Source organism: Anguilla anguilla, chromosome 7, assembly GCF_013347855.1.
Source record: "Anguilla anguilla isolate fAngAng1 chromosome 7, fAngAng1.pri, whole genome shotgun sequence".
Lineage (NCBI taxonomy): Eukaryota > Metazoa > Chordata > Actinopteri > Anguilliformes > Anguillidae > Anguilla > Anguilla anguilla.
Window position 1 is genome coordinate 52,752,150 of NC_049207.1, and position 143,213 is coordinate 52,895,362.

Sequence of the window (143,213 nt, forward strand, 5' to 3'; positions counted from 1 at the left end):
CTTGTTATTCTTACGGCGTTCCCGGGACTGGGATGAAGGACTCGGAGGGTGAAATGTCATCGCAGGCCGTGCTCGCACTCTGACTCCACATTCCCCACCGGAACAGCGCGGGATTATTTTATGGGTTTTGGAAACAGAATGTGAGCATGACTGCACTGGCAAATCCACCGGGGGCGGGGGGGGGAGGAAAAAAAAACCTTCGCACAAAAGCGAATCGGCACTCCAATACAGCAGGGGGCGATGTAGCAGTTTTTTTTTTTATCTGTTATGGAAACAAAACAACTGCAGGAAAAGGTCCCAGCTATAAATCATGGATCAGGCATCATAAAGAACACTAATTTAATAAACAAAATTATTTGCGCATAGTGTATCTAAGAGCGGTTGTCTGGCAGTCGGAGGGTTGCCGGTTTGATCCCCTGCCCTGGGCTTACACACGTGTCAACGTATCCCTGAGCAAGACACCTAACCCCTAATTGCTCCCAATGAGCTGATTGGTACCTTGCATGGCAGGTCTTCACCATTGGTGTGTGAGTGTGTGTGTGTGAATGGCTGAATGAGAAGCATCATTGTAAAGCGCTTTGGATAAAAGCGCTATATAAATGGAGTCCATTTAACCATTTACTGATTTCTTCTTCTTTCTGAATTATATACCTCCAATGCATAATAAACCACCATGAATACTGTGGTTTGATTAAAACTATGCCATACAAGATTTTATATCTGCTCACATACATCCGATCACACCAGGATATGAAAGTAAAATAATAGCATACTGTATATATAATATATATAAAATAATAATATAATCCTACAAAAAGCCCCTGGAAAGGACTACAATAGCTCCAAGACATTTCCTGAAACTTGCAATGGGAGAAAAAGATTTTGGATCCCATAATAGGCAGAACAACAATGTGGTGTTATTCACATAATTATCTCTCTGGAAAAGCACAGAGTTGCTTGCTATGAGACCTCAGTTACCAGTTTCCAATGTCATTCTTAAATAGTCTTCAATTCACAATGATATATGATAACTGAAAATAAATTAGTTGCATTCCAATGTATTTTTTTCTCTGTTTACACTTAATGTCACTGTCCTTGTATTAGTTGTTTGCAGTCATTGTGAGGTCAGTGGACAATTTTGTAGTTTTTCTTTTTTATTTTCAAATGAGTTTAAATTTTATTTTCCGATTTATTCTCCTTTGGAAAGATGTCCACTGTAAATCATTCCATTACAATCTGATGGTGTACGGCTCCATGAAAAAAAAAAAGATTAATCGATTGATTGACTTACACTCTGATTGGTTCAAATGAGTGAGTCACTGCCAACACAATGCCTACCAACGAAAAAGAGACTTTGTAGAAAATAAGCTTTGAAGAAGGAGTCGTCCTTTTGAACTACGATTACATCAGTACACTCCACAAGTATGTGTGAACTGGCACTGTGCAGTGAGATGGATGTGTGGTATAAGCTTGTTACTACAGTGAGGATGTGCAAAACAAAAACAAACAAACAAAAAAACTAGGATTAAAGAAATTGAATTGAATGTGTACTGGTGGAAGGGGGGATTCCGTTTAAAATCATTCAATGAGAACAAAGATAATTATGCCAGAGCTTAGCAAATAAACTATAAAAACACATTTGGGAAAGATATACATGGTTACGTTTAAAATCATTCAGTCGGTTGAGGTGCAGCATTTTATTATTTTATTTTTTATATATATACAAGCAATAGTACTGGTGAGTTTTGGTCAGTGATAAAGATTTTTAAGCCAAGAGAACGCCTAGAACACTCTCTCTCTCACACACACACTCTCTCTCTCTCTCACTCTCACTAACACACACACACGCGCGCGCACACCAATCTCCTCTACCTCTTAGAAGAACAATTTGACATTTTGGAGAAAACATCAAACTATAGGCTACTTGCAGTGACACATGCACGCAAATGAAATTTGGTGATATTAGGATCAATGCACTGTTAGCTAAGTCATTTCCAAATGTGAAGTTTAAATCCACCGTAGAAAAATACGGTGAAAAGAAAAAATGCTTGCTTGCAAGATTAAAGTGAATAGCTTGGCACTTCAATTCCAAACCCATTTCTTTTGACATTATAATGTAACCTCCCCCAGCGCCCTGCATGAACGCGAAAACCTGACTTGTCTCCGAAACTGAATCTGAACATTAGGGCTTGTTTCAGCAAGTATCCAAATCGCACCTTTTTTTCTATGAAATTTACATACCACTTGCTGCGCAATTCGTCTTCCTTTATCCTAATATGCGAGAGGCAGCGCTCAGTCTGTCTTCAGATAGGCTACATTCTAAATCCCGTCCCCAGTAGTTTACCAATTAGCTACGAACCCACCCTCTTTTTGGATGTGGAAAGAGAATGCACGTGGGGAAAGTATTTAACAGCTGCAAATGTAAGTTTTGAATCGAGTTCGGAACCACAGCCGAGGTCGCCGTATCCATCGTTTCGAGATCCTCGCAAAGTAAGTGGCTTAGTAGGCTAGGTTATGCATATACTAAACTGAGTTACTGTCGACTCGCTTTCCGGGAATTCACAGCTTGATATAGTGTAAAATAAACCATGAATATCTCGCTTACGCGTTGTAATGTCAGTATTAGTATTATTTATTTTTCTGGGCAGCCTGTCTTGAAAGACAAAATACCTGTTGGGGTTTAATGGTTGGATTAGTGCAATTCCTTCAGTGCAACTGAGAACATACATTACTAACGTTTTAATTATTTGATAAATATGGTTATTCCTTTTGTAAATCATTGTCATTCTTATTCAAAACCCCTATTCAATTGCTTCTCGGCGAATGGTTGCAATGTATATGCAGTCTGATAATGTAAAACAAAAACAGCCTAAAGAACTAATGATATCCAATGTGTGAGTGCAGAAATTTTACATGCAAACTTCCTATACGCGTGAAACAAGTTACATGCAAGGACTCCCTTGCTGTACAGGCGGCTGCAGAGCTTGCCTTCGTGCAAAGTGAATACTGTCGCATATTTATAAATGGGCGCATAACAGTGAACATTCCCAGGCATTTCAGGTCATAGCTTTTCAATCAGGATGATGGAAATTTTGTTTGCATGTTTTGGTAAAACTAGACATTGCTCCATTGAATTTTACTGTAGCTTCTTTATGAATATGTATTTCAAGTTTACTGTTATTACTGTTGTCCTTGCAGTGCTGGTATTGTAGTTATAAGCTGAAAACAATGTATATATGGAACACTCCTGGTACTTCAGTGATTATATTAAGGTTGACAATGTAAGCACACAAACTTTTTTTCATTTATTGGATTAATGTAAACCCTTCTGATTCAATCACTATACATTCTGTTAGGGCTATATTTGCACACAGCGACAAGGGCCAGTTGGAGCCACTTGTGGTGTATGTTATCAATTTTGAGATTATAATAGAGACACAAGAAGATCCAATAAAGTAACTTCAAGGTCATATGATGGCTCACTAATGGTTCAGTTACAAACTGCATGCGTGAAAATTAGTTTAGTTTCTGAGTATTGCAACAGTTTCTGAACATTGCAACAGAAACAAATATTTTTCCTGGGAATTGATGTGGTTCTGAAGCTCTCAATGCCATACATAAATGACAGCATCATAGCAAAAATATGTGTGTATATCAGTGCAAATATATATATCAGTGCAGCACCAGGGACCAACAGAACTAATTGAAAGTAACTGTGTCTAGTTCTATCCTCTTGATTTTTATTGTTAGTTTTTCTTTTTTTTGTCCTGGGGTTGCAATATGATTTCAGAGAAATAAATGCTATTTATTTATTTATTTATTCTTCTATTACTTGCTTTTTATTTTGCCAGCCCATACCCTGAATCACCACAGCAGATCATAATTGGCTATTTCACATATTGGCTGTCTGTTTTTCCTTACTGACCGATACCAGTCCAAATGTATATTTATTAAGTACACTCATGACTGGTGCCTGTACATTACTGGAAATGTTCAGGCATGTTGTTTTAGTTACATGCTTTGAATTTACGACAAACAAGTTCTGTTCAATTTTTATGTTTCTTCATAGGCTGCTGACACACCTAAATTGAATTCCCTTGCCAAAACTGCACAGATCTAAACTGGAAACCGACCATATCTAGATTTAGATAATATCTTTATTGCAGTGTCTTTCATAAGTTGGCAAGTACATGGCTGCTAAGACTCATTTTCTTTTGGTTGTTCTTTGTGGGAAGATGACCGTGTGTAGTCCTATATAGATATGTGAAGGCCATACATCATTATTTTGCTAAGAGTTTTTTTAAATGGAAGCAAGCTGTTTTGCATATAATCAGATATTTCGTTCATTTGGCTTTTAGTTCTCAATGTAAAACAACAGTGCAACGTTAACCTGTTGCCAACCAAGAGACTGAGCATGTGAATCATGCACAGAAAGTTAATGAAGGCTTTTTTTTTAACGGACAGCAGAAATCTACTGTTGTTTCAAGCAGCTTGTCTGACATTTGAGACTCAGCAGAAATGTCATACATATCTTCTCAAAGATTCTCAAAATAAATGCAGAGCCATCTGTTGCAGTGTAACACAGTAATGCGGGGAGATTAGGACAATAAAACTGTTCAGTTAAACTAAGTGGAAGTGATTGACTTACAGATGCTTGGCAGTCGCCTCCTCCGTCCCACTGTGCAGCGTTCTTGCATCCTAAGTCCAAACAGCTCTTCCATAACCCAGATAATAAACACCGGTCACTGCGTTACACTGAATCAGAACAAGACTCTGAACAAGATGCCTGTGAGCTGTTTCTCCAGGGACTTCTCGGTTTCAAAGGATGAATTTGCCAGTGTGAGGAGAGAGGAAAAAAAAAAAAAAAAAACTTAAATGGCATATTAAGTTCACAATAAAGTTCACCTTGTTCTGGACCTTCACTGAGCCAAACATTTCTTGCTGTTGATGGTCGCATTACCTTTGAACGATACTGCTTTAATACATTAATGAGTCAGGGATTTTCATCCACGCGATGTGCAGCTTGTTTCAGTACAGTAGGGTGAAGGCTGTTCTCTTATGGGGGAACTTGCATGCATTTCAGAAAACATTATTTTGGCAGGTAGGGTTCCTATTGGAACATCCTTTTTTTTTTTTTTAAACTGCATTTGAATAAGCGCATGAGTTTCGGTTTTCTGCGACTTTTCCACATCTCACCAATAGGTCTTACACCCATCAGTTGTCTCATAGGCCTGGTAAGATCCAAAGTACATTGTCTTCAGCTACTGTTCAGCTAACGATCTGGAATTCATTCTACAGTCTCATAAGCACAGATTGTGGCGGTCCCTTGGTGCATCATGGGATGCAATGAATACGGGTAGCGGCTGGTGTTGTAGTTTCCTAACTGTGCTCACGTTTATTTATCCAGGTTGGTTGACTGAGGACTCAGTTCTAAATTTGAAGTCAAAATCTGGGGAATCGAGGTAGGTAGGAAACGGAAGGGACCGTATAGCCAGTCAGCAGCATTGGAAATGATTAGTCGGCTGGGTGTGCAGAGCCAGGTTGGCAATATCACCAAGATACTAATGCCTCGATTGTTTTGAAGAATACCGCGTTATCTTTAAGGAACGGTGGGGTTCAAAAGGCTGGAAGTGCTTCCTAAGTGGCCAGTGGATAACATCGTTGATGTTGTCAAAATCCTGCATCCCCTTCTTTATCATTTGCAAATAGCACCATCTGTGTGGGATCGGATGGAGAAATAGGCAATCCAGTAAATCAGCTGATCAGCAACAGTGTTTTGTCCCGAGAGATCTATTAATCAGTGACCGTGCAAACAGTTCACTGCTAGTGTCCGCTCACTGAGAGTGGGCCCAAACATGTCCAACAGGAGGTCATGTGAAACCACCAAAAACTAGTTATTTACTAACAATGACTAGTTAGTGTATAATCACTGCATGACTTGCAATTATTTGTTTTATATCTAGATTCTTGTATTTTCTATAGGAATGTTAATGTTATCTTCACTGTTGTATTTAAAAAAAAAAAAAAAAAAAAAAATTGTATTTATATTTTCAGGGCAATAAAAGCATGACCATGCAAACAAATTTCAATCCAGTCAGACACAAGCAAGGCTACACTAAATTGTTAAAAAAAAAAAATACAGCATATCTACTGTAATACATCACAAATAAATCTATCAGTAAACCAAAATCAAAATTGTTGCTTTGCAGGCGGCACAGAGGTACAAACTGCAGGAAAAAACATATTAAACTTGAATTATATACATGAACATGCATGTATTTGAAACACCATCCACCCCTGTTTGCTTTGGACAAAAAAAATTGTTTCAGCATTATTGTTATCTTATGTTTTTTCTTCTTCATTTTCCTGATGAGATAGGATCAAAGCTTACTATCAAAATGTTTCCTTGCGTCAACTGTGTGTGGCCTAATAGGCTTTGCAGCCACCTATCTAAGCAATGATAGGCCATTGAACCTACTTGAATGCACAATCTAAAAGCCAGTTTCTCCATCAATAATGTTACACCAGGTAAACACCTTGTTGCTATCTATTGTCCCCAATACTTTGGAAAAAAAGTGTGATGCAGAGGCCCGCTTCTTGCCAGGGAAGCAGTTTTCTGTTAATAGATATCGGTCCGTCCCTGCGCATCGTTTGTTTGCCCCCGCAGAGCGTGGAGGTTCTGCTTGATGGGGTGTTTTAATAAGACGTTTATATTGTTTGCTCACTTGGACTTGTTGACTTGTCCCGGTTGTTTTTTTGCTCCAGCAGGCAGAATCTAAGAGCCAATATAGGAACTCATCAGTGACGTGACTGGGCCTAGTGTTCATACCGCTTTTTTTGTGTTTGCCATTGCCTCTGGCTTTTAGGGTTATCACAGGCATTTTATTTTAATCTCACCAAGTGTTCTGTCATGTTGTAATTGACCGTTCCTCCATACATTTTGCATTCCTCTTCCATTAAATAATGTTCCTAGATAAAATAAACATGCTGTGCAGCATCCTCAGCTACAGCCGTTGGGGAGTTGCTTCTAATTCAGGATGTTTACAGGCCACCAGAAGAGGGAATAAATAGTCTTTTTCTTTCTAATGATGTTTATTTTAGGCGTAAACATTATTGTGGGAATAAAAATAAACCCCACATGTATATACATGCTGACATAAGGACAGTCGTGTAGACCAGCATGGTCTTCTTACTGCACAAGCTACTTGTTAACAACTCACAACCAGGCTTTTTTCCAATGGTGTCATCATAAATTCTAATTCTAGTCAGTTTTGTTGTCTAAAATACAGACATGAAGCCATATTACCAGTATGGTCTAACATGTATTATGTGTGAATATGGGATTTGCAGATTTAAGTGACTGATATGGTGTCCTATAGTGTGAGTGCAGAATAGTTTGCATGATTGCAGAAACGAAATGAACTTAATATGATGTTTTCTGATGTCCACATTGTAATATAGGTAGTCATGACGCGTAGTAATGTTAGGTATACTGTATGTACATATCTTCTTGAAATGTATGAAAGCAATGTATCGAAGGATTTGCTGCAATATGTGCCACTTCTCTGGAGAGATTGCTCAAATTGTTGGAACTAATCCGTCTGGATGTGAAATTTGTACAAGCCCTGGAAGAGCTGATTTAAGTCTAGACATCTAATCTGGCGATGAAATTTTCATAAAAGACTGCTTCACTACAGTCACTTCAGGGTATGACTTTACACTTTGGTTGTTTGCATTTTACGTGAATGGTGACTTTGGTGAAAGATCTGGACTCGTTGGACTCTATTTTATTTTCTCTGCTAAACAAAACAGTAAAGTTGGATTGGAGCCTCACTTGGACTGTGTCCACCTTTGACCGATTGAAGTGAAGCAACTTCATTTGACATGCACAGTTTTAGAACTGTATATAAACAGTCGATAAGAGAGAACCGAGGGATGAAGGATCCGTTTAGTTTGTGAAACTGTCAGTTTTTTATGTGCTTTTCACTTCTGTGGAAAATTAGGTTCTGCTGTTGGACAAGGTACTGTCTTTCACTCTATATTACCTTTCACAGGGTGTGTAAATTCTCAGTATGCTAGGAAAGTGTTCTGAGACAGTATACTTTAGTTGAGTGTAATTATTGTAAACCAGGAATGCAGTGTCATCTGTGCTTTGATGGATATTAATGTTTAGAATAATAAATAGCCCTTTTTTAACAGTACAGCACCGGTGGTAAGTTGAGCCTGGCCACAATAATGACCTCCAGTTTCCTATTACATTTTGCAACATTTGAATTGCAAAAATGTGAATTCCATTGTGCAGTTTTGGCAAACATAGCACATGGCAGGTCTATGCACCAACGCCAATGCTGTGGTGCTGCTGCTGGATTTGTGTTGCCTTGTTTTTCGTGATCTGTACAGCATTTGACATTCTCCCTCGTTATCACTCAACAGAAGCTTAAACATTTAGTGATAACAGAAAAAGAAGTAGCTGTGGATTTTGTTTTTGCCGAACAGTGCCAAACGTGCTGATGTCATCCAACTGTCTTTCTTTGTCGATCTGCAGATATGATATGTCTATTCAACAGGTGGTAGGAGATTACTGTGTTAAGTCACTGGGTCACTGGGTGACCAAATCTGCATTCACAGCCTATTTACTAAGGGGTAATTACTTTTTTTAACAAACACTTCATGTTTGCCTGATTCTGTTTTCTTACAATGTTGAGCTGTGTTCACCTTTTAGAGTAAACATTTTTTTTTTTAAACGCACTAGGTCTCAATGACCAGGATATGAACCTTATACAGGATCTCTGACTTTATGAAAATGGCCGGTTTACTACTGATGGAGTTGCTGCTTATTGTCAATTGCAAATAGTCTCCCCTGGCATTTAGCATGATGAAGTATAGCCTGAAATTGCTGAAATGATTTATTGAATTTATACACAGAATCTTTTTTTTTTTTTTTTTGTAAATATAAAGAGCATCTGTGATTTGCCCAGTCTCCTCAGAAAGTTTGCGGAGGTTCAGCTTGATTAAAACATTACTCAAAGCGTCCAGGCTTTTGTGTGCCCTCTCTCTGGCTCCTCTGTCCCCTCTTTGGCAGACGCAAAATGGCTGTCTTTCGGCCTGCCAGCTTTTTTGCCCAGGTATTGCGTAGGTCCTGAGCGATGCCATGGTGCTTGTTTGGCCTGAAAAGACTTAATTTGGCTCTCCAGCCAGACTTTCAACCACGAGGAATACAGCTAGCTGAGGTTAACTAAGGCTACCTCTGTGGAAATTCATTTCATCATTCCTTTTTTGTTTTTTAGAAGAAAAAAAAAAAACTGAATATGTTTTAGAAATAAGAATAAGAACTTTTTGTTTTGGGGGTACACAATACTGACTTCAGCTCTTGAATAAAATTTTGTGAGAACCATACCGAGGGACTGAGCTTTGTTTAGAATTATGCTGTTGACAGATTTTGTTTGCTTTATCAAATAATAACAGTGCCCTCATGAAGTCTTTGTTGTCATATGATTTAATCAGTTTATTGGCCGTCTTTCTCACATCACTAGACCAACAGGAGTCTGCAAAACTGGGTCAGAGTGGGATTTAAATTCATAAGAATTCAATGGAGAATTTGGAGAGTTTGAATGGAGAAACGTACAGTTAGCCCCATGCCTGTGAGAGTGTGGACTGTATCTCAGTATGTGTGTTTTTGGTCATTTAGGGAAATTAGAAAGTGTATTTACTACTGCAGCACGGTGGGAGTGGTGGGGTGGTGGTGGGGAGGGGAACAGAACCAAGACCTCAGACAACTATTAATAGCAGTGGCTGTATTAAAGAAATAGACTTCAGTGGCAATGGCTAGATTTATCTTTTTGCGCCACTGTTTGGACTGCTATTCCCGTACGGGCCATTTTTCAGGCTAAATGCTTGACTGAAAGATTGCGTATTTCACCAAGAGCTGCCTCAACAGCATTCCGAAACTTGGCTTAATATGATGAGAGGTGAAGGCGCTTGGAGTCATTCACTTTGGTATCAGGCCCGATGTTACTGCGAAAGTATTAGAAAAGGGGCAGGCTGATTAACTAAGCTTATGTGGTCGTGGTAAGTAATATGGGTAGGAGGCAAGGGGGGGCGGGTGGGAGGCAAGAGGGATGGGGGGACGGGGGGCAGGTGGGCGGGGGGTTACCTGGCATCGGTGTTCCAAACTTCCCATTCATTAAGGCTGGCATTTCCTCATACTCCAGTGTCTGAGCCAGGGAATGAAGTCGGCAGGGGTGGGGTGGGGGGTTGGCGGTGGGGGGTCCAGGCTCGGAGCAGTCTGCTGAGAGGTGAATCGGTGCATTGGAGGGGGGGGGGGGGCCCTCTGTGGAGCCAAGTCTCCTTTTCCGGTGTCTCTGGCCCTGGGGGGCCTGCTGTGCCTCCCCGAGCTGGGTTTAACGTGGACTCAAACCGGCAGGACCTGGCTCCCCTGCTCCATTTCTTACCCTGGAGGGGGGTGCGCTTATCCTCAACATTAGCGACGTATTTTTCTTTAATAAAGCTGGCTGGTTTTGGTCAGACAGCCATCTCCATTTGAATGCGATTTGACAGTCTGAAGACGCTTCCGTTCGAAATTGTCCCCCCCCCGTGGGCTTGTTGTAGAATACCTGTCGCTGTTCTCTGTGAGAAAACAAGACAAGTGCAGTTATTCTCACGGTTGTTCATCGTTGTGAAATGCCACTGACACCCTGAAGGCAAAGAGGACTTTGAAGGGGTTTAGGCGAGTGGCTGTTATTTCTGACTTTTTCTTTTATAGCATTTTCAAAAATGTATCCAGTGACGCAGATATAAAGGGGGGGGGGGGGTGTCAGCGGGGGGGCGGGGGGGGGTCGTGAGCATCGTGTCCGATCGCGCATGTCCGCGACTTCAGCGGAATATTGTGCAATGCCTGCTCCATTAAAAACTCCGCACCTGAGCGGCTCCTCCACCCTCCCCTGACCAATCAGCATCCATGCTTTTAGGAGCCCTTCCAGGCTGTGCTGGGCAAACAGAGGTGTCTGTTTCAGTGTTTGCCAATGCCCGTTGCCCAACCATTTATCAGCGGTCAGTAAGTACTGAGGCAGCTGGAGCTGTTTGTCCCGTGTGTACATTAGAATTTTTTTTTTTTTTTTTTTAAGTGACAGATAGGAGCTCGTCTCTCTCCCTCTCTCTCTCTCTCTCTCTCTCTCTCTCTCCCCCTCTCTTGCGTGCTCTCTCTCTCTCTCTAGCTTTCTTTCTAGCGCTCTCACTCAAGTTCATATTCAAATTCATAGGCTTGATTGGCATGACCACGCATTGGGAAAATATTTCCAAAGTAATTGTTTACATAGAATGTAAAACATAACAGTCAACAGTGACAGCTATAAACTATACTCCCCCCCCCCCCCTCTCTCTCTCTCTCTCTCTCTCTCTCTCTCTCTCACCCCCCCCCCCCTCTCTCTCTCTCACCCTCTCTCTCTCTCTCTCTCTCTCTCTCTCACCCCCCCCCCCCCTCTCTCTCTCTCTCTCTCTCTGCACTGGCTGTGTGCACAGGCCCTCGTGTGACCCACAACCCACTGTCTGTATAGAGCAACATTGCCCCCACCCCCCACACACCCCCACCCCCCTCCGCCTCCCTCGGCCCCTTTCCCCTCCTCCCTCTGGGGCTCTGGCCCAGCAGTGTTGGGGAGGGTCACTGGGTCTGGGGGACAGGGGTAGAGCATGTTGAGACAGGGCCAGGCTGTATGGAAGGAGGAGTAAAAATAGCAGCACTGGGTTGTTGCACATCAGCAGAAAGTATTTTCGTTCGAAGGCGCGAAGACGTGTTGAACATGAGACTTGTCTTGGGCTGTGATCTACCTCTCTGACTGCCTTCTGTGTCACACACTTTACTAGGCTCAGTGGTGGTTGCTCTTTATAGTTACCGTAGATGTGCAGGTTTGTGTGTAAAAAGACTCCAGAATATTCCACTTTATTTTGCCTCATCAGAATCCTCTCTGCAGGTAGGTGCTGAAAGTATATGCAGATTTGCTCTTCATCACTGTAGTCTGCGGAATGATGCACTTGCAATTGTATGGAAAAAGCAAAGCTAAACAAAATGAAGACACTGGTCATTGTGTAACTGCTTCTGCATCAAGGAGCAACACTGTACATATGGTGGTATTGACCTCTGTAGCCTTTAACATCACTGGCTCATGCACACATACGCACACTCACACATACTGCACACACGCACATACACACAAGTGTGCACATGCATCTATGGGTATATATATATATATATATATATGAATAAATTATATTAAAGCCCTTTCTGAAATGGAGGCTGCAGTGACTTCTTTTCTGCAGGTTGGTGGCGCTGTGTGAACTTCTCTGGGTGGGTTTGAGTGTGCGGTTCATTTCTCAGGAAGTGAAAGCTAATGCTCTGGGCTACACCCAGACCTCTGTGACCTCGGAGCACCACCTAATGTCACCGATTCCAGCTGGGGGGCATTGTGGGATACGAGAGTCCTCTGACTTGCCCGCGGTGCTCAGCTGCAGTCCTCCCGAATGTGTTTGTATAACTCAGATTTCTATGGTAATGCGCAGCTCCATCGGAGATGGCCTTTCCTGTTTTGTGCAGCTTTAAAAATCAGACGTGACTGAGCTGGTATTAATGTGCAGGCAGTTGTATGCTGTTCAGCATATGTAACCTAGACAGTCCTTGGAAGATTTTAGTTAAAATACATCCGAGCTTTTACAAGCTGAAAATATTTCCCAGTGCAATAGCTTTATTTTAGGTCACCATGGAAGGTCATCATAAAGATGGCGATTCCAGCATGCTGTTGCAGACCAGTGAGTTAAATAATGCCCAGTTGTCGTCCAGAACAAAGCACAGCTTTATGCGCGCAAAGGCCTCTTCATTTACATTTTCCATTGGTTGGTGGTGCAATTAGTGCAGAAAGCAAGTGCAGTGGCATTTTCCTGATAGAGGACGGCTTTGTGTCCCGTTTGGTGAACCGCTCCATTGCACCCGCTTGAGCCCGGGCGTTTTATCCCTGACATGCGCACCAAGCTTTTCAATGAAAGTCGGGATAATGAGGTTTCTGTTATTACTGCAGTGACCCCTCCGAGTAGATTCCACGTGGGGTTTTTATTCTGCTGGTCAGCAGAGCGCCCACTTGAAAGTGTGACACATGCTTTTTATTACAGGAGATTTTTATTACATACAGGAGATTTTTATCACGTACAGGAGATTTTTATTACATACAGGAGATTTTATAACATACCGGAGATGTTTATTACGTACAGGAGATGTTTATTACATACAGGAGATTTTTATTACGTACAGGAGATTTTTATTACGTACAGGAGATTTTTATAACATACCGGAGATGTTTATTACATACAGGAGATTTTTATTACGTACAGGAGATTTTTATTACGTACAGGAGATTTTTTAAATTACATACAGGACATTTTCTAAAACCTGGTGGGTCATCTGCCATGCTGTTCTCTTTACTGTGTTTTAAAACTTCTTTTGCTATTTACGTTTGGCTGGTTTGTTTTTGAACAGTTGCGTAATACCTGCCAGAGGAGTTATTGTGATTGACCGGCGAAAGCGGTCGGTAAAAGTGAAGTTTCGGCTCTTGAGCAAGCAGACCTCAGTTGAAGGAAAACAAAGGGCCAGAACGCAGCTCTGAGCTCGGCAGGGTCCGGAGTCACACTGGACTGGCGCTTAGCCGCAATCCTTTCTTTTCTTCGCTCACAGTAAACAAAAAAAAAGCTGGTTGAACAATCAGCGCTGCGTAAATACGTTAAAGGGAAGCACGGTGACAGGTGGGTGTAAGAGAAACTCTTGCGACGCTACGGCGGACCGAACCGGTTGAAGGCTGCGATTTACATCTGCATTTACATTTGAGGAGTCGCAGGGAACGCTGTCGTCCAGAAGGAAGGAGGTCTTCACTCTTTACACACCGTCCATTTATACAGCTGCTTATTTATTGCTAGTGTTTAATAAATATTTTTAGGTTTTTTCAGGTTGATTACCTGGCTCAAGGGTACAGGAGAAGTGTCTCACAGGAGGATAAAATCCTAGGAACATGACTCTCCTGATATTTATGTTACTCCTCTGCCCATGGTACACTTCAGGGTGAGCGTTCCTATGTCGTTTTTTTTCGGGGACGGTGCTGAACGCGAGGCCCTTTTTTTCCCGGCAGGACCCGCCCCGCCCCTCCGGAAGCAGGATGCTGGCCCACATGCTCTCGTTCGGCCGCTCGCTGGTGCGGAGGAAGCGGGTGAACATGGACTGCCTGGAGGACTCCAAGCTGTGCCGCTGCCTGTCCACGCTGGACCTGATCGCCCTGGGCGTGGGCAGCACGCTGGGGGCGGGCGTGTACGTGCTGGCCGGCGAGGTCGCCAAGGGCAACTCGGGCCCCAGCATCGTGGTGTCCTTCCTCATCGCGGCGCTGGCGTCCGTCATGGCGGGCCTCTGCTACGCCGAGTTCGGCGCCCGCGTGCCCAAGACCGGCTCGGCGTACCTGTACAGCTACGTCACCGTGGGCGAGCTCTGGGCCTTCATCACCGGCTGGAACCTCATCCTCTCCTACGTCATAGGTGAGTGGGCGAAGGAAGTCTGTGAGAGCGTGCGTTACATAGGAGCTCGTGGGATTTTTCGGGGGGACTTTTCTAATATCTCCCCAGACACCACAGTGCCCTTTAGGGCTTATAAAGCTGGGGTTTAGGGTCTCCCCCCCCCCCCCCCCCGTGGGATCCCAGACATCCCCCTGCAAAAACATTCCATTTTAAGAATATTTTCTTAGCAATTTTGCATTTCAGAGTTAAATCTATTTGTGCAGACCAAAATAGATTTTCTTATATAGATCTATAATGTAAAAAACAGCAGGATTTGAGAATGCCTGCATGTGCTATATATTTTGAGAAGCCACTTGCATTGCTGCATGTAGAGCGTTGGATGTCAAAAAGTGAACCATTTTTACACCGAGTTTCTGAGCCACAGTTAAATGTCTATGCTAATAACCTTGCAGACGAAGGCGACCAATCTTTTAGTTTTTCGTGACGGAAGACGAGCGAAGTTGTGAAACCCGGGTCCTGTTCTCCGGCCTGTGAAACCCGGGTCCTGTTCTACGCCCCTTTCTCCCCACAGGAACCTCTAGCGTGGCCCGGGCCTGGAGTGGCACTTTCGACGATCTCATCGGGGAGCGCATTGAGCACTTCTGCAAGACCTACTTCAGCATGAGCGCCCCGGGCCTGGCCGAATACCCAGACTTCTTCGCCGTCTGCCTCATCTTGCTGCTGTCAGGTAGGTTGTGTCTTCTCCCGGGGTCTCTCCTGAAATTCCACAAAATGGCGGCCGCTCCAGAGCACCAGTTACCTTCCAAAATGATGAATGTCACAAGTTAATTTTTGGGACTTTTTTTTTTTAATTCAGGGGACATTTTGAACTCTTGAATTTCTGCCGACAGCAAGTATTACCAAGCACATAAATATTTTTCATAATCGGGACAGCGAGGGCTGGCATTGCAGGCATTTGAGGATATCAAATCTGATTTTTAATAGGGTTAGCAGGGGAGTACGTTGGCACACGGGTCACATGGTACAGAGGGCATACCACAAACGGAAAGGGCGGTGAAAAGATGGGATTGTCTGGGCGCCGAGAATCAGGTGGCCAGTGGCATGCGTCTCTGCTCGTGTGCAGAGGCGCGGGATTGGTGGCTTTCCTGAGGGGTGGTGTAGTCCCACGGGCCAAAACAAAGCCTTCAGTCTTTTCCCCCGAAATCTTCTCCGCTGTAAACAAGACATTTATGGCCGGCAACCAGAGGAATTTTGGTGGGGAAACTTCTTGTGCGTTTCGCAATTGACGAAAATACTCCTGCGACCGTGGTTTCATGCACTTCTGCTTACGACTGGATAGAGGTGTGTTTTTGCACAGAAGCTAAAGACTGGCTTTGACTCTTAATGCACACCCAGACGGAACGGTTGTACGCGCCAACCTGCTGTACCTGTGCCCTGGGCTTGAATAGTTCCCTTTTTATACAATCTTAATTTAGCTCACCTGTATTTCATTCATAGCAGGTCTAGAAACAGGTTAATGGTAAATGAACTGCATTTACATAGCGCTTTTATCCAAAGCGCTTTACAATTGATGCCTCTCATTCGCCAGAGCAGTTAGGGGTTAGGGGTCTTGCTCAAGGACACTTACCATCCTGATCAGCTGAAAGTGGGGTGGTTTTTGCAGTGGGTTCCCTATACATTCATACACTTGATGTTTGACAGGGTATCTACTAGGCTGAAAAATGTAAATTTGCAAACAGTTATTATGATTGACCTGGGCAAAGGTATTCTTGACTGCTCCTCTGAAGCCATATCGACACTTTTTTTTTTTTTTGGGATAGAGTTTTAAAAAACTGTCTGGCTCTTTCTTCAGGGCTCCTGTCATTTGGGGTGAAGGAGTCAGCCTGGGTCAATAAGGTCTTCACTGCCGTCAACGTCCTGGTGCTGCTGTTCGTGATCATCTCCGGGTTCGTGAAAGGAGACCCCCTCAACTGGGAGATCTCCGAAGAATCTCTCATAAATGTCACAATTGTGAAGAGGTATGTGGAAGAACTGGTCTCAACCAGCCGTGGGGGGATTACTGTACGGAGAAAGGCAAGCTTGTGGGGCTGCTGGGTTGCTCGTCCTGTTAAAGCTCTTTTCTAGCGTACGCATGAGCCCTGCAGTCGGATAGCAGTCTTTCACTGTGCCAGGGCCTGGTAGCTAAGCAGGGCAGTACACTGTTAGCCTTAGCGTTGCTCTCACCTCAGCCAATCAGGATCAGAATATCTCCCCCACTGGCTCATTGTGGTTTGTTAAGGGACGCATGAAACCTTCCTTGTCGACTGGATCATGAACAGCAGCAGTGGTACCCTGAGGTGCTCTGGGGGAGAGGACATGCTCGCCTTCGTCCCTCCCGAAAAGACGGCGTGCATTCAGGGCAACGGGGCATTCAGAATTTGGGGGGGGGGGGGTAGTGATGCTTGCTTATTTTAAAACTGTGGCTTACAATATTTTCCTGTTGTGTTCTTTTTTTGCCATTATAACTGGTGCAATGTTTTTATTTATTTTTATTCAACCTTCATTTAACCAGGTAAAAGTGATCGACGACAAATTCTCATTCACAAGCACTGACCCGGCCAAGAAGGCACGCGTCAATCAAACCGTACAAACATTGCTTAAAAAAAAACCGAGTTCACAACGCGGCATATTTACATAAAGCAAAAAAAAAAAAAAAAAAAAAAAGACAGAAAATTGCAGAAAAGGTACAGAGCGGTCTCTACAGCAGCTGAGAGACGTGGCTGATGCGCCGCCGGCCTTCTCTTCCCGCCAGGAACCTGTCGTTCGCGGATAACGTGACCAGCGACTACGGCACGGGGGGCTTCATGCCGTACGGTTTCGGGGGAACCCTGGCCGGGGCCGCGACCTGCTTCTACGCCTTCGTCGGCTTCGACTGCATCGCAACCACAGGTGCGCCGCCGACGCATTTGCATGTCGCCTCTTGAAAAGAGAGCGTGTGCCTCGGTGGGTAGATTTTCCTGTTATACAAAGGGAGAATGGGAGCGAGCGAGTGAGGGAGAGACAGCAAGAATTGTATGTAACCTCTGCTTTGGCAACTGAAGTCCCTATATTTGTCATGCCAGTAAAGCATGTTGAAATCTGAAGTTTGAAAGAGACAGAGAGAGAGGGAAAGGGAAAGGGAGAGAGAGGGAGAGGGACAGACAGAGACTGGCAGAGAGAGAGAGAGCGAGAGAGAGAGAGGAGAATTAAAGCAGCAGGTGAGATAGGAGAAGTAAAGCAGCAGGTGAGAGAGAGAGGAGGAGTAAAGCAGCAGGTGAGAAAGATAGAGAGGAGAAGTAAAGCAGCAGGTGAGAGAGGAGGAGTAAAGCGGATGGTGAGAGAGAGAGGAGAAGTAAAGCAGCAGGTGAGCGAGAGAGGAGGAGTAAAGCGGATGGTGAGAGAGAGAGAGGAGGAGTAAAGCAGCAGGTGAGAGAGAGAGAGAGAGAGAGAGGAAAAGTAAAGCAGCAGGTGAGCGAGAGAGGAGGAGTAAAGCGGATGGTGAGAGAGAGAGGAGGAGTAAAGCAGCAGGTGAGAGAGAGAGAGAGAGGAGAAGTAAAGCAGCAGGTGAGCGAGTGAGGAGGAGTAAATCGGATGGTGAGAGAGAGGAGGAGTAAATCGGAAGGTGCGGTGCTGCTCTCAGGTGAGGAGGTGAAGAACCCGCAGAAGGCCATCCCGCTGGGCATCGTGGTGTCCCTGCTGGTGTGCTTCCTGGCCTACTTCGGGGTGTCCGCTGCCCTCACCCTCATGATGCCCTACTACCTGCTGGACGAGAAGAGCCCGCTGCCCATGGCCTTCGAGTACGTGGGCTGGGGACCCGCCAAGTACGTGGTGGCGGTGGGGTCCCTCTGCGCCCTGTCCACCAGGTGAGAGGCGTTCATACGCCCCCCCGTCCCATCCCATCCCGTCCCGTCCCACCCCGGGTCTGCGGCTCTGTCCCGTCTCACTGTCGCCCTGTGAGCGTTTAAAGTGGAGGAGTGCATCGCAAATTTAGTGTCGCAACAAACCGTTCGTGTCACGCAGTAAAATGTCCAGTGTTGATTCAGCAATAACAGAGTCCAACAGGCAGGGTCTTGTGATAGGTCTGTGCTGAAAAACTATGACAGGTTCTCTCTTAGTTTTTCACCACAGTAGCTCTGTTAAATCAAATTTCGAACAAAACCATATAGGATATTATAAATTGGACGTTCAGAAATCCTTTGTCTGTGGTCACTGTACTGATGGGAGTCACTGTGTGAACACACTTTTTAAATTCAGCAACATTCCTTTTTAAACAATTAAACTGTGACTTTTTTGCGATGCCACTCCTGAACCATAGAATAAATCATTGCTATTTTATCTTCATTTATTTCAGCTTGTATACGATATGTGATGTTCTGACAGATCTCCCTTGTTCTTGATTTCTGTTTGTGAATAATAATATGAACATAATGGAGTGATTACCATTGCTGAATGCATGGACTGGATTTCTCTGTAATGAAAACACAAAAATTTCCATTATCGGGCTTTCTTCTTTTGGTATATGAATTCCTCTTGCGGCATATCACTGCTTTCTACAGCATCTTATTAGCCATACGCCAGTGGATGCAACAGAAGTTCTGTCACTGAACGCACAGCCAATCACAATTGACCTAATTTTCAGCGGTGTAGGTGACCGTGGAACCAAAGACACAACGTAATAACATTTAATACGTTTCGTGTTGGAGACTGTGGGAACAATGAAGTCAATTTCCTGCCGATTCCCCTCAGTGTTGGTCCTGTCTGGGACTCCGGGCTATTTTTGGTGGAGTGCTCATTAATCCCTTTTTATTGAAAAGGAAATGGAATGATTACATAATCGCATTTATAACCAATTTGCCTAAAACAAAAAACAAAAAAAAAGTATGGGAAAAAAAATTGGTCACTATTAACCCCTTCAGGGCTGGGCAATAAACCGAACTGCTGCTTCGAAGGATGTTATCCAGAAAAAGAAAGCCCGGTTTGCCTGTGATGATGATGTGTGTACCTGGTGGGCAGCGACTGTCGGTGTGGGCCTGCTAACCTCTCTGTGATCTGCATGTCTCCGCTCTTCACACAGTCTGCTTGGCTCCATATTCCCCATGCCACGGGTAATCTATGCTATGGCAGAGGACGGGGTGCTTTTCAAAGTCTTAGCCCGAGTCAATCCTAAGACCAAGACCCCGCTAATTGCCACTATGACCTCTGGAGTCGTCGCAGGTGAGGCGGCGAGGGAAGCGATGACATGTTGATGAAGTGTTCACCGTGGCAACCACGAGAACCCCTGAAAGCAGCGGCCAGAAAGAGACCCAGAGTTTCTTGCGAGCGTGCGAAAAATTAGTTTTTTAAACGTTGCGTTGGCCATGCAGAATAACCTTGGGCCGACCTTCCGGGTATGACTTTAGGTTTTCTGCTCCCAAACGGCTTTTAGATGTTCCTCTCGGGGGGGCGGGGGGGCGGGGGGGGGGGGGTTCTGACGTTCTCCACGGCTGCCGCTTTTTTGAAGGGTCTCGCGCAGGTTGCCACGGTGCCCGCGGAACGTCCGCGTTTGAACCCTGACCCTTTTTCGTTTCTAGCCTTCTGGGCTCCATGTTCCCGCTGCCCCGCATTCTGTACGCCATGGCGCGGGACGGCTTACTGTTCACCTTTCTTTCCAAACTGAGTAAGCGCCAATCGCCAGCCGCGGCTACCATGGCGGCGGGCACCGTAGCGGGTAAGCTCCGGAAGGGGGGGGGGGGCGGGGCGGGCGCCACGGACGGAGAGAGGGCCGCTGCATGACGATGATGTGCGGGGGCTGATCGGGCGGCGGGTGCACGTGATTGGTGGAGGCGGCTGAGCCAATCAAAGCTCGGGGTGTGCACAATCTGTGGGCTGAGGTAACGAGATGGATCTCTGGTGTTCCTGCAGACATTCAGTCAAGCGCTGCTCAAGCTGAACACGTCCTCTCCTCCACTGCACATAGCAACACAGTTAGATACGTGTTAGATCTAGTTAATATATATGTGAAAGTAAAATAATGTTTTTAATAGTTAATTAATTAACTGGACAAAAGGTCCATCCATATTAATGTACTTTTTCAGTACCTTGAATGCTGTGAATGGTGAGTTTCTTTATGAAATGTTGGGCAGAGTTGTTCCACAGAGCACATTGCTTTGACTGAATGGTCCTCCTGCGTAATTACAGTTGGGTGATTGTTTTCCTTGACTTGATTATCCCTGTTGCACTCATGTACACCAAGCTTGCACATCAGATTTTATGCAATTGTAACTGCAGCATCGTAGTTGATAGAACATAACTGCATTTCACAGTTCATTGTTCTGAGGCGAATCATCCGTTTGATTAAATCCTAATATTAATCCCAGGCCACTGATAATGCTAAACTGTAATTTATTTGGACACTGGTATTTCTACGGGGCTGGAGTTCACAGCTCCCTGTCCTGAACCCCTCTGTGTCCATTTTTTTTCAGTTTCTTGACGCAGCCATTGGCTACACATAACCAATCACACTGCAGTATACTCGGATAGCATTTCATACAGACATTTTTTTCATGATGTTTACCGAAACATTAATAACGTGATTTTGGGTTCCACATATTTAACCGTTGCATGCCTGCCTGTAATTTTCTGTGGTTGATCTTCGCTCTGATTTGCTCGTCTTCTCTCATTTGTGGTGACGCAATATCATGTCATGTGACCTGTGAACGCTTTGTCGGTTGAGGCGCGTTTGATGTGGAACGCCTTCTGTGCCGGGGCGAGGTGGCGGAGACCCCTCTGACCTCTCTGCTCTCCCCCGCTGCAGCGATCATGGCCTTCCTGTTTGATCTCAAGGCCCTGGTGGACATGATGTCCATCGGAACGCTGCTGGCCTACTCCCTGGTGGCCGTGTGCGTGCTCATCCTCAGGTGAGCGCGGACAGAGCGGCGGCTCCTCCTCCCGCGACTGTGTGTCATCATTGCACATTACATTCAGGCATCTTATCCAGAGCAACTTTACATAGCATTCACAGTACATTTACATCCATTTATACAGCTGGATGTATACTGAAGCAATGCATGTTAAGTACCTTGCTCAAGGGTACAACGGCAGTGTCCTACCAGGGAATCAAACCTGTGACCTTCAGGGTACAAGACCAGCTCCTTAACCATTATACTAAAATCGCAAATATCCTTATATTACTGAGTCAATGCATGTCTTGTTGATGAAATTAGACCTGCGATGTAATATTTTTGAGTAAAATGATGGCCTTGTGTGAACCACAGTGGCTTTTTGAGTCCACGGTGATGTTGGTCAGACCTTACTTTGCATAAACAGCACGGACATCTTTAAATTTGGGATGGCTCCAGAACAGTCACGTGACCTACAGAGACTACATGAAATTGTTTCTCGAAAAACTCACAACTTCCAATAAATCTGCAGCGCACAGAAATTTCAAGAATGTGGAGAATGTGGATTTAGAAACAGACAACACATCTCTATGTGAAGGGTACTGACTGGTCTGAAAAATCCTCTGTAAATCAAGTTTTTAATAGATTTTAGAAGCCGCCTTTAGTCTGCAGTGGAAGATCGTGGATTGTGGAAAAAGTGATATATGGTCACCCATCTGATTAACTAGTGTGCTATGGAATGCCACCATAACACCCCAAACAAAGTGATACTGTGTTTATTTATTTCCAGCACCCAGCTGACCTGCGTCTGCACATGCGAGAGCCGCCCCCTAGTGGCTGTACCCTATATAACATTTTGTGTTTGATGGCTAATTACCCTGTAGTTATCTTCATTGAGCACTTACTGACAGCTTCTTAGGATACGGAAACATTTTTTTTAAAGAACTTTATTTTTTCGGTTCTCATTCAAAGTACAAGTATTGTGTTACTTGTTCTAGTTTAACGCTATGCTGTTAACTAAGGTAATGCAATTCCAACAGCATTGCATCACGTTGCAGGCATTTAACCACAGCATCTAACTCACAATGAGATGGACCTCCGTGTCATCGTCAGAACTACAGCACGGCGGTAGCACCACAGAAAAAGCACCGTAGGCGTGCTTGTAAACAGTAACAGGTCGTGCAGTAGCTGCTCGAGCATACGGTTAGCATTGAGTAAATCGGAATCAGCGTGTGAAATGCGATCTGACGGGGCGTTTCTTTGTGTCGCGCGGCAGGTATCAGCCCGACTTCCTGCACGAGAAGCCCAAGATTAACGGGGAGAAGGAAGCCCTGCGCCTGGCGGAGAAGGAGTCCGAGGCGACCGAGCCCGAATCGCGCCTCGGCGTGCCGAAAGCCGAGGGGCTAACGCTGCAACGCGTCTTCCACCCGGCGCTCCAACCCACCGAGCAGACCTCCGCCGTGGTCAACGCCGCCGTCACCGTGATAGGTCTGCATCACCGCGCCGTGCATCCGTCACTTCCTCCGCTGATATCTTACGTCCGTTCAGTTTAGGATCCCGGCTAGTCTTAGCTGGGAATTTTCGACGCGTAAATCATAGTCATACAGTTGCAATACGGTTCAATTTTATTTGTATAGTCCTTTTTACAGAGAACTGTCACGAACACCAGCAAACATCAGAACTGAACCCCCAAATAGCAAGTACATGAGGTAAAAAAACAAAAATCCCAGCGTGGGGGAAACCCTCAAACAGTGGCGAGAAAAAACTCCCCAATGGGAAGAAATCTTGAGAGCCACATTGCAAAGCAGGGGGAGCCCATCCTCCACTGGCCAGCCTGGTGTAAAGTAGCAGTAGAATGTAATGTAGCAAAAATGCTAATAAAATGGGTTAATCAGGTTACAGCTGAGGTGAACAGGAATAATAGAAGACCAAATGGTATAGTTAACGATAGTGCTGTTTACTGCATGGGGTTACATGAGTGTTCTGTCTCTCACTGCTGTATGCTGGAGACTCTGTGGACAAGCTGTGCACTGGTGAGAGTTTATGTTGATGAGCAGCTGGTGTCTCTGTCTGCAGTGCTGGTGGTCTGCGTGGTTAGCTCTCTCACCACATATAAAGGACAGGCCATCCTGGACCTGGAGCCCTGGATCCTCTGCCTGTTGTCAGCAGCCATTGCCATCTTCATCGCCTGCATCTTCGTCGTCTGGAAGCAGCCTCAGACACAGAAGAAGGTGTCCTTCATGGTACGTAGGAGGACAGAGCCATTCACTTTCCCCCTCCTGGAAAGTGCCAAGGCTTACTGTACCCTTTATAGTGCACTGAAAGCTGATTTAAAATCATATTTCACCCTGTGGCTGCATGTTTGTCAATGGTGGCCACGTTCTTTAAGATGATGCTTTGCACTGTAAGCGTTTAGCAGAATGTGATCCCTAAGCCGGGCCTAAATTTTGCACGCGCTGTCTCACAGTTGTAGGGTTTGAGATGATGTAAAATCTTAGCAGCGCGTCATAAAGGTTGCGGGGTACGGATCTCCTCGATGTCAGTGCGGACTCTGTGCTGAGAATCTGATGTTCCTGTTGTTGTAGGTCCCTCTCCTGCCCTTCTTGCCCATCCTCAGTATATTTGTCAACGTGTACCTCATGGTCCAGCTGAGCGGGGACACCTGGATCCGCTTCTCCGTCTGGATGGCTGTGGGTGGGTACTTTTCTTCATACCAGTCTCCATGGTGACATATCTACAGGCAGCATCCTGCAGTTCCTGGATTGGCTATTGTAGCCGTTAACTCCTGGTAGAAACGCACTGAAGGGTTTATCATTTCTGTAAAGTAAAAGAGACTGAAACACCGTTGTGTCATTAGCTCACTATGAGCAGGAGGTATGGTGCTTTATTGTGGGGGGAGGGGGTCCTCACATTTCGCTAACGTCCCTTTCTGGCACCCCCCCAGGGTTCCTCATCTATTTCGGCTACGGCATGTGGCACAGCGTGGAGCGGCAGCGGCTTCGGCAACAGCACGCACCCGCACCCGCCCCCGCCCATGACCCCGCCCACGCGCCCACGAGCGAGAAGGACAAGGAGGCGGAGCTGGGAAGCAAAGAGAGTCAGCGGATCCTCCCGCCAGAGAGAACCAGCGAGTGCTAGCAGGGTATCACTGCGCGAACGCGTTGGCCCTGTTCGCACGGTCTCCCACCCCACCCCCCCCCCACCCCCCACCATAAGGACGCTCGCACGCACACGGCAGTACTCCGTTCCCCTCCCCCTCCCTGTCAAAGCCCACCGGCCAATCACAGCGCCTCGCGTACGCCACGCGAATACGGCGCTCTGCCGAGGGCTACGGTGTCTCTTTTCCGGACTTCCCAAGAAGGATCACGTGACCGGCGTCCGCTCGGTCAGTGAAGCTGTGGTCCGGTAAAGATGCGCTCGCAGCAAAGCACGGATACACACGTAGCAGCTCTCCGTCTCGCATCAGAAACGACAAACGTGGTCAATTCAGGCCCCTTTGTGAGATTAGCATCTGTCCTGTTCATTATAGGTCCTACAGTATTAGAAGCAGAGTGGGGAATCTTTGTAACGTTGATAATAATAATAATAAATTACCGGCAAGTTTTATTATCATAATATCCGTGAACAAAGTGCTTCTAACCACAGCTTTTAAAGAAATACAGTAGTAACCGTATGATTATGGTATTGTACAGTGAAGCCATCTTTTATGAGTTTTTAGGAATGATAATTTCTAGCAATTTAACCACAGTGCGAAGCTGCGTCTGAACATAGGCTGACTATATCTGCCACAGGGGGTGCAGTCCAACCGATTACAATGTAAAATTAACCCAGATTTGTATTTCAGTTATTAGAAAACATATTTCTAAGCGCATGGCCAAAAGTGTTGTTATATTTCACTTTAATGTAAAACCCCCTTATAAATGACAGGGTCATCACCAAATGCCAGTCTTATATTGACTGTTTGTGTATCATGTATTTGTTTGTATCTCATATTAGTGACAGCACTGACATGTATTGCAAAAGGCCATCCTGATACGTCAAATCATAGTGATTGGTTTGCTAATCTGGGGAGCTAGGACTGTGAAGCTTTACATTAGTGTTAGATGTTGAATGTTGAAAAAAAAATGCTGTTTTTGGACTTTATATATAAATATGCTTAATGGCTCTTTTTAATAATCTCCATTTTCAAGGATACCTCCCCTAAATGACTTAAATTACATTTTACATGTTACTAATTTATATTTTAAACCTATACATATGTACGGTTTGCTTTGTTGTTCTATTCTCATTTTTTTAATGTTTAAACAAAATAATAGGATATACATGTATGCAGTTATTGTGTTTGTCATTTTCACATTTGCGAAACTTTTTTTTTTTTTTTTTGCGTTAGCAAAGTTTAGAGTGATGGTGATTGTGTAAGTTCAGCATTTTGAGGGCAAGGAAGTCTTGGTCCTCTCTGTCGTTTTGATCATTTATAGCTACGAAAGTTTCTTTTTAGCTATGATCAGTAGCCAAAGGTGCTGTAAAGACCTACAAGGCGGTGCAACGGTTTGACGATCCTCTTAATGGAGTCTGAAGTGGACCATCCCTAGTCCCGCCTTCCAGTGTTACATTCTCAGCGTAAACGATACTCGCTTTCCAGACTGAATACTGGTGGAGTGACACGTATGCTAATCATACGCTGTAAAAAAATTCAAATTTTTTTTGAATTACTTGCAGCTTTGCAACTGTGTCAGATTTGGGATTTATGGTGAGGCAACAGAATGTTCTTGGACCCTTTCATTGCTATGTTTAATACCCTGCACATGCATCTTCTGAGATGCTTTTATATTTGTAAATCAGAGTATAGCCAGCAGACACAAGGGGGCGCCACAAATTAAGGTTTACATTTCTTTTTTAAGGTTGTCCACAAAAAAAAAAAAAGAGTATGCCTCTCTGTTGAAATGTAAACCTTTGCAGTGCCTTGAGTATTAGTTTTTATAAAGCTGTGTGCCTCCGGTTTTATGAATTCTGTGGACACGGGTGTGGCCAAATCTGCTGCACTGGCTCATAGTCCTGTGGGATTTTGATGCTTGTGCTTTTGGGGTTCAGCACCGCTCCAGATTCAGCGTTGCCATTGGCTGTATTATGGCTTGTGAGAGCCATGCAGTGACTGATGCTCAGTTGGAAATTGGGGGTTATGAACATGTATTCACGCTCTCATATCGCGTATAACACGTCTTTTGGCGGTCCTTGCCACGTGTGCCTCGATACATTTGAGATTTTTGAAGGCCTGTCTAATCGGTTTCAGAGGAAGTCACTGCCAGTGTTTAGAGAATGCAGCGACCGGCCATTTTAGTAACATTAATCTGAATGTTTTTGGCAGACTCTAAGCCTGGGACCATGAATAACAGACATGCTGCAGATGTTCTCTACGAAGTATTCCCTTAAAACAAATGATTGTCTATAAAATAACGGGAAGTAGAATGTCATAGTTTTCCTACTTTTTTTTTGTACTAACTACACTGAAAATAAATGTGTTTTTCAAAATATAAGGGTCGGTTTCTTTCTTTCCATGGGTACATGTTAATTTGGTGAGTGTCAAAAGGTCATCAGTGTTTCTGGCACCACAAAGCCAGTACAGTTCAGGTTTATTTTACAGCTCCCAGCAAAAAAACTACAATGGTTTGACAAAGCATTTTAATTATGGTGGGCATACAGAGCATTTGTTTGTCATTCAGGATCAAATTGCTGGGTTTATCCCAGTCCTCCACGTATTCATCTAAACAAGTCTTAGGTAGTTCAATATCACTGATGTTTACTGACTGAGATCCCAGCCTATAGAGCTAGGTATTTTACCTGTCCCCCGTTTCCTTGATGGTTTTTTAATCGTTGATGGAATAGCTGGTTTAGAACAGCAGGTGGCAGCAGAGAGCGTGCATTTCCTGCTCTTGAGAGGGGAGTGAGCAGAACTCTGAGGCTGGAGAGGAGAGTTTCCCTTTTCTCAGCACAGATGTTGCCCTTAATTTGCACTGGGCTGCTGGAGCCTCCAGAACTCTGTGTCCAGATTCCAGGCGAGCTCTGCTGCCCCCAAAACGCTCGCACATCGCCTCCCGAACCCCTCTGGAACCCACCTCTCACCTCCGACTGCGCACCATGAAGCTGTGGGTCCTCCTCACCCTGTTCCTCCTCTGGGAGGAGGTGCAAAACGGTGAGTAATTACACCTCCCGTCTTTGTTCTCTCCTCTTTTTTTAGTTCTGTCATCTTGTGTGTATCTAGTAGCATCCATCCCTTTTCCCCCGCTGTCGTTGTTAAAGGCACCATAACTGGAGCGCGCAAAGGAAGATTAGGTCATTTCAGAGGTTCTCCGTGAACAGTCTCGAATAGTTGGAATGCAGAATCGGTGAATCGGTGCTTTTGGGGGGAATGAGACCGGGGGATGGGGGAGGGGGGGGGGGGAAGACACTTTTCCGTGAAGCCAAGTCAGAATATCTTCTTTCATAATTGCAAAGGCAGAGGCAGGGAGTCATTTAAAAAGTGAGGTGGTGGATGTGAAGCATTGCTTTCAGTGTCGCCACTTACTCCCCTTCGAAATCTGCTGATGACACTGGAAATGCCATTTCTGAAATTCCATTTAAAAGTTCTTTCTTTTTAAAATGCCGTTGACAATCTTGGATGAAACTGTATTACGTGCAGATTCCTTTTATTTTGTCTGGGGTGCATAAGGGGTTCGAGAACAATACTTTTGTTCTGTTCGAGAAATTCCTGTTGGGGAGAGCAACCACCTGAACCAATGAGGTTTGTTTTCGAAGGCATCCGAGCGCGTTCATGCGATGAGTCGATGACCGTTCAACAGGTGTTTACGATTAACCTGCTACAAGCCGGAGTGGACAAGAGGAGAACAGCTGGAAAGGGACTCTTAGCTTAGCGTTAGCTAAAAACACTTCACATATCGGAAAAAATGAGTTGTTTTCTATTGCAGGATACTTTTCTCCTATTGTTTCCCAGCATTACCAGTATGTCACAGTTAATGGATGTTTGGTTTGAGCTGCCCAGTCATACCACATACTCAGTGAGAGAGGCTGGAAACAGATGGAGTATTTGAACATGTGGACTGACCAGAGTTTTCCTCCTTTTTAAACGTTAGCATGCCAGTCATGAAAAAAAGCACATAGTATTTCCTGTAGATAATGTTTATACAGCTGTGCAAGAGAAGTATTGCCACGGTAGTTCTCCAGACGTACATGGGTATAGCTGTGCTGTGAAGACTTAACCAGTCTACCTGAAGATGTGACGTACCTGGGCAAAACAAAACAATGTTAGACTGCTGGGAAATGAGAATATATCTACATGTTATAAACATGTAGCAACAAACGTAGCTCTGCAGCTTAAAACCAGCATGACCGCATTCAGAGTCTGAGACCATTTCCCTGCGCTATAAAAACATATTTTTATTACAGCTTACACATTGAAGTTATCATGGAATTGGAACATGATTTATACCCTGGATGGGAGTGCACATTTCAAAGAGAGCTTTAAATGATTTTTACATATGTACATAACGTTTTGGAAAACAGACACACGCTCAAACACGCAGAAGCTGAAACACATGCTTAAACACACACACATGCGCAATAGAGGATCTGAGAAAATTCTGGCACATAGATATAAATACAAAAGTTAAATCATGAAAACCTCTGGGTCTCTTTGCTACCCTGTGGTTTATTTCACTGACCGAGGCCTGGGCTGGGATGGGCAGGGTGTCAGACGGGTGGGAGGAGCTTGTGTTCTGACAGACAGCCTGGCGAGTGTGTGTTCTGTGAAGCCTCTCTGAATGATCCGGACGCTCAGGGCTTGGATGGGCGGGGCTTAGAGGGGTGGGAGGAGCTTGTGTTCTGAAAGACAGCCTGGCGAGTGTGCATTTTGGGAAGCCCCTCTGAGCATCCTGAACTCCCCGCCTCTTCTTGCCCCCAATCCCCCCTCCCACCCCGTCCCCATCCCCCCCCAGGCCTCGGCCAGCAGGTCAAACGGCGGAAGGAGGCGGGGGAGAACCGCATCAGGCCCGGGAACAAGCGGGGCAAGGTGCGCTTCCCCAAGGCCAAGGAGAAGGAGGCGGTGGGGAAGGGCCAGTCCCTCCTGACGCAGGTCCTGGACAAGGGCCGCTTCCTCCGGCTGGGGGAGGCCCTGACGCTGCCCGCGGGCAGGAGCATGGAGCTCCGCTGCAAGGGCTCCCGAATCGAGTGGAACTACCCCGCCTACCTGCACACCTACAAGGACACCCGCCTCAGGTACCAGAGCAGCTACCTGAGTATCACACAGAGCAGCTACCTCAGTATCACACAGACTACCCCGCCTACCTGCACACCTACAAGGACTCCTGCCTCAGGTACCACACACACAGAGCAGCTACCTTAGCATCACACAGAGCAGCTACCTCAGTATCACACAGACTACCCCACCTACCTGCATACCTACAAGGACACCCGCCTCAGGTACCAGAGCAGCTACCTGAGTATCACACAGAGCAGCTACCTCAGTATCACACAGACTACCCCGCCTACCTGCACACCTACAAGGACACCCGCCTCAGGTACCACACACACAGAGCAGCTACCTCAGTATCGCTTCAGATATCAAATAAAAACCATTTTACTGATTACCGCCATAGGTATCAAACACCGGAAAGCATTATACCAAGTAGGACCTCAAAAAATAGGGGCTGATTCTGCTCAATTATTAGCTCAGGTATCTAAAAAAGGACAGATTCTATTTGATTATTGCTTCAAGCATGAAACACAGAAAAAAAAGTCTATTGAGTATCTCTACTGATTTCAAACAGAGGGTTAATTCTATCAGTACATCTCCTATGGGACGGAGTACCAACAAATGGAATCCTTCTATTTGACTATAAACAAATGGTACTATACTCCAATTACATTGGACCGAATAAAAAATAGAAATAAAGCAAAACAATACAATATCATATAGCGTTCTCAAGAGCAAAGGGCCTGTGTTTCTCTAGATAAAGTATATAACACTTATCTGATCAAATGTAATTTACCCCCTGATGTTATGCAATCGTCAGTCTTGTGTTGTACACCTGGCAAAGGGAGCTGCAGGTTTTTGTAAGACACATACTTTATTTTCCCAGGAGCAGTATTTTGCAATTATTTTATTCTTGGCTTTAATGCACAAAATGTGTTTAAAGGGTAAAGGTCTAACAAAAGGAATGAAATTAGATTTTCAGAATTTTCTGAGCTTGTTGCCACAAGATTACATGGTTCTACTCCTAACAAAAACACACATTGATTTGATAATCTATTGTGGGGAAAACCTCTTTGAAGAGTGTCAGAAAAAGTGAGTTGATCTTTCACTGTTTGCTGCTGACATGCAATCCATAGCGAGAGTCTTACTCTTGTGTTTCTGGCACCAGCGTCACTCAGCAGGACAAGTACGGCCAGCTCGTCCTGACGTCGCCCTCTGCTGCCGACACTGGGGAGTACAGCTGCTGGGCGGTGCTCTGCGACGGCGTCGAGTGCGAAAAGGACACGGAACGCAACTCTGCCTCGTACATCTACTTCACAGGTCAGGGCCCTGTTTCACAAAGCAGGGGTACTGAGTTAGCTGGATAACTGCACTGAGTAAAACCCGGAGTACCCTCCCAAATCTGGAACTCGGACTGAAGTAAAACAAGCCCTTCCGGGTTTTACTCAGAGCAGTTATCCAGCTAACTCAGTAATATCCTGCCTCATGAATTACACGCCAGCTCACCACTCTCTTGCATTCCCTGTTCCCACTGTGTTCAAGTTCATATGCAAGTGGAAGCATGTACCGCCGTTTGTATGAAGTAGTACACACGTTCGACTTCAGCTGACAGGAGAAAACAACCCGTAGAAACAAAACAGACGAGAAAAATGCATGAGAAAAAGGGCAATATTTTGAGACAGGGCAAGATTGACACGCGTGTCCGTGTCCCCCCCCGCCCCAGATAAAGACGAGCTGTTTGTCCCGTCGCCCATCCACTTTGAGATCATCTACCTACGCCCGGACCGGACGGCCACCATCCCCTGCCGGGTGACCAGTCCCCAGGTGAAGGTGACCCTGCACCGCGAGGTGCCCCCGGAGGAGGTGTCCACGAACGGAACCCAGATCTCCTACGACCCCACCAAGGGCTTCGTCATCCGGGAGCCCAGCCCCGAGCACAGGGGCATCTTCTACTGCAGGGCCGTCATCAACGACAAGCCGCAGATCTCCAACAAGTACCAGCTTCTCTACGTGGAAGGTACGGGCGCCACCCCGTTCGCAAGACCGCACACGAGGGGTGGAGGATTTAAGGAAGCGTGTATGAGGCAAATGGAACGTCCTTGTTCAGTCAAGCGTTGGCATGAGGCCAGGTCAATTACAGACGTGGCAGATGGGGAGAGCTGGATCCGCAAGTCGATCTTTCAAGCGTGACGCATTCTGAAAAAAATACTTCCGCAAAGGATGCACTTGTGTCTCCTTGCTCAAGCATCCTTCGGGAGCCTCCTAGCTCTCCTTGCTCCTAGCACCTTCAAGGAGCATTTAACAGGTTGGAACGTCCTTAAAGATGGCGGACCTCGATCGAAAATAAGCCGTTGGAAAGAACCCCTGTTTTCAGTGCTGTCTGTCACGTTGGTTGAATTTTTTCTCCTCTCACAGTTCCCAGTGGCCCCCCCTCAGCCACCATCAAAGCGTCCTCCTCTGTAGTGCGGGGGGGGCGACAATTTCAACATCACCTGCACGGTCCTGGGGGAGCCCGAGCAGCATGTGAACTTCACCTGGACGTATCCCGGTCAGGTGAGGGGCGGGGCCACTCTACAGGGGTGTGGTGTGTGTTGGGGAAGGGAGGGGGGGGGGGGGGGGTAGAGGTGGAAAGTCCAGTACAGTAGAATGTCAGCCGTAGCCCCTCTCTCTCAGCTCCTGGGCCTAGCCCAAGCACACCTGGGTCACTGTGTCTCTTCCCCCAATCCACAGTACTCTCTCTCTCTCTCTCTCTCTGTCTCTCTCTCTCTCTCGGTTTGATTTACACTCCACTGCACGGTTTCATTTACCGAACATCCCCTAGATTAAAACCATCCCTCAGGTTTTCCATGTGCGGCTACCAGGAGAAACCTCAGACGAAAGTATGTGCCAGGTCAACGCGTTCTGACTTACCCCTGATAGTGTTGACAGCAATGTATTTAAAAAAAAACCATGACTATCGAAATGAGAAATGTCATTTTTCATGTATCACCGACACTGTATCATGTACACAGAACATGTGGGTCGAGAGGACGTTTCATATTACAACTTCAATATTTAAGATCACAGACATCTAACCTATAATGTTTAGAGCATGCAGTTGAGGAGGATTCTAGCCTGAATTGATACACTTTGCTCAACACCAAAGAGCCCAACACCAAAGACTCAGCCCCTCCTCCTCCTCCTCGTTCCCTCTCTCTCTGCAGGACATGAGGCCGGTGAGTTTGTACGAGGCCTGGAGGCTGATAAACCGGGGCGTGGGCCACACCACCCGAATCTCCCAGAGCGTCCTGACCGTGGAGGACGCAGAGACCATCGACTACGGGAAATACATCTGCAGGACCAAGAACAAGCATGGGGAGACGGCCGTCACCACCAGCGTGGACTCCTTCTAACCGGGGCGGGGGCAGACAGGACGACCCTTACGGAAACGAAACATACTGCCATATATTTAAAGACAATATATTATCAATATATGAAAAATATATTGCAACATTTCACCATATATATGGGCAAATTAATTCTGCTTTTAGATATTTGCAATATATTTGTAAATGATACATTGCTGTGAAATATATTTTTACTGTTGAATTTTCCGAAAAGTTCTTATATTTACATATATTGCAGTACAATCGATTTCTATAAGGGGAGTGGTAACCTGCATAGACTGGGTCTCTCCCTCCCTCCCCCAGGTATAATGCTTCCATGTTAAGCAGCTTGAAGGTAACAGTATGTTCTATAGAGACTGTGGTTGGGAGAAGAAATGCATTGAAATAAACGTGTCATTTTGGGTACAGTTGCCTGTAGCCATTTCACTTCCTCGCAACTTGTTCAACTTGCAATAGAGGGTTTTACCACACAACCATATTTTGGTCTGATTGTTGAACAAACAACTGAACACTCAACAAATTTCAAAACACCAGTCTGTGACCCCAGACAGCCTATTTTCCCATTGGCTGCAATGGAGGATTAATTTGCTGGCAAGTAGCAATTGGAACAATCTATCACTGTAACGAGTGCCGTTTGACATTTAAGAACCAGCTTGCCATTTATAATTTGAATGAAGTTCATTGGTAGTTTTGATCTATCTGCATAGCGGTACAACAGTAGAAAGGGCATTTCTACTGGCATGTGATGCTAGAACTTATGTAAGCAGATCTGCGGAATAGTAAAAACAGACTTTGTCTACAGGCAGTGTGCATACTGTACACGCAAACACCAGTGTGACGCAACACTTCCCCGTCGCTTCTATGTAAAGACTGGACCGGAGAGGACGGGTTTCGCTCTCAGAAAGTGACCGTTGGGCTGTCTCCGGCTGAGTTCTACTTATAGGGGAAGCCTTTTATAGGGGAGAACTGCCCGTCCTGCTCGCTGTCAGACGGCAGAAATGGACGGAGATGTACAGACGTGTGGGCGTTCCCTCCTCCTGGCGCGGGGACACATAAAACATAGTTTATGGCTGAGCTGCGCAGACTGTGCTGCTGCTGCCGCTAATGGACTCCGTATGTGGAATGCAGGGCCCGGCTCCCATTTTGGTGCACGGGAACACACTTACCGTGTTTTTCCCTATACGCTCACGCTTCGCGGTACCCGGTTAAGACCGTCATTTCCCGCAACGAGCGCGACTCACGGTATCTCGTTTACAATAAAAACACAAGGGGCACACGCCTGTTTGTTCTCCGGTTACGATAAAAACACAAGGCGCACACGCCTGCTTGTTCTCCGGTTAAGTCATTGTTACTTTTAACGCAGCGGAACCTTAAATAATGAGGCTGTTCTGTACTAATCCCTAACAAAACCCCAGTATTGAGGCAAGCAGATGAATTGTGAACGACCTGTCAGCAAGTGAACGATAATGCCAGGCTGAAAACTATGATGGGAGTGCACGGTTTAATGAACCACATACCTGTATTGGGCAGAACTACAAAGAGCTGTCAATCACTGAACCCAGTTTTGTTTTTGTTTGAGCCTATCAAAACATTTTGCTCCTTACAGCAAATAAATACAATGACTGGCCCAAATCAGTGAGTCAGAGTTATGATAGTAGCTCCACCCCTTTTTGGTTTTGTGGCATCTCACCGTCCCATAATTCCTGAACACAATTTGACAGCTTGTGCAGAAACCGTCGCAGGCCACTGCAAACGTGGATCCCTCACCCAGACACTCTCCCTGCCCCCATTTTTCACACAAACGCTCCTCACACGTCTTAACAAGCTGCAGAGAGAGAGAGAGAGAGAGAGAGAGGGAGAGATCGATCCACGTTGGCATCTTAAACAGAGGAGATATTAGACGACCTGACCCGATCGAGAATTCTTCCCAGGATGCCATTACTCCACAGCCATTACCAGCGATGTTCGATGACTGCAGAGAGGACGCTGGTTTAATGGCTCTTATTCAAGACCGCATGTTCCACTGCAGTGCTTCCTTGTCAGCGCAGGAGGGCATTGCTTTACAATGCGGTCCATTTACAACCACAGACCGTGCTTCGGGTCAGGGGGGTGTTTAACAAAGCAGGATTACTGAGCTGGCTGGGTAGCTGTGCCGAGTAAAACCCGGAACTACACTGTTTTTTGTTTTTTTTGTTTTACTGCAGTCCATGTTCCAGATTTGGGAGGGTTCCGGGTTTTACTCAGTTACGCAGTTATCCAGCTAACTCCGTAATCCAGTTTCCTGAAACAGGGCCCTGGATTTCCCAGGATGGAAGCGGAACCTGAACTGAGTCTCCACAGAAGCCTGCAGGCTATTCGCTGGCGTAGTACACTGCGCTCGTTTAGCCGTCTTATTCAGCGGAACTTTATGGAACGATTTAAATCAAGCATGGACAAGCACAAACAAATTTTATAATTCATATATATATGACTTTTTATTAATTGCATATCTTGCTTCACACCAATAATTTCAACATCCACACAGTTACTTTTTTGGGATACAATTTCAAGAAAATCTTCCTAGACATTACTCTTAATTTACGCATTAAGCTTTAAACTTCCCCCGCCGTCAAACTGCAGCGACATCATCTTTGCGAATAAAAGGATCTTAAAGCTGAGACAAGAGGAGGAGGAGAGGCTGGGAAAACACAAGGGACTGTGGGAAATGCGGTTTCTGTAGCCTCGACAGTCAGGTCTGTTCATCTTGCAGTCTTATTGGTCCCACAGCACAGTTCCAGTGTCCGGGTCTCTTGCAGGATTTACTACATACTGACCACTGAAAGCAGAAACTCCGTTCTGAAGGCTGAGACTGGGATATCCTCTGCTATGGTTAATGTAAACTGCATGAGCAATGCAGGGGTTTGACCCAGGTACACAACTCCTGGCTGAAAATATGGGTAAACCGACTTGGGCATCATAATACAGAGGGGAAAATGGCACAGAGTAAAATTAGTGCACGATATATATATTTTTTTTTGTTTTGTTTTTTGGTGAAGGGGAAGGAGAGCACTGCACCACAGAGAAATACAGTTCTGGTTAACAGAGCAGACGATTTTGCAGAAGCTTCAAATACTGCTTCATACTGCTTGAATGAACACACCAATCCTCGGACCAAGGCATCCACAAATATGTACAGGCGCAGCATAGAGCAAAGCCGTAGCTGACATTCCAGTGGATGTGCAAACAGAATCCCGGACGCAAGGCCCAAACGCCGCACGGTTTCTCCTCCAGCGTCGCAGAAGAGCAGAGATTGACGGGTACAACGGTGGGCTTTTGCGCAGACTCGGATATCCGTTCATGCGGTGAAGACCTCTTTCAGCGCCACACGTCTGCAGAATAACATTCGGTTCAAAAACTCGCAGAACACGCAAAGCGCGAAGCCAGGTTTTGGTCCAGTTCTGCGTAGAACGCCTAACACACAGGCCACACTCCCAGTCTACAGAACTTTACCAGGAGCTCGTTACTTTAAAAATGACAGCGATGCAGACAAACAATAACACAAACAATTTAAAGCAGGAGATGTTGTTCTTGGCATGAGAAAGAAAACCGGATCAAGACGTGGGTAATGAGGTAAAGACAGTAATGGAAACGAACAATGTCCAGACTAGGCCAATTAAACACACGTGATCTTTCAGCCGGGGGGTCCCTGCACTTAGAAATGACAACTTTATTCTCTCTAAAATGGGATGAACACACAACAGCACTTCACACTCAAAAGCGGGGATGCATGTATGTGAGGAACGCAGAAACAGACTCGTTTTAAAATAAGGCGAAGGGAAGGACAGAATTGATAAGAGGAGAGGAGGGGGGGGGGGGGGCAGAGATTAACGGCTGCAGAGCGCTGGCTTTCGCTGCGGCTGAGCAGGGTTCACTGCCCGGTCACCACGCCCCAACCGTGCGCTCACGCCAAGCACATCCACACACGTGTGACACTGCCGGCGTCGGAGCGGCTGCTTCTGAGCACGGCCTCCTCCTCACGATCCTCGCTCTTACAAAGAGAGGCCTCCTCCTCAGGATCCTCGCTCTTACAAAGAAAGGCCTTCGCTCTCGCTCCTCCTCAGGATCCTCGCTCTTACAAAGAGAGGCCTTCGCTCTCGCTCCTCCTCGCTCTTACAAAGGAAGGCCTTCGCTCTCGCTCCTCCTCAAGATCCTCGCTCTCACAAAGAGAGGCCTTCGCTCTCGCTCCTCCTCACGATCCTCGCTCTTACAAAGAGAGGCCTTCGCTCTCGCTCCTCCTCGCTCTTACAAAGGAAGGCCTTCGCTCTCGCTCCTCCTCAAGATCCTCGCTCTCACAAAGAGAGGCCTTCGCTCTCGCTCCTCCTCACGATCCTCGCTCTTACAAAGAGAGGCCTTCGCTCTCGCTCCTCCTCGCTCTTACAAAGAGAGGCCTTCGCTCTCGCTCCTCCTCGCTCTTACAAAGGAAGGCCTTCGCTCTCGCTCCTCCTCAAGATCCTCGCTCTTACAAAGAGAGGCCTTCGCTCTCGCTCCTCCTCACGATCCTCGCTCTTACTAAGAGAGGCCTTCGCTCTCGCTCCTCCTCAGGATCCTCGCTCTTACAAAGAGAGGCCTTCGCTCTCGCTCCTCCTCACGATCCTCGCTCTTACTAAGAGAGGCCTTCGCTCTCGCTCCTCCTCACGATCCTCGCTCTTACAAAGAGAGGCCTTCGCTCTCGCTCCTCCTCACGATCCTCGCTCTTACTAAGAGAGGCCTTCGCTCTCGCTCCTCCTCAGGATCCTCGCTCTCACAAAGAAAGGCCTTCGCTCTCGGATTCCTCGGGAGTCGACGCGCATTTTACGGAGGCCGGGTTTTCAAAACGTGAATATTTCTGCTCGTCGTTTTGTTACCAGAAAGCCTTAAACACACACACACACACACACACACGCTCTCTCTCTCTCTCTTTCTCTTTCTCTTTCTCTCTCACACACACACACACACACGCACGTACACTTCTCTCACGCAGCAACCCCGCCCCAGTGAACAAGCTTTCGCTAAGCACAAGATACAAACACGGTGATTATCTACAGGACCTGAGATTTCCTTTTTTTTTTTTTTCCCAAAAAAAGGCGAAGAACAAGGTCAGCCTTGCTCAATAAGTGCTTCTGTGCAACAATGTCATTCCAAAGTCTTTATATATATATATATATATATATATATAGTAAATCAGATGTACAAAGTAAATCAGCAGAAATGTATCCATTTTAGAATGGACTTCTTCAGGCGGCGAGTCGCGGCTAGCCGTGCACAGCTAATATAGCCTTTTTTTTTCGCCCGAGGAGTCCGTGTCCGGCTCGGTTTCCCCGGAAGCTTCCGCGAAGCCGAGGGGGGGGCGGGCAAAGCGCTATCTGGGGGAGACGGGCGCGCTGGAGAAGACGCCGGAGTTGCGCGGCGACTGGAAGGTCTTGGAGGGCGACGTGGGCGAGAGCTTGCGGGGGCTGCTCAGGTCCCCGTTGTGCAGCTTCCACAGGAGCTCCTCGTTCTCCATGGAGAGCCGCTTGTTCACCTTGGACTCCTTCTGGAGGGACTCCTGCAGCACCGCCTGCTCCGTCGACAGTTGCCTTAAAGCACAAAAAACACACACAGGAGACCGAGATAAACGAGGATGCCAGCCTCCAGCTGAACCTGCTCTCCAAAAGCACAGGCATCACGCTAGCAATTACACACCAGGAAACACATTCATCTATTATTAACACTGTTTTAATAACACTGCTAAACCTGCCTACTCCCATGTGTCAGTGAACATCCCATTGCTTCTATTCAATATCTAAATTCCAAATGGACCAGGCCTCTCGTCCTCAGTAAGCCATCCTGCCCATCATTTATGAGGGGAGAAGCACTCCGCCCCTCCCTCACGAGTGTCTGGTGCATACGGTACAGGAGCTCTACCTCGACATCGCGGCATGTCTGTCCATCCTGGCCTTCAGATCTTCGTTCTCCTGCTGGACCTTCTTCAGGCATTCGTCCAGCTTCACGCTCTTTTCCATCTGAAGCAAAACCGGCAAATTTTAAAGGCAAACCAGGTAAAACTCAAGGTAACGTAAGCAGCAATACTGCAGAGTTCAGACTCTAGAGCGCTCCTCACAGTGGATAACAGACAAAATGTGTTTTTTAAAACTGTACCCTGGTCCCCCCAGCCCTCCTCTCTCTCTCCAGTCAACTCACCAGTTTGTCCATCTGCATCAGCTTTTTGTCCTGCTGGTGCAGCTGCTTGTTCTTGATGTCCAGCACCACTTTGAGGCTTTCCAGCTCCTGCTCCAGATAGAGGGTGTGGGAGTCCTTCTGAAACAGACAGAGAGCGTGAGGTCTGTACCGCTTCATCAGAACTGATGAGTCGACGCAGGTGGAACAAAAGGAGGAGAAACGACTGACGAAAATGACAACCGACTGGAAGCCTGACGCGTGTCGGGCAGAAAGCGCACGAGTTTGCACTCGGCTGAGTATTTCAGAGAGCAAAGAGCATTTTCCCTCTCACATCGCACGGCACGGAACTACCAGCTGCAACACGTCTCTCCCCTCAGTGACCCGTTTGAGTTCACCTGCAGTTCTCCCGACTTCCAACAGAGGGCGTCACACATTGCGCAGTACCGACATTGGCACAGACCAGCTATACAGTACGTGCAGTAAATTCATGTGTATTTTTATGGATTACAGCCTGTAGTATCAAATAAATGTGAATACGTTTGCTAATAAACAAATCTCACACAGGGCCCAGTAGCAAATCAGTTCCAGATGGTGTTTTGGGGAAGAGCGTTGTTTTTAAACGGGAACAATTCTATCCAGAAATCGCACGCTTGCAGGACAGGAATCTCATACTGATCCTGCTTGTCCCAGTCCAGCTATATATAGAGGAGCGGATATAGCACAGTGAGAAATATAAATCCCTACAAATCATCTGCATGTTCCGAACACTGAAAATATAAAGTGCCATTCAGCAACGGACACGCCTGAATCTCACGAGGCAAGGCTCCAACCTCAGTCCCAGTTCTACAGCCTTCCAACATACAAGAAACCTTCGCAAATTAGAAATTTGGTACCATTTCTCCCATAAGTGAGGATTCACATTGTAGACAAATTTCCTTTTATTTTTTTACATTTACACAGCCACTGAGCTGACAATAAATTTACAATTTACTATACATTTGGACTGTACTGGTCAGTAGGGAAAAACACACAGCTAATACATAATATCTACATTCAAATTCAGTGGTGATTCAAGGTACGGAATGGTGAAATGATGGGCAGTGAATAGAAGAATAAATAAATAATAGGCAGCATGTCACATTGGTTTTACCTGACATTTCTCAGCCAGAATTCTCCTCCGCTCCTCTTCAGCGTTCAGCTTCTCGTTTAAAGCGCTGTTCTCGGCTGTGAGCTCCTGGACTTGCTCCTGTGAGGGACGTGAGCGTTAAAATGGGTGCTGAGCTCAATAATGCTTATATTTGTCCATCTGAAGAGAAGCTTTTTGTGGCTGATCTCTAAAGGGGGGGGGGTGGGGGAAACACCGCAACTTATACACTACATTTCTAAACGCGCAGAGCCCCACAGGGCCAACAGGGAGCTTACGGTTAGCTTGGCTTCAGCTTCCTTGAGCGTTTTGTCCAAAGTTTCCATTTCCTCTTGATGGCTGGTCCTGAGTTCTGAAAGAAAAAAGGGCAAGAGCAAGTTTCCAATGAGCGCTCAGTACCACCACATCCCCGAGGGTGATGCAGCCAAACCACTCAAACAAGGCCTCAGGAAGTCGAGGGTACAGGGTGCCTGGTCCAGTGCTGGAGGCCCAAAACTCAGCTTCACGAGGCGAGCAGCGACACGCAGAGAGGTACGGCATTTTAAGAGTAACCGACCTTCCAACGTCGCCTCGTAGTGCTGCTTCAGGCCCTCCAGCTTCTCCGCGTGGCCATCTTCCAGTTCTTTCCTCAAGGCTTCGTGCTTGGATTTGAAATCGTCCAGCTATAAAAGAAGAACGGAAGAGAACTTAAGAGAAACCAAACTGCTTTAGCAGCTGATGTTTTTTGCTCACAGTCTGACTGGGCTTCAGGTGAGAACATGTTTGTGCCTTTTGCTCTGCGTGACTTAAAAACTGTACTTAAATGCATTGTTTTCTTTTAACACTGACGTAAGAAATGGCTACTTAGCACAAATGACGTCTCCGCCCAAAGGACTATAATTGCCAGCAATCTCAGTTCCACTCGTGAGCGAAAGTGGAATTGTCAAACCTGTGCGGTAAAAAGCCAACCGTAAATAAAGTTCAGAATGTGAAGCCATGAATCACTTTCTCGCAGGTAATGCCCTCGGGCACTTCTTCACGGATTCCGCACATGCCATTACGACTGCATATCTGGCTGCGCTCGGTGGCTTCGGGGTCTTTTCGTAGACATGTAGCGTCTTCTGCCTTCACCGACGGAGTCGCCCGATTGGCTGATATGTGCGCTACATCGCTACAGCTAACGAGGGGCAGCGTAAACACGGCTACAGTCGGGTCTTTATATTCAGCTAGTCAGTACACGTGCCGGCTACATTCTCTGGTGTACACAGCATCAGAAGAACAGACCTCTGAAGACTGTGCTTCAGGATTATTCAGTGACAGTTTCTCTGACAGTTAGAGCGTACTGCGGTGCAGACCAGGCATGGACGACTAGCATAAATAAATTTGGCTCGCTGGGCTGCGGCCAAGCACACGATACACTTAAAATATTTTGGCAGGTGGGGGCCTGGAAAATTTTTTGCGCCAATCAGCAAACTGGACAAATACAACATACTATATAAATGGCTGCAGTCACAGTGTCCTCCCCAGTTTGATTTAGGTTTTTATTTTTTTTTGCAGTAAAGGGAGAGCTAGTTTTGTTATTTTGACCTTATATAGGTTACCTTAAATAGCTCTGATACTAAGTGGAGGACATTACAATACATTACATTTATTTAGCAGATACCCAGCTGTATAAATGCAATGTAAATACTATGTAAAAAGTTGTGTAAGTTGCTCTGGATAAGAGCATCTGATAAATGCCTGTAATGTCATTTGAAAAGTGGATGAGATACGAACAGAAAGGCGAGGGCATACGACCAGTTGTTCTGTAGAATTTTCAGCGAGAAGGGGACAACAGGAGCTCCGGCAGGATCATTACGACCCCCCCCAAATAAACAACATGGTCATGTGAGCGCATGTGTGTGAGTTTATGTTCACATGTAGAAAAGGGATAATTATACTGACAGTTTGAGTTATCATCACGAAGTGGACTGTAATCATGAGCGGGAATGGGGATGGAGTCCGGGTGTGGAGAGCCCCCTCACCTGCTGCTGCATCTGGCTCCTGCAGCGGTCGGCCTCCTCCTGGTAGGCCTGGTGCATCTTCTCCCACTCGGCCGAGTAGAAGGCCTTGAGCCGCTGCTCCAGGTCGGCCAGGTCGCTCTGGTGCTGCTCCTGCGCCTTGCGCAAGACGCCGTCGAACGCCGCGCGCAGCTCATCCTTCTCCCGCTCGAGGGTCTCGCAGGACGCGGACGAGGTCACTGCGGAGACGACCGGGGGGGGGCGTCAGGTTCGGCTCGCTCGCGACCCGAGCGTCGCGCCGTCCACTTAAAAATGTGCGCGCCTCCGCACTGGAGACCGCACATGGCTCTCCACTGACCCGGGGTCACATGATGCGTTTGATTGGGCAGAACAGGCTCTTACACAACACGCAGAACTGCACAACAGATCTGACACACACTTTAGATCCCAGAGCAACACGTTCGACAGTCAGCTGAAATAACCATCGTGTCCTAAATATTTCCACCCCTGAGAAACTCCCGCATTTATTAACAACAGATGCGACTTAACGCCGCATCACAAATGGCTGGACGCAGAATTCTCAGGAATCTTGACGCACGCTACGCGTGGACAGTTTCACTCCACGATCCCTTCCCGAAGGCCAAGTTGTTTGTTACAGAAATAAAACGGGCTAACGCTGGGAGGCCTACGGGGGCGTCAGCTTCGCTGGCTGTGAGCCTCTCCACCCCGCTGTTGTGCAGTTGTGTGGATTTACACACACAGGCCACCATCGCCGCCGGTGCTGCTGCTGCTGCTTGGGAGATGACATAAGAGCAGCAGCTGTGTGGGTAACAGTGCCGCCTTTATGGTGCCTTCATTAGGGGGGACAGGTGCGACAACAAAACAATGAGACTCCTGGCCGCGTGTTTTTTTCCATACTTCCGAGCGGGAAAGACCGCCTTCAAAAATACAGTCTCCTCCTCCTGTGCATTCACCAGATTACACTGAAAATAGACTGCAGTAACAAATCAACCAACAGTGAGGGACTGCAGTAACAAATCTCTTCTTTTCTACACTCCATTAAAGAGCTGGATTTAAAAAAATAAAATGAATTGTTTTCAGGGTCACACACAGAAAAATGTTCAGTGCTGAGTTGCTCTGATAGAGTATATGTGATCTGATTTAGGCTCACATAAACTGTGTTAGAGTTTATTAGGATTAAAACGGAGTGCTTTACAGCGCACGCTGGTATTGGACAGTCTGACTGAGCGTGGTTAATAAAAGCGGCAGCTGCTGTTTTTTTTCCAGGACCAGAGGGCACATGTAACCCTGGGACCCAGGACTGGAGCTCAATAACTGCCCGATGCATCACATAAATCTGCTCCGAGATTCAATTAGTGAGTTCCATGCACAGAACCTCCTGCCACAGAGCAGTGTGTGTTTGGGACAAACAACGGAGAAACAGTGGGCCGCAGAAAAAAAGAAACCAGGAAAAACATCCAGACCGATATTCCATCTGCGGAATCGGACTGAGAGAAACTCCTCCACTGCAAGTGGATTAAATCCAACTGGAGTGTAAAAGGAGGCAAACAGCCCTGGTAGTCTCAGAAAAAAAACTAAAGCACTTAAACGTTTAAACTATTCCCTAACACTGGATTTACCTGCCCTTTAAACCCCTGAAAAGCTTGGAAAGTATTAAGACGGCCGATGTTAGCGAGCTCCTGGATAGTCAGCAAGCCGGGACTCGTTGGGCTGATGGACCCACTCAAGGGTCACAAAATGGGGGGCGGAGACTTTAGGAGGTGAGTGACGGGGGACTGTCCGGCTGAGAGACAGCGAAGGCGAAGAGGGGGCTGAACACGCAACATCAGGGGGCCCGACATTCCACACGTGTGCAAGAGGTCAAAGGTCACAGGCATTCTCCTGGTCAAAATTAATTACAGATTAAAATAATTGCCCTCGTGGGGAGGGGGGAGGGTTGAGGGAGAACTCGTGACTGGTGAGCCCGCTGCTTGCTCTTGGTGAACGGGGTTCAGTTCAGAGGATGCACACGCCTAGCAGACCCGCGACGCAGGCGGCGATGCGGACGATGCAACGGCAGCTCCGGGCACCGGGCAGCCTATCGGAACCCTGCGATCGCCCCTGACGAGCGGCGCTGTGACATCATCAGAACGGCAGGCTCACGCTGGCTTCTCTGAGCGGCGAGGCGAGCGAACCGCCAGCTGAGTCTTTCGCACGCGCGTTTGTTTGCCGCATGGCGGTATGGCATACGCGCCTTACGCCCGATTACCCGCCGGTACCACGCTCCAAAAGCACGAGGGGGGCTTATGGGACAGCTTCTTTAATGGCATGAAAGACTGAGAAGCTAAGCTGACACACTGAGATTATGGGTAATGTAGTCATGTGGACTTGCTTTAGGATATTCTATAAGCATGAGAAACATGCAGAAGGACGGGGGGGCCCCCTGTTGCCCCTGACCACGTGCGGCCATCTTTACACCCCCCAGCCTATCGCTGTCTGCGCCAGAACTAACAGACACACACACTGGAGAAAACCCGCTAGAACCAGGACGGGACCAGGATGAGACCGGTCACGACTGGATCTGGAGCAGAGACCAGCGGGGGTGGGGGGGGGTGACTGACACCCACAGGCAGCATCACTGTGACTAAGGGCAGCCCCACAGCCCCCTGGGAAATCTGAAGCCAGGATAATCTATGAGACTGCACTCTGCACTGCAGTGTCACACGCCCAGTAGTAGCGCGGTTCAAAATGAAACACAGTGAGCAGGAACAGGGGGGCGATGTCTATATTTCCAGGAATGGTGCCGCTGAGTTTTTATCAGATTCATCGCTGAGCTTGTGACTGCCGTAAGCTCCCAATTACAGCACTGAGTTAACATTTGTTTCTGCCTGTTGCAAAACGCATGGTGCTGCTTTTACACTTTGAGTCAGTTTCACAACAAGCAAAGCCTGGAGTGGGTCTGGTGAAGAGTAAAGCTGAAGTCTTACCCAATTCCCCTCGCAGGGCCAGCAGCTCCTGAGACAGCTCTCGCTTCTGCTTCTCGGCCTCCTCACGCTGTAAAAAAAAGAAAGAGTCCCGGTCACAGACTGCGTGTTTTTTTTAAGTGTGCTTAAAGTCGCACGTTAAATATTTAGCTCTGCCAAACGAAGGGTATCTGCCACCGCACAACTGCATGAACAGAACTGTCAGCTAAACCACACCTAAAATGTTTCAACTCAAGTGTTTGAATCAACTGTGCAGGTGAACTTTAAAAGAGCAGAAAAACAGGCCCTTGAGCTCATCGCATACCAATATTCCCTTATGAGGAGAGAGTGTCAAAGAAACGATGTTGACCAAGAACTTCTCTTGAATTACACAAAGGACACAAACACATGCTGCTGGTCCAAAAGAATCCGGTTCACTGCTCCACATCAGGATATTACCGGGTGAGTGACAGATCAATTCACCCCATCTCCTCAGAATTCAGAACAAGGCAGCAAAATGACCGGGGGAGAAAGAAGAACATTTTCAGCAGAATGCAGCACAGCCAGAGTGTTGCATTTCGAGCATGAGCAAGCACAGTAAAGCCAATAATCTGTACAGCGAGCGCGCGCAACGTGACTGTACCAAAAATCCCTCGCAAAATTCTACACATCCTGCAACGCCGCATTAGCCGAGAATGACGGTTCATGTTTATCTCACCTCAGATCGTACTCCTCACGTAAAAGATGGTGAAACCCCTGAGGCTGTGTGTGTGCGTGCGATGTGTGTGTGTGTGTGTGTGTGTATCTGCAGTGCTCCTGTCAGCCTCTCACAGCAACGCAGAGACAACAGAAAGCACACCCCCCCCCCACCTTCCCAAATCCCAGCGGTACCGTCCCGTCCCTCCGCGGATCAATACCTGCACGCAACACATTACTGCAATGACCCCCCCCTCCCGCTGTAACCCACCCCCCCCCCCCCCATCCCCCGAGGAGCGCGGGGGGGGGGGGGGGCGGACAAAGAGCGCGAGAGGCATGCGGAATCACGGCGGGGGAGAGCTGCTAGCAAGCGCCCCGCTGTCCCGCAGTCCCAGAGAGAGGAGGGGGAAAGACAGAGGGAGAGAGGGAGAGCAAGCAAGAGGGAGAGAGAGAGAGAGAGAGAAGGAGAGAGGGAGATGGAGGGAGAGAGACAGAAGGAGAGTGAGAGGGAGAGGAGAGAGAGACAGAGAGGGAGAGAGAAACAGAGACGGAGGGAGGCAGAGAGGGAGAGAGAAACAGAGACAGAGGGAGGCAGAGAGAGAGAGAGAGAGAGGGAGGCTCGTTACCCGCATGGCGGTGCAGGGGGCCCCCCCCACGCACGCCCTGCTGCCCGAGCAGCCCATGGTCCGGCCGGCTGGCACGGGAACACGCTGGCAGGCGCTGGAGAGCTGGGAGCGCCCGCGCAGGTGGAACCTCCACCGCCTCTAAACTGGTCTGTCTGCATCGGAGGCACCGCTAAAAAAGCAGCTCCATCAGACCTTGCCTCCCACAGCTGCCTCTCGCTCTACCGTACTCCTCCTAATAGAGGGGCAGCGGGGGAAAAAAACTAGTCTGCTCTTAGATAGGGGTTGGGCTCCGGTCTCTTTACACACACACACACACACACACACAGTGGCCACGCGCATGATACATTGCTGGGAGTGTACGAGCGGCTCTTGGCGAATTAGCTTGCGATACAGGACAAGCAGAAAGAATGTCCTTGCGGGAGATAAACAGAAGAGGAACTGCAATTCCACTCCTCTGCAGTCAACTCTGCAGTCCCTGGACTCACTACTGTTTAAACATCCGAGGGCAACAGCAGCGTTCAGTGTTTTAAACTAAGTTGAGGGAAAACTAGGTCAGAAATAACCCAGCCATGAGACCCTTATGAAAAATGAATAAATTCTGTCTGCATGCTCGCTGAATTGGCAGAGAGGAAGAGTAAGTCCTCTTTTCAATGAACCAACATTTATCCATCCTGTTTGGGCTACTTTAATTTATTTTAATTTATCTAAATCTATAAATAGGGCCTTGTCATTCTTTAGGCCAATATACGTTTACAGTCAACTGAGCTTATTATGTCTGCAAAGAAAATGCACTGCTTCAAGGTGGACTAGCCCTGTCCCAATTAACCCTACCATTTCACATAAACAGATGTTTATGCTTTTCATGTTTCCTAGATGAAGCCCAAGAACATAACCGTACATAAGGGCACAATCACCCGTATCCAGAATTAAATAAATAAAATATGATTGAGATATCCAACAGAGAGGAGTAGAGAGAGGGGTAGAGAGAGAGAGAGTCGGGGGGGGGGGGGGGTGAGGCAGATGGAGAGAGAGATATCGGCTGATAGGGAGAGCGAAAGGAGTGTGTTTACTTGCTGGCTTACAGATTTGCTATAGACATACTGATGTTAATCTCAGCCTGGTCCAGTTAAATCAACAACAGGGTTAAGATATTTGAGGTATAGCTCTAACATTTTCCACTCTGTTGAGAGCTGCACCTCCTAGATGAACCAACGCTTATTAAGGGCAGGCAAGTAAGGTCTGGTGATGTGGGAACTGGGCTCAAGGTTTCAAGTGCTCAAATACCAGAGAGAACGTGGTAGCTGTGCTCTTGAGCAAGGCACTTAACCTGAATTGCTTCAGTGACCAGCTGCATGGAGGGAAATGCTAATGTGTCATCTCTGTAGGCTGTCATAAGTGAACACATTTATTAAGAGGAACGACATCAGCGATAAAAATGCAGGCAGTGTCAACTGAATGTGCGGGTTAGTGGACGCCACCTTTTTAAAATATGGCTTTGTGTTATACTGTAATTACTGAGTCATCAGCTGTCTTAGTGCGCAACATAGCCCCTCCCTTTTCTCCTCATCCAATGATTTACTGGCAGAGATTCCAATTCTGGAACCTTTGTCGACTAAATATTTGCTCCCCTCCCCCATCCCTCTCTCCCACTCGACACCTTGGTGTTTTCTCGAACTTGAAAAATCTCCTTCAAAAAAATCTCAGAATTTCATTAGTGCATTTATAGTGATCAATGCGACGGATTTAAATGGCACCTTGAGCACCAAGTATTCTCAAAATGGCCGCCTCATGGATCACTGAGCTGCGAACAAACGTTTTGGTTTGTCTGCCTCACGTAAACATGTGATCGCGGGAGACGAATGGCTGAGTAGCCATCGGGCCCCAGTCTCGTCAGGGCACATAAAGACGTTTTTGACCTATCAGGAGAAATCTGAAATGACTCTCCCTCTGTCTGTGAGCCAGCTGAAGTAATCTCTTCCCCAGCTCTTCCAGCAGGAACAGACCAGGCCAGGGTGGAGACCGCTTATCATATGACATGATAAAGGTCTGTAGAGGGGGGGCAGTTCCCGCAGAGGGTAAGAGTGAGGTCAACGTGAGGGGCGGGGACTGACAGTAAGGCTCATTAATATCCGAGGCCTCAGAGGCAGATAGAGAGACGTGCAGACGATTGCCCCTCTCCGTACACCCATGCAGTCGCAGAAGAGCAGCGCCACACCTGCACTTTAATTAGCCAATCGTCTCGTCGGTTCACGTCAGCGTCACTCCAAGGGCAGGCGTCTTTTCGGGGATGTCTGGAAGCTAAGAACGTGGAGCTCAGCTCAAGTTTTGGCTTGCCGGGTCCTTTGTGCATTCCGTAATGACAAACGCCACTCAAAGGCGATGATCGTAAATTCAGCCAAAATTATGTAACCCTGGCCCTGAGGTAATGAAGTTTATCACAAACTTTCAAAAGTATTTTTGGACCCAAAAAAAAACAAAAACAAAACAAAAAAAAACACTACAACTCCTCATGTCTAATGGGTAGCTATACTCTCATAGAGCTGGGAAGACGCTGAGCAGACTGTTTTTCCAAACTACAGGCCAATGTCACTCCTGGAAGATTACAGATGTCAGACCTGTCTAAACATCCAATCACACGGCCTGTGGCCTGCATTCTGTTCCATTGGCCATGGCTATGTGTAGTCATAGCAACAGTCCTGTCCAAATGCCCAACTATGGACTGTGTAAGCAAATATACATGACAAAAATACAAGGATTGTAATCAATTCCTTTTCAAATAAACTCTTTCTTGCAGATAGAAACGATGAACTGTGTGTACACCAGTTAGAGGTTATAATTGAATTGTCTTCCCATTTTTGTTGAGATAATATTACTACAAAGCCTTACTCTATTCCAAATGCCGTTCTTTTTTTACTGGAAGAATGGTGTGATGGAATTAGCCTGGTGAAGCATCTTTAGCCATGCGTGGATAACTGGACCCCCTGCCTGCCTACAGTGCAGAACAACTCTTCAGGGACCAAACAGCCAATAGAGTGTCACCTCTACCCTGCTGCTGGGAAACGGTGCATTATTTAAAACACGCTCTATTTAAACTGCGCTATCCTATTTAAAACACACAAGTGGCGGTGGCGGAATCCTATCGCCGCGGCATTCCGGAACGGGGGCCTGCACCGTGTCAGCTGTCCGATAATCTGCCTGTCTGATAATGTCAGAAAAGCAGGTCCATATCTCCAGATATGTGCAGCTCCATGGGCCCCCCGATCACGTCCGCAGACCTGACGAGCAAAGGCTGCTGGGACTGCATGAGTCATATACAGAAGGCCTGGACCCTGGGACAGGCTTATCTGCCCATTCACACCATAAACAGAACTGCACAGCTTGTGTAGAACACACAACAATCCTGACCAGGAGGTAACTAGGATTCCCTTTTTACAATACCCTAAAATAAACACCACATCCCAATAATAAAGATCTGCAAGTATAATTGGAAACTATGCGCCAATTACGATGTTATGCCCTGTTAAGGTTGTGTTATTCCTCTAATCCTGACAGGTAATCCCCAGTAACTGGCAGTTAAAGAGGTAGATTTAGTTTAGAGTAAAACTGCTCCCAACCTGTGTTTAGGAGCTTAACCATGAAAATGATGACAGGGCACCAAAGACACAGTGCTGTGGGGGCGGGTGGTTTTCAGAGACCGACTTCCTCTTGGATTTTTAAATTCACTTCCTTCAAAAGATGACACCTCTTCCCCCCCCCTGGCCTCTGAACGCACAGGATGAAGCTCGGTTCTGAACATTTTCTACGTCAATATACATCTAAAACGGCCCCACTATCAAAGGTGGAGAAGCTACCTACGGAGAAAAACGGAAACCTCTGGGGCATCGCTGAAACCACTTTCAGGAACTAAAGCTACTGCACATAACCAGCAGCTCCTGGCCTTAACAGCACTACAAGGGCCCACGGTTTGCCACTGTGTTTCTCCTGTCATTTTAACAAGGACACCTCTAAAGTTAGACAGCTAATCTGCCCCCCGAGTCAAAGAATAGCTCTGTATCAGTTCAAGCGTTAGCAGACAGAGTAAACTCTTACAAAGCGCTGTTTGCACAAGTGAAAAGGGATAGCATTAACATACCTGAGACCCAAGAGTATACACACGCACACAGAAAAGGTTCAAGAGTGTTTGAACTGTGATTTCATTAGAAAGGTCATCACCAAGAAAAGGCAAAAGGGTTTTTTTCACTTGTGTGAAAAGAAAAATCAAACAAAAAGAAATTTTGCCCACATTAAAACAGCCGTGGTAAAAGCAGCCTCCATTTTCCACATGAAATGGGTGCTTCAGAAGGAAGGTAAATGTGCAGTGGGAGTGCTCTCTCAGAGTAGAGCAGGACACACAGAACACACAGACACGAGCAGACCCCCCCTCCCCCCACCCAGCCAGCTAATCAGCACCTTCTGCAGACAGGGCAGGTGTGCTTACAGTCAGCCCTGTCGATACACAAACGCACACATGCACACACACAAACGCACACATGCACAGACACAGACACCTCTTTACATACGCACACAAACACACACACAGACCTATCTTTACATAGACACATACACCCTCCACTTACTCACAGGCAACATTACACACACACACACACACACACACACACACACACACACACACATACACACACACCCAGCACAGCTAGGTGAGCTCCAACGCAACACATGCGATCATCTGCAGTTTCCCTCTGCTCACTGCGTGTGATGAATTGGACATGAATTCATAAGCCTGTTATAAGCATGTATATGAGGCTGCTCTTTCCCTGAAGAATGAAAATAACCTTGTGAGGGAGACCCCAGCGGCCATGGCCATCGATACTGAAGCACCAAACACACAGGGGGGCACGAAGGGTCTTCATACAACCATACATTTACCCTTAGCAGGTACCGTTCACACACAGGAACCGTAAAGCAAACCAATTACACCAGACAAGCTTTCATTCGGAGGTGAAAAAATAAGGTATCTGGAGAATGTACGACCCCTCTGCCAGAAATGATCTCAGTTCCCCTCACTGGCCGGCCTCTTCGGCTTCAAACACTGATTCTGTGTTGTAGCAACATCATAACAAAATGGAGGGGCAGGGAGGGGTGAGGCGAGGGAGGGGCTTTGGGCAGGGAGCCTTGATAAAATATCTCCCCTTTTCAGTGCAGTTCGAGGAGGGGGGGGGGGGGGGGGGGGGGGGGTGAACGGGACCTCCTGGCTGCTCATTCCCAGAGGCCAAACATTCAGAGAGGAGAGAACATAACCAAAACAAACAGCCCGTCGGCGGCCCCTGCTGCTACTACACCTCCCCCAACCACACACACCAATCCCACCCCCCACCGCACCTGCGAACAGCAGCCACTGAACGTTTCTCCTACACTCTAACAAGCATGGCTGATACTGCTTAACACAGAATATGCAAGGGGGGGGAATCAGTCCAAAACCTCCTGCTATCCCCCATAATATACACCTGCATCATACCGTGCTCTACCCAGCCCAAACCCCTGCACTCAAACGCAGAGCAACGAGGCACAGATAAGCTCATATCCACTATTATTAGTTTTATTATTCACTTAATGTTTTTGCATTAAACGTCACGATAAGCAGCAACACTCTGTGAGCCTCAGCCGGCTCTGACGCACGTGAAACGCATGTTTGGAAGGGTCTGGAAAAAAGAGCCTCTTACCTCCGCGACGACGTGCTGAATTACCACGGCGACGGCCTCGAAGCGGCGGTTTCCGGAGGCGAGGAGCTTCTTCAGCTGCTGGAGGCGCTTGCCGCCGGCGCCGCCGTCGGCCCGCGGCCGGTGGAGCTCCGCGCCCGGCGGCTTGGTGTCGGCGGGCAGCAGGTCCGGCGGCGCGGGCGTCGGCACGGGAGCCTGGGTCCGGGGGCTCGCCCGCTGCTGCCTGCTCCGGTCCACTGCAAGAGAGCATCCGTTTAGCGTCGCCACAGCGTTCAGCATCCTCCTCCACCCCCTCTTCCTCCTCCTCCTCCTCCTCCTGCTCCGTCGGAGCCGGAGACAGGCTCCCGGGTCTGAGACCTGCCGTGCCGGAGAAGCTCGTCGTGGCGCGGGCGGTGTCTGCCGTCCCGGCCCCCGGTTTGTGTTAGAGACGGAGCGCGGTGCCGTCCGGAGCTCACTCCGGAGCATCAGACTGAGTCACTGAGCAATTAGAGAGAGCCGTACAGCCGTACAGACGCACAGCCGCCCCACACAAAATGGAGCCCCTCAATGAGATTACGGCCATTTCCCCGAGCGGAGCTTCCTGTGTGAGCGCGGCGCAGTCAGGAGGACCTTATTTTAGCAGGGCCGTGCCACTGAGGGTTTGATTTACATCAGCCTTATAAATATGACACCCAGGGCATAATAATGGAACGGGGAGCGCTAATGAGAAACTGCACTAGCCCAGCAGCCCCCCAACGGCAGGGGAGGGGGCCACACAGCGCTGGAATAGGGGCACCCATCTGCCCCCCCCCCCCCCAAAAAAACCACAACAACAAGCGATTTATTACAGCTCTCCAGTGCGTGATGCTCCAGACCGGGCCTCTCAGCACGTCACGGGTACGGCCTGTTCTGTCATAAACGCCGCACGCGCTCAGAGAGAGGCGGAGCCGACGCATCGCTAAAATTCCACATTAATGAGCCATATATATGTTGCCAATCCCCTTTCGACAGCATTCGTTCACATTGCGCTCATAATTGGACTTTGTTTAGACAGACATCTGGCAAAACCGAAATGGAAAACTGGTGGGGTGGGGTGGGGTGGGGGGGGGGAAGACATTTAAAAAAGGTTCGCACCCTGCACGTCAGGTTTCTTAATCTCCATCTGGCAGTGGACTCCTCGTGTAGCTAATTCTGTGGCTACGGTTTCTGGCTCTGACATTTAAGAGACGCTTAACGCTGCTTCAGATACCGCTCACCAGAGGACTGAGGAATGCGCTCTTCCCCCAGAAATAACTGAGCATGAGTCACTTGACTGAGGCCACCTACACAGCCTCACGAAAGATCTGAACTGTGCTTATGAACAAGCACCTGGTTATGTGCATGCTCCTGGTTATGTGCATGCTCCTGGTTATGTGCATGCTCCTGGTTATGTGCATGGTCCTGATTATACATGTGCAAGCTCCTGCTTATGTGTGTGCACACTCCTGGTTGTGTGTGTGCACACTCCTGGTTACGAGCACGCTCCTGGAAATCAATGCAGTGTAAACGGTTGCTCAGAAGCCTGCAAACATGAGTCTGTAGCAGAATCACTGTGTGTATGAAGCAGTTAAATTTGGCAATGCACAGCAGCCCCTCCTTTTCCAGCTCTGCTTCAGAGGGGCCAACTCGGAAAAAGGGCCACGCCTCCCAGCGAGAGCATAAGAGCCAATCAGAAACTCTGCCCTCCGTCGCTCGGGAAACAAGGAGTCTCCTTTCACAACAGTGTAAGTACAGAAACGGCCACACAACGGACGACTTCTGTCCACGTTCCCTCTTCTCCACATTCAGCCACGATGAAGAAACAGAATGTAAATGACCCTGATTCAAAGACGCCAAAGTGGTCTCCTGAAGTTAAATTCATTAGGTTAATATGAAGCCAAGAAATACATCTTCCCATTAAAGGGGAGAATGGTCATGCTGAGGGGCTATCTATCAACAGGACGGGGCAACTGCAGACCATAACAGATGCAGAACATCATGTGACACAATTAGGGGGGCAAACGCTCGACAGAGAGGAGAAAACAGAAGATTCCGGCACAAAGACGTCAAGTGCTCAGCTGTGACGTGCATCAGACAGACAGACAGACAGACGGACGGACAGACAGACAGACAGACAGACAGACAGACAGACAGACAGACAGAGACAGACAGACAGCCACGTGTAGGTGCTAAAGGTTCAGTACAAGAGGAGAACAGAATGTGACCGTGTCAGAATTCTGACAGCGCATTCCAAGCACCGCCCTCCATCGCAGGGCACGCCCCAATCAGATACCATTCGGATGAAACATCAGATCACATTTAACGCTGGGGGAAATCTGGCCTCTAAAACGATTCACTAATGCATTTATTTCATTACTTTAAACGAGAGAGAACTGCATATATCAGCATGTATTATTCATGAAGCTCCAACTGTAGGTACGATACAGCAAAATGTGAGGAGGACTCTGTTCAGTATCCACAAAGTTAAAATGAAGCCATTAACTTGAAGCCACATAGTTCTTATACACACTGAATTTTTCAAGACATGGACGTAACATTGATTGTTAGCATTTATTTGGGTTGAGGGGAGAGAGCACTTCTGAGGTTAGAGTTCAAACAAAACTTTTTATATTCCATGATGTGCATTTGTATCATTTGTAATATCATACAACCTGAATTAAATTTTTAAAGCTGGTGGCGCACAGTTATATAGCCTATACTTTACAGAGTCTAGTTTAATGACGAGAATCCACATCAAACACATTACCACATGTTCGACATAAAATAGCTTTTTCCTACGAAAGATTAGATTATGGAAAAAACATGTACTGCATTGGAATCACATCTGCTCTGAACTTTAAATTCAGCAAAAAAGCCCCTGCGATACTTTTGACTCTTCTGACTCCTACACTGCAGACTGCACTCTATCGACACAACAACATTAAAATGAAAACACTTACACATCAGTGCATGCAGAAATACTAGGGCATTTTAAAAGAGAAACCAATGTGAAAAACCTGAAACATTCCAAAAGGGAAAGTTACTACATGAACCATGCCAAGACTAACACACTAATATCAACAAATCTGTTGGATCATTTCACATTAAACCCTTTAGAATCAACAGAAGCTTTTAGCATGAAGAGTTTCCCCCTTTGTACACGTTCTGCTGGCTGTTTTGAGAGTAGACTTCATTGCTACAGCTCCCCCTGCTGGTCGGACTGAGCATTTACGAGTTCGGTCCTCTGAACGCCAGCGTTTCTGACACAATGCTGCAGCCCTGCGCCTCAGTGAAGTAATTACCCCACAGCGTGTAGCAGCGTTCACAGTGAGTGGCTGCTGCATTGCAGCTGGCCCCGCACACAGTGCTCTACACAGATACGGTGCCTCACACCCAAATTAGCACGCATCCCAACCGCTTCAGAGATTTGTTTTGATTTCTCACCAAATTCGCCCCTGTAACCACCGAGTGAATTTATCTTTTACTCCACAGTACTGATGGAAATCTTCTGCTTCTCGTTTCCACAGCAACAACACACGAATATATGAGGGAAAAAATAGAAATCAAGGAAAATTTATGTACGGGTTGATTTAAATCGCAAAATGTTCAAACAAAATGAAAGCAGGATCAGTCCAGATTTGGATGCCCATCAATTTTGCTGAGGTTTGTATGACCATGAAACATGACAAGCAATGACACAGCATGTAAACTCTCAAGCACTGCATCCCCTTACACTGTACAAAGGACCGTCCATCACAAATCAATGCTGTTTACAGAGGGATCAATTATGTACAGCCATTGCTGTACAATAGACCAGTGTTCCTCCATTTCCACCGTTTAATCACGTTACGGTAATCCCTATGTATGGAGGAATATATAATCGTAGAACACATTTAGCCTTGTGAGCGGTTTAAAGGTGGTCCTCACCCAATTTCAGTAAAGAACAGGTGGGGCTTCGCATATGAGTAGAGGATAATATAACAGAAGGATCTTACATTGGGGATTAGAAAAGTACAAACAAGAAAAAAAATTCAGCGCACAGTAAATTTAAGAATGTTAGAAATGAAGTGTGCTCCAAGTACACAATTTTCCCCATTGTGCCTCAACGACCTTTAGAAAACAAAGACTGGGATTTCAATGAGCTTACTCACAGTACACAAAATGCCAGATATTAAAGACAACTACTGTTCTTCCATCTTAATTACATCAAAAACCAAAAATGTAAGATTCAGTTGCAAAGAATCAAAAGCAAACATTTGGTTCACATTTGTGGCTTGCTTGTTATTCCCCAGGGTGTGCAGAGGAAACGTCTGTAAAACTGGTTCGAGCAATCATCGGATTAACTTAAATGCGGAGAATTACTGGTACTTCTAGTACTGTTAATGGCAAATTGGAGGGAGTTGCTCCAGTGAAGGTCATGTGACGTGGTTTGGGAAAAGTCGCGTGTGCCTTTGCACCTGTGCCTATATGCCTGTTCACCTGAGCTAATCCACATTCATAATTCACAAGCTGCAAGTGAATTATTCAGCAGCAAGAGTGGTTTCCATGCAGACACTTTCCCATCTCCTCCATCTGTGACGGGTAAATAAATAAACCAATGGGAAACAGTAAATCGCTCATAACTGAAGAAATATGAAATATGAACATAGAAAACACATTCGGAGTGTATATGAAAGACGGTTTGGATCAGACGCTGGCTGTCCAGAACAGACTCTCCTCTGTCCGCTACGACAGACAAGAGAAGTTCAACCATTTCCGTCCGTCTTCGGATCAAAGAGCCGAACTTTAGCGGCTGGATTCCTCTGGGCTGATGTCGCAATGAGGAAATTAATTCACAGTGGACGGACACCCACACGGGCACCGCCCACGCTGGCACCGCCAGGACCCGGCGTTTCGGGGGCAGATGGCGGACAGATCCCTCACAATGACACGCCTGTCACGGGGCGCAACGACACGAGGGGCCAGAGGACCCGAACCTCAGCCAGTCAGATTAAAGCGTCGCCATGGCACCCAGAGAGGAACCTGTGATTAGCTCTACATCAGCCCTTCATTACACACTCTTGACTCATTTTAGAAGTTTCTTTCCTTTTTTTTGACAGTACAGGAAATGGGGAGGAAGGTTTCCCACCCCAGCCACAGACTATATGTATACATAATTATGTACGAGAAAATATTAAGTCAATTTTGTACATATACAGTGGCAATGTTCACGCTCTCTGTTTTATGTAGACACACTGCCTGTATAAAATGCCCTCCATAAGGGGCGGGGCCCAAGGCCTCCTGGGTCGGGGCGGGTCTCAAGGACCCCTGGGTCGGGGAGGAGCGGGCCCAAGGCCTCCTGGGTCGGGGCGGGAAGGACGCGTGCGCTCCCTGACCCCGACTTTAGAAACTGCCGGACGCCACAGACAATACATCCCCCCGCACGCACGCTTCGGGTCTGGAACGAGGCCATTTCACGCAGAAACAACAAATCTCACCGAACAGCAGTGATCAAAGTGGCTTATATATTTTTGTTGTTTTTAGAAGTAATGCCTTGCATCACACTTTCAATAAAAATCAATATCTCAAAAAAAAAAACAAAGCATCAACACAAATACCCTGACTGGTATCAAGTCTCATTTCTCATTCACTATGATGAGCAAAAAAACCATTTTACAGAAGTGCTCAGTGGGATGTGAATGTCTCATTCTCCAGCCTCACTAAAAAATAACGTCACATCGTATGAGTCAGACGCACCTGAGGTTCAATGAATAAGAAAAGGACAGATCAAACCCAGTGTATTTTCTGGCTTGCTTTGGCCATTTTATCTAGCAAACTACACACCATATGCTGTGTTTCGTAATTTAAACTCACTTTGTAACAGCTACATTAAACCTTATTAGCAAGAACACATCTAAGTAGCTACATTTGACAGCAAATGTGGACAAACGGAATTCAGGGCTTATAGAGTGGCTTTAATTGCCAGCCAGTGAACACGCTTTTTCCCCCAATTTAATCTGATACTTAAACTTGAAAATGTAAATCCAGGCTAGCCCCACTGGCAACTAAAAACAGTGTGTATAATGAATTTATAACCTGAAATGGATGCCGCCTCGGAATCTTAAAATTTTTTAAGTGGCCACAATACTAACATGTGACATAACTTTTGAAAAGCTTTATTTCAACAATTTAATGCAATTTACTGTATAGCCAGCCTTTTGGTAAAAAGGGGTACAGATGGACAACAGTAACTGATCTCCATATGATACTTTTTTTTGTCAACAAGGAAGCTTAATTGCTAATCAGCCTGTTTTAATACCCATACCAAGGAATCAATTATGACACCACATGATTCCACTTACATTACACATTCTGGTTAATCATCATTAATCATGAGCCAATTATTCTATAACATCTATTAAATTCATCATTTAACCTTTCAGCATGAACTCAAATGTTCCTCTGAACCTTGAGTTTGGATGAAAGCCCTTCAGCACTACGGTGAGACTGTAAGAAGTACCATGCTAGTAATGGAGTTCAAACCCTGTTCTTCTCTCCGTCTAGCCTTCTAAAAATAACTTGCCACAGGAAAGTGTGTGAAAAGAACAGCCCTCGGTGCTCATAAATGTCTGAGGGAATTTTCCTGTCAGAACAATGTTCTCAAACGAGTGAGCATCCTTGCTTCAACCCCAGCGACTGAAGCCTGACTAACCTACATTTCACGCTCTGACCAGAGAAGTAGGTTTCTAAACCAGTAAGATGGAGTACAAACACGATCAACGGCTACAGTAGGCAGACGGGAGGAAGGGGAAAAAAAACATCCTATAATTACATTTTTTGAGGAAAAACACAACATGTACAATTTCATTTTCACTCAGGTACAACACGATCACCACATTTTAATAAAAATTAACAGCCTTCAATTTGCGTTTTTATGATATGCAAATGTGCCTTCTGCGCAAAGGACTCAGCGGGAACGTCGGCTTGAAAGGCTGCCGCTTCTGCTGAGGAGAAACCGCTCAGGATTACGACCAAACGCACAAACTGATTAAAGACGCTCGCGGACGGCCACGGACTCGAACGTTTCGTGGCGTTTCCCCCGGAGACTGACCTGAGCGGAACACGACCGTGCTCCTCTTGCATCCCGACAGCAGCTGAAGGTTCCGGAGCAGACCCTTCGCCGTCAGCTTCACGTGGATGTTGGACAGGGAGAATTTCGGAGACCATAACATTTCGAAAATCAAGGATGCGGGACGCTGCCCCCCCACCACCCCACCCACCGTCGCCGCCCTCTCGTCAAACGCAAAAAGTCGAAAAGGCGCCTTTCTCGGTCAGCTACCGCATGCCAAGGGGCTGTAGAGAGCAACGTGGTACCCAGACCGCTCGAAATCCAACGAGAGGCACGCAAGCGAGAGGGAAAATTAACGGCAGTCGTGACAAAAACAACCCTCCCCCCTCCCCTCCCCTTCACTTCACCATCACAGCGCTCCTTCCACGCGACGAAAAACCGGCGGCTCTCGTCCAAAAAGGGGGGACGTCTCCGGCGGGACGGGTAGTGACAGATGTGATGGGGGGGGTGGCGAGGGCTAATCCGCACGGTCGACGCGGCTGTACGGGCACTCACACCCAGACAAAGCTCAGCAGCATCCCTGAGCCGACGGCACACTGAGGGATGCAGGGCATGGGGGAGGAGGGGAGGGGGGAGGGGCAGCGCGCAGAGCCGGGAGGGGGCGGGGCCTGACATGGGCTCGCTCGCTCGCTCTCCACACCGAGCGAGAAAGAGGGAGAGAGAGGGAGAGGCAGCGACGGTTCATCACAAGGTTATTCCTGACAACACTATGGAGGGAAAGGCGGCCATAATACACACACCGCTGTGCCACAGCGCGCATTGTCCTCCTCACAACAGACGTTGTGTGTCATCTCATCAGTGCAGATAAAATCTCTAGAGAGCCGGTGTGAATTAAAGAACACAAATGCCTTTGAGGAACAAAAAAAAGGGGGGAGGGTAAAAAAAAAAAACCTGTATCTTAATATTTATGAGATACATGGTTTCACAAAATGGCTTGCGTGAGTGAGACTGGTCCAGATCAACCCACGGTTTTTTGTTTGTGATGGGGGGGGGGCAGAATGTTAAAGGTACTGCTCCTAATGAAGAATGCGGAATGGCGCTGAAATGGCTATATTAAGCGAGCTGAGAGAAGGGCGATCCAAACCTGCAATCAGGCTCCAGCCATACGGTGGCCCAGAGCAGGCAGGCTAGGCTAACACGGCTCACAGGCACAGCCAGCACATGGTGATTTAGCATCACCTTTCTATTCATATTACCACCATAATTAGCAATACAGTGATGCTATATTCACTTATTCCACGTCCTGTATTGATATGGAATGTTGAAATACGGAATTTAAAACCAGTTGCGTACATAATTGTGGATCTTTCAAATAGAATATGGCTAATTGATATTTAGTGTTCGCACTAGGCTCGCGCACACACGCACATGCGCGCACGCACACACTTGCATAGCACAATGAACTGCCTGTTAAGGAAATCATAGAGAAAGGACTGTACGATGAAGCCCTGACAACAATAGCCGAGTATTGACCATTGGCTCTTTGTATTGGCTCCTGTGCGGCGGAACATGCTGGAATGCTCCAGACTCCCACAGGGGACGGCGGACGGCCTCCTCGCGTTGCGTTCACGACGCCAGCACACCACGGCAGGCCTCGTCCCCCCGCCCCCCCCCGCCCCGGCCGTAATTATGTCCTAAGTGCAGTTATGTTTACAGGAAGCACATGCGGAGAAACGTGTGGGCTGCAAGACGTCATGCGTCTCAAAGTGCCAGACAAGGGGGCCAATCACAGCGTCTAAAATAACCACTCTGAAAGAAAAGCACCAGAGTGTGCAGAATTCTGCTGGAATGGATATTTTGACAGACAAGAGAACAGAAAGTAACCCCCTTCTTCAGAGCAAAAAAATTTGGACGCTTGCCTACACCTTCATGACACATATATTTTGGAGAGATTTCTCTCCTTGCTGTACAAGTGAGAACAAAACAATAAATAGTTAAATTATGTGTAATCTTACACAGTGCTGATAGTGTACTAGGCAGGCAATAATGCACAGAATGATTTTGGAACCAAATATGAATGGGTTCTCACCAGCCTCCATTCTTGTTTAAATTTGCACACTGGCTAAACGGTTCAGATTATAAGACAGGTGAAGATTACCCCAAGGAACCTCCAGAACTTAGCAGCTGGTCTCCAGTATGACTGTTTTCACCAGTATACCAGTGTTCAGCATTGGATTTCATGAACTAGGCTGATGAGGACTTCTATCAACCAATGAAAAACAACTACTCAACCACAAACCAATAAAAAGACCACTCAACCACCAGCCAATGAAAAATGGCTGCTCAGCAACACAGCCAATGAAAAACGGCCCATCAGCAACACAGCCAATGAAAAATGACCACTCAATCACACAGCCATGTCCTAGCAGCCGCTTCTCACACAAAGCAAGTGAGTGCGCGCTGGAGGAGACTAACGGTAACAGTCAGACACAGGCACTGAGGCAGAACACGAGGAGCTTTAGTGAGATTGAGCTTTAAGACAACAGCAATCCACCTGAGCCATCCACAGAGACAAACCACCCAACAGCACAGCTAACAGGGGAATACAATGTGCCAGTAACTAAAGCAAATGCATATCCTCCTAAGACCCAGCAATTAATTTTTGTTCCTTGTAAGGAACACAAGTCTGTTTTCTTAATATCAACACCTATATTCTACAATGCTAAAACCTACATTACAAGGGATATAAAAATAAAAATATATTTGAAAATGACTTCAAGGCACATAATACAAGACACTTGCATTATGTAAAAAAAAAAAAAATTTAAATACGTTTTTTTTTGCTGCTGAGTTGCCAGAGGAAATATAAATTAAATAACTACAAATGCTGGGTGGTTATGAGTGCCCTGGACTTCTGTTCTCTGTACTTTAAAATCTGAGACTAAGCTAAGGGGGTGAAACAAAATGGAAGTTCCGTAATGTGGCAAAAACAGAACTGCGATAAAAGTTGAACAAATGGCTGGTTTCCAAGGCACCCTTGTGATTATGTCCAAAAGGACAGGTAAAAGTAACTGGCCATTTTAGCTGAACGACAGCAGGCCTATTCCGCAGTTTAAGTGCCCTCCTCGGTTCAGCTCTTGCTTTAACAGCCGAGGCCTGGTGTGCAGCTACACGCGTTGGCCAATGAGCACATCGGCCACCCATGAGTCACATCTGTTAGAGCCCAACCAAATCATAGAAATATTCAAATTCAAATCAAGGCTTCTCCAAATGGATGTCAACTTCAATGCTTTAGATTAGCATGTGGTCCGAAACATAAAAAGGTCTGAAATACAGCCAACTTTCACTTTCAAAAAGTATTTTTTACATGTACATTTAGTGCCACTTTAAAAGACCAGGCATTTTGAAGCTGCTCTCAGGATTAAATATTTAAATGCACATATGAACACCATTTGTACTACTAGTGTATGACACAGCAGCCTAAAGTCAGAGTCAAGTACGCTAATCTAAATATATGGATATATTTTCCCCAAATAATTCATCGTGCAATGATAGCATCAGAAGAATTTGATAGTTCCTGGAGTTTTATTCGTGCACTAGAACTGAGATTACTCCAGATTACTCACTGAGGACAGATTACTCACAAAGGCACCTTAATATTAAAGAGCATTCATTCACCCTACAACAGTAGAAGCGTAAAACGAGGTCAGTCACTCTCCATGCATTCGTCACAATAGACCATGTAATGTTACGGCAGGCTAAATAGAAACGACATGTTTACCCGGGAGCAGTTCCATTTTACAATACGCATCTGTAGGAGTGCTTTAGTTCTACATAAAACACCATGTTCCATTGACTACATAAAACATCATGTTCCATTGACTACACAAAACATCATGTTCCAGTGACCACATAAAACATCATGTTCCAGTGACTACATAAAACATCATGTTCCAATTACTACATAAAACATCATGTTCCATTGACTGCAGCAGAGTGAATGTAACCCAACCCTGAGCATCTCATAGTGAGTGACTGTTATACACGCTTATACGAGGGACAGGCTGAGAAGCTGCTCAGCGCAGCGATGCTCTGGGCTACGGCTACAATCCGGCGGGATCGCGGCGGCCGCCGTCCCTGACAGGTCCGTGACGGACGGGCCTCGGTCGCTGCGGCACGCGGCCGCGGTGCTGAGTGGGCGTTTATGGGCAGACTGCACCGCTGAACGGGCATGAAGAGGGGCGGGGTCAACACGCCGTGTGTTACAGCGTTACATTTCAGCGCGCAGCTCCACGGTACTGCAGGCACTGACAGATGTGAGCAGTAGAACTTCCTCACAAGCTGTGGATGCGTTTTAATACCATGCGCATAGATCACTGGCATCACATCCAGTCCCCCTGGGTCTATGACTACTGAGAGCACAAATTCTAAAGGATCATCAAGTTAGTTTTGTCAGTAGTACCATTAGGGGAAAAGCTTTTTGCAGGTGGCAATGCTGTCACAGGGAATCTCAATTTCAGTGAGAGAAAAGCAGTATATGGAAGCCAAATGTCTGCCCTCCACTCTCTCAGTCTGAAGTTGTAATTAAAGGACTGACGGCTCATCCAGGGACTCGTTTGTTTACAGGGAGGTAGAGGTTTGCGTGAAGGCCGGTTAGAGATTAGAGAGTGAAACAGCGCTGAGGGAAGAAAGCCAGATCACAGACAGGCAGGTACTGCGGTCAGACGGCCATTAGCCTGCCGAACGAGAGCACGGCTCGGTAAATAAGGCCAGCGGACAGAACTTCAGCTCCAGCCTCGCTCATTCCCGCTCACACCCGCGTACCTGGAGGAGCCGTGGCCGGCCGCTGGAACCTTCCGGACCCGGCCCGGTGCAGCGGGCTCGCCGCGGACTTCGAGGGCGTCTGGCTCGTTACAGCCGCATTCTTCACTCCTGGCACAACGAGAGGGAACAGGACAGATTCCATGAAGGTTCGGCGATGGACCGTCCCATTAAACGAGTGAGAACGATGCGGTCTGGTCCCTGTGAGGAGTCAACGCCACCGCTTACTGTAGCACGCTGAGCTTAGCTCGCTTAAACTTGGATAACTATCAAACGAATGCTATGCATGGGTTAGGGCAGAGGGGGTAGAAAGATGTTGACAGATACAAAGGGCATTTGATTTGGGCATCATGATTGTTTGTGCTGTGTGACCAATCAGTGGGAGGGGAGGGTTTAATTTAATCAACATCACTGTATGAAGGCATGCCCTGGCGAGATCTGATCCGTTTTATTATATCATCTACCAGAGAATATCAGTGCATTAAATCTTGGACTATTACAGCATTGGCCTTATGTGCGGAGCCAAACCACATTATTGTTTCCCAGGGAAAAAAACATTGTCATTCAATATCTGGTTATTAATTTTAGTTTCTATTTAACAGATGAGATACAAAGTAAAAGCAGACCTAACAAGATGCTTATAATATTAGTATCAATCAATCTAGAAAAAAAGCTGTAGGACATGAAGTTGTCGATGGAACACCCATATTCTTCCAAATTACAATATAAAAATTGAACCACAGGGAACATTAGGAAATAACAGTATGAAGAACTGTAAAAAGCGACATGTGGAATACCAAGCCAAAACAAGCCAAAGTGGAGATCAGTGACTTATGTGATGTATAAGCAAGCAGGCTTACATACAATCTCCTTGGGTTCACTTCCCAGAAGTGGCTGTGCAGTAACAGTGCCAGTCATGTTTAGCCAAGCAGTGATTTTTGCCTTATTTTGAACTGTGTCCCTGAAGCCAGCCCTCCTCTACCCCCACCCCCCTGCCTCTCGCCCCAACCCCCTACACACACCACCACTGCAGCGTTTGGACACAGTTATTTATATTTCAGAAGGCTCTCCTTCTCCTTCATTACTCCATCTGTTCTTTGTTTCTGGTTAGCGGCGGCGTGAATGCTACAGTACGCTTTAAAAGGACATCTAAATGCAAACACCACAAATGTCAATGCTGACAATACACCTCTGTGTACTGGTAATGTGCACAATGGATTAAAAACTCAAAACTTAATGAACACAAAGTTGGTGCATTACACCATATATTTGTGTAATATTTACAGAAGCAAAGATAAATGAGGCCCTTGGTCACTGCTTGTAGTAAACAGGCAAGCCGTACGGTCCAAGTGCATAGAGCACTCCAAAACAAATGGCATTTCTGACCGTTCGGAGACCAGAAACATTGAATCTTAACCACACAATAACCACAAAGTAGCAATAAAGCAGCTATAAGCACTGAACAGAGTGGATGCTAAATTATAAATGCTGTACTCAAACACTGTACACATAGGGGAGAATCATTTCCACAGATAACACTAAAACCTTATTCACACTGTGCAAACAAACACAATACAATCATTTGATTTTAAACTATGATCAGGAAATTGACTGTTGGCGATCGTTTGTCTATTTTCAATCTCTATTTAATCTGTTCCATTCAACAGTATACTGGAAGCAAACTGCACAACTGGGAACATTTCACAAAGCGTGATAAAAGAGAGGCAGCTAAACTTCTGTAAATATTATGAAATAGTAACACTGCTGGCTGGCGCGAAAGGGACTCAGAAAGTAATTACATCATTTATAAGGTCAGACGGGAATTGAGAAATAGTTTCTTGGAGGGAGGAGAAGAAAAATAAAAACCAAAAAAAAAAAAAATCACTTCAAGTAAGAAGCAACATTGGCCTCTTAACTCTACATACACACAGTGCATCATTTCCACAGTTCACTCAAAAAATAACTATACTATAACAGCATGGAAACATGGGTCATATGGTATGGATTTTCCATTGTGCTGTGCAGTGTGGTTTTTAGTGGTCAAACTGAGGGTTGTTGGGGGGAATGGGGGGGTGTGGGGTTTTGGGGAAAGCACAGTCACAGACCGATCTGAGGCGAGGTGGGAGGGGGTGGGGGGGTGGAGCACAGTCATAGGTCGATCTGAGGCGAGGTCAGAGACCCCCCAGCTCCTTACCTGCAGCGAGGGCCTTCCTCTGAGGAGACTGGACGACGACTCTCACGCCCCCGGTGGTCTTGGTGATGGGCGGTTTCCCAGCATGCCGAGGGGCTGGGGGCCCAGGACCCGCCTTACCGCCACTGGCAGGAACCGAAGCTGCTGATGCAAAAGACATTCCATTCCATTACATTCCAGCCATTTGGCAGACACTCTTATCCAGGGCAACTTACACAACTTTTAAATAGCATTTAGATTGCATCCATTTATACAGCTGGATATACACTAAAGCAATGCGGGTTAAGTACCTTGCTCAGGGCAACGTACAACGGCAGTGTCCTTCCTGGGAATTGAACCGGTCACCTTTAGGTTACAAGTCCAGTTCCTTACCCATTATACTATGCTGCCGCCCGAAAAGACTGGATCAGTTTCACAAGAATTAATGAATAAAACTAACGAGAGGAGAACGAGCAGCTCATAAAGTCATTATGGCAGATGAGGGAGTCAGTATCACCGGATATGGGGCAGTGGAGAAGATTAAACTTGTAGTAGGAATACTTCCAAAACTGCAATTGTATCCGAACATAATGGTGCCTGTGGGCACACACAAGGTGCAATAACTAACAAATGTGAAAAATCCATTTTACTCTAGCTACAGAAATTAAAAACCAGATGTACAATTAAATTCAAACGGCTGAGATTTCAAAAGGACTATTGCATATGATACATTTACATTTGAATTGAACACCCTCAAATCACGGTTGGCAAAAAGCCTTTGTGTTTAAAATCAATCACCAGTACATGTTTACCCTGCAGATTAAAGCCTTTTGAGGGAATAATTTCACTGCACACAAAAGCCACCTTCATGTAAGCAAGCAGCTCGCATGTCCCCTCAGAACAGCCTTTAAACGCCGACGCATTTTAACGAGGATAACTCAACCGAGCGCGCGGCCAAAAGCCTCCCCTGCAGGTTTCTACAGCCTCGTAAAAATGAGTAATACCAGCGAACAGGACAGGAGCGCTTCGCAGGAATGCTTCGGGGGGGAAACCGCGGCGGAGAGCGAGCCGTTTCATTCATACGCCAGAGGAACATCCGAGCTCGCATCAACAACAATGAGCACGCTGCGAGCACACCCTGAACCCAGAGCGCACGCTGCATTTCAGAAGCGCATCGGATCGGATGCAGGAAAAAAACACCAGCTATTATTAGTATTATTATTACTATTATTACTCCCCCCCCCCTTTCAAAGTCAAACTTACTTTTCCACAGCTGGACTCTGGCTTTCCCGTTGAAAGCGGCCAGCAGAGGGATGATGCAGAAGCGATAGGACGCGATTAGCAGGCATGTGAGCAGAGTCAGGTCACAGGGGGTGCCTGCGCTGCCACCGCCGCCGCCGCCGCTGCCGCCGTGCGGGCCGAGGGTGGAGTTGGCGAAAAGGTGCGCCGCGAGCTCCGTGTAGGTGCAGCTCCGCAGTCCACCGGGAGCGGACATGGGGCGAAACGCGCGCGGGGGGGGGGTTGGAGAAGGGCCCCAAAAAATGAATAAAAACGGAAAAACAACAAACAAAAGCGCTACGAGGGTATCGCGGCCATGTTCTCTGTGCTCTCTCCCCCCTCTCTTCTCTCTGCCTCCACTCAGTGAACTAGAGTGGAACAAACCCTCCCTCCCACCCTCCCCTCCCAGACACCCGCGTGCAGGGAGGGGAACGAACACAAAGGCAGCGTGCTCCTTGGCCAATGGGAGAGCGGCGCGGAGCTGAAGATGCTGGAAGAAAGGGGTCCATTGTGCCACGCGCTGCTTCTTCAGAAACAAGGGCCTTTACTGAGACCAAAAACCCCATTACACCCCAAATATTCCTCATCCATTTTTGGAAGTGAGAAATGTAATTTAGTGAATGGATTAAAATTCCCCCCCCCCCCCCCCCCCCCCCCCCCCCCCCCCCCCCCCCCCCCGCCGCCAAGTTTTGACATAAGCCATCTGGCTTTAGACATGACTAAGAGGCTTACTATCAAGATCAGGCCAAAAATAATGACGATAAATGCTCCCAAATATTCCAAAAAACCTGAAATTCCAGATTCCCTATGACTTTAAAAATGTATGACGAGCCTGTGCAATATCCTTCAGCAGGGAGGCACTCTCTAGACTTTATGCTCATTATTGCACGCATCAGTTTCACTGCTTAGTATAAAATTAAGGGAATAAGACAGCCCCCATTTTTCCTTCTGCTATAGTACTGCTGCATAATCAAGCTAAATCAAAAGCACTCCCATCAGAGTCTGTATTTGCAAAAATGGGTTTAAAAAAATAGATATAATACCAGCGGAGATTTAATTCTGAGCCTCAGGTTCAGCAAAGTCAATTTGCCATGAAATGTAGGTCGAGTGCACAGAATAATCTCTGCTTACATTAGCCAGCTGTGACCTTTGAACTGACGTGCAGAGTCACCGCTGTTCCACAGCCGCTAGCCGAGAGCCCAGGTATTGGGGGGGGGGGGGGGGGACTCGACATTCGCGATTTAAAAACGGTCGCTGTGCATGTGCAGACAGGACAGAGTTACCGCCGCAGTTAAACTCAGAACTGGATGGGCCTGCTTTGGCAAGGAGTCGCACGCACGGCACCAGAAGAGCGCCAAGAGGTGCCAGGCTTAGGGTCGGAGGAGGAACGGGACCGCCCCCTCTCTGAATGAGGTCACCCAAAACCTGATCCACATTCACCACCATGCACAACACGCTCTCTCCTGCGGGATCCCTGTGCAGTAACCATTCGACCGCAAATCGCATTTATGCAATAAAGAAGAGGTAGCGGACGGAACCCACATACACTGTGCATGCAGAGCGCTGGTTTCTCCTGTACAGACAGGCTACCCACCTTGTGCGCCGCCTGTGGCCGGACCCGGCTCGCCGTGGTCCTGGGCCTTCACGGGCAGCCTGGACACGCCCGCGGACCGCGGCAGGGCCACACCCGGGCCCAGGGTGGGTTTGGCGCCGGGGGCGACCGACGGCCTCTCCGTCAGTCTCGCTTTCTGACTTCCTGCGGGACACAAACGGCGTCACAAACCGGTCGGCCCAGGAGGCGGCGGCGGCATCCAAGAAACATTCATTTATCAGCAACGGATGCACGCGCCAGGTCGCCGCCGCCGCGGGGGGCGAAGGAGAGGAGGATTAACGTAAACACAACCGTCGTCGCGTTAGGTCATGCGTAAAATTCTCAAAGCAGGACTGGGCATGCTCCCGATGGAGACCGCGCCCTCTCCCACTTAGGCAACTGGCATCTTCGCGGAATCAACAGATCCATTACATCACGTTACATTAATTTGGTAGACGCTTTTATCCAAAGCGACGTACAGTAAGTGCACAGTGCATACAGCTCCAGCGAGATCGTTTCAGGAGGCTGAGGCAGGAAAGAGACCGCCGTTGTGGGGGGGTGGGGGTGGGGGGGGGGGGGGCGGTCAAAGGATGTTCCCCTCAATAGGTTTGGGACACAGCCCCCACTCCCCATATCCTCCCTGTGGAACAGCTGTAGCAACATCAGGGTCGTGAGCACAGAGACGGCTTCCTGCAGAGAGGACCTCAGTCACCACGACTGTCCAACTCTGACCCGACGCGCTGTGTAAAAACACCCGCCTTTCGCAAAATGAGCCGTGTTTCGATCGGAACGGAGGTTCATCAGAACATTTTTACAGCTGCAGGGAGGAAAGAAATATAATAAAATAAAACAGGAGCCTACAGCAGGAACAGTTTGAGGCTTCACTGCAAAGCAAATGGAGCATTTACAGATAATACCGCGCATTTAAACTAAATGGGCTGCAAATGAGACATTGTGCGTTGCTGGATTTATCATTTCAGCTGCGTCTTCATCGCCCAAGTGCATTTCGTGAATAAAAAGGCCCAATCAGATCAGTGCAAATGTGAGCATGACACTTTTGCAGGACTGCACCCCCCCAGCACAAAGCTCGGAAAAGAAAAATTTCTCAAAACACACAGAGCACCTGCTGGAAAAACAGGAAATCAAGTACAGACCTTCTACATAAGCAACTGGAACAGTTTTCAGTTATTATGAGACTATTCTGGATGACTGATGATAATCTGTAATCACCATGGGCAGAGGATAATCCCATTAAATCCAAATAATTTATAACACATTCTGAATAAATTAAGGCTGGTGCCAGGTATCATTAAAAAAAAAAAAACCCTGCAACATTTCACTGGTTTCAGAAACCCAAGGACACAGAGGCTACTCTCCCGTTTGGGTAGAGACATTGCGCTCATACTGTGAATTTCTGCAATAGTCTTTACAACATCCTTTACCTCCCCCCCGGTTTTTCCATTACCACACTCTGTGTCCCATTAGGAGCCCTGGCCCGATAAGTCCCTCTACGTGCGGACAGGCGATGCAGGAGGGGGCGTGTTTTATCACCACATCCCCTGGGGAATGACAGGGCGAAGGAAGTACACGAGTGACCGCAGAGGAGCCCGGGACAGGCGCTCGACTCATCAGGGAGAGGAAGGCTGCGGCACGGAGATTAGCAAGCCCTCCGAACGCACGCCCTCTCATGGTGAGATCTGGTACTGCAGGGTAACAGGTCTGTCCAGGAATGCAATTCATATTGCGGAAACCTGCCTGCGCACTCTGAATTACAGCACCTGACAAAGTGCCTGCAGGTAACTGGAATGGACATGGATTAAAGCACGGCCCTCTCAAGGTGAACTTTAATAGTTATTCAGTAACTACAGAAAATTAACCAACAACTCAAAATATACATTTTCTATGACACGTATGAAGATGTGCATTCACTCACGTCTGGTTTTGATTTGTATTCTGGCCATTTTTCTGGTCAACACATTTTCCTCTTACACAACAGACTCACACGTGCCTTTCTCCAGTTAGCCTGAGCAATGCAAACAAATGCTTAGCCAAGGAGAGTGGGGAGTGCAGTCAAAGTATGTAAACTCAGCCCACGAGAATTAAGGACTGGAGCTTTGAATTAGTTTTTACAATAAAAAAAAAGGAAGGATACCGGAGCATGTTTGTCAGAAAATGCCCTGGCTTTCTGAAAGCGATAACAGGGAGCGGAGCCTGTTTCAACAGAAGAGCGAAGCAGATCCATTCGGGGCAAAGGTGAGGGGTCAAAGGGCACATACAGGCTGGGAGCTTTGGGGATCAGGCTGTTGTTTAGGGTTGAATGCATGCTGCCTGTGCTCAATGCCTCAACCTTTCAGTCCCAGACTCAGAGCTGTGCTCACAGCCAACGCACATCGGTTTCAGCTTTCCTCAAACAAGTGGCTCTTTGTAAAAAGGTAACTTAATGTGGGGAAAATAAAGCTGTCTGTTCCTTAAGCTGCGTCTCAGTGGTGGGGGGGAAATGTAAAACTAAGTTTGATCCTGCTGGCAGCTCCGCAGACCAGTACCAAATCGTTTTAATCATTAATTTGGGAAACAAAAATAAACATTTCTAACGTTTTTTTTTAAAACACGCACCTCGCAAGCACGGAGCGGTCTGTGCTGCATCAGAACATGCTGTGTAGTAGAAGTGTCTGTTACATAACAGCGCTGTGCGGAGGCAGATCTTCCTCCCCGTCGCTGCAGCGGAGGCTAAAGCTCCGGTTATGCACGCACAGCCGCGCCGCCGTGTCACGGCTGGAAAAGGAGGATTCCTCGCTGCCCTTATCCTGTGTCTGCGTGCAGGCAGAGGTCCGGAATATCCGAGGAATTCTTTTTTTTTTTTTTTCTCCCCCCGTGCTGCAGTGACTGCGTCCCTGCTGCAGAGACTGCAGAACAGTTTCAATAACAACCTCCAAAAAAGAGAGAAACTACACACTCGGCTGCAGACGTTTAAAAAATAACAGAAGGGTCTAAAGCTGTACGAATGGCAGCAGTCGAGAGAGCAACCTCAAAGTTATGAGGGGGGGGGAAGAAAAAAAAACCAACAGCAACAGCAAAACGAAGTGCGTGCGGACGCTCCCGTGCTGACAGAGAGCAGCCGCTTCAGAGGAAGAGACGGCGGCGGCGCGGGCGCGGAGCGTCTGAGAGGCGCACGGAGGAGCGGCGGGAGCGGCGGGAGCAGCGTTTACTCACCGGCAGCGGCGGCGGTATGCCTGGCCCGTGAGACTGACATGCCGCCGGAGACTCGGCCATCTTTGCTGGAAGCGGCGGGTTTGGGTGCGGGGGCCGGCGCTCTCTGGTCTGCGGCCGGCGCTCTGGAGGACGAGGAGCCTCTCGCTCCACCGGGGGATGGCCTCGGTCCAAGTTTGCCTCGCCCCCCGTCCGCCCCGTCCGCCGCCGCCTGCAAGCAGTAGCCCGTTTCACACACAGCGTCCCACGGCAGCAGCCTCAAGCCCACATTCCCGAAACTGAGTATGGTGTTGGCCATAACCGAGCTCCACAATGCGAACGGGAGGGGGAAAGAAAAAAACTCAGCCGAGCTCTCAACCGACTTGCTATTGTACCACATTCCCCTCAGGATACTGGAGGTTCCAGCCAAAAAAATTTTTTTTTCTCTCCCCCCCTCTCTACTCCCCCCCTTCTTCTGTAAACACTCTGCGCACATGGAGCGTATTTGGGGGCGGTTAGCAGAGTGTCGTCATCTCACTCATACTTTCAAAGGAGCAATTACACAGGAGGGGGAACGCATGAAATGTTTTCGTTTGGTATAAAGCAGCACCCACCCCCACACCCCACCGCACCGCACCCTACCCCACCAATTATGCAAGCATAAACCTATTCCTCATAAAATCAACAGCTTGTTTCCTTTGTTTGTTTCAAAAGAACATTGGGCCCTGCCAATTCGTACACTTGTTTTCACATTTCACTTTTAAGGAAGTCATAAATGTTTAGCTTAAATGTTAACCTTAAGTTTAAAAAGGCTATGCAGCCAATTGAGGAAATGAAATGTGCAAAGTTACTTCATAGTCATTCACTTCAATATCTGTTGTCACAGTGCTGTGTAGAAATGTATTAAAAATCAGGTAAATTCTACAAACTACCTTCTGGTCTTCAGTTTTAGGATTTTGACAGGCTTGGCAATGCTATATAAAATACAGAAAAAATACCAGAAGCAAACAAACCTACAAAGCTTAGCAATAAAAACCCAAACTTGAAATTAAAACTTTTTTTAAGTCACTTTTTTTGTTAAAATAAAATGTATACTCCAAGCTAAATCAGCAGTAGAAAACCTGGTTAAAGAAATCCCTCCACAACATGAGGTGAAGCAATCTTCAAATAAACCTGCTGATAAGACTGGAGCAGAGGTCACTTAAAGCACAGCGGTCGATATATAGATGCACCAATTTACTTACAGCCGAACCGACTTCCTGGTTCTCTGCACAGCGTTCTGCTGGGGTCCCATTCTCCCGCGAATCGGCCTCAGAGGGTCGGACCGTCCCGCCCGGGGTGTCGGCCCCCTGAACCGGCGTCTTCCGTCGCCCAGGCTCAGACGGGGGCACGAGGGTGTCGAAAGTCACGTTACTGGCAGAAGAGCCGCCCCTGTTCGCCGTGTCCCTCTGCGCGGAGGAGAGCAGGCTGTCCCTCCGCGGCCTTACAGCAGAATCGCACTCCGAACGTCTGCGTGGCCTGGACTTCTGAGTCACCCCCTTGTTTGAGTTTAAGGATGTCCCAAGTCTTTTACCCCCGTCGCCCGCTTCCCCTTTTCTCTGGGCAGGCGAACCAGCGGGGGCGTTCTGATTGGCCGGAGCGGGTTTGCCGGGGGTGGTCGCCACCCGAGCGAGGTTGGACACCCTTAGCGGGGTGGTTGGCCGGGACATGACTTTCGGCTTGACGTTCTTGAGGTCGGGCTGCGGGAACCTGGTCGGGACCGTTTTGGCGCGCCGGTGGGCCGCGGACGCGGGCGGCCTGGAGGCCGCGGGCGACGGCGGGACGGGGGGACGCGGCCGCCCTTTCGGGGGGCGAGCGGCGGGGCTGCCCACGTTGCCACGGTCACCCCGGCACGGCGACTGGGACGGGGGCGGGAGGCAGAAGGTCTTGTTCTCGGCCGAGCCCTGCACCGGGGTGGAGGTCTGCGCCCCGCAGCTCGTGTCCGAGTCCTCCGAGCCAAGCACCAAAAAGGTCCCGCCCCCTACGGGGGTGCACGCGCCAGAGCTGCACTGCAGCGGCTCCGCCTCCACGTAGGTCCTGCACAGCGGCGCGGGGGAGGAGCACTCCTGCTCAGCAGCGCCCGTCGACCGGCCCTCCTTCGCCTGCGCTTCGCACGGCGGACCCGGCGGACTTTCGTCGATGGCCAAATACGTGTCCTCGCCGCTCGGCCGAGGGAAAAGGGCAACACCGCCGCCCTGGGAACCGACGTCCTCGCCCGACGCGCCAGCCTTCGGCGTTCTGTCTCGCAGGCCCTCGCAGACGTCGGGCAGCGCGATCGACGACGCGCCGATGTCGCCGGGCGCCGAAGTCGGGGCGGGGGACCCCCCGAGGAGGGAGGCGCTCGGGGGCCCGTCGCTCCCCGAATCGCTCAGGCCGACGCCGTCGCTCCTCAGCGCCGTCTCCCCGGAGCTGACGGACGCGGAGGAGACCCGGCCGTCGCAGGAGCTGCGGCGGGACGGGACGGCGGGCTCGCCGCCGCCGCCGCCCTCGCTCACGGCGGAGTCGGGAGAGGCGTCCGCGCTCCGGTCGCTGCCCTCGCCGCGGCGGGCGTCGTCTTGGAGACCGGTCATCGCCAAGGCGAGGTTGTCGTTCCAGTTGTCGGGCTTGGTGTCCAGGTACAGGGACGTGGGCTGGCCGCCGGACTCCAGGCGCGTAATCCCCTCGTCCTGGCCACACCCCGAGCCGTGAAAAGGGGCGGGGCCGAAGCCCTCATTGGTCAGGGGGACGGCCTCCTTGCCGAGGCAGCAGTCGAGCATCTCCACGTCGGCGGGGCTCTGCCGGCTGCTCCCGCCGCTGCTCCCGCCGCTGCTGCTCAGGCTGCTGCTGCTCCGTGTGGACTCCGGGGAGGAGGCCTTGTCGCTGCCGCTCGCCACCTTGTTTCCGTTCTGGTCGTCCGTGTCCAGCAGGAGGCGCATGGAGCGAGTCACGACCCCCACGGCCTTAGCGTGGGCGCGGTTCTGCCCACCTGCTCTGCGTACGCTCATTCTGAGACAAAGTTTCTTTTATTTTAAAATTTATTTTGAATGTTACTTTAGGGTAGGAGGGCTTCGGACATATGGAGGCCCTACTACTGCATTGCTTGGGTGGTCTTCACTTCAGCGTTTTGAACATGAGGAACAACTGGTCTTTAATAATTCCAGATTCAGCACCGCCAAGTAACAAAGCCATCTGGGGGGGGGGGGGGGGCGGCACTGGGAAAAAAAAAAAAAGAAAAAAAAAAAAAACTCATTAGCAGGTATTTTTTCTCTGACACACAAGGTGGTATACCCTGCCCCTCCCCCTAAAGAATATTAATGAAAAAAACAGACATGTTTTTATAGTATGCAGTGGGAGTTGCTTTTAAATCAAGGGTATGGCATGAGGTGGCTTGTGGCTTGCCTATAATTTACTGACCCAGACCTACGGCCACTAAATTTCTCATTTTTTTTATTTTTAAGGACTGCGCTGTTAAAGCCATTACCTCTGCCAAAGCCATTCTGAGTTAGCGGCATCGGGCAGCCGCGCCACAGACGTGGAAATGTTCAGGGGTCACAGCAGGGAAGTTTTCATCAATTTCAAATTTCATTTAAACGCAAACGGCAAACCACCGGTCAAACTGCAGTACCTTCAGCATTAAGAATACTAAATAAAACTTAGGCTAAGTCTTCTGGAGACAGAATATTATATTTTTGCAATACATTGAGTCTAATGCATAATATTTACATGAGTCGAGCGCGAACAACCTGGAAAGGGGAGCATTAATCGGGCTGCAGGTATTAAAAACATTCCCCTGGGACAAATGGCCTTTGAGCAAACTGCACACTCAGCACTCTGTGTTTGGGCAAAACAGCGAGCACATTGTTCAAGAATCACCGCACACAGCAAACAGCCTCTACATGTGCGTTTCCGTACCGTCGCAATGCCAAGCAAAGGTGCAGCAGCATGAAGAGGGAAAGGCTGCGTTTGAATATTGCATCCAGTTATTTGCGGCCTGTCGTATCAAGTTCTACGTATCCAGTTTGCTCTAGTCTTAAACTAATGAGTTCTACTGTGCTACGATACCGTGCTGAATTGTTAATGGACATAGGAGACACAGAGGGGCAGGTAGAGTCTGCACCGGCACCTTTATTAAAAATGAATTAGTTACTGATAGTGGGATCAGGGTGCGATTTCTGCTATGGCACATGATAGTGGACAGACAGGAGCAGAGTAAATGACAGGTGACACTGCTACCCTCCGCACTGCACAAATGCACATCCAGCATTCCTCTACGCGCGAGATGCTGACCTCAGAAAAATAAGAATTTACATTGTGCTTGTGTGTGCGCGCATATACATGCCATGTGTGTGCGTGCATGTGTGAATGTGTGTGAGAGAGTTTGTGTGTGCGTGCGTGTGCGTGCATGTGTGTGTGTGTGTGTGTGTGAGAGAGGGAGAGCGTGTGTGCATGTGTGTGTGTGTGTAAACAAAGACTAATGGCTCCGCCCCTCTGCAGTGCCCGAATGCCCAGTGCTGACTGCAGATGTGAGTTAATGCGGGGCAACCACTGCACACACACGAGCAGCCAAGCCCTCTCAAACTGGGCCGGGACGTCCCGTCAGCGTCCGGCACGAGCGAGGAGCAGCGTCCACCCCGAGAGCAGCAGGGCTTCTCCAGGGCCGACTGTGTGAACCAAACCGTCCCGCCGGCCACCGCTGTGTTTGCATTAGCTCCGCGATGGAGACTGGACCACAAAGGCCACTACACCCTCTTAGACAAACACCTCATTGTTGTGGCCACAGATGACAAGCAAAGTATCAGCACACAAACGCCTGAGCTGTGCCAAGATCCACAAACCCCAATTAATCCTGTACCGTGCTAGTGTCCATCATTAGGCCCCTGTTGTAAAACGTTCAGAGTTAGAAGCAAATGGAAACATTTCACTTGCATTAGCAGTAATAGTACAATATTCTCCAACGCAAATTCCCTCGGGCCGCTACAAATCTTAAAATGCCTGCACAGTCAAAGAAAGTGAAAAATTAGAAAGTGCGATTAAAGTTTTGAGACAGACTCAACTGTAATCATAGACGATCAATGCCCCCCCTTTATTTCCCACAACTCAAAGCAGTGCCTGTTCTCCTTACAGACATGGCTGTCTCCTCGGGGCACTGGGTAATTCAGCATAACTCTCGATTGTTAGAAGAAAAGCTCTATATGCTTTGCTGCACTCCTGTCAAGTGCAATAAGACGGAGGAATGTTTTAAACAGTCTCGTCCAGCTCTTTTCTTAGAGCGCAGAATACAGTCGCACAAAAGAACAACCTTTTAGTAGATTTTGGGAAAGAAAACCAGTATTTTTGCAGGGGTTTCGTGTGAAAGGATGGTACATTTAAACATCATTATCCACCAGCCTAATGGTTATAATGGAGCAGAGTCACAACAGGGCTCTTCTGGAATTTTCCATACTCCAGCACAGTCACTACCTCTTAACTTCAGGCGTCCATTGAGCTGGAAATATAAGAAGCAAAGTCCCTTTGAGCGAAAAGGGAAAATGACCACTGATAACAGCTGATAAGATGGCTGACAAAACAACGGCCTTTGTCAATATGTCAAGAGTTGAGGATCGAACCACACAAAAACATCCAGGAAAGACGTGATCACATCGATGCGCCAGAAGTGATCATGTTCACAACAATCTTTGGAGCCATCCACCAAGTCTTAAAAACATTTCATTTTGAGCTGACATCGGGCACTCAAAAGCACAAATTTTCCCTTCATTGTGATCAAATCATTTCGGCATAACTGCTGTACTGTTATGTGCTGTTGTTATGCAAACATCGAGGGGAAAGACAAAAAAAAAAATCAAAGTTATGAAAATAATAGAGCCTTCACATTTGCCACCAATTACGACTTTCATGTCGGTGTGAGGGCTCTTGGATGAACTCCAGAATCTCTACTATACGCATGGTAATTATTGGTGATTACTGGGTAGGTGAAAGTTTTTAATCTGGCCCAAAAGAAAGGTCTTAACTTTGACGGCATTAAATCAAACTCCCACCAATGAATTCCTGTGCGGTCACAAGCAAAGTTTGGAAAGCTCTTGTAAAAAATTACAACACCTCGAACACACATTTGAAATATTGAGCTGTTTCAGAATAATTTAATTCTTAGCCCCAAAAACCAATTTTCACAATTCATACAAAACTGCCCGTGGGAAGTTCAACTTTGCACGGCTAGAGTTAAGACGGTCCAGTGTGAAATCTTATCTCCATATAGCCTAAGCTATCCAGCACCGAGGGAATTTCCCCTGCTTCATACAGCAATGTTACATTGTGTGTTGCTGAAAAACAAAGAATCTTTTGGATTCTGAAGTGTCAGGACGTTTAACTTCTAATGATTCAGGAATATGAGCTATGAACAGCCTGTACTCCCCTCTCTTAGCAAAATGCATGTAACATCCCAGCTTGTATAGGAATTTTCTTTTAGCTATCCTTTAGAGCCTGTGGTAACACACAGAGAAAAAGGTTCCATTTAAGTCTTTCAAATCAGACAACAGTTTACATATCCAAACTTGGGTTTCACGCATTTTATTTTTGCCGCATACAAACAGAGCAAATATTGGTTTCTATAAACAAGAGAAAAGGAAGGGGGGAAAAAACCTGATGCCACCACCAAAAATAGAGATTCTTAGAAAAATATCATTGCATTGTACAAACTGACACATAACCTCAATATAAACTAAGCAAGTAAAGAAATCCGAGATGTTTTTCATTTGACGTTTGATGAAATTGTTGGCTGAAACGGCACGGCAACAATGCATCACCCTGGCTGACTGAAGGGTTCCCACGGAAACGGAGAGTATGCTTAGTCATGTACAGTCAGACTCCTGCAACCCCGGGCCGAGCATTTAAAGAAACAACATCCACGCTGAATTAATGCTTAACCCAACTACACATTGGACTCTGGTGTGCTCTTAATTTCTAAACTACTGACACAAAGAACAAATGAGTCACGACAGACATTTTATGTGCAGTTTATCCCAGCATTACACCAGTGCAAGACACCATTCACATGTATCTCTGAAATAAATGCCAGTCTATCAATGCTTGTGGTGTAACAGGAGGAAAATATTTTTTAAAATATGTTCTTTGCACATTGTCCAAAAGTTTAAAGGTTATTAAAAATGTGCCAGACAAGTTTTCAGCCAACATTGTCTTTTTCCATTAGCATTCAACCAAGTTATTCTATCCAGAATTTATAGCTAAATACTTAATTAACATTAACTATGAACATACAGGATTTAAAGATATGTCTGCATACAAGAAATGACTCTCGGACTATGCCAATTCAAAGGTTACTGACATAAGTCTGAAATTGATATGGTTTCAACCTGTGATAAGTGTTGCAGCCTCACCATGAGAACACAATCTCAGTTTACAGTAAACAGAATATATTCAAATGACAGCTCAATCACCGGTTTATCCTAACCTGTATAAAAGCTCACATCTCATGCAGTAAGAAACGTACCAGTCAGGCAGTGCTCCATGGTCCACGGTCAGAGTCAGCCAGAGCTGCAGACCTCCATTAAGCTACTGAACGTGCAGCTCTCTCTCTCCCTCTCTCTCTCTCTCTCTCGCTCGCTCGCTCATTCCTCTGCCAAGACTCTCACTTTCAGCCCAAATCCCATTAGTGCTTAGCGAAGCACAAAAACAGAGAAGTCCCGCTCGGCGTGGAGAGAGCCGCGGAAGTTCACTCCGCGCGGCCTAGCCCAGCCGTGCAGCGCTAACTCGGGCTAAACTGTGGGCTTTATCCCAGTCAGGCAGGCAGGAATTCTGCTTTTCCCTGGAACTCCGCTCCTCCCAAAGCAGCTCATCCCAAACTACAGCTCACGCGCGCGCACACACGCACATTCGCACACACACCTCGGCGTTGGCACCATGCTTGCGCCCTGAGCTGCCTCGCGAGTTCAAGGTCCACCCCTGGAGTGCGCTCCCCGTAGCGTTCCTGTGCTAAGTTTACTGTGTGGCGACTGGTTACCTTATCCATGTGAGCCTCTCTCTCTGGGGAGGGAGGGGCCTCCACTTGTCAGACCAAATCAGCATTCAGTGTTGCTAAGCAGCCAAAGGCCCTTTTATACGGGAGAACAGATCAGCCAGACTTTTGGCGCTGACTAGGAAAGTAAAACGGTGGGAAATGGGAGGGGAAGAAAAGAGAGAGAGAGAGAGAGAGAGCAGAACTACAGGTTCAGGCCTTTTTAAAGTTTCTGGCGTGCTGATCTTTAGGTTGGGCCATCATCTCTACACGTTACACAATCAGATTAAGGCCGTAATCCAGGCACATGGCGGCTAATTCTGGACCCCAGGAGGCAAACTGGGAAACGCGTAGCCGTTCGACGTACAGCGTTTCACTGGCTTTTCAGTTCACACAAACGCCCTTGACGTCAACACCGCTTATGTCATTCAGCCAAAAAGAGAGCCAACACACACAGGTAGTGAAATGACTTCTAAACAAAGTGAGACAGGGCTGCAAGATTTCAAACTACACATAGGCAAAGCTAAACAGTAGGATGTGCAGTGGACAAAAGACAAAAATAATATAAAACATTTTAACGGCCAGTTTTTACACTGATGCAGGAGGCACCATATAGCCTAATGGTATACAAACAGCCCACAGAAGCACAGAACCTTGGAGAGCAGCACTATAGGCTATTTTCTGCTTAATCCATATAAGGTCCTTAGACTGAAGTAACAGTCTTGCCTAACAAGTGACACGTCAGGCATGGGAAACCTTCTAAATCAATTCTCTGTGGGTCACGGAGGCAATTATACACTGATTAGGACTTCAACAAAAATACACATAGATTTACACAGTACAAACGCATTTTATAGCATACGGTTTACTCTAGGAAGTTTGCTTTTGAGTACAGTATCATTATTATGCAAGGGTACCTGACGGACTTCTTAGGAAAAAAAAATTGTTTTGGCCCAAGATTCATAAATCCAGCCGCCTCCACTGAAACAAAGAAACTTCCTGCCTGCATAAGTCATCTCCTGTGTAAGACTTCACAACCGCAGAAGCTTCTAAGCTCCCTAAAATATGTGAAGTTCTGAACGGAACAGCAGAAGACGGAGTCTGTTTCGTCAATTATAAATATTTCCCCAACAGCCACCCCCCCCATTAGGCACAAGATGAAGTATCATACATTCACTTCAGGAAACTTTTATTATGTTTGCAGTCCTTCCGTTTTGCACGCATGTGTTCGGACTTTTCCACCACACAACTTGATCTTAGATACGCATCAGCTGGACACACAGTTTCTAACCGAACTGTTAAAAATGGCAGAATAATGCTGAATAAACCTTCATTTAATCGTTATAACAGAGCCCCTGTCAAAAGAAGGACAAAGATATCCCAATTGGCATTCACTCTAACCTAGGCCACTTAACAGATAAGCAGTGGTACAATAGAACATTTCCCACTGACAGAACCAAGCCTTCTGATGACTGGGCAAGTCGGTCCCAAGACCTGATAAGTGAATCAGCATCATTATAGTAAAATTTTGATTAGGGTATTACAGTTCCCAGAGTATGACATTACAAGATTGCGGCCAAGAGGAAAGATGGGGGGGAAAAGTATACTAGACCAGCGGTGCTGTATTTACAGAAACAACAGTTATCACTCTCTCTGCAGAGTCCCGGTATGTAAACAGAAGCAAGCGCAGCGCCACGCGCCAGCGCTGCACAGCTAGCACGTTAGCCTCGCGTGTCGGAGGAAGAATTCATCGCACGTTATAGTCAGCGCGCTGACAGCGCGGCGTTTTATAGCACCCGCAGCCAAGATAAATCACGTATCAGCGCCACAAAATATTTCCCGTGAAATTGCTTGCGGAAATAATAACAGCTTTATTTATAGGAATGCGGGAACAGTAATCTAAACAGTCCACCGTTTCATAAGCGCTATTAAGAGCGATATATAACTTGCACTACATGGAATGCAGATCTTCACCTTACCGTCCAATCAGCAGCCAGAATCAGAGAACACGAGCAGTGTGTAGGCTACGGAATGAACAGCGCTGCCCTTATTCACTGGGGCAGGACGAAATGTGCGGGCCGGACAGAGCCGGGGAGCTCAGGGGTATCAGCAGACACCGATCGCACAATTCAGCTGAAAGCCAAGCCTACCCCGAGCCCCCCGGGGGCAGTGTACAAGCCGCTTAAAAACAAAACAAAAACAACCACAGAACCTGATGTGCAAAACCCAGGGAAACACTTCATTGCGTATAATCAACTTTTTTGTCCAGTTTATAAAAAAAAAAACTAAATTAGGCCCACTCAATGATGAAACGCATTAGGCTCAACATTCCATTAGAGAAGTGAGAAATAGTCAGGTCTTCATACAGAATGTAGATATGGAAAATGAGTGAAAGATTAGTAAAGGCAGCAAACAGCAGTCTTTCACAGTGGCTCCGAGAAGCCTCTCAAACACACGGGTGACCACACTGCACACAGAGACAGAACAGGACCACCGTGTGTTCCCCGTGATACCTGAACGTCTCTGCAGGGCTCAGCCTAAAGCTGGTGTGGATTCACAAGGCCTTCTGAGCTGTGCAGACTAGGCTATTACTGTACATCACACTGCTGCCGACAGGGGAAAGGCCACCAGGTCAAGCCGCGATACGTCACCTGCTACGCCAAACTGACAGTAAAAAAAAATGTATAGCCTCATGACTAACAAACATTCAGTGTCTGACATCACTGACATAATTTCATTCAAATTATAATTTTCATTGACGACTGATTATAGACTGTATGAGATGGAATTATATTACGCTTTTATTTTGACATATGCACTTTTGAAAGATCAAGAAGCATTTTTTTTTTTTAACTGTCAGAAGAAAATATACAACTACTATGCAACTGGAGAAGATATCCATGCTATAGAGGACAAGATACAGGCAGCTATTTTTAAACTTTTTCCCCAAATACAATCAGTTGGCCTACAAACATTTACAGACACACTACACAGAAGAGTTACCTGCAATTCAGCTCTCTCCTTGTCTAAAACACAGCAGTCTTCCCTTAAATAAATGTGGGGGAAATGGAAGGATTTTTAGCAGATCAATACTGACGTGACTGGCTGGCCAAAGGGTACAGCAGATCTGGACGATATTGAGTTTCCAGGAGGATCCTTTGCCTGAAAGAGCTGCAATCAGCAAATCTGCGGGCCCGTAAAGCAGCAGTGAGCTCCAGAGAGTTGTACGGACGGACGCAGTAGAGAAGACAGACACGTGCAGCCTGAATGGGTCGGGTATTTTAGAGCGGGTCGTTCCTTCCCAGATGCCATTTCTTGGGTCATCCATCTCGCGTGCCGTCTATATTCAAAGTGCCAACGCCCGATTCGTCCTGCCCACCTGACTTATACACATCAGACTGCCATTTGGAATGCCTCAGTGCCGCATCCAAATATAGACCTGAGTGGTAAACATACATTCGAAGGAAGGAGCATTCCTTTCACTATACTTTATACTAGTATATCACCATGCATTCGCACATGCTCAGTGCCAGAAAGGACTGGCTTGGCAAAAAAAAAAAAAAAAAAAAAATTAAGTGGCTGAAAAAAAAAAATCAATGCAGCATGTATTAGAATCAAAAATTCTGATTAATGGACGAGCTCACTGCACCAAATAGCCTAAATGCTTAAACTTGCAGAAGGAAACACAAACACTGAAAAGGACTACAGGGTTTACAGTACTTACTCAAACTTTGATTTAATACTAGTCATAAACGGGCCTGGCAGTCAAAGGGTTATTTAAATGTCTTTGCGCATGTGCCCTTGAGCGACTCTTGTTTACATTCAGGGTTGTGGTCCAATAAGGCTTCGCTCACTTCGTAAAAATCCACAGCAGCAGACCTGGTCTTCACCTCGCCATTAAAAAAAGTTCAGATGCTTCCAAAAGGGGGATCGGGTTACGGTCTGGCCCTTACGCAGGACTACAGAGGCCAGCGGCTGACCTGTATGGGACCCACCACAGTGTTTCCCCTCTAGTCTCCCCGAATCCGCCACAACAGCAGAAGGAGGTGAAGGCCAGTTTGAATGTTTTTAAAACAGAAATATCACCTTAAGTAATACAGCACAAAATTATTTAAAAACAATTACTTATTGAAAAAAAAAGTGGTCAGAAGTTAAGAATCATGCATGTAAAGGAAAAAACAAAAACAAACAAAAAGAGAACAAATGACAGATTAAGAAAAATAAAATCAAAACCCAGCGAAAACATACAATTTAAACGATAAAAAGTAAGGCCTATAAGATGTAAGTCTTAAAATAAGATTTATGTTCCAGAGTCTAACTGAGAAGGTCAGGTCCCTCTCTTTACAGTCTAGACTCATTGCTATATAACATGACAAGTTGTGTCCATTACATCTGATCCACTCTCCCCAAACACAGACAGCAACAAGAAGTAGGCCACACCATTAATACGTATCTAAAAGAAAAAGCTGTATTATCCTTTCTGAGAATACACATAGCAACCATTAAAGAGGAACTGACCCTACAAATAAAGAATGGGGTCAATATAGTAATAAACCATTTGATTCAGTGACGCATTTCTCAGATACACATTTCTTATCTTGATTCCAAGCGAAGGAGCAGCTTCTGGCTCACGCACAGTACACGTCAGAGGTAAACGCCCCAAAATCAGCCTTCTTCGGTCCTACCTGCAGTCAAGTAAAAATTGTACCACACAGGCATGTTCTCCGCTGCTCTACTAAATAAACATCCTTTCGCAGATCAAAGGAAACCAGAAAGGGGAAGAGATCTTATTCTTATCCAACACCACGATACCCTTATATCATCTGTGTGGTGCACTGCAGTTACATGGTCGGCATCGGTACATGGTCACCAACACTCAGGCCTACAAGTAACTGGATTGGCATGATTTAAAAGTGCACAGGGCTGTACATGCTGCAACCTTTATTTATATTTAGCTCACAATATTATTTACAGGGGATCTGTTCCATGTGGAATGGCTTGCATTCACAATTAGTAGCCTAATTAAAATGCACAACATCGAGCAAAAACACCACTTCTTTTAATTAGGAATCACGTTTTTATAGCTTGATTTATTAAGCAATTCTGCACATTGAACACTTTCATTAACTGATTTTCTTTGGGCAGCTACAGCGAACTACCATTAAACCTAACTAGTTAAATGTAGATCTGTCTTACGTAAGCTGAGGTATTTTAAGCATTAAAAAGTTCATAGGCTACAATTTGATGTGGCCAACTGTAGAAAACTCCAGAGAATGTGGTTCTCCGTCTTGATAGATTACAAATATTCGATTGATGGTGGCCTATTTAAACTATGGTTACAAATAGTACTATTACAAAACACCCGTGTTTTCTGAATGTTTTTTAAATAAATGCAAGGGTAAAAAACGGTTACGTGAACCCCATATAGCTAGCTTAAGACAGGTCAACAAAAATGATTTGATACTAGAAAACTAGCGAACAAACAAAACACTAGAGTACTTCAACTGTTACAGAGCAAGTAACATTGCATTTAGAAAATATCAGTGAAATAACTGATAATAACCGACCGTGGTTTAGAACGATAGCAGCATTTGCCAAAACAAAAGTCGTTACACATTTAAAATAATTTCAAATGTAGGCCATACTCACTTAAATCACCACAACTTGCAGACACACTAAACGGTCGCAGGTGATCTCCTCTTCACCTGTGCAAAAGGTGACGTCAACGCCATCTTCCCATATCAACTTTTAGCGACCACCGGTTACGTTTAAAAACTGACCGTTACGACCAGCATGCCCATTTGCTTGAGTCCTTTGCTTGCTACATGTCTTGCCACTTGGCCAATGCAGGACAGGTCACTGGGGAATTTTTTCATTTTTCAGTTCATTTTCTTTTACGTCTATAACTTAAAATGTCTTAAAAACACATTAATTATATTAATAATAGGAAATTGTACTATTATGAATTGCACATGAATCGGGGGCAGTGGCATCAGATTAACAGATCAACCAACATGGCTTACATGAATGATTACGAATCATCCAACAATACTAGATGTAACTATCAAATACAGAAAAAATACCATGAGGATTCAAAGCAGATTTCTTGTACATAATTAAACATGTGCTCTCTCTCTCTCTCTCTGTGTGTGTTTGTTTGTTTGTTGTAAACGCAGAGGACTTCCAAGCTTGCTCCAGTTCAAATTACTTTCGTAATGGTGTTATCCGATGAACTATAAAACAATGGTACCCCTATTTAAAGAACGGTTTTCTAGGGAATACAATAACAATCACACTCACACATGCATGCACAACCCCCACTCCCTGCTTAAATACAACCCAGTGTACTCACCTTTATGTGTGGACTGTCTCTGCAATCTTTTCAAAGACTTCTTGCAAAATATCATTGTGACATATTTAACACAGGCTCAATGAATGCACATTCTGCCATAGCTGAGCTATATATTGAGTGCCAATAAACTAGGATAGAGATACTTTCACAATATACTTTTCACACAAGCATATATTTCCTGGGATATAAGTTATATAACACAATAGAAACCAGGCCTCTTATTATTGTAAACATTTGAATTTTATTTGAATGCTTACTCAGAAAGTGGAATTGAAATAGCCACACCCCTGAAACCTGTTTCAAGTGCATTTTGCCAGATCAGGAAAAAGGAAATATGACATCAGGATCAGGATATCTGGTTCGTTGATTCAGGATATCATGCTGGAAAAATAACAACTCTGATGCTTGTGTCTTTCTGTTGCCACTATTTTAAGAAAAGGTTTAAAGAACATATAAAATGAATTCATAGTGCTTCAGCCATTGCGATGCTTTGTCATATTAATTTGACCTCTGCAACAGTTACTGGATAAACACAAAGTGTCTTAATCAGTTTCTAATTTTACACAGTAGTATACAGGTGTCTTTTATATCATTGCAAGCACTAAAACATGTATTCTCATAATTAATGTGCAGTTGACAGTGTGTGCCTGAACCTGTGCTTGCAAGTGCTTATCTGGTTTGTTAAGGCAGGTGAACATATGAATGACTCAATCTGGATAACTGTCCTTTTTCACACACAAACAAACGAACAGGATCTTAGCAATGTCATGATTCTGTCAATCGGAGAGCAGAATAATATTTCCAATAACACTACATCATTACACATTGAATATTTTATATTGATCTAGAGTTACCAAGGGTTTCAATCAAACAATGTTAGAACAGGCAGTAGTCAATGACAGACAGTTTTGGCTTTGGTCTATACATACAGACTGTCCCCTATGAGAGAAGTCATTGCACAGAACTAGTCTCTGCATTTTGGGGCCAAATCAACTTTCTTGCAAGTGCAGTATTTTCACTCAGAAACCATGTATCTTGACATTTTGTTGTTGACATCAAGACACCTGAAATGCATTTTCTATATGTAATATGAATTCTGATTAAATTTTGTGACTTCTGGAGTTAGACCACCACCTGGTCAAGCATGTGAATAGAAACTCAGGGGACGTAAACCTAAGAAAAAACACTGTGTTATGCATAATCAATACTTTTATTTTGAAAACAAAGATCTCACGCTGATATTATGGTGGAAGTGCATTCAGAGCATGTTTACACCTCATTCGGCTCAAAATTCTCAGGCCTGATTTTCATCACCACAGATTTCAAGGAGTACCACCATCCATGCCATGTGTACCAGACAATCCCGTTGTCAGTCACTGAGCTGTACGGGCCCTTGTAGTAGTAGCCATTCAGATTGGCAGAGTGACATCTAGAGGAGAAAAACGGAATAACACACAAGTGAAAAAATGTGATGTTACGAAATCAGGTTGTTTTTGTAGACTGAATGTTCAAAGGCTGACATCAGTTCTGCTAAAAGGACTGGTTTACAGCATTGTAATGTTTTAGTATAAAACATAAGCTTTACTATACTACAGAAAAATTCAGTTTCAAACAGATTAATATGGGCCAATATATAATGAAGAGCCTATATATTCACATACAGCCTACTGCTAATGGTCACAAACAAGAACTATTTTGGTCATCTGTTTGTCCCCCCCTCCCTCCCTTAGTCAAGTGACCCACTAGAACATATGATAGAGAGATAGATAATGCGTCATTGATCCCCAGGGGGAAATTGGGTAGTCTTACACCCACATTAAAAAAATACCACAGACAATGCTACATAGAACAAATAATAAATTCTAAATCTATGGAAGCAGCAGACATAATGTGACCTGTTAAACCACCAGCCGGCTTTGTCCTCGCGGGCGCAGTTGCGTTCGTAGCGGTCGTTGTCGCGATCGTGCGTGCTGAACTTCATGCCCTGGTGACTGGCCCACCACTGCACCTCCGGATGGTAGCCGCCGGCTAGCGAGTCTCCCGCAGACCCAGAGTACTTACCGAACGCCAGCTGGTAACTGTCCTGCAGGGAAACGCCAGCCGCTAATATCAAAGAAGCGGAACAAGCTGGGGCTACACCCCTCGGGTACAGATTAATAATTCAAATTCAACGACATGTTGCTGTTCAAGCCACGTTTCCTTTATAAAACTTATACCAAACTAGGCAGGATTTTGAACCCATAATAAAACCACTTTAAAAACAAGGTTTCTGTACAAGGCTAACTGTACCCCACTTTTGAAATATGTCTAAATGAAGCCCAATGAACTAGTATTTAATTACAGATCGTAGTGTTTAGTTAGTTCAGATCATAATCAACTTTGCAAAAAAATACTTTGCAACTTATAATGCAGTTCTATCAATTTCTGCCAACAACAATATTTTATTTTAATTCACCTTTGAACTGTTCCTAGGTTTAAATATTGACCATAGTGAGGGATATCCAAACAAAATTATGTATGTGCTGTGTGTAATATGATGGCTTTTCTATTTTCTGTGGTAAATGGTTAATTAACTGTGGGGACCACCCAAACTCAAACAGTGCCTTAATAGGTAGAGCCACCTAGTGGCGTAGAGGGGTACCGAACTATATTCTTCCTATAGCTCATACCTCTTCACTGGCAACTTTGAAACTTCTGTACACTGCATAGCGTTGATTATCATCAAAGTCTGCCATGTTGACTCTGAGCTCGTAATCACCTTTAAGTAAAGGACAAGCAGATGTGACATTTATTATTGATAGAAAACCATTACCATCATAGACATTTCCATCTCATCCTTTTCTACAGTTTGATTGCTGTATGATAGTTATGTGGTCTACAATACCCTTATACCTTTTTTTGTGAAATTTGTCAATTTATCTAATGCTATACAATACAAGAAATGATTACTGATTGTACAGTAACACCTTGTTCTTACCTTGTGAAGTTAAATAATGCAAGTTATCGTTTCCTAACCAGAATTCTCCACTGTTAGACTGCATGTTTCCGAAGCCTTTCTTATAATCAGCCCAATCCCTACAAGGGAGGAAACAGAGAATAACACTGACAGCTGATGCCATTACAAACACTGTTATTATATTTATGTTGACATATAGTACTGTGTTTCTTTCACATTTAAGCTCCAAAGACATGAAACTCTAAAGGGTGCAAAACCTTTTCTGCCATATAAAAAAAGCCTTAATTCTGCTCACCGATCAAAGCGCTCGCCCCCGTCAGATCGCCTTTGAAAGACGGTCCAGCCCCCTCCATCGCTCATGTCACAGTACACTTTAATCTTCGAGGGGGAATGCAGTGGTTTGATCATGTAAAACCCGCTTGCTTTGTTCCCATCGTTGTAGATCTGAGCACAGTCTGAACGAGACAACACCCTTTAGCAACAAAACGCATGTTTGTACCATAAATGCCACAGTAAAAAACCTTTTCAGCCCAGCACAGTGCACTGCAATAAGTGGGATTTTTTTTCTTCACATCGACTAAAGATGTTTGTGTAAGTACACCTGTCAGTCATGCACTGGCGCTCCATACAGAAGAGGAAAGTGCTCACCTGCGTAGTCCTTCAGCTCGCCCAGGTCGACCAGGCGGTCCACGCTGAGGGACGCCTCTGCCTGGCGGCTGCGGAGCTGCTCGATGAGCTCCTGCTGCCTCAGCGCACGGCTCTCCAGCGCCCTCAGCTGGGAGCGCAGCCTGGCCGTCTCCTGCTGGCATTCATCTGGCGCCTGTCCGCACAGATATACAAACAAACACACACACACACACACACACACACACACACATGCACAGATACACAAACAAGCACACACACACATGCACAGATACACAAACAAGCACGCACACACACACACACACACACACACATGCCCAGATACACAAACAAGCACACACACACACACACACATACACACACACACACATGCACAGACACACTCACAGAAACACAAACACACACACGCATAGCACACAAACGTACACATACACAAGCACATAATGCACACACGTGGACACACATACATGTACATGTGCATACATACATTACATGGATGAAGACATACATGCACACACATGCATTAATTATTAATTATTTAAGTATAACAATTATGCAAATAATAATAACCAAAATGAAAAATACCAGATTCAGAAAAAAAAAAACGATTCGGTTCTAAAAAAAACATCATGAGTTTTTCATGCAATACTGGTGGCTAAATTTTCAAACTTTATGAAAATTACTCTATGAACATACTGTATCAAGTCCCTAAAAGCAATAGAAATAATAAAAAAGAAATTCTATATAATGGTAACAATCACTACATGTGAGCAATGAGATAATTATTGTGATGGAAATACATTTCATGATAAGAACATGTGCCATGGTAAAAATGTCTTCCCCACCTATACAATATTAATTACATGACAGTTCAGATATATGTTGAAGATATATGTATGAATTAATAAAAATGGAATTCCATAAACACAATTAGAGGGATACCATTTTACTGCAAGCTCTTACCGAAACTGAAGAATCCACAATGAAAACAAGTCCAAAGATAAGCAGCCTCAGTCCCAATATATCAGTCATTCCCATGATGAATACTGCAACAAAAATCAGCCAATTAAAAATAGAATTCACTCAGCCTTTTTGGTGCTTATTTTACTGTCTTCAACACAGATGTATAAGGCAACATGAAGTGAGCAGCTACAACATGAAGTGAGCAGGCACATCGAGGGAAATTCTCTTTGTTCCAATCCGTTCTGGACATCTCACCTCCCTTAAATCTGGTGGTGTTTGGCAGTCTGGTCATGAGTCACAAGAGAAAAATGCTCATATGGGTCTGATAAAATCAGGGCTGTAAACATCTTCTAAACAGTGAGGGCCAAATGACTATGATAATCCTCCAGAGCTGACCATTCACATTCCTGAATGGGGGGGAAAAATTATTGTCATTGACATTAGTTTGAAATCAACCATCTTACTATAGCTTACACATTTTCTCATGTTAAGTTCCCCATTTCAGACTGTCCGTACTTCTGAGCAGAGCTTTTATGGATGCTTCAAAACCTTATAAGCATGGATAATGCATTGCAGACAAAAACCTTTTGGGTAAAATCTAGACAAGCATGTGTGAAGCAACCTTTAAAACCATACCACACTGAGCATTTGCATCCGTTTGGTGAGTCTACCCTGTTTCCAATATTATTTTAAAAGACATCACATAGGATAGCAATATTTTTATATGAATTATGACATTGTGAAGTAGTGTATAGCCTTGTTCTTGGGAAATTCAAATGTTGGCTCTAGAATAGGTTTTTCTCCCATTTATTCAAAATTCCAGAATAAATATCCATTAAAATGCAACAATTTTGTGTTTGGCGAATACCCAGGCATAGGCATCCCCACATAAACATATGATCATGCTTTCGGACCGAGTGAACAGGACAGTGCAAAAAAAAAAAAAAAACTTGGCTAACGCCTCAACGCAACTTGGACCAAATCCAGGAAACAACTTTATGTCTGACATTTTTCATGTTCCGTCTGAATTTCCACCTTATGAATCCGAAAGAATAAAGGCAGAACGTTTTTCAAATGTATTTTGCTCAATTTTATGCAGTTTTGTAAAGTGTACATATAGTGCAAATAGATTCAGTTTCATAATAACTCAACAGCGTCTTACAACGACGCGGACAGTGTGTGTTACTGTTAGCTACATGTTAGTAGCTAGTAACTATTGGTAACGGGATATCTTTCCGCCTACTTGCTTGTTTGGCAGGAATGATGGCCGCCGACGAAATACTTCTCTTGAAGACATCTACAAATAAGGCATTGAATAGATTATATTAAGACGTATTTATACAATATATATTATGGACAAAGTTACAGTGAAGTTTCAACATTGATGATCCCTGGCGGTAGCGTCAATCGTTTGATAATCTCTCAGGTAACAACGTTAGCTAGTTGCTATCTTGCGTTAGCTGGCAGTCAATCTTTGTTTTGGAGAGGAACTAGCTAGCTCGTACCACGTCAGTTTTTGCAAGTGCAAATGTTTCGGTACATGATAGCTAATAATATGTTTAATTACAGCTGGGTATTTAGATAGACAGTGGCTTGCCTAGTTGGTGTTGAGACACAAATGTCATACGACATTAGCTAGTTAGCCTGCTGGCTGAAATATTACAGATTGCTTGCTTGTATAGGCATGCCGCTGTTCATGGACGAGCTGACAGTTTTGAGCCTTGAACTAGGCTCATTCAAGAACGCATTAGCTATACACACCAGTTAGTGCTAGCAACTAAACCAGTCGTTAATTATGTATTGCCAGCTAACGTTATTTTAATTAACAACTACGCTGGCTAGCCTGACTAACGTAAGCTAAGTGGCTTGGGCCTTATTTTGTATCTTTGTGCATGTTACCATGGCTTGGTATAACCATTTAGCTTGCGCTATCAATGCCGTATCTACCAGCAAGCTGGTCTCTCATGACTATCGATGTAGCAGCTGATTAGGCCAGTGTATTAGACTAGCATATTCTACTAGAATTTCTAGCTGTCTTGCCAACTAGGTAGCCTAAGGTGTTCTGTACATTGTAAAGTATTAGCTACCTAGCACTAATGTAATTTTGTGCTGTTCTTTTATTAGCAATATAGCTGGATAAATAATAGAGCTTGGTAATCTAACACGTTAACTTTTGAGGTTGTCTTATTTTGACGAAAATAAAGTCACAGCGTAACTGTTACCGTTGACGTTTGATATACTACTGTTTGCAAGTTACACACTGGTCAACTATCCATTAACTTTTTTAGTGTTAGCTTTGCTAGCTGCAACTTGGAGCGGGAGCCGAAATGGCTAGATACAAAGCCACACAGTCGCTCAGCGAGACAATTTAGCTAACTTTACATTAATCAGCTACTATGTATAATATTAATGGATATCTATATTAATTGTTGGAGCTGTTTTCTATTCTGTTTACTGTGAAATAAAACTAACATTTGATGGCTAAGTTAGTCGTCGATGTGGCGAAAGCACTAATACTACTAACAGCCAGCAAGCTACCGTCAAACTTAATGTGATGTCATAAACTATCTATCTAACGACACGCAAACGCCGCGGTTCTAAGGGCGGCAAATTAATATGTATTCAAACTTTGTGGACGTTAGTTATTTTGGTAACTAGCCACATTAGGGTGGAATACGTCCACTCGTCGCCAACTAAAGAAAGGCTTTCTTGGTCGCAACAGGAAACCAAGTTAGGTTAACGTTGACTTTTAAGAGTTTGTAGTAATTAATCTCTGTAAATTGGACAGTATTTTGACGTGCTTTGCAGTGGTTCATAACGACGTTAGAGCGCGCCCCTTTAACGTAAAGCTTACGAAAGGACAGCATTCAACTTCAGTTTCAAATGGGTAGACCAGTGGTAACCAACCCTGTTTCTGGAGATATACCGTCATGTAGGTATTCATTCCAACCCAAACAAAGCACACCTCATTCAGCAGCCAGGTATCTCACGGAGCTCGTAATTAGTGGAGTCAGGTGTGCCAAATTATGGGTGGAATGAAAACCTACTGGACGATAGATCTTCAGGAACAGGGATTGGACAAATAGGAAGACAAGTAACGATTGAATCCCATCCTGAGATAAATATTCGTAAATTGTAAATAACACTTGAAATGTCATCCACTATCTATAAGAGAGCTACTCAAACTTGGTCCTAAGTTGCCCTGTGTGCTGTCTTTTGGAAAATGCGTACAAAAATAATTGGACAACTTTTATGATTCTGAATGGGTTATGAATTCACGTGGCAAGTTGATGTATTCTGTCTGTGTATGAATGCTTCCCTTTGAACACTTTTGTTTCCATTAGGTTACGGATTGTCAGGATGGCTACAGGTGGGCCACCATTTGACTGTGCTGATGAACAAGAGCTGCCTAACTGGACCGTCGGGAATGGAAGTCTGGAAGACAGGTTAAACAATATGGTGGGTTGAAATTTTAAGATAAAAAAATTAGTTTTGACCTGTCTAAATGAAGGAGAGAATGACCTTTTTCAGTATTCTGGAAATTAAAACTTTCCTTTCGGATTTATGTTGTCAGCTGTGTTTACTGATATGCAAAGAGGCAGTATAGGTTACATTTATGGATTTCTTCTTTGTCTTTTATTATCAATGTTAAAAGTATGTTTTTTTTCTTTCTTACCCCCTTTTAGGACTGGGATGTTCCACAGAAGAAAGCCAATCGATCATCAGAGAAAAACAAGAAAAAGTTTAGCGCGGTGGTCGAAAGTCGGCTGACCAATGACATCTCCCCTGAGTCCACCCCGGGGGCGGGGCGTAGACGAGCTCGCACCCCCCACTCGTATCCACAAACAAAGTACACCTCCCAAATGTCTGTCCCAGAACAGGCTGAGCTCGACAGGCTGAAGCAGAGGATAAACTTCACTGATTTGGATGAGGTAAGTAGACACAGGCTGGGGTGCCACCAGGAATTTTGGGCCCCATGAAAAGATCTCACATTTAGGCCCCACCTCCCCAGAATATTATGTCCAAATATTTTTTGAGGGTCCCTATCAGTCAGCGCCCTTACAATCGTCCCACCCCATCAAGCCCCCCCCTCCCCCTCCCTTTACGGCACTCCTGGACTTGGGTGCTCATGGCATTGGAGCAAAGAGAATTATAAACGTTCTAACCACTTCTGATTGATTCTGATTAACACTAAATGTGATGTTTGATGTGTGTAATATTTTTTGTTTTTTTTTGTTTATTTTTTGGAGGAAGATTCATGTAATCGTCTTGTTTCTTACAGAGGAGCATCGGAAGCGATTCCCAAGGCCGGGTCACCGCTGCAAATAACCAGCGGCAGGTCTCGGAAAACAAAAAGGCCTTTAATTTTCTCCCACTGCACGTCAACACTAATAAAAGCAGAGAGCTAGCTGCTGCAGCGGGCGGTGAAGACTCTAAAAAGCAGGGTGCCGGTAGAGACATCTTTTCCGGCGTCCCACGCAAGGATGCTCTGCATGGTGAATGGGCGTCTCTGTTTGAGGACGGAACCGGAGAGCCAGGCATCGACAGCAGCCAGGTAACTTTTTTTTAGAGTTGTGTTTGAAGCTTCTTAAGGATTAGTGTATCGTACAGGATCACGAGGGGTTTTGTGGCTACTTTGCCGGCATAGCTGTATGATTGCGTGTATGGATGTTTGTGTCGCTTTGTGTGCATTCTGGGAATTGTAGTGATTTGCGCATTAACTGCAGACTGTCCCTTGGTGTGGTGTTCTAATGGGCCGTGTCTGTGCTGTGCCGTATGCTTTCTCCCAGGTTGTCAGCAGGCTTGTGCAGATTAGGGAGTATATTTCCATGGCCTGCTGCATGCGAGACGATCTGGTGGAAAAAAACGATATCCCAGCCAATGTTGAGCATTTAACACAGCTAATAGACCATCTGAAGGAGCAGGAGAAATCCTGCTTGAAATTTCTGCAGAAGTTGTTGGTTAGTATAATTCCTTTGACATTATGGACCATGGACCTGAGGGAATTGCCTTCCACAGTGGCTCATGTTCAGCTGCTAACCCTTACTTATCACAAGCTGCTTGCCTGCTAAAGCAAATTATCTGGAAGCGAAAGTGTTTGTGGTACATAATTTGCTTTCAGGTCATTTTGGCTCAGCTGATTTTTAAAAACGTGTACGCTTATGGTAAATGGTAAAGTTGAAAAGCAGTGGCTCTACTTAGACTGTTTTCCACTGGTGTTGCCTTCGGTTCCTGTTACGTTAAGGGCAGTGATCCTTTTAGCGTGAACTGCTTTGCACAGAATGAATTTGACAATCTGTCACTTGGGCCTTGCCTTAAGTTTTTACCTGCGCTGACTTTGTTCCGATGAACTGCCTTGAGTCAGCCGCGTTCCTCTCACCCCTCCTGCGATGCAAGTCACTTCTGATAAAGTTTCCGGGAATTTAGAGCTGCTGAATCCACTTCTTTGCACCTGTGGTTTATGATATTCAAATCGTGTCGATTACCTGCTGTGCTAACACTTGTCACCTTGCGCACCCGCGTGCTGGTGATTAGTGAACTTAAAACCCGTCCTGTCAACAAACCCCGCAGGCGAGAGAGAACGACGAAGACGACATCCGCACCATCGACTCGGCGGTTGGCTCCGGCTCTGTCGCGGAGAGCACGTCTCTGAACATAGAGGTGCATTCTGGGGCCTCAGACACCACGGTAAGTAAAATAACGGCATCCTCGCCTTTGCACGGTCATGTAGATCATTAACCCTTTCAGTTAAATTTATGGTACAGCAAATGTGGTGAGTGATTCAAAGTGTGGTGTACAAATATTCATGTGTCCAACATTGGAGATACTGTTGAGAACTTCAACTCGTAACTGCAGAAAACATGCAGTTGCACTCTTAAAATCAAGTGAAGATTCAGGTTTTGTGTTATTTGACCTGCCTTCAGGTTTTACAGTTAATGTACAGTAAGCCTCCTAACACTGTTTTAGCGGTTGAAGTGTTAATGACTCAGTGGCTGTCCCTTTGATCTAATCCCAATTTGCCCGAACTTGCCGAAGGAGGTGTCTCGCACTGCGAGATATCGACCCCGCATTGAGGACAATCTAGGGAAGTCCGCGACCCCAGAGCAGGGTACACTCTATGGTGTTACTGCAGCAGCCGCCCTCGGTGCCGAGGGGGCGTGGCCTGATAGGAATGTTAGCCAGCGTCTCGCAAAGGTACCTCCATACCCTGCGCCCGGCCCTTGTTCAGCCGATCTCTGCTCTCTTTTTTCAGTTGCTCCTCTCCCTCCATGCAGCACGTGCAGATCCCCCCCCCCCCTCCTCTGCAGCACCCGCCGGAGCGGGGAGGGGCGTGGGCCGTTTGAGCTGCGTTAGCCTCTCGCTTCTCCGTTCCGCCTCCCAGCTTTCCCTTCAGGGTTCTGAAACCGGAGAGGTCGATCATTAAAAAGCTTGCCCTGCCGGCGCTTCCATTGTCGCCCTTTGCCGCCATCATATTCAATGAATATTTTTTTTTGCTGTGCTGCAGATGAACTCATAAACATTTCCATATTGATTCAATGGCTGTGTCAATCTGCTAAATTCATTAAAAGATCCAATGGACCGCTTGCTGATTTATTCATAAATTGGTCTGTGATTTAATGATCGGGTCATTAGGAAAACATTTAAGAAAATGGCTTTTTTTTAATGAAGATGCTTAAAAATCTTTTTGATTTTGCCCATGAGAAGAACATTAGATCTGTCCAAATTCCCGTAATATTCACGAAGGAAAAAAAAAGAAAGGAAAAAAACTCCTCCGCCTAAACTTCACTGTCATTAGTCTGTGTGTTTGAATCTGGCGTGTCTGCTGGCCCCGCCCTCCCCTTGTGACACGCCCCCCCGGTGACACGCCCCCTGCTGGTTCACAGGGGCGAGACCCGCACGGCGAGGCCAGGGAGGAGCTGGAGAACCTGCGCAAGCAGCACGACCTGCTGAAGAGGATGCTGCAGCAGCAGGAGCAGCTGCGGGCGCTGCAGGGCCGGCAGGCCGCACTGCTGGCCATGCAGCAGAAGGCCGAGCAGGCCATCGCCGTCATGGACGACACCGGTGAGCCGCTTCCGGAACGTTCCAGGGTTAACGCGCAGGCCGGAGGAACGAGGAGGCCTGCAATCCATACGTGTTGCAAGTGTTAGGCGTGCGTGATCTAGAACAGGGGTGTGTCTGTTTCTGGATGACACGCCCACTTCTGCTTGATTATTTAATGAGCCCAGCTCTTTATGTGCTCTGACAGTTTGGCAAAATCTTTCTTGACAAGCTCAGGAATTTCAGGGACATTACTTATGGCCTGATACCAAACCCTTTACAGTGGTCTATTCTAGTGAGCCAACAGTGATGCATTTAGCTGATTGGTTATTTGAGCCACGGTAGTCGGTGGAGGTTTCATGATACTAAGAGGCTGTTCGGCCCATCTAGTCTCGTTGTTTGAATTCTCACTGTCTTAGGGTAAGTCATTGGTAGATTGTTATGCTTGGTTCAGTGAGTGATATTGTGTGTGTTTTGTGTGTTGTGTCTTCCTTTGTGTAGTTGTTACCGAGACTACAGGCAGTGTGTCTGGAATCAGCATCACCTCTGAGCTAAACGAGGAGCTGAATGACTTAATTCAGCGTTTCCACAACCAGCTTCACGACTCGCAGGTAGAACGTTAGTTTTTTTTTTTTACTAATCACACAATACTATTGTGGGATTATTAAAAAGAAACCCGGCACTGAAATTTTACATTTTAATACAGATTGCATTAACAGAGTTTAAATACCAGAGGGGTATGTTTGTGCATTACATTGCACTTTTACAGAAATGTGTGATTATCTGAAAATTATGTGGCCTGGCAACTTGCAGGCAGAAGAGAGAGGAGAGAGTGGGGGTGGGGGGGGGTTGGGGTGTTTTCATTAGGGTTGATGCATTGGAATTGCTTGATTTCAGTTGTACCTGCTGGCTCAGTTATAAGTAATTACCCTTGAGCTCGCTCAGTCTGCTGTGAGCTGGTGTATCAGGCGTGTCCTCAGGAAGTGCTTTCTGCTGTGACGCGCAGACGAAGGCGGTCCCTGACAACAGGAGGCAGGCGCAGAGTCTGTCACTCACCAGGGAGGTGTCCAGTAGCAGGAACCCTCCTGGCGGTGACCCCGCCTCCCTCCCCTGCGCCCAGCTCACCAAGCTCCAGGAGCTCCAGGACAAGAAGCAGACCGTGGACAAAATCCTGGCAGAGCTCCGCATGCTGAGGGACCACGCTTTATACAAACACCCCTGTGAGTGGAGACACACTTTAAACTACAACTCCTGTGAGTGCAGTCACACTTTAAACTACAACTCCTGTGAGTGCAGACACACGTTAAACTACTACAACTGTGAGTGCAGTCACACTTTAAACTATAACTCCTGTGAGTGCATTCACACTTTAAACTGCAACTCCTGTGAGTGCAGTCACACGTTAAGCTACAACTCATGTGAGTGCATTCACTTTAAACAACAACTCCTGTGAGTGCAGTCACACTTTAAACTACAACTCTTGTGAGTGCAGTCACACTTTAAACTACAACTTTTTATGGTCCTTGAAATTTCTTGAAAATGTTTCTATCAGAAGTCATGGTGAGTGATAAAATATCCTGCTGTCCTTTCAAGTACAGTAAAATAAATTCCATCCCTCTTTTTGCCACAAACATAGTGTCACATACTATCAAGTACTGATTTATTGGCATGGTTGTAATGCTAATGCAGGCATTTGTCTGGTTTGCGTATTCATTCCTCTGCTGAAATTCATTAGCCGCTGGAGAGTGAAGATTGTGCCTTTGTATAGACACTAAATGCTTTGAAAGTAATGTGCTTCAAGGTGTAGTTATGTCTTGAGATTACTAAAGTAGTCTTATTACCCAATATACCCCTGACTAATACAACAAAGATACAACCTTTTAAGTCATACATTTAGCGTTGAAACTAATTTATCACTGAACTGTGTTTGAGAGTTCACTGGAAGTGTACATGCGATTTGACTGTGAACCCTGTGTCTGGTCCCTCAGGTCAGTCAGCCCAGGCCCCATCCCAGAGAAGTGGCTCTGGTGCGGTCGCCAGCAGATCCGCCAACGGGCGTGGCGCCCCAAGACCGGACCCCAGCGCCCCCCAGCACGGCCCCGAAACGGATGGAAACCCGGCCCAGAAACTCAAGTACAGAACCCTCCCCCCCCCATTTCACTCGCAGGAAAAAAATAAAACGACTTTGTTCTCCTTTCCTGTCCGCGTGGATGAAACTGCCACGTGAACCTTTCCTTTAACCCTTTAAGCTGTGAGGTCACAAATATGTAATTAGAATGTTCTTAATTGAACAGTCACTACTGGTGACTGAAAGCAATGGAGTTCTAGAACACTGACTTCCAAAGCATTCCAAAAGACCTGCTCTTTAAAGGCTTAAGCAGTGTGCTAAACGTGGATTGTGATTGTCCTGTAGGAAGCTGAAGGAGGTTCATAAGAGGCTGAACGAGCTGAGGGAGCTGGTGCATTACTACGAGCAGACCTCCGACATGATGGTGGACACGGTCAACGAGAACGTCAAGGACGAGGAGACCGAGGACGACTCCATCTTCGAGCCCATGTTTGACTCCGAGCAGGAGAATCTGGAACCCGTCACAAATATAAGGTCAGTCCCTATAAAAACGCACATGTACCGACGGGCAAGAGAAGTGAACTTGGCATCGCTGAAGACAGTTTCCCAGAAAGACCTTGTGCAATCTGAGAAGCATCGGTGCTTTGAAATGGCTTTGTGTTCCTCTGTGTGTGCGCGTGCAGCTAGCGTACGGCTAACACGTGCTGCACACATGGCTGAGTGAGTGTGTGAGGGCCTGGGATCAGAATGTGCACATGCCCAGTCCTGCGTTTGTTCTGCATCATAAAAGACTTGCATTTTTCACCGTTCTGTCACCCCGCGCCATAAGCATTTTTTTTTCTTCCCTTCCCAGAAACCCGCAGCGTCCGGGAAACTGGACGGACATGAACAGTCTGACCGGCGCCCACGGCAACGGTAACCAAGACGGGCGGCTGAACATCAACCGCGAGATTAACAACCGCTCGGCAGCCAACCTCAGGAGCTTCAATATCCCGTCCGCCATAGGTACCCCTGTCTGTGGACACTGTGCACACGCGTATATATCACATTAGACTGGATGATTTATTCTAATGCTTTGACTGTTCATTGCTTAAATGTTGAGCAAAGATGATGTACCATAAAAAGTTAGTGCGTTTGCGACTGAATTTAGGGTTTAGCACTCTTGGTCCATAAAAGGGGAAGTATTTTCCACAGCAAGCATAGCGTTCAGAGACGATGCACACAGAATATAGTAATAGGACACAGGCATCTTAGTAACATACAGTGAAGAGGTCATAAAACCCTGGTGATATAAAACCCTTATATTGTCATGAGTGACCTCTGCTGCAGTGTTTGTTAAGGAACCGTATTTCAGACGGTAGGAATGAACGCTTAGATGAGTCAGTTGACCGCAGTGGCGGGGATTTTGACACTTTGACACAGAGCGGCGGTACGACCGGGGGGGCCACTCCCGCGGGGGGGCGGAGGCCGAGAGCAGCGAGGAGGAGGGAGCGGAGAGCGAGGAGCGCCCCCGGGGGCGCAGGAGGCCCGGGGGGGGCGGGAGCGGGAGCTCCGGGGACAGCCGGAGGAGCAGCAGGGAGGAGGACCCGGAGTTCCTGCAGAAGGTGGAGCGGCTGCGCTCCGCCAAGGAGAAGCTCCGCCACCTGCAGCAGCTGGTCGCCATGGTGCAGGTGAGCCGGGGTCGCGACCTCTGAGCGCGCACGGCGCCATTTAATGTAGTATCACTTAATGTTCACATATCCCATGGTTCTGTGCATGTACGCCCATGTAATGCGGTTTGTGAAAATGGATTGGTGGTTTAGCCAGCGATGGCTTGTTGACGGTGAGGAATTATGGGTATTTTCAGAGTGATGACACGGACGAGACCACGGCTAACGCCTCCAGCGTTGCCGAGGATGAGGACGGTGTGAACCAGCGGCCCAACAACACGAGAGCCGCTGGCTCCAAACTGCAGAAAGACCTGGCTCTGACGGAAAAAGAAAGGTACAAAACCCTGCTGACAGAAAAGGCCATTAGAGGTTATGTGATGTGTTTGTTGTATGTGATATGTGTGCTGTATGTGATGTGTGTCCTGTATATAATGGGTGTGTTGTATGTGATATGTGTGTGTTGTATATAATGCATGTGCTGTATGTATTGTGTGTGCTGTATATAATGGGTGTTGTGTGTTTTGTATGTAATGTGTGTGCTGTATATAATGGGTGTGCTGTATGTGATGTGCTCGGTGTATATAATGGGTGTTGTGTGTGCTGTATATAATGCATGTACTGGGGACGCTCTGTACAGAGAGAAGTTCTATGAATCCAAGCTGAAGCAGCAGCAGCAGGAGCTGAAGCACCTGCACGATGAGCGCCAGCGTCTGATGGACATCAAGGGCGAGATCCAGGACCTGCACTGGGCGTGCTCCGACCTGCAGGTACGTCCCCCTGATCTGTCCCCTGGCCCTGTCCCACAGCCCTACCCCGCGCCCTGTCCCTGGCCCTGTTCCCTGCACCTGTCCTGCCAGCCCTCTCCCCCAGCGCATCACCGCGTCTGAACCTCGGCTTCTCCTGTCCTTCCCAGAATCCCACGCCCACGAGCCAGGCCCCCGCCGCCACGTCCACTCCCGCCACCAACGCCCGCGGAGCCGCTCTGAACCGCACCGTGGAGCCCACCGCCACCGCCGCCCCCGACAACCAGGTACGCCCCCCCCCCCCAACCCCCTCCTCAGCATCGCTCGGAACCCCCCGCGGCAAGGCACGTCTCTAAACCAGCCGTCCCTCCCCCCCCCCTCACAGCTGTGGGCCGAGATGCACAGGCACCAGATCCTGCGGGAGCACCTCAGGCAGAGGAGGAAGCACCTCGAGTCTCTGATGGAGGAGCACCAGAGACGCAGCGTCCTCAGCGACCCCCCCCCTGGAGGAGCACCACAGACGCCACGTCCTGAGCGACCCCCCCCAGGAGGAGCACCAGAGACGCAGTGTCCTCAGCGACCCCCCCCAGGAGGAGCACCACAGACGCCACGTCCTGAGCGACCCCCCCATGGAGGAGCACCAGAGACGCAGCGTCCTCAACGAACCCCCCCAGGAAGGCCCAGGGCCCACACAGCAGGCCACGCAGCACTCTGCCACCGATGAGAGGTCGGCCCCCGAGTCATTACCAATGCCTAATCGCACCTTACACCAGGACACTGGTCTCCGATGACAACAAGGGCTTCGGTTTCCTTTGATTGACCTCTCGGGTTGTCTCGGTCATGGGTTGTAGTTCTGTTGCGCTCTTTATCCCATAGAAGCCAGTGATCTCCTAACATTCACTTTGCATTTGGAAGACGAGTGGATGTGCATGCGCTTTATTTCATTGTATACGGGGCTGTGCACTTGCCCTTTAAATGATCATATTTCCTGAAAATGGACACTAAGACCTTCACCATAATATCACTGTTAAATTTAATATGCCTGGAGGCCTCCTGAAACATTTGGGTTTGGGTGAAAAGTATGCCGAGGACGTCACAATAATGTTGCGGCAAATTTAATGTTCCTTACCTTTAATAAGCTGGCTATTCTTATTGAAAGCAAAATAAGTTAATACACTGGTGGAGTGATTATTAGATAAAAAATTTTATTAATTGTTTAATGAAAAAGAAGTACTCCTGTTTGTCATGTACACAAAACAATCACTAACTAGTCCCTGCTCCTCATAAAATGCTGTTGTACAGCGAGAAATTATGACGCCCAAAAACTAACTGCTGATAGGTTAGTGTGTGTATGACGGACAGCCTTTGAAATGCTCCTATAGGATGATGGCTGCATGGGGCGGGTCCTCACCGGGTGTGCTTGATGAGTATGAAGATGACGTCATGTTGGGGGTGGAGCCTGGGCTGGAGGAAGAGGAGGAAGCGGACTCGAGCTCCAGTGAAGAACTTCCTTCGTACTCCAGCCGGAAGCGCAGGTCTCTCAGTACGAGGAAATCACAAGACCGGTATGTGTCTACCACACCTTCACCTAGTCATACACCACTACCACACCTTCACTTACAGGGGAATTTGTATTCTGCTACCACACATTCACTTTCAGGAGAACTCAACCGAAAACTGCTCATTTTATACCGTATGCTCCGTCTTACTCTCAGAATAATTGGTATTTTATATTTCAAAACCGGCAAATCTGTCATCTGTCTGAAAAACTTACTTTTCATTTGGGTGAATGAATTGGAATTGGAATTCAGAAGTGTAACGAGAACTCGTTTATAGCTTTCTTTGTTTTTCATAAGACACCATCACAGTGTTAAAGACCTGAAATGCAGCCTCCACTAGGTTTCCCCAATGCATGCATTCTCTGCTGGCTTTATACCTGGCTTAATCCCTGGATGACATCATTGTTTAGGGTGGGGCTCTGTACACTTTCTTTGTATTATGTATTATGTATTATGTGGCACCATAGAAATGAGGTGGACGCATTCCTCTTCTAGGCGAGGATCAACACGCTAATCTGTGATTCTATGGTTGCGTTTGCGCATTAAGTTTGTGCTGTTCTCATTGGAAAAGCAGTCACGGGTGCTGTACAGTACGTACGAGCGAACGGTGTTTCCGTTGACCCCCCCAGGTCCCTGCAGACCTCGAACCCGCGCTCGGCGAGCAGGAGCGACCGGCCCTCCCCCAGGTCCCAGCAGGAGCAGCGGAGCATGAGCAGGAGCATGAGCAGGAGGCGCCAGGAGAACCCGCGCTGGGCCTCGGAGCTCTCCTTCCTGGAGGAGAAGCAGCACTGGCAGGAGCAGATCGCGCGGCTGCAGAAGCAGCTGGACTTCAGCACCTCCGTGTGCCAGACGCTCATGCAGGACCAGCAGGTGCACTCCCCTACAGAGCAGAATTTAGAAGAAACTAAATAAACAATCTATAAATATTCCATTTACCTTAAGAAATAAAGTCACAGAAATTTCATTTGGAGATTCCTGAATTACCAGTTATTAATATACTTGTTTCAAGTTAAACATAATTTTTGTTACTAGTTTTCTTAGAAACTCATTCATGTACTACTGAATAAAAATGTGTCTGTTTAATGCTTAAATGCCCACGCCCCAGCTGAACATGAGTTGTGCATCTTGAATTCTTGCAGCGTAGAATGTGTTTGAGCCTTCAGGCCTGAGTGTGCTTCTGAAAGGCCGTCTCTTTGCTTTTGATTTACTCTATGTACAGTAATGTCATTGGGGTTTTGAGTGTGTAAATAAGGGAGAGGCTAAATTCTCTCAGGCACTGTCCTGTTTCTGAACAGAGTCTCTGTTTCTCTCTCAGACACACTGTCCTGTTTCTGAACGGCTGTCTCTGTTTCTCTCTCAGGCGCTGTCCTACATCCTCCCCTCGCTGATGACCGCCCCCTACAGCATGTTGCCGGGCAACGTCGGGTCTCCGCAGGTGCACGTCGTTATGCACCAGCTCAACCAGTGCTACGCGCAGTTGGCATGGCAACAGAGCAACGTTCAGAGGTGAAACGCCTTTTACGGACTCCCGTAGGGCACCGTGGGTATTATACGGGTTTTTACGACCGGATGCTTATGTATTATAATATTTCCATCTTTGGCACAAATCAGATCTGCTCGGTACGAGGGGATAAAGTAACGGCGCGTGTTATTTACAGATTGAAACAGGTGCTGAACGATCTGCAGCGGCAGCAGCAGCAGCAATCACAGCCGGCGGAGCAAAGCACAAATCAGGAGCCCAGCCCCGCCTTCTCCCCCCTCGCTTTCCCCCCCCCGTTAAATACCATCAACCTGCCGGGGCTCGGAAACTGCTCCTATCTGTCTCCTGGTATGTACCTCTGAGGAAGCGCTGCTTCAGTGTGAGAAAAGACTCAGCGACGATTCCAAAAAGTAGAGGGGACGGGAAAAAATGTGTAGAATACATCCATAAAATATCCACCCTTACCATTTTTTAGGATTTGTAAAGATTACATATTTATTCTTACTATTACTGAAAAATGCTGAGTGCTGATGTCTTTGGAATTTTGTTACAGAATTATTTAATTCCATCTGTACATCTGTTTTTAACCCAAGGTAGAACACAGTCCATTTCTATTTAACCCTTTAATGTGCAAGGTCACAAATATGTGATTAGAATGTTCTTAAACGGAACATTCTGATGCTGATGTCACAGTCACTACCGGTAACTGAAAGCAGTGGAGTTCTAGAACGCTGATTTAGAATTTTGAAGAAGCATTCCAAACGAGCTGCTCTTCAAAGGGTTGGAACGGTAGCCTGTGTGCTTGTGAATTGACTGGTTCAGAGTGATGCTGCAGTTCCTGTGTGAGATGTTCCTGGCTGTGGCTGAGCCTGGTTGCCTCTGTCTCTAAACTGTCGCATCCCTTTCTCCTCAGGGTTCAGTTACAGCCCCCTGTTCCCCCCGGGCGTGGGGGAGTTCTACCAGAACCTCGGGGCCCAGGACAGCGGCTCGCCACGACCGGGCGATCCTGGCGGCTCCGCCTCCGCCACGCCCGAGGGCGTCGGCTTCCCGCAGCCTTTCGAGAGCTGGTCCGCCGGCGGGGACAAGCGGTGCGAACCACGTCTGCACGTGCTCAGTAACGCGCACGTTACACGCTGGCCAGATGCCCAAAGCGCCTGTGCCCCTGTGCTTCTCAGTTAAACAAGCGAAACGCTCGGTAGCGTCGCGCTAATGATTGATTTATTTAGTTGGTTTTCTGGGCGCAGAGCACCTGCTCACCACCCCGAAGAACATCGATGCCTTTATTTCCCTCCTCTATAGACGGCGCTCGGTGCGTCTTCACACATTTAGGCCTCCGTTTCAGCTCTTTCCGTAATGAAAATGTCTCCGGCTTTGTGGCTCTGTGCGGATCTCCATCTGTTGCCGGTCTGTCCCCTCGGTGAATGTACTGCTGCGTCAGACTGCGCGGTGTTCAGGCTGCGGCTGGGCCACAGGGAGACATTCACAGCCAAGCTGTTCTGTCTGGCTGCAGTGTTCATCAAAATGTCACCGGCTCAGTCGAGCGCTTCTGTTCAGAACTCCTCGGGCTTTTCTCTGAAGAGTTACGCAGCGCAGCCTGTGACTGACATTAGCATTTTCATCTCATCTGAGAACTTCAAACAAACTTTTTTTCCCGGAAAATTCTTAAGCATTTCGTAATTACTGGCAGGGAATGTGTTGAGCTTGGCTGTGCCAAGTCAGTTTCCTTTAAGAAAGATGACTTGTAAATGTGTGGTGTGTCCAACCAAAACCCTTAGGCGATTGTGTACCCCCTGTATCCGTCCATAAACTGTAAATGCACAGGTCAGAGGTCAGCGTGAAGGAGACTGGGAGAGTAAATGACTTCCTGTTTGACAGGAACAGGACGAAGACCGAAGGTGGTGGCTGTGCGGACCGCGCCGACGGCAGAGCGGGCACCAACCCGGCGCCCCCTGGCACGGCAGGCACCGGCGGGCAGACCCAGAGACCCGGCGCCCGGCCGCAGCCTCCCAGGGTCCTCGGCGGCAGACGGGTGGAGGAGGGGACGCTGGGGGGCGTGCCGGACCCCTCGGACCCCGCCACCGTCGCCAAAACCTTCAGGTCGAAGAAGGCCTCAGCCCAGGCCCTGCTCGCCTCCAAAGACAAAACGTCCAAGGTCCTGAACAGGAAGAGACGGGGCAAGGCCCTCGGCAGGAAGCCAGGTGTGTGATGTCATGTGCCCTGACCTGGGGTGTCTGATCTTAAAAGGGCCAGTGTGGGTGTGGGTGCAGGTTTTTGTTTTAGCCCCACACTATAACACACCTGATTCTACCAATGAACTGGTCATGGTCTTCAATCAGGACCTTGGTAAGTAGAATCAGGTGTGTTAGTGCTGGGCTGTAACAAACACCTGCACCCTCACTGGCCTTTTCCAGATGGGATTGGACACCCCTGCTACCAACCATTTGACTTTCACCTTCCAGTCAGATGTGTCTTTGACAAGACCAGTCGGCCAAAGTTTTACCAAAGCAGTCGTGCAGTTTAAAGGGTTAATGAGAGACATCAAAGGATGGTGAGGATGTTTGGAACACAGAGACAAATCTCTAACCTACCGATACTCTGCAGAGTGCTCACCTGGCCTCTCTGACTGTAATGGACTGTTACTCTTTGCTCTGTGAAACGGAGCAGCTGAGGCCTGTTCTCCAGGGTCCCTGTCGCTCGGCGATGGTAGTTACGGTTACCGTGTGGTGTTCCAGGGCTGGGAAGCGGCAGTGTGTCCAGTGCCAGTGACTACAGCAGGGGGAAGGGTCCGCAGAGCAGGGAGACGGAGCGTCCGGAGAGCATCCTGGACAAGCTCACAAAGGAGAAGCTGGGCAGCAAATCCACGGCCCAGAAGAGCAAGGAGCTCTCGTCCGGTGAGCTGCCAGGGCACGCGCTCCGCTCTGATTGGACGGTCACATGTAGGATTTAAAGAGCACGATTTCTTTTCCCTCACAAAACAGTCAAGTAGTCAAAAAAGAGGTCTGGAAATAATTTATGGGTTCTATTCCAAATATATCAGTCACATTCTGTGTAGTCCATGGTGTTCACTTAATCCTGCTGTAACTGGCCCTGACTTTTTCCCTGACTGTCCTAAAGCAAAGCAGTCTAAAAAACAGCAGATTAGCAGTCTCTGCTGTCATCTCTGTCCAGCGATTTAGGGAAATAGCAGCAGAACTGATGAAGGAAATTCCACGGAGTTTAGATGTTTAGACAAACATATTGAACTGTTGCAGGTCTTCTCGGAGAACAGCAGAGGGCAGTGTCACACATCACATGCACTTTTTCCTTTGACATTTCTTTTCTGCTCTTTGTTTTATTAACCGTCTACAGAAAAGGATGTTTTCTGATGTTATGCTGTTTATTCTCACCCCCCGCCTGCGTTTCTCTAATCTGTGTTCACCTTTATGTTTGTCCTGCTCCGTACAGCATATGCTTGGAGGACCCCTTTCCTCTCTAACCGAATTGCATGCACTGAAGTTCAAGGTAAAATCCCCCCCCCGCATGTTAACGTGCTGTTCAGTATGGCCGTCCGGTCATCCTCGCACCCTTTTTGCATCATTAGATTACTAATTCATTCTTTTATCTTTTCGGTTGGCGGATGTCCAGGTAACGCACGCTTGCCTCGTTGAGAAACCAAATGAGCTCGAGTGGCGCGTGGCAGAATGGATGCGTTAGCATTTTACTTGCATCCGCGTCTATCGATTGGCCGCTTGTGGCGTGAATCACAATGGATGCTTCGCACGCTCCCTGAAAGTCAAATTAGAAAGATGAAAGGTTTTGAAGAATTTGCATGACTTTGAAAGCGGTGGTTTATAGTGCGGATATTTTTTTTGTTTAAGTGATGCAACACTTTTGATATACCCTACTGTACAGTTCTGATGGTTATTTAAATTTAAGGAAATTAGCCTTTGAAATAAGTAGATATGTCCTTGAGTTGGTGGTATAGGTCAGTGTGAGGATCCTTGATGAATGAGATAGCAGTTTTTAGTTTGAAGTTGGGAACGAGCCAAAAAGCAAGACATTGACTATTTGTTTGTTTATCACATCCCGATTCCAGGATAATTGGTATTCTATCTGAACTGGTGCCCCACGTACAAAGTGAGGTTTAGTTCTTTCAGACTGCAAAGATTGGTAGCATTTTAAGAAGTCAAAAGTTGTGTACCACTGTTGGGAACATTTTTGTTTGTGGCTGCATTCAGTTTCAAAATGCGCCCTCTGCAGGCACCTGAGGGAATAGCACACATTTTCCATTATCTTCTGTTTTATCCCAATGGCTGCTATTGTTACAGGTGTGTACAACAGGGCTGTCATCGAGGGGGGTGACAACTGGAGGCTTTGACACCCCCCCCCCCCCGATGACAGGTGGGATCGGGGCAGGGGTAGCAATGATCTGTGAGCTTGTGGGAAATATTATTCTCCCAGGTGTTGAGAATATAACACATTTTTTGTTTCACAGACACCAGCAGTGATTTTTCCCTGTTCGAGGCTCTGCGGGAGACCATTTATTCAGAAGTGGCTTCTCTGATCTCCCAAAACGAGTCCCGGCCCCATTTCCTCATCGAGCTCTTCCACGAGCTGCAGCTGCTCAACACGGACTACCTGCGTCAGAGAGCGCTTTTTGCCTTACAGGTGACTGCCTTAAATCCTGCACGTGCATGTTTAATGAGTCTGTGCGGTGTTTTTGTGGTACCTGTAGGACATAGTGAGCAGGCACTTGCATATTTAATGGATGTGGTGTTTTTGTGTGCTCTTTTGGATATAGTGAATGGGCACGTGCATGTTTAATGGGTGTGGTGTTTTTGTGTACCATGTAGGACATAGTGAGCAGGCACTTGTATGTTTAACGGGCCTGTGTGGTGTTTTTTTGTACCCTGTAGGACATAGTGAGCAGGCACTTGTATGTTTAACGGGCCTGTGTGGTGTTTTTTTGTACCCTGTAGGACATAGTGAGCAGGCACTTGTATGTTTAATGGGCCTGTGTGGTGTTTTTTTTTACCCTGTAGGACATAGTGAGCAGGCACTTGTATGTTTAACGGGCCTGTGTGGTGTTTCTGTGCACCCTGTAGGACATAGTGAGTAGACACTTGTATGTTTAATGGGCCTGTGTGGTGTTTTTTTGTACCCTGTAGGACATAGTGAGCAGGCACTTGACTGAGAAGGACGTGGGAGAGGAGGCGGCTGCGTCTCTAAGCTCTCCTGTCTGGGCTGCCTCCAATTCTGACCTCACGCCCAGCGAGAGCCTGGCCACCAGCGACGGTGTAAGACTGCGCAGCGATTTCAGAATCATCCATAGGAATTACACCAAACTGTCTGTGGATATATCTGTATTAAGTCCTGAATATGTAAACCTGAACACATATGAGTATCACGGGGGGCTGTGTACATTCATTGTTATTATCATATGCTTATTATCATAAGGGAGTTCTGCATAACGAAAACTGTTAAATGTTTAATTGCATACATTACATTACTATTTATTAAGGACCTAGCCTCATCCAGGGCAATGCCTGCAATTTTATAATCTACACAGTGCTCTGAGGTCACAAAGCTCATGTACAGTGTCATAGGGGGCAGAAGCCCTGGGTCATGAATGATTGAGCCCTGTATGCCAGAATCTGCTGTAATAAACACATTACTGACGGCCCCAGGATTGTACGCAACAGTTCTGATGTGTTTTCGGTGGGATCGTAGCCGTTGACCGTGTCCACCCTTCGATCTCAGGACGTCTCTGAGAAGAACGTGGCGAAGGCCCTCTACGCCAGCCGGAGCCAGAACGATGGCGTGGGCTCGCTGGACAACGAGAGCACCCTGTCCACCTCGTCCATCCTGGACCCGTTCGCCAGCGACGACCTGGGTGAGTGAGAGCCGCCGCGGTCGCCGCCGCCGCCGTCACCGCCGCGGTCGCCGGGGTAACGGCGCCTGACGCTCGCTCTCTCCGGTGCAGGGAACACGGTGATTCACTTAGATAAAGCGCTGGCTAGGATCAGGGAGTACGAGCGCATGAAGCTTAGCGAGAACGCCGCCGCCGCCGATCCCACCTCCTCCTCCTCCTCCGCTGCCGCCGCGGCCGACCCCAGCTCCGCCGCCGCCCTGCCGCCAGGTAACCGCTCCGCTAACGCTTGGGCGCTTCCTCCCGCTGGGCTCGCCAGGTTCTGCTTTTGGGGGACCGTGTTTCTCCCGCCCGTACACGCTCGCGCGAGCGAGCTAACCGCTAACCGGGCCGTTCGCCTCCCCAGGTCCCTCCGAAGGCCAGAACATCCTCGGCCAGATGTTCTCCGGGGTGCGCTGCCCGCAGATCGACACGCAGCAGCTGGACCGGCAGATCAAGGCCATCATGTCCGAGGTCCTGCCCTTCTTACAGGTCAGAACAGAAGAACAGAAATGTGTTATACTGGTTTGTGTCGGTTGAAAACACATGATTCACCGTGATCTTTTTAATTCTGAAAAGTCATAGAAGCTAGTTAGATATACATAGCTAAAACAATATTTAAAGCTTTTTTTAAATTAATAGATAAAATACATGTTTCTTGTTTACTGACTAGCTCGATATCATGCACTCTCATGTCTTGCTCTGTGAGTACTGCTAATGCTAACTGACTGGACAAGCTCACTCATTTTTACATTGCGTTTTGAATGGTCAGCGTCCGCTGGAGAGTGAGCGAGTGAAGTTTAAACTCCACTGTATGAGAGAAAGCGCGTGCGGTTGTGTGTGGTAACGCTGACCGTGCGTGTCGTTTGTTCAGGAGCACATGGACGACGTGTGCTCCACGCAGCTCCTCACCTCCATCCGGCGCATGGTGATGACCCTGACGCAGCAGAACGATGAGAGCAAGGAGTTCGTCCGCTTCTTCCACAAGCAGCTGGGCAGCATTCTGCAGGTCCGTGCCCACCGAGTCCTCTACAGAGGACTGGTCTGTTCTGTTTCAGTTTCAGTTCAGTCCAGTGCTCCCCTGCGTCCTCTACAGAGGACTGGTCTGTTCTGTTTCAGGTTCAGTTCAGTCCAGTGCTCCCCTGCGTCCTCTACAGAGGACTGGTCTGTTCTGTTTCAGGTTCAGTTCAGTCCAGTGCTCCCCTGCGTCCTCTACAGAGGACCGTGGTCTCGTCCGTTTCAGTCAAGTCATTCAATTAATTACAGTTAAATTAATTAATTGAAAATCCTCAGAGAACATCTTGTGATTCATTTGAATTCTGTTTCCCAGCCTGGCTGAATGTTAATGCGATCTGTTCCGACTGCTTAAAGCGTTTGGTTCTGTCTGTGTGGCCGGATAACGGCGCTTCCGTTCGGTGCGTTTGGGCTGATTCGGTCTGCCTCTCTGCAGGAGTCTCTGAGCAGGTTCTGTGGGCGGCCGCTGCGCGAGTGTGGAGAGGACCTGCTGGTGGCCATTTCCGAGACCCTGTTCAACGAGCTGGCCTTCTTCCGGCTGATGCAGGACCTGGACGGCCCCCGCAGGAGGTTCCGCAAGCGGGCCAACGCCATGATCATCAAAAACCCGCCCGAGGCCTGGGTGAGCAGCGCCGGGCGTGTCCCGCACCGGACCCGGGGAGCAGCGACTTCCTGTCTGCGTGTGCTCCTTCCTGTCTGCGTGTGCTCCTTCCTGTCTGTCTGTTCTGACAGGATGTATCTGCACCATAGACTGTCCAGATCTGCAAATCCGTTTGTAAATATGCTAATATGCTAAGTGAATAAATGGTAGCAATTTTTGCCTACCATTTTTGACATCAGTAAATTAGTGTATATTTAAGCTTTCTTTAGCTCCCTCGCTAAAAATGTGACTGTGAATATTCTCCTGAGAATCGATGTACAGTATTTAAACGCAACAAAATATTCTCTGTTACCAGGAAAAGAAACTACGGGAAGCTCAGCCATTCTCAGCAGGCTTTCATGATGAAGACAAAGTAAGCTTGTGCTCTGTCATATTTCACAGAAGAAATCTGAGAGAGACCCTACTCTCTTCCTTCGCAGATTAACATAGGGCATGTGCTCTTTGGATGAAGCTGTCAGATTTTCAGATACTTTTGATGAACTGAAACAACTTCTAATTTTATAATTTGAGCTTTGAATTAATCGACTCAAAGCTCAAACGTGCCAAACCTCCCTCATTCTCAGCACTGAACACTTTGAGGCTACTGTCTGAATACTCAGTAGTATATGAAGTGTGTGAATAAAGTGGTTCTTCCAAACATCTCTGCAAACAAAGTTTTGTAAATGACAGTTGGCTTAGCAGGATGTACCAAGCGCCATTCACACACAGATCATTCAGTGAGTCATAGGGCTCCACTGCTTTGCATTTGTGGTTGACTGTCTAAAAGGGAATTAATGACCAAGACAGATGCCTATTCATAATCATTTTGTTATGGTATTAAATAGCCAGTCTCTCATAGTCCATCCAGATCCAGTCATTTCTGGTACTGGCTTTGTCAAGTCCTTGTAAATCTAAAATGTCCCGTAAAGCGGTATTTACTGTTGTGTGTGGTATTTTAGGACAGAGACGACACAGAGAAGGGGAACGTTGCCAACGCCCCCGAGATGAAGGACGGCCCGAGCGGGGATGCCTCGGAGAGGGAGGAAGAGGACGAGGAAGATGATGACAGCGAAGGACTTCCTCTCTCTATACGTAAGCCTAGGGGCACAAAATGGCGGTCGTGTTCAGAAATGGGAAAGGGATGGACTGGGGTGAACCGATGTCAGGACTGGTTTAGGGATGGGCGTGGGGGGGATGGGCGTGGGGGCGGACGCGGTGAATTCGGGCGAACCCTGTGAACGCTGTGCTTGCAGACCTGTCCAAGGCGGAGACCCAGCCCCTCACTAACTACGGCAGCGGGGAGGACGAGAACGAGGACGAGGAGCTGGAGGAGTTTGAGGCGGGTCCCGTGGACGTGCAGACTTCCATGCAGGCCAGCAGCGAGCCGGCCGGCCAGCAGGAGCAGGTAGGCCACGTCCGTGCAGTACGCCATTTAATACTCAAAACACAGAACACAGATGTGCATGTGGTACCTAATCTATCAGTATAACACTATAAAGTCACATGTCTTACTTCCATTGCGGTTCTTAAGACTTTGCTAGGAAAAAGGTTTAGCCTGCATGAGCTTCCTCATTACACATTATAGAGTCAACACATATTCAAATGGTTACAATATTAACAGCTGTGCAAAAATAGGAAATTCACTGATGTTTTACTCAGGGGCCAGTTCTTCAATTGTTTCTTAAAATTATTCAAAGTACAGCCAGATTTATTTTTTATTTTGGATTTTATTCCATTCTTACCCACCGTAGGAAATGAATGTACCTCTGCCTATCTTGCTTCTTAGATTGGGCTGTTCCAGATTGTGTACACTAGCCCTCATTTTCAAGCCACGAGAGTCCCTAACAAAATGAGAATCATTTGGACAGAGAGTCAGTAAAATCTTCTAAACCACAATAAGCTCCGACTGCAGAATTCTGCGATCAGCTGGAAGCCGGTTTGAGTCTTAATGCCTCAGTGTGTGCAGCGTCTGCACTGCAACAGTCTCCCGTCTGCGGAGACTGGCAGGCCCGAGCGCGCGTTAGAATCTTCTCTTCGCTGTTTCTCAGAAACGGAACGGAGCCCAGGCGGACGCGAGGCGGGACGCTGAGCTGGGAGACGGATCTGCGGGCTGCTCTGACGGTACGGGCCCGGATGGTTCAGTCTGAAGCCGCAGAGCCTCAGTGTGTTACACGTTCACGTCAAAAAGAGAGAGCTGCTGCTGCTCCTGTCTTTCTTTAATTGTCTCTTCCGTTTGCCACCCAGGGCTAATTTACAATTAAAATGCGGGCGATGTGTTCTTTTGTGGGGGGAAGATAAAAATAAAAAACGATGCGTCAGTTGACAGTTTGTGAAAGGAAGCGGCGAACGTCTCGGGGATCGGTTAGCGGCGGCGGCGCGTTTCGCCGGAAAGGGGAGCGTCACCTTTTCCGTTCGCTTGCTCCCCAAAGTGACGGGCGGCGGGGCGGAGTCGGCGGAGGAGGAGAGGGGGGGGAGGAGCGAGCGGGGGGGCCCCGCCCTTACCGCCAGCGCGCCCGTCCCAGAGGCCACGCCCACCTCCAGCCCCAACACCGACTCTCCCGTCATGATTAACGAGGACGTGAGTGAGAGACGCTCGCACACGCACACGCACACATACACGCACACACACGCACACAGACAGACAGACAGACAGACACACACACACGCACGCACGCACGCACGCACGCACGCACGCACACAGACAGACAGACAGACAGACAGACAGACAGACAGACAGACAGACACACACACACACACACACACACAGACAGACAGACACACACACACACACACACACACACACACAGACACGCTGTTTTTACCACAGTGCACAGCGTTAAATCAAGATCATGTTTATAGTAACTATAACCTTGGTTGTGTGGCTTTGCTTTTTTCAAGTGAACAAAATATCTTTTCACAAAGAATAGTGTTCATTTTTACCTGATATTGGAATTGAAATAGTCTTTTAGTTCATGGCGGGACATCAATACCCTCCAGGTAATATTAGTGAGATTTATTTATCTTTTTAAAAGTTGCATTTTTTATATGGGATCTCTTGCGTAGTTCTCCAGGTTATTTTCATAAACATGTATTTAGTGTATAAGCACATATTACTCTATTCCAATGGTTCCCTACCTTGTGCATGCTGGTTTTTGTTCCAACCACTTTGCAATCCCCAGAATTTTAACAAGCTGTTAATTTTTCTTAATTGGGTGCTTTTCATGTTTCGAAAAATTAACGGCTCGTTAAAAATCAACTGCTCGTTAAAATTCTGGCAGCCGTGGTTGGAAGGGAAACCAGCATACGCAGCGGGTCACCAGGACCGAGGTTGGGAACCTCTGCTCTGTTCTAACCCTGTGTTTAATCTGGGTTAGGAGGTCGGGTCAGGAAATCTAAGCCAGAAGTCTGACGAAGACGATTTTGTCAAAGTGGAAGATTTGCCTTTACAACTTGCGGTCCTGTCAGAGGTATGTGTGAGTTAAGAGTGGTATGCGTAGCTCATAAAAACGTTATACAAACCTTCAGTAAACCTGCCGGAAAGCATAGAAAGAACTAATTTGAAGAGAAAGTCCTAAGACTTTCTGGGAGTGAACAGTCTGTCCCAATTAGTGTGTGTGCTGGGCTGAATATACTTATGAAGTAGTACATGTATGTACACATTCTGATTTCTTAGCAGGGCTTAATGTTTGTGAACTATTCTGTTAATTTTAGGAGGAACTAAAAAGGACAGCAGAAGAACAGCAGCCCAACAGGGTTTCGCCAGACGAACCAGGAGACCTTCTGGGAAATACTCAGACCGTTAAAGAGCCAGGTAATTTGTCATTTACAGGGAATAAAAATGAGATGGATTCACCCTGACCTTTCTCCGCTGCGCACCTGGCTGTCCGGCGTTTCGTCCGCGGGTTGTCCTCAGGAGATGTCCTGTCAAATTACATCTGAGCTGTATCAAAGCGCTAAATTGTCGTAAAGTCAGTAGAACGGTTGAGCCCATTTTTCTCCCAATTTGTAATGGCTGATAGTATTTTTTACCCTGTCCCTTTGCTGCAGTATCTCATTCAGTTTGAGAGGGCACAGACTAGTGTACGTGCGCACTCACACACACACGCATACACACACACACATATACATACGCACGGACTCACGCATACACATACACACATGTACACACGCACGCATGCACACACTTACGTGCACACACGTACGTACACACACACGCGGGCATACACACGCACACATACAGCACTCACACCCACACACATACACACAAACGTGTATACACACACACACACACACACACACACACACACACGCAGAGCACACTTATTCTCACCTCTGCAGTCTGCCAGCTGAGCCCGCAGTCACTCCTCTGGAGGTCTGTAGGTCACACACGCCCTGCGGCTGAGCCGTCGTCTCTCTGCACCAGTTACGCAGTTCCCCCGCGCCTCTCACCACTACAGCCGGGGCTAACGCGGTCAGGGTCGGGTTCGAGACTGGGGACCGGGGCTTTGACTCGGTATGCCACCCGACAGCCCCCAGTGGAATGTGTTTGAGATGTACACGCTGGGTTTCTGCAGTAAAGTTCCCGAGATGCATGTTTTTTATTTGAGTGAATCTTTCCTTTTTAAACGCTGCCTAATGGATACATTTCCCCGTCTTTCACAGAAACGGTTGGAGCTCAGAGTGCATGATGACTCCGACGACTGTTGGATCAACACTATGAACACGTTATTCTCACTAAAATCGTAGGAACTGTAGATAATTAGCTGCTTTCTAATGAGTTACCCTTTAAGGGGTAAAAAAAAAATATATATGATTGAGCACTGCATTCAATCGAGTTCTGTTGTTAAACCTCCTTCTGGAGTCTGCGTCTGAAAGCCAATCTGATGTCAAATGTTTCCAAACCTGCAAAGCTGTTCTGTTGGTCTAATGAGAACTGGGATGTAAAGTTCATGCCGTGTTAAAGGTGTGGTTACAAGCGCAGTTTAAAAACGCACGTGAATGGAAACTGCAGGTTGTCGCCGAGCGAATCGAGCGAAGTGTTTCCTCCGGGCTCTCGCAGAACCCCGCGTTTGAATAAGTAAACCAGCGGCGTTGAGATCTCATCACGCGCCGCGCGGGCGAGGACCACGGCGGCACTTCACGTAGCCGATTCGTCTGTTCGTGACTTCACACCGGTGCATGAGGCTGTGCTTTAGCGTCGACATGCTCCGCCCCCTTTCCTGGGCTCGTGTTCATCTACTGTTACACCGTTTCTGTTGGAATTCTGTCGGTTTTTAAATTTTAACTTATACGCATGCCGTAATTCTCTGTGGTCATATTTCTTTTTGATTCGGTATCTGTCGCATTGCATTTTAACTTAATGATTTATTATTTCTTAACATGGAAATAATTTGATTTCTCCAGTTTTTGCCTTTACAGTGATTAAAAGCTTCTGATTATTTGAACAATCAGCCTTCAAATGTGAAATTACTACAGGAATGTTCTTGATGCATTCAGGATTTCTGATTTTAGGACATTATTTCAGTGCTTTATTGAGCCAGGTTCTTGCTTTGCTCAGCACGCGTTCACCTTGTATGTACTGTACTTGCCTTTTAATAATTACCCTTTTTTTAAATAAATGATTAAATTATAGGGGTTGATTGCCTTCATTGCTTTGTCCTCTACCAGTTCCATTTTAAGTGTTCTCCTCTTAAAAGGAAAATGTTGAATAAATCTCTGCAGAACTGTCACTTTTCTAAAGCCAGGCCTGAAATGATCTTGTAAAATCACACTACATATTCAATTAAATGAAAATAAATGAGCACAGATTATCTTTGTCCTGTGATATGATGGAAAAGCCAGTTTTCTGCTCTACATTTCAACCAGCATTTTTTATTCAATGTGGCAGATTAAAATTTCTGCTATTATGTGTCAGTACTGCTCTGGGGTTTTTATACTTTATATAGCATTGCTGTGGGCCCCATTTCGACAGTGAGAATGCAGTTGGCTCTCGCTCAGGTGCTAAGCTTATTGTTGTATCCACTTGCGGATGCTTCTGCATCATACTCAGTAAATTTTTATTATTCTCGTAATCGCCCCCGTCAGCTTCTCTGTTATCGCTGGCGTGTGATTGCTTTTGTGCCGAGGCCAGGTTTTATAGCGGAAGATTTTTGCAGATGCCTTAAATCCGTAAAAATGCCGGTCCCTGCGCACAGATCCCGGATCCTGTGGCTGCTCCACCAGTCCAGCACAGGCGCTGCTGACTGGGGTCCAAGGTGGCCTCGGCACAGGTGTTTTGCTTGCATTAGAGCCCCATAGGGTTTAAATATCAAGCTGTGATTATATTCTGTTGGTTATGCCTTTAAAATTCAATTTACAAAATGGGATGGATAAAAATTCAAATTGTTTCTGGCAGTTGAGTCTCTGAAGTGCGAATGGGACCAAATTTCCCAGCATTCCTGGTTTTATTTGGAATGCCAGTGCATCATTCCTGATTTGTGGCCCTGGAAACGGTTTTTTAAGCATGGCAGGGGAAAAGGAAGTTCTTGCACAACACGTATTTTACCTGCTGGTCTGGCAGATTTGCTGTTGTGGACTTGAAAAAGAAAAAACTGCTCACTCCTGGAAGTTTCAGCGTATTTACTGGTTTAAAGACAAATGCTATCTCAGGCCGTTGGCATTCTCTGGATAAGAACGCAATGCTAAATAAATGAATGTCCTATAAATGTGTGAATGTGCAAATGCCTATTGGCAAGCTCTGACATGTTTTCTCAACACTTTTCTCACAAACTGCAGTATCTGCCTAGTGCCCAGCAGGTACAGTGTCTTCATAAAGAAGCGGACTGTGACGCATGTTCTGCCATAGTGTAGGCAATGGGCTATTTACCTTACATGTGAAGACTCTGCCGCTCGGCTCTCGCGCGGCTGTAGCCGTCATCGCTGATCGTTAAGCGCGGGGCCGTGTCATTGTCCCTCCTGGCGCGCCGAGGACATTGTTGTGAGACCGAAAGAAAGGATACCCTTCAGCATCCATCAGAAGCCATGGCGTCACTCTCCATAAACGCTGAGTGACTTGTAAAAGGGTGGGGGTGGGGAGGGGGGGGGGGGGAGCGTGACATTGGCTGGGATTATTTAACGATTCGGCCGTCCGTAAGAACTCGCCGCCGCGGCGCTCTCGCCCGTCAGGCCCCGCTGGCCCATCAATCCGCCGTCGGCGGGCGTTTATGAAGAGGCCGCCCCTCCAGCTCGCGGCTCCGCCGTGATTGAGGTGTCAGTCTCGGCTTTGTGCGGGAGACGCGCTCGGAGAGACGGATATCGACGACCTCCTCAAGGTCGAAAACCGCGCGTTTGTAAACGACTCTAAATTCCCCTTTTAAAAGAAGCGAGGCTCGCGGCTCGGCCGCGTCGTTCGACACGCGCGCGTTCGAAAACGGGAGCAATCAGAAAAACCAATTCGCGTGTTTTTTTTTTTTTTTTTGGTTTCGTTTTGTTTGTTTTTACCTTTTCGGTTTTTGAAAACGATACAATCTGAGCGAGCGAGCGAAATGAAGCTTTTTCCGCGTTTCCTCAACCCCAACGACACAAGCCGTTAGCCTCTCTCTCTGCTCCAGACCCGATGTTTTATAATGTAGCTGTTCTAAAGAATTTGGTGCTCAGATACGACGAGCTAAGCTGATGAGTCTCCGTGTAAACACGGGTAATAGGACCGGCTTTCATACGCAGCTCTCATGGGACCTGCCTCTCGGGAGAAGAGCATCCAGAGGAAGTTTAAACCCCATAAATGTGGGTCGTCTTTACCGTTTGCCTATTCTCCTCAACTCTTGTCCTTCCTGACTCCATTATCACTGTGGGCAATAAAGCATTAGGCTCTGCCCAGCAGGGCCCCTTCCATCTTCCTCATCTATACGGAGAAAAACAAGAAATATTCAGCAGTCTAGCCCAGCATTTCTACCTCTGTGTGTGTTCTCTAACCCCAGAGTAATAATCAATTTTTTAAACCCCCCACACACCTGGCATCCTCCACTAATATATGCTAGACTAAAGAAATGCAGGACTGTTCTCATGACACACAAGGGTCCCCCCCCCCTCTATTGCCTATGTGATTTGGATTCACTGTCCAATATAACATTTTATTAACTGAAATGTTGGAGCGAAAGATGGCAGATGTTTTAATGCGGCATGAGTGCTAAATGAAGAGTATGATTGGCAGATATATGAATTACACATTCTGGTGCTGCCCGCCCGCATGGTGTGCCCCCCCCCCCTCCCCTTTTTTAAACCCAGGGCCCCCCCCCATCGCCCCTGACTGTACCGCCACCCAGGTGACAAACGCATCAGTTTCCTGGAACACTGAATAATACATGCACACAAAACAACTACGGAGGCTATGAGTTAAGAGTTCAGGGTATCAGAAACAGTGAATGTATGCGCATAGTTTAGGCCTCTGGAACAAAGTGCACACAGGGGAGCTGAGTTTTTGCCCAAGGAGGATTTAGTTTTTCGCCGACACTGATGCAGCAGGCGACAGATAACAGTGATGCATCTTTTAATTATAATATAACGTCTTTCCAGAAGAATGGGATGTAGTGTGTGATTTTTATGGGGACGTTATGTCCCTGTAACTTTGAGACGTGGATGAGGAACTGGAAGAGTGTGAGAGACATTGATCACACAGCTATTTCATCTGGCAGTGACGCAGTGACAACTTGGTGACGAAGGTGGGGGGGGGGGGGAGGTGAAGACACCGCAGCAGAAGTAGAGGGTATGTAGCCATGCCAACGGTCCCTGTCCAAAGTGACACCCTTCAGGAAAGTATTTGGCCAGCTTCATAACAAGTGCTTTTTAACAGTGATTGCTAGTTCCTTAGCAATCCTGATACTGTAGGTAGTGTTACTTAGCAGAGCCAGAGACATGCTTCAGCTGCAGCATGCTGGGCAACCACGGTGAAATCTCATTGGCTAAGCTTCCAGCAGTAGAAGATCGATGCAGTACGATAATATTGAATTTTGTTGAAGTTTACCTTTAATGTTGGAACTGTAGTTAGCCAAAAATCAATGCAAAGGCCATCAGTTATCATAATTGTTGCCAAAACACACACAGACACACACACACTAAATCATCAGATCAAACACTGGCAGGCAGGATAGCGTTAGATACCCGATAATGACGCCATTTTGGCCACACGCAGAGCCCTCAGCTTCCTGTGAGAGGCCGTGACGCTGTTCTCCAATCAGGGCACGCGGTGCGCGCAATCGCAGGAAGTCCACGCTTCGTCCTGAGCGGCCCCGTCCCTCCACGCGGAGGAGCAGCGTGGCGCTTGGGCTGATGGGAAATGTCCTCCTCCTTCTGCTCGGGACATCGAGCGACTCTTCAGAACCGCCTCACCTGCGGTTCGCCTTCCCCTGTGCCCCTCTGGCCACTGAGATGGAACACTGTCAGACTTCTCTGTGACCTGCCGGCACATTCGAGAAGAAGAAGAAGAAGAAGAAGAATATAAATGGTGGTCTGCATGCTGGGGTACAGAACAAAGCAGGCTTCTCACCCTCCTCTTGCAAAGCTTTGTTCTCTTTTGCATGAAGTTTCCCCTGATGGGAATCAAACGGGGGGTTGAACTGTTAAATCTCTTTCACTCTCTGCTCCTCTTTCTCTCTCTCTCTCTCTCTCTCTCCTCCTTTCATCTTGTTTAAACGAATCAATCCGGATGACACAGGCTGAGCTGCTTTTTAAACCCGGGCTCCTGCACTTTTGGAATTTGTTCAGTGTTTTTGTACTTTTTTTCTTTTCTTTTTTCTTCCTGAAACGCGGATCAAATTTATTTCACCTTTTGAAGAGCTGATTTGACGTGTGCTCGTTTTTTCACTGAAGTCGACTTGATATGATCAAGAGCCTCGGTAAAGCACGCAGTGCTAAATCCCCCAAAGAACTATGATCTGTCTTTACTTGACTAAGTGTGGCGTTGATGAAGACGTGGACCCTGCATGCCTGTATATGAATCCAGCCTGTGCAAAGTGACGCATGCCAGATAAAGTACATGAACTCTATTCTTTCATCTATTCACTTTTTGTTAGCATTCCAAAGCAAAACACAAATCGGAATCCACTATTACACATGTAACATTCAGATGCTAGCATTAGTGCTGTGTCACCTAGACCCAAGGCCAGTGTTGCCAGAATCTCAGCTTCTGTTCTACCAAAATATTTATTTTGCTAATTTTATTTTTATTTTTTACATCACAGTAGCTCTAGTTCATGTCATGTTTTGGAACGGGGTGTTTCTTTTCTTTTTTTTGTGATGCAGAAGAACGTAGAAGAAGCACATCCCGTCTGTGTCTAAGTGAATGTGTCACTGTCACGCATGTGAGGAAGTTCTGACCTTATCGCGCAAGAGAGGGCTCTGTGATGTTAGCCTCGTGATGAATCACACTTAGAGCTGTCGCCGTAACCCGCCAGATCAAATCAGCCGCTTCCACCCCTTCCCTCTTCATCAGCCTCTTCATCACGCCCATCAGAAGAAACTACAGACATCGCACACGCAAGGCCACTGTTCGTTTTATGTTCCGTGTGCATTTACAGATCAAAGGCTTTGCTTCACAAAAATGAGTTACCAAGGTCAGCATTGTGAACATTTTAACGTTGCAACAATTACTGTCTTTACAAATTCAGCAATTAAAAAAATAATAAATCTGATAGTTTTCAGATAGAATGGCATTGCTTAGAGCCATTAAAAATACAAGATTTTGTACTTGTGAAGAAACATAAATCTTTCTTTAAAAGAACAAAATAAATATGAATATCTTCCTTAGTGGGGGAAGAAAACACTACACATAATTTGAAGACACTTTTAAGACACAATGTTCTAAGCCATTATCAAATCAAATGTAGTTTAAATTCAAGAGAGTTAATTTATTCTTGTAAAAGTAATTTTCATGCTAGCAAGTATCACACCTTTCATGTTGTCCTTCTTATCAGCAGGGTGATTTCCCTGGAAAATTGTTTTCTACCCAGAAAATTGTACATGGTATTATTTTCTATCCAGGAAAGTGCATATGGTATTATTTTCTATCAAGAAAAGTCTATATGGTATTATTTTCTATCCAGAAAAGTGCATATGGCTTCTGATTTTATGTGGGCCACAGAACTGGATGGAATTCTCGGGGGCTACAGTAGTGTGGGATGCAAGATGCTGTCGACATGGAGACGCCTCGGACTGATACGTCCATCTTGTGGTTACGTGTGCCATGGCCGTTGGCACCGTGCCCTGCAGGTTGTCTGCCATTGTCCGGTTATCGACGTTCCCGTCCCCAGCATGAAGAAAGGGCCCTTCAGGTTCATGACAGGCGTGACATTTTTGCTGTCATTTTTTTTTTTTTTTTTTGCCAGTTGTTGCAGACTGCTGCCGTAGCTCTGAAGCAGGATAGTTGGCAAGGTGATCGAGGTGGAGGATCACGCCTTGCTGGTTAAATCAACTCATCACTGCTTCCAGCTCACCTGCGCAGCCACGGAGATGATTATAGTCATCTTGCAACAAGCAAAGACAGCCGTTAACAATCAGAATTCTAGTTTCATTAGATTCACGGGAAAAGAGTCAAATGTGTATCATAGAATTTTGATTAGTTCCTTCTCCTGAGCAGGTGAAATTGCAATAATTGCAATAATCTAAAGCATGCATCCAAGTCTATAAAAACAAAGTCAATATTCAAGACTAGCCAATGCAGCCACCACACTTCAATCTCAGACTGTATTGGTGGTTCGGCCACAATTGAGCAGATTACATGAATAAATAAATTTTATGGAAAGGGAGAAAATGTATCAGAATCTGTGAAAAAGCATTCAGAGAAAAGCATTGACTACAAAAAGTAAACACTGTAAATAAATAGAATTTAAAAAATAAAGAAATAATAAACTAAATTCAATTTTAATAAAATGCAAGGGATGACACCCAGGATACTAACTGCAAAGCTAATGAATGAAGGCCTTGTGTCTGTTGACAAAACAAAAAATTGAAAAAAAAAAACAGACTTCTACACACACAATTTGGCTACTATACTCGCTCATCTTGCACAGGAGACAGCTGGTCTCTTCTAAATCTCAGAGGAACACTTGAATTGCTCCAATTGCACTCTTGTGGAGTAATGTGGCATGAACTGGTAATAATGAACCTTGTAATAATAAAACTACACGTCTAAATCATATGAATTGCTGCCATAATGCCCTTGGGCAAGGTGATGTGGAAAAGGTTAGGTATGTAAATTATCCTTGATAAAGGTCATCTGCCAAGTAAATAATTGATAATAATATTAAATTCCAATAAAATTTGAATAATCAAGATTACATCAAATAGACCCTCCAGTCTTTTATAATTGATTGTGGTGGCCTAAGGAAATTATTTGTAATTTCAACTAAATGCAAAAAAAAAAAAAAAAAAGTTAACTTCCATTGAAAAGTCATTTAGTCTAATTCTGCAATATTGTGCAATGAAGATCATCACTGATCACAAATAACACTTTCTGAAAAATGGTGTTGGGCTGTAAATGACCCAGGAAGCAAATACCGTTTTTAATGATAAGTATAAATAATTGAGAATGGCTTTATTGCCTGCAGAATTTATATGAAGTTTCACAATGAGGGCTGGAAATTATCTTTTAATGGGTTTGAGAGGAACATAATAGTTTATTTCTAATAATAACAATGATAATAATTTCCAGTTACTTCAAAGAAGCCATTTGCCATCTCCATTCTCTCATATTCGTATTGAAAAGTGATATAGAGAATCACGTTATGCATGCAAAATTAGCATATTTATGCTCTGGGTTTTCTTCGTTCTGTTTTGCACTGATTTTCCTTCCAAAGACAAACCAGACAAAATTTACAGTGGCATGAAAAAGTTTGTTCTCCCTTCCTGATTTCCTCTATTATTGCATTTTTGTCACACTGAATGGTTTCAGATCTTTAGACAAAGGAAACCTGAGCAAACACAAAAAACATTTATTTTTAAATGAAAAAGTCATCAAAAAACCATATCACTCATGTTAAAAATGTATTACCCCTTTAGACTTACTAACTGGTTGCAGCACCTTTAGCAGCAATAACTGCAACCAAATGCTTCCTCTAATTTGATATCACATCATTGTGGCGGAATTTTAGCCCACTCTTCTTTGCAGAAATGCTTTAATTTGGACAAACTGGTAAGTTTGCGAGTATGAACTTCTTGTTTCAGGTCGTGCCACAGCATCTCTATTGGGTTCAAGTAAGGACTTTGACTGGGCCACTCCAAAACTTTAATTTTGTTTCTTTTCAGCCATTCGGATGTGGACTTGCTTCACTGTTTTGGATCATTGTCTTGCTGCATAACCTAACTATGCTTCGGCTTCAGCTCACAGACAGGTTCTGCTTAAGAATATTCTGGTATGGAGCAGAATTCATGGTTCATTCAATAATGGCAAGTCGTGCAGTTCCCAAGGCAGCAGAGCACCCCCCCGCCATGTTTGATTGTTGGTATGGTGTTTGGCCCTTCGTATGGTGTATCTCACACAGTTCTTACATGAAATACTTTATACTATTCTGAGTTTAAAGCATTTATGGTCCTCTTGCAGAAATCCAGTCAAATTCTAGTGCTATTGTTACTATGTTAAAAAGAAAAACAAAACTTACTTATCCCAGTTATGGAATATAAATCAGTGTATCGCTCAGTGAATCAAATGCAGCATTCGAAATTGCTTTTCATTTATTCAGCACAAGCAGTGTGCGTGATTATGTTTTTTATGTTTGGTTTGACTTTAATGAAACTGATTACCCTAACTGAAAAGCACTTACGTTGGAACCGCAAAGCACTTAAAGTAACAGGGTATCTCTGTTTGCTTTATTTTAAATAAGAAAAAGAAAAAAAGGAAATTATTGCTGTTTTGCAAAGTGTGCCAGGGGAATACTGAAATGACAGGGCATATACAGCTATGAACAAACACAGCTCCTGAACATCACTAGTAAATGAAACTCATCTAGGAAAATCTTGGGTGAAAGTGAAACTTTTACATAGTATTTACATTGCGTCCATTTATACAGCTGGAGGCATACTGAACTGAATCAATGTAGGTTAGGTACCTTGCTCAAAGGTGCAACGGCAGTGTCCTACCCAGGAATCGAACCATTATACTACACTGCCATCCCCATGTATATAAGGCCCGGAATGACGATGACTGTGATCTTATGTTTTTAGCAGGGAGTGATCATTTTCTGAGGCTTAAAATATACAGGCAGTTAATATTCGTACTCCTACATCCTGCTTTTATGTTTTATCCCAGTCAAAACATGAGCATTTCTTCATGAAAATGCGCAGTCTGATGAATTTGTTTTGACAAACATCGCTACCTTGTAATTTGTGCAGCATTTGAAAGAGTCCCTTTAGAAAAGAGCAGTGTTTTAAAAGTACTCATTTTTAGTCTGAGGTCAAAATCATGACGAACGGTTAAAAAAGAAAGCTGTTTGCTTTGATGAGCTGTAATTAAGTCCAGGGATGGTCTCTGCCAACCCTCTGACTAGAACCTGATGTGTTTCTTTAACAAAATCAAGGTTTATTTTCCTGTCTAGCTGAGGCTTTGTCCTGGAAACTCTTTGTTTTTGTTTTTTAAGCCGATTTGGTTTTTTTTTGTGAGATTTCTGCAATTTTTTTTCAAGTGCTATTTCTTGGAAATATTTCCCAGAATTTCCCCAAAAAATCCCATCGATGTCTTTGCCCCTCTGTGATGCTTCTGTTCGGCTGTTTAAATTTCAAACGGATAATCACCATTTACATACTGTATTTAATGTTCAGGTTTTTGTAAGTGCTGCATGTATATTTCTTTATCTCTTGTAGTTCCATTGCTCTATTTTGGAAGAGAGTCTTATAAAATAAATAAAATAAAATGACTGCATCTGTGTGGAGAGCGGCTTCCATCATTAGTGTAGTGAAAATGTTATTTATAACTGTCCTTGTTGGAATCAAGCTGAAAGTTCAAAAATAAGATTTTCTTGTTGGCAAGTAGTCAGTGTCATTCCCCAAAAAGACCCCGTGACAGACTGTTGAAAGGACCAATCTGGATTGTTCTGGGCAGACATAGAATGTGCCAATTACATTATAATTACGACTAGAGTACAGCATGGTGCTGTGACCAGCTCGAGACCTCAGAGGACATTTCTGTACTTGATGTTTAAAACGCCTTGGGACATCAAATCTGGCAGATCTGGCTCCATTCTCTAAATCACAGAATTGGCTGCATCCTCTCACTTCCTCTGAAATGAACTCAAATCGCGACCGTGTGCACACACGAAGGATAGGACATGACAGCTGAGAACAGGTGTTCCATCCTGACAACAGACTTCTCTCCTTCTGAGTGTGAATGTAGCAGGAAACTGGATAATGCGCGTGTGTGTGCGCGTGTGTGTTTACGTATGCGTAAGTGTGTGTGACAGAAGTACACGAGTAGAGAGAGTAAGTGCTAAAGTTTCATACTTGTGTTCTACACAGAGCATCCACTACTGTAAGTGAATGCAATGTTATGTAATGATTTGCACAGCAAATTAAAAAAATATTTCATATTGTTGGCTATGCAGTCCGTAAATGTGTGGTTTTTTTTTTTTAGTGGGAAGGTTTCACTACGCAGGGACACAAGCTATGAAAAGGTATTTATAAAGAAGGAATGTGGGTTTGAGGAAGAATGGGGTGGGGGTGGTGGTGGGTTTGGCTTATATCCGTGTAAGAAAGATAAGAAGGTACTTTTTAGGGCAGATCATCCTCCACACCTCTCATTCTCTCCTTTCATTTGCCTTTTTATCTCTCCCCCCCACCCCCGCCCCCCACCCCCGCAAATCCGACACCGAAGCCTTCCACAGACTCCTACATGCCGCACTTATTCAAGGAGCTCAGGGGAAAAAAAAAAAAAAAAGAAAAAAAACCCAGGCAATTTCACCCTATCTTTGTCTTTTTCAATTTCACCTGTCCACAGTCGGTGCGTTTAAACTGATAGAATTTCTCCACCTGCGGAATTGTGGCGGTGCTCGAACGCCATTGTGCCGCGGCTGCATCGTCGTGCCGGGTCCATCATCCATGAATTCCGGGATGCGGCACATCATATTCAATTACCTGTATCTGCCTCCCTGGGCTAGGTAGAACATAAAAAACAAGAAATAAAAAATGGATTAAATTAGATTTAGCCCCTGACCGAATATATGATGCTATGTGTGGCAGGTTCCTTCAGGAATACAATAATGGGATATTTTACCCTAGAGTTTGCTTTTTTTTCTCTCTCTCTCTTTTAAAATCTTTTTATCTTCTGCTCTAGTAATGTCCGGTGTCCGCATAGCCTTCTGAAAGTGTAAGATGTAAGAAAGTTTTTATATGGTAAGTTTTTATTTTGTAAGTCTGATGAAGAACCACAAGTCAGTGGCACAGAACATCTCTCATATTTGGTGCTAATTAAAACATCAATCGCAGAGAACAGTGCGGACTCATCTTTCACAGATATGCAAGCAGACCATTTAACAAATTATAAAACAAATTAGGCAGTGGTCAAAGGGAATTTAAAAATGAATGTATAAGTCTGTCAATCAATAAAGCCAAGGCTGAAATGTGGACTTGGATGATAGGCTATTTATAATTAAATCTGTAATTTCTACATTCAGACAGAAGCATTTCAAAAGACCAAAAGTCTTTTAATTTAATAGTTTTAGCACAACATCCATCTCAATTGAACACTCACTGATCTTTTTCTTTTCACAAATATAACAACTTGTCATAAAACTGAGTTAAACAAAAACTGTTTCAACAACTTTGTCTTTAGCTATCTGAAAAAAAGGGTACGCAACATTATCTTTGCATAGCTGTTTTCACACTTTCCTATTGCACTCCAGAAAAACAAATCCTTTAGTTCCAAAAAGCGAAACGGCAGACATGGGATGTGTCAACCCGGTGGAATGGCCAGATTGATCAGACTTGCTTACCCTGTACAGTAAATGTGTTCTGGAGTGACTAAAGGTCTATATCGCGGCATTGCTTGCCAAAGCATTTTGCAGCCATCTAGACAAAAACTGAAAAGCAGTGTGTTTGGGAGCCAGTTTTTTTTTTTTTTTTTGATTAACCCTTTGGAGAGCAGGTCTTTTGGAACCTTTTTTTCTTTTTTTTTTTCTTCAAAATTCCAGAGGTCAGTGTTCTAAAAGTCTTAGTGCTTTCAATTCCCAGTAGTCATTGTGACATCAGCATTAGTATGACATCAGTTTAGAACATTCCAATCGCATATTTGTGATGTCACACTTTAAAGGGATAAAGGGTTAAGCCAGCTGCTCTCCCCCTTCTTTTGAATGACTGCACCAGGCATCACGGTTGTGAAGTACGAGCTTCCACCCACCGGTTCCTTTTCTTGTTGATGTCTTTCCCTCGGCGCTCAGTGCTAACATCGCCTCAGACACAGTTGCTGATGGAACATCAGCAAGTTGAGCTGTCTTACTCATTAAAGCTTGCGCCAAGCGCAACCCCGATGATAACCTCTTTCACAGCCTCTGAGGTGCCAGATACAGCCATCTCTGCCTGCACATAATTATAGGCAACCTTGCCTGTACACCATTTTTTTAATATGGCCCTGTGTACAGGCTGCGACGGTACTTTCTTAATTAAAGCACAATTGGTGGAGAGAATGGGGGGGGGGGGGGGGGGCGGAGAGACAGAGAGAGAGAGAATGTAAGACTTAACAGGAGACAGCGCTTTGGTTCATGTTCACTGTTTCTTCCCTCTTGTTGTACTGACTCATGGGATGGATTCTGTTCTGCTCCCACCTCAGGCATATTGCCAGCTTCAGCTTCAAGGCCTCTAGAGCAGTTTGCCAATGTACAGTACTGTAAGTTTGCAAACTGCAATGCACAAACAGGCTCCAGATCGTTAAATAATTTTTTTCCCCAAGTCACCCCATTCACACTGTTCTAGCTGTACCATTGAGTATTTTCCACCATCCGTTTCGATATCAGATATTTTAAGAAAATGTCATGCTTCGTAAATATTTTCTATAAAAGCTTTATAGCTACCGTATCCAACCAGCAGGCACTGCCAGTATCAATAAAAGACCTTCTGTTGCCATTGTTTATTGATGTGGTCAATGGATAGGGCCTACAATCTGGTCAGAGTGGAACCGTCTGCTTCTCCCCTAAATACAGAACATTTTCATTTTGTTTAATAAGTTTCATATTTCTAGTGTTGTCGTGGATTATTAGTCAACCACGTACGTAATCCATACAAAAGTTAGGACATAATGTCCACCATTTTGTTGTGATATCCGGCCCGCTGGAGAAGTGGATTTGCATTGGCCACGCATCCAGAGTGGCGGGCACACACACCTGGGTTGTGTTAACTAATCAGCCCAGGTGCTTAAAGGTGTGTTCCTCTCCGCGCGGGGGCCAGATCGGGAGCACACGCCGTGATTGACTGGCTGACTGAGTGAGTTTTTCGAGTTTCTGTTCGTCCGTGCACTAAAGACACACAAAGAAGTTCCCGCTAAAAAGCGGTGGAGCTGGTCGACTGTTAGCAGCGAGTTGAAAAGCTATCGATGTGTTTTGCTTTCTTCTCTCTTTATTTCAGTTTATTGTTTTTGCCCGAAACCTGTGATGGAGAAGTTGTTTCTCTATATATTTTCGTGTTTGCGTGGGCGCGCTCGCGCTCTATATGGCAAACTCCGTCGCGCACCCGGAATTGCTACATCTCTCTCCCCAGGGTGCCGTGCACTTAATAACAGCAAAAAAAGGATTGGCACTGCAGTCTTACGGTTAGGTCAGAGGGAATATGAGGCTGAAGCGAAAGTTTTTTGAACTGCTTTAATTTCTGTCTCGGCAGACCCCTGTTGACCCGAACCATGTTAATTAAGACTCACAAAACTAAAAATTAAACGAGATCTTAACTGGAAGACCGATTTCAAATCTTAACTCCACGTTCGCCCCCTCAAGTGCATGCTCTCGACAGAAGCTGCTCAGTTAATGCAGTGGGCATTTGAGGGTAATTGCGTTGTTATACTTTTTTTATTGTTATTGTAAGCGCTCGTTGTGTGTTCTTAAGATTTCATTGCCCATTTCTGATATTGTTTGTGTATGAACACAGGAAGAGCTGTTCAATTTAACTCGTGTCTCCAAACAAACAGATGAACAATTGGTGCAACAACTGTCCCAAAATGAATTCCCTTGAATATCTCGTAGTATTCCCTTGGCAAAATTTATAGCCTATCAGAAATGACAATTCGGTGCAGATGATCACGGCACTGGCAATCTCTCTGCAGAGTATGTCATTACAGCAATAACGCATTATAGCACTATAGTGCAAATTCACAAACTCTCAAAGCACGGCACTTAAAGATCTTGTATCTCTGCATGCTAGCTGCTAAAAGGGTTCGCTCGGTTTTTTATTTTTTATTTTTTGAAGAGCTCTGAATTGCTAAATGAATGGATGTCCAGCTGCATAAATGGATTGCATGTAAATGTAAGGTTTGTAAGTAGCTGGGTAAGAGCGTCTGCTGAATGTTTAAGATGTAAATGTGTCTACGCTCGATTTAGAATCGCCGTAGTAATACTGCTGTAATTACTGGATGCAAGGAAATGTGAAAGGTGAACGCGAATGGTTTTCAGTGTGTGCGCTTTTGATGAGTACGTCCGCAGTTATATGCCACCATGACCAACACCTATTTCTTTACCATTCAGTTTCAAATGACATGAAATTGGGGACCTTGCGTTGCTCCACAAATAATTCGCACATACATTCACCTCCTGTTAGGAGAGGTATTAGAAGCATTATAGTCCAATAGCCACCACAAATAGTCAGTCGCTTACTTGTTTCGATGGTTCAATGACTTTGCTCTCCGCAGCAAAATAGTATGATTGGTTGAGGTCAGAAAGGCACAACATTTGATGGTTCATAAAATCCAAGTGATTCAGGGAGGCTTATAGGAGACGGAACATGATGAAGGACTGCTGCAAAGCATGGTTTCTCTCACTTTGAGCGGTTCTGTTGGTGCCAAAAAAAGGTTTGTTGACAAAAACGGGAATTATGAACTTTCTTTGGAGTTTATAACTTGGAGTTGGACAGAAATTGATGGTATTCCCCCCCACCCCCCAGACTCTCTTTCATAAATGAATTGATTTATGGCCCCTGTCGGTGCTTCAAGTACGTGTGGCTTTGTAGTGTGGGCTCATGTGGTGTGTGCATGCGTGTGTCTTCCTTTTACAATATGAATTATGCATTCGACTATTAATTTAGTTAAGCTATAATTAAGTTAAATTATATATTGCGTGTAACTGGATAGATATTCATTAATGTTAACCAAATACCTAGACAATAATTAACTTACACATCCATCATTTCAACATCATTATTTCTCACTTGATTTGATATTACAAACGATGAGCTATCGTATATTCAGGTCTCACAATGTAATTTACAAGACTGAAATTAATATTACTTTAGAACGGCTTCCTTTTCTCACACTAGTGCTGAGCTGTCCTAATGCATGTTGATGGACAATATGATCTTGAACGTGACTGTAGCCCAGGGCTCTTTCATTGTAAATGGTAAATGGACTGCGTTTATATAGCGCTTTTATCCATAGCGCTTTACAGTTGATGCCTCTCATTCACCCATTCACACACACACAAACGGTGAAAGGCTGCCATGCAAGGTACCGATCAGCTCGTTGGGAGCAATTAGGGGTTAGGTGTCTTGCTCAGGGACACTTCGACACTCCCAGGGTGGGGGATCGAACTGGCAACCCTACGACTGTCAGACAGTCGCTCTTACCTCCTGAGCTATGTCGCCCCATATTGCCCCATTGTACCTCAGGAGGTGAATTTTCGATGTTCCTCTGCACTCAGCGGGCACGAAAAAAACGGAGGCAGATTGTGCTTCTGTTCTTGCATGTTTTGTGTTTCCTGTCCAGTGGATGTACGCCTTACACCAGGGACGTCACACGCCAGTCCTGGAGGGCCACGGTGTCAGCGGGTATTTGTGTTCTCCATTCAGTCGGCAGCCAATGAAGGCCTTGAGAACGCGGTGTGTGGACTCTTTAAGCCAATCAGTGACTTGAATGAATCACCTGTGCTGAAACACACTGAAAAGCAGCAGCGCACACCGCGGCCCTCCAGGACTGGAGTTTGACACCCCTGACCTGCTACATTGTGCAGATGCTGTCTCTTGGCCAACACATATGGTCTTCCATTCAGTACCAAAGAGTGCAAAAGTATAATGAAATATTGCATTGAACATTATTTTTTAAACAAATGTGGAAATCTTACCTGCGCGTCTATACAAAAAATAAAATGAACACCTGACGGTGAGTGATAATGAAATAACAGTGCGCTTTTACTGTCATTTTTATTTTAGATGTGAAACTGTGCAATACTATAACAAGTCTGTCCTAATTCTACCTGTCGGTAAGTAGAAACTTATCAGGAGGAAGTGTAGACTATTTGGCCACACTGCCTGAGGCATGTACTCTAGACACAGGAAATCAGCGGCTCGGCAAGCTCTGCACAGCAACCGTGCGGTTTCCACTCCTGGCTCATACCAAGTCCACCAGGATCGCGTGTTGAGCGACAATGTCACTTTGACCCAGCAGGGGGCAGTATATACATGTGTTAGTTTAACAGTTAGAGCGCCATGGCTAAAATGATTAATATATTTTAAAAAAGGCAAACTGTCTATTTTCTATATAATAACAAAATCAATATTTATTAGTTATAATAAAATGAGCAGTAATTTAAAATGCTAACCTTTTAAAAACATGCAGTGTCAGGTTTATCATGTCATTGTGTCATTTTGCTGAATACCATTACAAACATGTTCTGTGAATGGTCATGAATTATTCCCATACAGCAGTAAACTTGTAGCTTGCAGCTTGATAGTTTGCAACAAATTTTTTTTATTTTTTTTTTAACTTTATTACTTTACATTGACTGAGTTGGAATATCAGCAGGCTATTCAACAACAAATACATTTGAAGGTCTTTTACTGTGGCAGGCTACATTTCCCAATTAAAGAGTGGCTGACTGCGTGAGGATACGTGGGTCTGTCAAAATAAATAACAAGTGAGCTACTCCTAAAAGGCACATGAAGTGTGACCTTTTGCAAAGGCAAACTGCAGTGCGTACTGTACCCAAAACAACCAAATATCTGCCCGTCCTATTTTTCGCCATCTGAGGAAAATGGCAAAGTTGCAGAATGCTGAGTACTGATGCTTGCTTATATATATTTTTTTTTTAAAAACTCACCAAAATGATGTTCTGAAAACCTCCTCTGCTGTATGAGGATTACAGTCTTATTTCCGTGCCCATAAATCTGACTTTCTGCAAATATTTTAGCTCTATGTAAAATTAAGTTGGTGGGGGGATATTAAATTGCCTTCATATGCACTGTTCGATGCTTGGCAATAGATTGCGTTTGCCTTTATTTCTAATGCTGGAATGGGCTTTCTGTTTAGGCGCAGGTCCAACTGAAAACTTCCTCCCCCAAATTTTGGCTGGCACCGTTAAGGGTACATTGCGGGATGGCTGTGTCCTTGGTCCAGCTGGACATTTCGAGAGGACGTTTAGCAGGAGCTCCTGAGAGCAGGATGAGAACCCAGCCTCACTCCTGAAACAGATGTGCCATTTGAAATCTCCTCCATGTCTAGTTACGGGCAACACGTTTTGCGTTGCTTTCAATACAGCCCGTGGTGACTGCATAAATAGTATGTAACACAACAGTAATAAGTTTGACAGAAAATGTGTTGAAGTAACAAAAAGGTAGTAGCAGAGGTGTCACTGGGTGGGTGCGGGGGTGGTGTTTATCACACTGGGTGACACCATCAGAGGGGGGTGACACCGAAATAACTGTCAATAAATTGTTTGTGCAGTATTTTGTGTAGCGACGAGTTGAAACAGCTAAGTTCTCCGATGCAGTTCACTGCCGGTTGATTTAAATAGTGGTATTAATGTGACGAGAAAGCGCTTTGTCGTTTGAATGCATAACACGCAATTCCTTGCACCCACCCCCCCCCCCTCGGTCAACAACATCCAACAGCCCCCCACTCGTCGACGACATCCAGCAGCACCCCCGCCGTCTCCCCCCGCCGCCGTCAACAACATCGGGTGACACCAACGGTCGACCACACCGAGTGTCACCAACCCTGGTCACGCCACTGGATAGTACCAAAAAATGTGTGTTGGATATTAACACATCCTTTCTGAGAGTGCAGTAAGCCAGCATCGGCCCCCTCTCCGTCCTCGTCGGCACTACCCTGCTGGTAAATTAGTGGACAGTTGAGGCAAGACGGCCTGAGATCAGCAGCTGGGAGGAGGCAAATGACTTGGTGAATCGTCATGCGGCTAGCATGCTAACAGCCGCTGCTGACTGCAGTCCGACCGGGTGCTCGGTTGCTATTTTTAACTGCAAAATGTGACCCGTTAAGCGCTGCTGGTGCCAATTTGTGTCACCTGCCTGTTCGGAGAGCCTGTTTGTCTGTGTGCGTGATTAGCATTTCCTTGTGCTCTGTGCTTCCGCAGGGAGTCGGGCTGTTTGTATCTCCGTTGTTTTCCCATAGCAGTGCTGTTAGAGGTGCGGAGTTCAACACTGCGGCAACTGGAAATGAATCCTCTTCCTGAACTGTTTCTAACAACAGAAAAAAACAGAGAAAAGCGCTCTGTCAACCCCAAGTAGGAAAAATGGGTGATGTTAAAAACAACTTGCCTACTATTTGGTGACGTGTGCGCAAGCATACCCACCTAAAAAGTTCCAGACTTTAAACGAGACAATGAGAGTAAACACTTAGCATATTCTCACGTGACGATATCACAGAACGATAAACAGTGGCTATATGTCTGCTGCAGTTTTGCCATCCCTGCTCTGACTGTATCTGACTGCACTGTACAACCCAAAAGCAAAGTTTGTAAAAAAAAAAAAAGAAGAAACTTTTCAGAATTTAAGACTGAATACTTGATCAGATTGTTGCCCTACTAACATGGTTCAAGGAAACATCTTTTCTGAAACAGTTTAGTAGGCCTACGTTCAGAGGACTGAACCTGTGGATTTAGCGGTGTCGTCCCTGCGAGTATCGGGTGGACTGGGTGAGTGCCCCCCCCTCCTGCAGAGGCGTTCTGTATATCGGGGAAAAGAGAGAAGCTTGGCCCCCAAAGTTCATACAGTGGGCATACAGACCGAGAGAGAGCAGCTGGGCTCATTCTCTCTGAGGCGGCGAAACGCGATTATGAGAACTGGTCCGATATTGGCTGTGAGGTGGCCTTTGGCCTACGGGCAGAACTGGACGTGGTCGATGAATTTATATGGTGCACGTCCAGCTTTTTTATTTTTATTTTTTTTATAAAAATAAAAAAAATGTTTTTCAGCTCACCTTTTACTGGAATTAAGTGATTAAATAAGCCTGGACCCCTGCACCCAGCTGCCCCCCCCCCCCCATAGCCTGTGGGGGGCGGGGGGCAGTGGAGAGACACTCGCTTCAGCGACTGTGTGAAAATGTGAAACCGTAACGGAGAGTCACAAGGAACAGGCACGGATCCTGAAACGTGAAGTGCTTACATTCTCACTCAGTAATGTAATCCCACCCCTGATATAATAACGCCAGATATGTCTCCTGTATTTATTTCAACAAGTGGAATATTAAGGATGTCATTTCAGCGACAGCCTAATGTGTCCGTGTGCATAGCCTCAGCGACAACTCCTTAAAATATTTGTATTTTAACCGCATGTACGGACACGCAAGAAAGTGTTTAAATCAGTGGCGACCGAACCAAAATGACAAAGAGATTTGTGTCTTGCTGATGTGTTATTATTAATCATTTCCATGCAAATACGTGAATGCCATCACTTACAATGTGGAATGCATAATGCATATCCATCGCTAGGAAGTAATATGTAATCTTGACCATCCCCCTTGAAACCACTGTAATTGCCTGGCTTCAGTTTGGGTACTTTATTCTTTCTACAATCATATGTATTAGATTTGCGCCTTGGATGTTTGAAAGACATTTTATGTGTCACATTTACTGTGCTGAGATATGAGGAAATTGTTTGCAATTGGTAAAAGAAAAAGAAAAAAACCCTCAATGTCATGGTGCTGACACAAACTTAAAATGTACCTCGGATATAATTTCTCACGATTGAAAATTATGCTTATCATTGCAGCAGTGCTAAATGGCTTGATCCAATCATCAGTCAATCAACCGGAGTAAACCAGTTAGAAAAACACACTTTGTATTCGCTCAGTTTGAATTTTTCAGTTTGACAGCATGCCGAGAACTTAAAAAAAAAAAAAAAAAAAAAAAAACTCTTGCACACTTTCATGCACTCTCAAACAGTTGTTATCAGTTTTCTGACAGGGTACGTGAAGCCTACATCATCTTGTAGAAGAATTTCCGACAGCCTTTGTACTGGGAGAGAATTGCTTCACTAGGCATGGTACATCAATGTACTCACCTGGAAAAAGCTGAGGGAGTTTATAGCTCTTCATATCCACCAGTGCTCCTCCAAAACAGTATCCTTGTGCAACAATCCAATTAATGTGCCTTCGTATCTCTGCTGAACCAGTGTGTGTTATGTCTAAGTTAATGTGATATCGTATAAGGACTCATCAAGCAGAGTTAGAAATTAAAGCTAAATGGTATGGGTAAGTAAAGGATCTTTGTACTTGTGTGCACGTGAGTAGATTTTACCTGTTGTAAGGTGGGGGGGGGGGGATATTGCCATCGTTAGTCAGCACGCAGAAAACGGCAAACCCTCGTGGAAAAAAAGTTCAATTAAAAAGTTATTCCGTCAAATCATCGGTGAGGCATCAGGTGAGGAACGGTAAGACCCTGCGAGCGCTGGCAGTGTGTTGTGACTATTGAAGGGAGAAATTGAAATGTTTGCTGCTTCTTAACGGCTTACGACAGTTTTGGGGGTAAGGCTCTGGATGCCCACTGGCAATTTTCTACATCAACAGTCTAGTTCAACTTGCTCAGATAAAAAGAAGAAAAAAAAAAATATATATATCAACAAATGTACGATACAGTCATCTTAGGGCATGGTGAAATCCTTCAAACTTTCCTCATGACACTGATACCATCTCCTTTTTCTGAACACTTGCTTTTCACAACAGTTAAGACCAGCTACTGGTTATGTGGATACTTGAGTCGGTATAGATGGGCGTGCATGTTAAACTAATGACACCGTCTCCAAGGAAGACTGCAGCAACCCCAGTTGGGTTTCTTTTGTTTGGTCTATACACTTCAGCAAACAGCTGTTGGATCTAATGAGCCGGTATCTATTGTGACAGCCCATTCTGTGATGCAGCACTCTGTGGTTATTGAGCCTGCCCCCACAGGGAGCCCTCAAATGCCCTAAAGTTTCTTTCATTGTGGACTGCAATAATGATTTTCAATAGGCCTGAAGTTTGCCATCTTGAGCTTCATCCCTGATGTAAAATGCTATTAAAATACCAATTTGGGCATTTATAAAATATTTTTTCAAAATCTCAGGCTTTCTTTCAGAATGTCTTCAGACTAAAATGCAGACATCAAAAACCGACATGTTGGCACTACGTTGGTCCCTTCTGACATGTTATAAATTGTCTAGAAATAAAACCTGGCAGCAACTTTCTTGGATCCACATGAACCACACCAGCATTCCATGATATCCTTATCTTCCCTTTGACCTTGTACCAAAGTATGCAACAAATTGCTAAATCATGCTGTGCCTCAAGCCCATTAGAAGCATTAGTCTGAGTGTTTGTCTTGCAGGAGGCAGAACGTTACATTACACAAACCACTTTTGCCTATAATATTAATCATAAGCAAAATAAATTAGCACATCCCCATGGAATAGACAGAACTTGTGTCAAACCCTTCAAGTGCTCTTGAGGGCTTGAATAAGAAGGAACTGCCTGGCCAACTGACATGCAGATGGTATGTAGTCTTAATGCGTGGAACATGCAGGGGAATTGATATTAATCAATCATTAAATAAATTTAGACGCATGTTTAGAGGTGGAACTGAAGGTAAGGGAGAAAGGAAGTGTGCCAGGCCCTGTGTACCTAATTTAGGTGGTATACTGTATGCCATGTGTATGGAGATGAGTGATGAATGTTGACCTCACATTAAATGCATTCTCCATCCTCATGGGGAAAGTAAGAGTAAGACATTCGTATTTCTCACACACACACACACACACACACACACACAAACACACACACACACACACACACACACACACAAAATGCCTTTAATTGGCTCGCTGTTGCTACCGATGATAAAATTTCATTCAAATGCGACGTCCTGCTGACCATTTTGTTTGACACTGTTTCTGTCATTATAATGAATGTGTTACGCCTTCCAAGCCAGATCGGGGTCTCTGCTGATAGGCTTCATACAAAAATCACTGCGTTTGAAATGAAACTTTGTTCATTGCAACTCTGAATATGCTAAACATTTCTGGTTATTTTAGTAAGTTTAAAAACGAGAAAATGCAACAAACCAAAAAAAAAAAAAAAAAATCCTGGCTTGTAAGTTTGGGTGTCGATCACACGAATAATGACTTGATGCAGTTACTGCATGTATGTGTAGCAATTAAACTGCTTTAAAAACACAGTAGTAAACACTAAGGGAGTACTGACCCTAGTTATAAGTAAACATTGGAATTGCTCACACCATCCCAAACAGGAGATAAAACTTAATACTTTTTTACCAGTTGTTTATGCCAGAGCATTACCTTTTAGACGTTCGATGTGTTTGCAATGCATTATTGTGCCGTTTAAACTGTTATTTATGTGTATGTGGTGATCGGCTCCCGGTTCCTCAATCGCTGCCTGTTTTATAGGGTCACTAAAGTGACTTCATCAGTAACACGTATTATTTTCTCCGTCGTATAAATGTAAGTTAAAGCACATATAAGCAATTTTTCCTTATTGCCTTTCTGAAACATACACTATAACACAGTACATTGAGTAAAAAACAACTTTACTGTGTCAACTGCCTAATATTTCGCTTAGTGCACCAACTACTACAAGCAATAAAATTAATAAAACAAAACAGGTGGCGTGTGGCTCTTTCTACAAGAAACCAACAAATACATAGATTTATTTACTTGGCATTATAGTTCAGATTGCAACAAATCTGATTGCCTGGAATCCTGTCCCTTGGGTTTTCATTAGGAAAGAGTTCATCCCCATTGCGGGCTGTGTTAACATTGTGAAAATTAAGCCTTATATCTTCATTGCAGTCTGGCTTTCTCCTGTATTGGAAAAATGATAAAAGGGGTGTAACCGGCCGCCGTCTCGCAGTAGCAGAGAACACTTGGCTGGCGATATTGATTTCTGGTGTTAATGTTCTTTTAATATCCTGCCAAAAAGAAATGGATGCATTTAGATGGATAACGGTACTGTTGTAATTTGATATCTGGGCAATGGCAGTGAAGCCGGGCAGTGGGGTCGGGGGTGGCGGGGTGGGGGGGGGGGGGTATAGACAGACATTCATCTCCCTAGTGGAGAATAAGAGAAAACAAAATGCTGTTGGAGGCATGTTTGCAAAACCCGTCTTGCGCCTGATACCCTTTCTACTCTTGAGACATTTTATGTATCCACTCTGTCCTCGTCCATCCATCCATCCATTACCTATACCCGCTTATCCTGGTGATTGTCGCGGGGAGTGCTGGAGCCTATCCCAGCGTGCATTGGGTGAGAGGCAGGAATACACCCTGGACAGGTCGCCCATCTATCGCAGGGCACACACACCACTCACTCAGCAACTCATAACTGTGGGCAATTTAGAGTCTCCACTCAACTTTCCCTGTCCTTATTATAACTACAAACTTGGCTCTCTGGAAATCTCCTGTAGACACTGATTTGTCCATGTGAAAGGCTACCCAAGCTAATCCGTTACATTATTCAAATATAAATCCTGATGATTATGAGTTCATTTTGAAGGACTACGGTTTTTTTTTTCTTTCGTTTTCTGAAATGTTTAGAAGCCGACCCTCAAAGAAATTCTACTGAATTCCGTGCATTTTTCTCTCTGAAATAATGCCAGTATTTGCTTTCCTTTGTAATGACACATGACAAAGAAGCTGAAATGTATGCTATATGAGTGCTGTTTTTGACTGTATGCTTTTAAGATTAATTCATGTGTGCATGTCTGCAGGGGAATTGAATTAATGGACATGACCTGGCAACGAGGTTAATTTGATCGACAGTGAGATTCAAAAAATAGTTTTAATTAAGTGTATGTGAAACTAATAGCTGGAAAATGTAATATCTAGGCAACGTGTTTGTTAAAAAAAATGGATTTGCTGTCAATCACATTAAATATATTTAAGCAAACGACAAAAAAAATCATGATAGATAAGCATTAACATCAAAAACAATGAAGTGATATGTTCCCTATCCATAACACTAATGACTTCCTGCACAATTACACATTTAATCCACCTTAAATTAATCTCTCTCTTTTTCCCTTTTCCTTCTTTCTCCTTTCTCCTCTTCTTCATTTCTGTAATTCCTATATACATCATTTCAAACCATAAATATCTTTGTTTCTTAATGGACTTTGGAATAAATTGGAATGTGAGTTGTCACTCCGTTTTCACAGAACTCATTTACAAGTTTATCTTCCGTACCGGTTTAAAAAAAAAAAACAAAAAAAAAAACGACACTTGTCAGCAGGGCTCCCACAATGCATTGCCCTGACGACAGCATGCACATCGGCTTCCCACCTCTTGTTCCCCGAGGTCACTGGCCACGG

General features: G+C 46.0%; 5 protein-coding genes across 19 annotated transcripts; 3 read left to right on the plus strand and 2 right to left on the minus strand.

Annotated features, from left to right (window-relative positions):
* Window positions 1-2,295: 2,295 nt before the first annotated feature.
* Window positions 2,296-26,963, plus strand: slc7a2 (solute carrier family 7 member 2). 3 transcript variants are annotated; one of them, XM_035427365.1, is made up of 12 exons: window positions 2,296-2,490; window positions 14,163-14,559; window positions 15,110-15,265; window positions 16,391-16,556; window positions 17,330-17,466; window positions 18,197-18,419; window positions 19,631-19,770; window positions 21,350-21,452; window positions 22,711-22,922; window positions 23,511-23,677; window positions 24,020-24,128; window positions 24,379-26,963. In XM_035427365.1, exons 2-12 carry the CDS (start codon window positions 14,190-14,192, stop codon window positions 24,570-24,572), a joined length of 1,977 nt encoding a protein of 658 aa, XP_035283256.1. In that variant the 5' UTR covers window positions 2,296-2,490; window positions 14,163-14,189; the 3' UTR covers window positions 24,573-26,963. The 3 variants fall into 3 exon arrangements, with proteins under 3 accessions (XP_035283256.1, XP_035283254.1, XP_035283255.1); XM_035427363.1 differs by lacking the exon at window positions 2,296-2,490 and adding an exon at window positions 7,866-8,021; XM_035427364.1 differs by lacking the exons at window positions 2,296-2,490; window positions 19,631-19,770 and adding exons at window positions 7,866-8,021; window positions 20,127-20,263.
* Window positions 26,964-27,416: 453 nt separating this feature from the next.
* LOC118231283 (platelet-derived growth factor receptor-like protein) lies at window positions 27,417-33,472 on the plus strand. Its single transcript, XM_035424955.1, is given in 7 exon segments — window positions 27,417-27,624; window positions 29,423-29,702; window positions 30,848-30,999; window positions 31,403-31,696; window positions 32,095-32,147; window positions 32,149-32,232; window positions 32,883-33,472. Coding segments are annotated over 7 exon segments (1,107 nt in total). The 5' UTR covers window positions 27,417-27,569; the 3' UTR covers window positions 33,072-33,472.
* Window positions 33,473-35,512: 2,040 nt separating this feature from the next.
* Window positions 35,513-86,221, minus strand: mtus1a (microtubule associated tumor suppressor 1a). Of its 11 annotated transcripts, none has more exons than XM_035426682.1 (15): window positions 86,134-86,221; window positions 73,703-75,665; window positions 72,483-72,690; window positions 69,276-69,437; window positions 66,428-66,568; window positions 64,237-64,344; window positions 52,371-52,603; window positions 45,353-45,419; window positions 42,390-42,604; window positions 40,943-41,048; window positions 40,665-40,738; window positions 40,393-40,488; window positions 39,264-39,380; window positions 38,988-39,085; window positions 35,513-38,659 (listed from the first exon to the last, which is right to left on the minus strand). In XM_035426682.1, the coding sequence occupies exons 2-15, from the start codon at window positions 75,479-75,481 to the stop codon at window positions 38,443-38,445; spliced, it is 3,621 nt and encodes a 1,206-aa protein (XP_035282573.1). In that variant the 5' UTR covers window positions 75,482-75,665; window positions 86,134-86,221; the 3' UTR covers window positions 35,513-38,442. The 11 variants fall into 11 exon arrangements, with proteins under 11 accessions (XP_035282573.1, XP_035282574.1, XP_035282576.1 ...); XM_035426683.1 differs by lacking the exon at window positions 86,134-86,221 and adding an exon at window positions 80,376-80,481; XM_035426685.1 differs by lacking the exon at window positions 86,134-86,221 and adding an exon at window positions 79,981-80,466 and having other exon boundaries at window positions 39,264-39,377.
* Window positions 86,222-87,057: 836 nt separating this feature from the next.
* Window positions 87,058-94,337, minus strand: fgl1 (fibrinogen-like 1). 3 transcript variants are annotated; one of them, XM_035426693.1, is made up of 8 exons: window positions 94,308-94,337; window positions 91,401-91,483; window positions 90,441-90,612; window positions 90,088-90,247; window positions 89,814-89,911; window positions 89,506-89,594; window positions 88,732-88,919; window positions 87,058-88,265 (listed from the first exon to the last, which is right to left on the minus strand). In XM_035426693.1, exons 1-8 carry the CDS (start codon window positions 94,330-94,332, stop codon window positions 88,106-88,108), a joined length of 975 nt encoding a protein of 324 aa, XP_035282584.1. In that variant the 5' UTR covers window positions 94,333-94,337; the 3' UTR covers window positions 87,058-88,105. The 3 variants fall into 3 exon arrangements, with proteins under 3 accessions (XP_035282584.1, XP_035282585.1, XP_035282583.1); XM_035426694.1 differs by lacking the exon at window positions 94,308-94,337 and adding an exon at window positions 92,644-92,724; XM_035426692.1 differs by lacking the exon at window positions 94,308-94,337 and adding an exon at window positions 91,656-91,790.
* On the plus strand, window positions 92,690-119,109 carry LOC118232582 (pericentriolar material 1 protein-like). The gene is made up of 40 exons (XM_035427644.1): window positions 92,690-92,826; window positions 94,745-94,859; window positions 95,087-95,332; window positions 95,683-95,955; window positions 96,191-96,361; window positions 96,972-97,088; window positions 98,285-98,462; window positions 98,940-99,049; window positions 99,445-99,658; window positions 100,427-100,571; window positions 100,852-101,040; window positions 101,360-101,511; window positions 101,929-102,176; window positions 102,353-102,489; window positions 102,793-102,922; window positions 103,069-103,185; window positions 103,284-103,621; window positions 104,281-104,463; window positions 105,087-105,327; window positions 105,818-105,963; window positions 106,116-106,285; window positions 106,851-107,025; window positions 107,813-108,135; window positions 108,670-108,828; window positions 109,382-109,438; window positions 110,412-110,584; window positions 111,085-111,213; window positions 111,677-111,809; window positions 111,900-112,055; window positions 112,192-112,316; window positions 112,699-112,833; window positions 113,275-113,460; window positions 113,795-113,851; window positions 114,438-114,570; window positions 114,732-114,883; window positions 115,527-115,599; window positions 115,908-116,056; window positions 116,853-116,945; window positions 117,190-117,289; window positions 118,141-119,109. The coding sequence occupies exons 2-40, from the start codon at window positions 94,761-94,763 to the stop codon at window positions 118,164-118,166; spliced, it is 6,138 nt and encodes a 2,045-aa protein (XP_035283535.1). The 5' UTR covers window positions 92,690-92,826; window positions 94,745-94,760; the 3' UTR covers window positions 118,167-119,109.
* Window positions 119,110-143,213: the final 24,104 nt, after the last annotated feature.

What these genes read in the sequence shown, in the direction of transcription:
- slc7a2 (XM_035427365.1), top strand. Translation starts at nt 14,190, where the DNA reads ATGCTGGCCCACATGCTCTCGTTCGGCCGCTCGCTGGTGCGGAGGAAG. An exon ending in CGCCGCCGTCACCGTGATAG is followed by an intron (nt 22,923 to 23,510) that starts GTCTGCATCACC and finishes CTCTGTCTGCAG; the next exon opens with TGCTGGTGGTCTGCGTGGTT. An exon ending in AGAAGAAGGTGTCCTTCATG is followed by an intron (nt 23,678 to 24,019) that starts GTACGTAGGAGG and finishes CTGTTGTTGTAG; the next exon opens with GTCCCTCTCCTGCCCTTCTT.
- fgl1 (XM_035426692.1), bottom strand. Translation starts at nt 91,692, where the DNA reads ATGACCAGACTGCCAAACACCACCAGATTTAAGGGAG. An exon ending in GGGGGCGAGCGCTTTGATCG is followed by an intron (nt 89,912 to 90,087) that starts GTGAGCAGAATT and finishes CCTCCCTTGTAG; the next exon opens with GGATTGGGCTGATTATAAGA. An exon ending in GCATTATTTAACTTCACAAG is followed by an intron (nt 89,595 to 89,813) that starts GTAAGAACAAGG and finishes CTTTACTTAAAG; the next exon opens with GTGATTACGAGCTCAGAGTC.
- LOC118232582 (XM_035427644.1), top strand. Translation starts at nt 94,761, where the DNA reads ATGGCTACAGGTGGGCCACCATTTGACTGTGCTGATGAACAAGAGCTG. An exon ending in CTGGGGCCTCAGACACCACG is followed by an intron (nt 97,089 to 98,284) that starts GTAAGTAAAATA and finishes GCTGGTTCACAG; the next exon opens with GGGCGAGACCCGCACGGCGA. An exon ending in TCAGACCGTTAAAGAGCCAG is followed by an intron (nt 117,290 to 118,140) that starts GTAATTTGTCAT and finishes CGTCTTTCACAG; the next exon opens with AAACGGTTGGAGCTCAGAGT.
- mtus1a (XM_035426682.1), bottom strand. Translation starts at nt 75,481, where the DNA reads ATGAGCGTACGCAGAGCAGGTGGGCAGAACCGCGCCCACGCTAAGGCC. An exon ending in GGAGCCAGATGCAGCAGCAG is followed by an intron (nt 41,049 to 42,389) that starts GTGAGGGGGCTC and finishes CTTCTTTTATAG; the next exon opens with CTGGACGATTTCAAATCCAA. An exon ending in AGACATGCCGCGATGTCGAG is followed by an intron (nt 38,660 to 38,987) that starts GTAGAGCTCCTG and finishes TTGTGCTTTAAG; the next exon opens with GCAACTGTCGACGGAGCAGG.